General features: G+C 44.6%; 2 protein-coding genes across 6 annotated transcripts in view; one reads left to right on the top strand and one right to left on the bottom strand.

The window, feature by feature from the left end:
* The window catches only part of slc2a11b (solute carrier family 2 member 11b), a 104,105-nt gene extending 93,652 nt beyond the window's left edge, over positions 1-10,453 (bottom strand). For 2 of the 5 annotated variants that reach the window (XM_060907579.1, XM_060907582.1), the window contains exon 1: positions 10,356-10,453. Coding sequence is in view for 1 of the 5 variants with exons in the window: in XM_060907583.1 (XP_060763566.1) it covers positions 10,018-10,095 (78 nt within the window). In the remaining 4 variants the exon portion in view is untranslated. Of the gene's footprint in view, positions 1-3,168; positions 3,214-10,017; positions 10,133-10,355 lie in introns of those variants that run through there. The other 3 variants (XM_060907580.1, XM_060907583.1, XM_060907581.1) reach the window with 2 other exon arrangements.
* An 11,045-nt stretch (positions 10,454-21,498) lies between these two features.
* On the top strand, positions 21,499-76,515 carry LOC132872632 (protein HIRA). The gene is made up of 25 exons (XM_060907578.1): positions 21,499-21,751; positions 22,355-22,417; positions 22,646-22,756; positions 22,833-22,923; positions 23,075-23,169; positions 23,267-23,362; positions 23,471-23,631; positions 42,444-42,611; positions 43,742-43,855; positions 48,909-48,979; positions 49,117-49,222; positions 49,330-49,536; positions 55,428-55,513; positions 62,409-62,600; positions 62,712-62,864; positions 62,970-63,192; positions 63,822-63,917; positions 64,046-64,194; positions 72,595-72,756; positions 73,046-73,104; positions 73,244-73,346; positions 73,444-73,566; positions 73,679-73,842; positions 74,454-74,542; positions 76,024-76,515. Exons 1-25 carry the CDS (start codon positions 21,715-21,717, stop codon positions 76,138-76,140), a joined length of 3,036 nt encoding a protein of 1,011 aa, XP_060763561.1. The 5' UTR covers positions 21,499-21,714; the 3' UTR covers positions 76,141-76,515.
* Positions 76,516-136,895: the final 60,380 nt, after the last annotated feature.

The raw sequence follows: 136,895 nt of genomic DNA, 5'->3' as shown, positions 1-136,895 counted from the left end.
GATATCAGCGCACGTCCTGTTTTGCATCTGTGCAGCCGATTTTGATTGGCTGCCACGGCCAAACGCTTATGAAATTCAAAATACTGGGTATAAATTTTGTGCAGGTTGGTCCAATTATGCTATCTTCAAAGTTTGGGAGAAATTGGTCAAAAATTGAGGGAGGAGTACCATTTTAATTGATTTTCACAAAATTCAAAATGGCGGAAAATCCTCAAGTCAGAATATGACGGCATAGAGTCCAATGGATTCAGCTTGAGCCAAGGATTCCTGACATAGTGGAATTTTGTTTCTAGCCAAAACGCATCATGAGATATGAGCCAAAAGACCTTTTTCCTAGTTATAGCGCCCCCTAGCAGCCAATTTGTTCCAAATTTTTTGGGGTCCTTCATGGAGGGGTGTGGCATAAAGTCACCAAGTTTCGTTAAGATACGCCAAAGGGCGGCCGAAATATGAGCACACTTCCTGTTTGGCGTCTGCGCCGCCAATTTTGATTGGCTGCCACGGCCAAACGCTTATGAACTTCTAAAAACCGGGTAAGTTTCTTGTGCAGCTTAGTCCACAGTTGCCATCTACCAAGTTTGGGAGAAATTGGTCCAAAATTGAGGGAGGAGAAGCATTTTAAGTGATTTTCACAAAATTCAAAATGGCGGGAAAACTATATGGGCGGAAAATGACGTCATGGGGTGCTTTGGATTCGTCTTGACCCAAGGATTCCAGGGATACCAAGTTTTTGAAAATCGGACCAACGGTTCAAAAGTTACAAGCAGAAATGTACCTGCAACTTTGACCTGCTGGTGGCGCTAGAGGGTTGGGGCTGGGGACCTAAAAATTGTTGTGGGGAATGCTGAGACTGTCTCGAATGTGTGTGCCAAATTTGAGCATTTTCCTATGTGTGGTTCTATGGGCTGCCATTGACTTCCCATAGGAGAAGAAAGTTGAATAATAATAATAATAATAATAAAATAATAATAATAATAAGAAAACCGACAAACTCATTAGGGGCCTTCGCCAGCTTCGCTGCTTGGCCCCTAATAATAACTATAAGAAAACCGACAAACTCATTAGGGGCCTTCGCCAGCTTCGCTGCTTGGCCCCTAATTAACTGCTAATCCTAGAGGTTCACATACTTTTGCCACTCACAGATATGTGATATTGGATCATTTTCCTAAATAAATAAATGACCAAGTATAATATTTTTGTCTCATTTGTTTAACTGGGTTCTCTTTATCTACTTTTAGGACTTGTGTGAAAATCTGATGATGTTTTAGGTCATATTTATGCAGAAATATAGAAAATTCTAAAGGGTTCACAAACTTTCAAGCACCACTGTAGACACAGACAACCATTCACACTCACATTCACACCTACGGTCAATTTAGAGTCACCAGTTAACCTAACCTGCATGTCTTTGGACTGTGGGGGAAACCGGAGCACCCGGAGGAAACCCACGCGGACACGGGGAGAACATGCAAACTCCGCACAGAAAGGCCCTCGCCGGCCACGGGGCTTGAACCCAGGACCTTCTTGCTGTGAGGCGACAGCGCTAACCACTACACCACTGTGCCGCCCTCAAAATTAATTATAATCTACATAATTTAATCAATTCTAAAATGTATATTAATTAATAATTAAATATGGTTTAAATAATCAAAGGTATAAAACAAACATGATTCTGTTATTTAAAATTTATGTGATTGGTTTTCATAGAAGTTATTAGAAGAAATGGGGAAACCGGAAACATTGTTAGTCCAATAGGGGGCAATAGCGCAACTTTTTGGAAGCCGGCTGCCAAAGATACATAGAAGAAGAAGAAGACATAAAGAAGAAGCTAAACTCCAGTAAATTCTGGTTAAAGTCAGTTTCATGTTGGACATTAATTTAACATTCAAAGATAAGCCTTGTCAAACCAACCTTGAAAACAAAGACAAATGTCCCTCATTCCACAAGACTTATTTTTTCCCTGGATATATCACGTTTTTATTTTGAATGTTAAATGAATGTCCAATATGAAACTGACATTACCCAGGTCGACAACGAGGCGTGAGGAGAGAGGAAAGGAAAGAAGTTGGCATAATGAGAAGCATCCCTACTGTCCTGCTATGGCAGGGGTGGGCAAACTTTTTGGCTCAGGGGCCACATTGACTTTTGAAATTTGCCAGGCGGGCTGGGCCAACACCAAATTCATACATATCGAACATAAACCGGAAAAGCTTTAGTGTTATTGTAAGGCCTTCACTGACAGAGACCCAAATGCAGATCAGATTGACATTTATTTTAGTTCTCAGTCAACAAAGGCAGAGCAGAAAAATGCTTGCAGTTCAATAGATTGGCACTGGATCCATCCAGAAAAGTAATACACACACACACACACACGTGATAGTAAGAAAAGTAGCACACTTAATTCTTAAATTACATCTTTGAGCTGCCAGGATGAGTAGGATGCCAGTGTATTTGTATATTTGCATCATTTTATACATACAACTAAATTGCATATCATTAAATTGAACTAAATTACATATCAGTACATATCATTTTTGTACATTTCACTGAACTCGTAGATTTACACCTGAGTGGTTTTTTTTTAACCATCCACTTCCAGCCTGCCAGTACAACCAACCACCATTAGTAGGAGAGGTACCACACCATGCCAAAATGTTTGCAGTTCAACAGTTTGGGTACCACACCATGCCAACATGTTTGCAGTTCAGTGGTTTGGCACTGGATCCATCCAGCCCACAAAATCAAACAAAACGGCTCAAGAAAGCAAAAAACTCCAAACTGGTTTTCAGGTTCAAAGTCACTCAATGAAATATTTCCAGTCCTCAAAAAATCAAAACACAGGTTCCAAACAGGTTTTCATATTCCAAAAGGCCACTCATAGATCAGAATAACCTCCACAGGCAAAAGTCCAGGAACAGATATAAGCAGAAGCAAGGTCAGCTGCTCATAATACACCTATAATAGCAGACAGGGACATAAATGAGGGGCGGAGCCGACACCCAAAAGCACACGCTACTTAAAAACAAACACCAGCACTACAGCAGCCACCCACGACAACCAAAATTACTAAGAGTTATACTTTTTATATTATTATTGTCTGTAAACATGTGACTAACATCTTATTACAGCTCCAACATAGTTTTAAAAAGAGAAAGTGTTAATACTCACATTCACTCAGCAACCGCTGTGCTGTATTCGTCCGTGCTTGCGCTGACTGGTTGTTAGCATAATTAGCATGCTTGGAGGAAAAGTGCCGTTTGATGTTATATTCCTTTAAAACTGCAACGGTTTCTTTGCAAATAAGGCATACAGCCTTTGATCGGACTTCAGCAAAAAAATATTTAGTTGTCACTCATTGTAAAGCTTTATCCTGTGTTCTCGAGATCATCAGTGGCACGGGCGCCAGAATGACTAACATGGCACGCGCTGCACCACTCTGCAAATGTAATCTCGCGTGTGTTAGGGTTTTGCTGGGATTCGAACCTGGTTCGTTGGTGTGATAATCCAGCAAACCCCCACTAGGCCACCAGGGGGATGACTCAAATGCAGAGGCGTGAGGCGGAAGTAGAAAAAGAATCAAAAGGTTTATTTAAACTATATACACTATATACAGGGCAAAACAAAAGACAAAAAAAAAACCAAAGAGTATAATCCAAAAGAAAAGCAAAGTGCAAAAATACAAAAGCTAAGAAGATCAAAAAACACAGTACAAAGGAAACTGGAGATAAACATAACAGCACAAAGACTCCGTGACAAGAGGACTGAACTCAGGGGTATAAATAGACAAACTAATTAAGGACACAGGTGAAGATAATTAGGCAATTAACACAAACACAAAACACAGGAACAGTGGCGGCCTCTAGAGGCCAAAATAAACACGACATGAAAAGGAAATAACAGCGGCCTCTAGAGGCCAAAACAGTCCTAGTCCTAACAGGACCCCCCCCTCTAGGAGCGTCTCCTGACGTTCCCAGGGCGATCCGGATGGGCCGAATGGAAGTCCCGACATAGTTCTTTATCAAGGACATCCCGAGCAGGAACCCAGCAGCGCTCCTCAGGACCATAGCCCTCCCAGTCCACCAGATATTGCAACCCGCCGCGGACCCGGCGGGAGTCAAGCAGGCGATTCACAGTGAACACAGTCTGCCCCTGGAAGATGCGGGGGGGTGGGGGGTTCCTAGGGGCAGGGGCATACGTAGACGTCAGTACGGGCCGTAACAGGGAAACATGGAAAGTGGGGTTGATCCTCAGAGTCCGGGGCAACTGGAGCCGGTAGGAGACAGGGTTCACCCTGCGCGCCACCTTGAAGGGGCCAATGTAGCGAGGAGCAAGCTTGCGGTTCTCCACCCGCAGTGGAAGGTCCTTAGTGGACAGCCAAACACGCTGCCCAGGGCGGAAAGCGTGTGCAGGTCTTCTATGGCGGTTGGCCTGAGTCTGGTTGGTTCTGGAGGTCTGTATGAGGGTCTTCCTGACCTTGCTCCAGGTCTTGCGACACCGTCTCACATATTGGTTGACCGAGGGCACCCCCGCGTCCTCCTCCTGGTCCGGGAACAGAGGTGGCTGGAACCCGAATTGGCACTGGAATGGCGACAGCTTGGTGGCCGATGACTGCAGGGTGTTGTGGGCGTACTCCGCCCATGGCAGCCAGGTGCTCCACGATGTCGGGTTATCCATAGCCAGGCCTCGCAGGGTGGTTTCCAGGTCCTGGTTGAGCCTCTCCGTCTGACCATTGGACTGTGGGTGAAACCCAGAGGAGAGGCTGGCAGTGGCTCCGATGACCTTGCAGAACCCGTGCCACACTCGGGAGGAGAACTGGGGCCCTCGGTCTGAGACGATGTCCTGTGGAAGACCAAAGACTCGGAAGACATGATTAAACAAAAGTTTCGCAGTTTCAAGAGCAGAGGGGAGTTTGCACAGTGGTATGAAGCGGCAGGCCTTGGAGAATCTGTCAACTAAGACCAAAATGACCGTGTTACCTTGTGACTCAGGGAGACCCGTGATAAAGTCGACTGCCACGTGGGACCAGGGACGCCGGGGAATGGTCAGAGGATGCAGGAGACCCTGGGGACGCTGTCGTGGGTTCTTGGTTCTGGTGCAAACCTCACAGGACAGGACAAATGACCTTACTTCCTTCTCCATGTTAGGCCACCAGAAGCGTCTTTTCAGGAAGTCCAGGGTCCTCCGAGCTCCCGGGTGGGCGGTGAGAGGGGAAGAGTGACCCCACTGGAGAACCTTGGCCCGGGCTTGATGTGGGACGTACAAGAGGCCTGGTGGCCCCGTCCCAGGACCGGGGTCCTGGCGTTGGGCTCGTCGGACAGCCTCCTCAATACCCCAGCGGACAGGGGCCACAATCCGGGACACAGGGATAATAGGCCCGACTTCATTTTCCCTGTTAGTGGCAGAGAACAGTCTGGACAGTGCGTCAGGTTTGGTGTTCTTGGAGCCGGGGCGGTATGAGAGGGTGAAGTCAAACCGACTGAAAAACAGGGCCCACCTAGCCTGTCGAGGGTTCAGTCTCTTGGCTTGCTGGAGGTACTCCAGGTTCTTGTGGTCAGTCCAAACCAGGAATGGATGTTGTGCTCCCTCCAGCCAGTGCCTCCACTCCTCAAGGGCCAGTTTGACCGCTAGCAGTTCTCGATCCCCCACATCGTACCGGGACTCAGCAGGACTCAGGCGGTGGGAGAAGTAAGCGCAGGGGTGCAGCTTTCCTTCCGAACGTTGAGAGAGCACCGCGCCGACACCACTGTCCGAGGCGTCCACCTCCACGATGAATGGTTGGGAGGTGTCCGGGAGAACCAGAATGGGTGCCGTGCAGAAGCGGTCCTTGAGGTCTTTGAACGCCTTTTCTGCCTGAGGAGACCAGCCATAAGATCCACCTGTCCCTTTGGTGAGGTCTGACATGGGTGCTGCCACAGAACTGAAGTTCCTGATGAACTTGCGGTAGAAGTTAGCGAATCCTAAGAACCGCTGAACCTCCTTAACGGACTTGGGAGTAGGCCAATCCCGGACGGCCAGGGTCTTGGCAGGGTCCATTTGGAGTTGGCCTGTCCGTACAATAAATCCCAGAAAGGAGACCTCGGGAACATGAAATTCGCATTTCTGGGCCTTGGCGAACAGATTGTTCTGTAGCAGCCTCTGGAGAACCTGGCGGACATGGTGGCGGTGCTCCTGCACGGTCTTGGAAAAGATAAGGATGTCGTCGAGGTAGACAAAAACGTATAGGTTAATCATGTCCCTTAAGACGTCGTTGATTAGGGCCTGAAAAACAGCTGGTGCGTTGGTGAGTCCGAAGGGCATCACCTGGTATTCGTAGTGCCCAGACGGGGTGTTAAAGGCAGTCTTCCACTCGTCTCCCTGTCGGATACGGATGAGGTGGTATGCGTTCCGTAGGTCCAACTTGGTGAAGACGGTGGCGCCTTGGAGCAGGTCGAAAGCTGTGGACATCAGCGGAAGGGGATATCGGTTGCGCACAGTGATCTTATTCAGGCCCCTGTAATCAATACATGGTCGGAGCCCCCCATCCTTCTTGCCGACAAAGAAGAAGCCGGCTCCAGCAGGTGAAGTGGAGGGTCGAATAAACCCAGAGACCAGGGCATCTTTGAGGTATTCCTCCATGGCCTTGCGTTCTGGCTGAGAGAGTGAAAACAGTCTGCCACGAGGAGGGGTAGTCCCAGGGAGCAAGTCGATGGCACAGTCGTAGGCCCGGTGCGGAGGAAGAACGGCGGCCCTGCTCTTGCTGAATACCTCCTTGAGATCCCAGTACTCTGTGGGAACTTGAGATAACTCGGTGAGATCAGGGGGCTCGGCAGGAGACACAGGAGAGCTAGAGAGCAGACAAGAGGCATGGCATGCAGGGCCCCATTCCACAACCTGGCTTGTTACCCAGTCTATGCGAGGGTTGTGGCGAGTAAGCCAAGGAAGGCCTAGAATAACTGGGAACTCAGGTGAAGGAATTAGGTGCAGGGATATTTCTTCCTTGTGACCTTGAGACTGGAGGAAGACTGGAGAAGTAACTTGAGTGACTCTACCATCACCTAACGCTTGGCCATCGAGGGCAGACACAGACAGAGGGACTTCAAGAGGTGCAGTAGGTATATTGATGCTTTGGGAGAAGTGAATATCCATAAAGTTCCCAGCCGCCCCTGAGTCTATCAAAGCTTGACAAGAGTGGACAGACTCACCCCAGGAGATGGAGACCGGGATGTAGATTCCTTGGCCAGGGAGTCCGGGAGAGAGGGTAGGCCCCGTCACAACCCTCCCTCGGTTGGACGGGGCGGTCCTTTTCCCAAGAGTTCGGGACATGATGCTCGGAAGTGACCAGGCTTGCCACAGTAGATGCAGCACTTGTCCCTCCTTCTGCGCTCCCTCTCAGATGCGGAGAGGCGAGTACGACCCACTTGCATGGGTTCTGGACAGTCACTGAAGGAGGTAGACGGTCTCCAGGTAGAGGTAGGGAGGCTGGGGGGGCTCAAGGCTTGGTGGCGTTCTCTCATCCTGTTGTCCAGACGAATAGCATGTGAGATGAGGGTTTCGAGGTCACTTGGGCATCCAATAGAGGCCAGACCGTCCTTGATGGGGTCAGACAGACCATGGTGGAAGGCTGACACCAGGGCAGTCTCGTTCCATCCACTTACTGCTGCGAGTGTTCGGAACGAGATGGCGTAATCTGCGACGCTTCCTCCTTGCCGGATGGACATGAGCTTTCGGGCTGCGTCGGTACTGATGTCTGCCTGATCGAAGACCCGAAGCATCTCTTCAGAAAACAGCTGGAAATCAAAGCACTCAGGTCCCTGTCTTTGCCAGATAGCAGTAGCCCAGGCTCGCGCCTTACCAGCTAATAAGGTGATCACAAAGGCAATCTTGCGGCGATCCGTAGTGTAGGTGGTAGGCTGAAGCTCAAAGGTGAGTTGACACTGGGTAAGGAACTCTCGGCACTCACTGTGCTTGCCGTCATACCTCTGTGGTGCAGGAAGGCTGGGTTCGCGAGGTGAAGAAGGCAGCATTGCAGGAGGCACTGGAGCAGGAGTGGGAGCTGGATCAGGAGCAGGAACTGGATCAGGAGCAGGAGATGCAGGCAGAGATGTCAGCTGTGCCAGGGTTTTCCCAATTTGCTGAAGCAGTTCCTCGTGGCGAGCGAGGGCCTCACGTTGGCTGGTGAGCGTACGTCCATGAGCGTCCATGGTCGCTCCGAAGCGTGTCAAAGCTGCCATAATTCCCTGAAGGTTGGCCGGGTAGACAGTTGAAGCAGCCTCTGCTGAGTCGGTCATGACGGAGTCTTTCTGTTAGGGTTTTGCTGGGATTCGAACCTGGTTCGTTGGTGTGATAATCCAGCAAACCCCCACTAGGCCACCAGGGGGATGACTCAAATGCAGAGGCGTGAGGCGGAAGTAGAAAAAGAATCAAAAGGTTTATTTAAACTATATACACTATATACAGGGCAAAACAAAAGACAAAAAAAAAACCAAAGAGTATAATCCAAAAGAAAAGCAAAGTGCAAAAATACAAAAGCTAAGAAGATCAAAAAACACAGTACAAAGGAAACTGGAGATAAACATAACAGCACAAAGACTCCGTGACAAGAGGACTGAACTCAGGGGTATAAATAGACAAACTAATTAAGGACACAGGTGAAGATAATTAGGCAATTAACACAAACACAAAACACAGGAACAGTGGCGGCCTCTAGAGGCCAAAATAAACACGACATGAAAAGGAAATAACAGCGGCCTCTAGAGGCCAAAACAGTCCTAGTCCTAACAGCGTGAATATGACTGACTGGAAAGATGGATCTCTAGAACACCTGTCTACGTGATAACACTGACGCTTATAGTTTATAGATCTGCTCAATCGTGTTTATATGATTGTCTTCCGCGGGCCGGATTAAAAACGCCAACGGGCCGGATGTGGCCCGCGGGCCGTAGTTTGCCCACCTCTGTGCTATGGTAACCTATAGGTAACCTGATTATTATGCAATTCAAACAATATACTTTATGTATTTTAAATAACTACTCTCATTATTATTCATTTAGAGTAGTTATACTTTATTAATATTAAATACGTAAACCCGAGGATTATGCATTCAAAATATATAATCTTTATTACACTAATGAATATAAATCATGTAAGGTTTATTTGGTATGTTTGTGTTAAAATTATCTAAAAAAAAGTGAATGGGAATTTGTCATTTAATAAAATTACATAAATCTTAAAAGTTAGGGTTAAATATTTCTGTGAGTGCAAATGTGTGATATGGAGTCCATGTAGCTAGAGTGCACACTGTCATTAAAGCAGAAAGAAGAACAAAAACTTTATTTATCACACTCAAGCACAGTGAAATTGATCTCTGCATTTAACCCATCCGAAGCAGTGAACACACACATGCACACACACGTGAGCAATAAGCGCACATACACAGTAGTGGGCAGCGACGCTACAGCACCCACGGGGCAGTTGGGGGTTAGGTGCCTTGCTCAAGGGCACTGCAGCCCAACCTCAGCCCCAGGCTGCCCCATGTTAACCTAACCGCATGTCTTTGGACTGTGGGGGAAACCGGAGCACCCGGAGGAAACCCACACAGACATGAGGAGAATATGCAAACTCCACACAGAAAGGCCCTCGCTGGCCACGGGGCTCGAACCCGGACCTTCTTGCTGAGAAGCAACAGTGCTAACCACTACACCACCGTGCAGCCCAAGAAAGGGGGTGGAGCAAACATGAAGAAACACTAAGAAACTCTGAAAATCTTGTAAATATTTCTAAGATTCTACTTTTCACTCGAGTTGTTGTCAATAATTTAATTTGGAATAACATAATTGTTGTATTAAATTTGAAAAGAATACAAAACAGAGGCATTTTCAGTCGTGCTCTCAGACTTTTGGACCCTGCTGTATATTTATAATTATTGAACTTATAAATGATCAGGAAACACACTCATTCTAATACTACATATAAACATTACACACAACTCCCATCATCAATACATTATTATTATTATTATTATTATTATTATTATTATACCTTTATCTCTTGTTGCTTTCTCAGTAGAGGCTGATGTTCTGTAATGTCTTTTTCAGTCATCTTGTACAGGTCCTTCATTGATGTTTAACAACTCTACATTCACGTGATCTCTCTCTCTCTCTCTCTCTCTCTCTCTCTCTCTATATATATATATATATATATATATATATATATATATATACGCGTGCAGAACTTTAATTGTTAAAAAAAGCACAAGCTCAAACAGTTTTTTTCCCCCGTAATTATTTATATGTGATGATCTATAACTGTATTAGAATCAGCTTTCATACATTTTAACACACACACCATCTAGCACTATATGATGTGAACACGCTCACCTCCATCCTCCCGTCTGCTGAGTTGTCACGTTCAGTCATGAAACAGTCTCTGTGATTTGGCAGAAGTCAGACGAGCATGTGAAGGCTTGGCAAGAGAAGCAGTTTTAATACTTCTCTGTGTGTGTGTGTGTGTGTGTGTGTGTGTGCCTGAGGCAACTCAGCTGACTCGCATGTGTTGGTGTTTTGATGTAACCACACACACACATACACTGATGCAATATCACACACACACACTGATTTGTCTTATGCTGATTATATATTGATTCAAAGCAAATTATGTTGATTTTCAGTAAAGAATAAATGAAGTTGATTCTATTAAAAGTAGTAATAAATTAATTCATGAATGATCATAATTACAGTAAACAAGTAAATACAATAAAGAAATTGAGATTGATTACACTGAAATGTTGTTTTCTGCTGAATCACTGGCCTATTTAAAACATATAATGTTCTAACTTCTGCACCTGCAGTTTTATCAGCTGTTGTAATGAGCTTCACTGAGACCGTTCTGTATCAGTAATGTTCACTCTGAATCAAACACTTCAAAAATGCTGTCAAACTACAAATCAATTAAACGCATTATTGTGCATGTTGGAGCAAATGATGTTTTCAGGGAACAGCTCATTGTGAGGAAATCTTTCAAAGACCTTTTTTCTGCCCTAAACGGACTTGGAATGCCTTTTTTTATCAGTGGTCCATTACCAGGATCTGCGATTGGCAATTACGGGTTTTCCCGACTGCTCAGTCTCAACACCTGGCTTGCAAAGACATGTTTTTCCTCTGGCATTAATTTTATTGACAACTTTAACCTTTTCTGGAAACGCAAAGCCTTTTTCAGCCCAAATAGCACAGAACTCAGCTGGACTGGTGCCAAAGTCTTGGCAGACCATTATCAACACTCTGTCTACCATTCCATGCCGACCTTGGGTACACTCTCTGATAAGCGCTCTGTAGCTGCACTGAAAGGACCTAACAACACTGATACAAACTCTGTTTGGGTACAAACTGAACCTTCCAGGGACATCAACAAAGGCTCAAAAACAGTACAGAAACACACTGTTGAGGTTCAAACTCAAGCAGTAAATCTGCAGGCAGAAAGAAGTGGGACTAACGCTCACTCTGATGGATTCAAGCAAAACTCCTTGTCACCAACGAAGACAACTAAGCCCCCAGCAACTACAGAGGATCATGCTGACTCATCTGCCCCCAATACAGTTCAGGAAAATGATCAGAGGGTGGATCTATCACCACACACATCCCCGTCACTTTCCAAGGCTAGCAACATGATATCTGAGCTAACGGGTAAGCTGGCAGAACTATCAGAAAGACAATCAGATAAACAAGCATCACCACAACCTCCTGAGACTGGCAATAGGCAATCACCAACAACAGCAGTGGATGTAACCCCAAGCCCCTCTGTATCTCCTTCACCCCCCAGACTGCGTTTTCCTGAGAAAATGGAGAGACTATTGTCTTTAAGCCGAGTGTCTTTGGCAAGCCCAAGAGGACACTCAAATCAAGTACCGTACACAGAGCTGTCTCATGGTCAGGCCTTGTGTACCCCAAAATCTCTAATGATATATCCAACTGCCACAGCACCCAAGAAACAGAGGGCACCACCTCCCCCTGTGATTACAGATAAGACTCAAGGACCCTGTGCACAGCTACAGTTCACCAGCAGCAGTGAAGACCTTCATGTTGGAACGAACTGATATAATCTGGTTCCAGATGGTAGTTTTGAAAATAAGCTGGGACCCACGACGTACTTTTCTATTCCTGTGCTAACAAGAAGGAGAGGTGTTCTCATTCATCCTATCAATGGGGTAAACTCGTCAAATCTCCTTCCAGTTCCAAAACAACCACAGAACGCTTCTGTGGAAATTATCCCCACATTCACTGTAAAACTAGCTCTTCAGAATGTAAGATTACTTAATAAGCCTTTTTTAATTAATGACTTCATCGGTACACACAAACTGGATTTTATGCTTCTTACTGAAACTTGGCTTGAACAATCAAGTAGCTCTATTACTCTTATTGAAGCAACTCTCCCACTCTTTGATTTCATGAGTGTTGGAAGAGCCAATAAACAGGGAGGAGGAATAGCAAATATATACAAGGCATGTTTTCAGTACAAACAGACAACTCTTGGTGATTTTACATCTTTTAAATACCTAAGTGCAATCCTAAAATGTTCTTCTAACATATTAGTGTTGACTATTTACAGACCACCAAGACTTTCTGCACCACTGTTCCTAGAGGAGTTTGGGGAACTGTTGTCAAATATTTGTTTAGAGTTTGACAATCTTATTATTTCTGGGGATTTTAATTTCCATGTTGATAATCCAGATAACACATATGCAAATGAATTTCTTACACTGATTGATGCCTTCAACCTACCGTAACACAACATGTACAAGGGCCAACACACTCCCATGGCCACACCCTCGACCTTGTCATCACTAAGGGTCTTAATGTATCTACTAGTGTCATGGACCTGGGTATATCTGATCATTTCTGTGCTTTCTTTGATGTTTCCATTTACCCTCACTTTCAAAACATGTCTGTGACTGTAAAAAAGAGGGTAATTACCAATGGCACAGCAGCTCTTTTTGAGCAGGCATTCTCAGAACTCCCATGTCAATCTTCAGATTGTGCAGATGATCTAATGGAAATTTTTAATTCAAGAATGAATCATATTATGGATGCTATTGCTCCTTTAAAAACCAAAAGAGTCATAGACAAAGGAAAAGCACCCTGGAAACTAAATCCAACAGTTAAAATGTTAAAGAGGGAATGTAGAAAGTCTGAAAGAAAATGGCGTAAATCTAAACTCCAGATTCATTATCAAATCTACAAAGGGATGTTATGTAAATACAACTTAGAAATTTCTAAAGCAAGACAGTCTTTTTTTGCTGACATTATTAATAGGAATATCAACAATGTCCGTGTGCTATTTTCTACAGTTGAAAAGCTAACAAACCCATCAAAACAAATGCCTTCTGAATTTCTCTCAGTTAACACATGCAACGACTTTGCATCTTTTTTCAAAGGAAAGATTGATAAAATACGTATGAATATAGCCACACAGGTGCAAACACTTCAAAATCTGGAACCATTGGATAAAGAGAGAGGGGGTCGTAATACAATGTCAACATTTAGTTTAATTGATGTTGAGACTCTGAGAAAAACAGTACAAAGTCTCAGCTCCTCCACATCTGAACTGGACATTTTACCTACAGTCTTTTTCAAATCTGTTCTTCACCTAATATCAGACGAGGTACTTCAGATTATCAACACCTCCTTACAAACTGGCATGTTTCCCTCATCTCTGAAAAAAGCGGTTGTAAAACCCCTACTGAAAAAGAATAACCTGGATGTCTCAGTACTCAACAACTACAGGCCCATATCCAATTTGCCATTCGTTGGTAAAATAATTGAAAAAATTGTTTTTAATCAATTAACTGCCTTCCTGACATTAAGCAGATGTTTTGATAAGGTTCAGTCAGGTTTTCGTGCCAATCATGGCACTGAAACAGCTCTTACTAAAGTCATGAATGACCTACGTCTTAATTTTGATGCTGGTAAAACATCAGTCTTGGTGCTTTTAGACTTAAGTGCTGCATTTGACACGGTAGATCATTCCATACTGTTACATCGACTGGAGCATTGGGTTGGATTTACTGGTATAGTAATCAACTGGTTAAAATCTTACCTACAACAAAGATTTTTTTATGTGGCCATTGGAGGCCACAGTTCATCACCCGTGTCCTTGAACTGTGGGGTTCCCCAGGGCTCAATCCTGGGACCATTACTATTCAACCTTTATGGTGATGATACACGGGGCAACTTTTTGGGCAATGTTGCCGAGCAAAGTTGCTGGCAACGGGCAACTAGGTGAGACACAGGGCAACTTTTCAGGGCAACAACAGTTAGCAACGGCAGTTTACAGTTAGCTAAAAAAAAAAATCGATGTCTTAATTTTTGCTGTGACCATTTAATCAAGCTGTCTGTTGTTTTTTAGAGCTTTGGTGAGGTAAATTCCTCCATATAGAATATTAAAATAACAACTTACCGGCGTAAAAACAGATGAGGAGTCTCTCCATCTCTTCACTCCACTGAGCAGCCGCCATATTTGTTTGAAATTTCGGATCCGAACCTCACCGGAGGTCACATGACTCGATACTCGCGTTCTGATTGGCTTATCTCAAAAAGTTGCCAGAGATTATCAAAACCATTCAGAAAGAAGCAATGTTGCCCAATCTCAATAGAAAAGAGTCAAAACGCAATTGCCCAGCAACATTGCTCGGCAACATTGCCCAAAAAGTTGCCCCGTGTATCATCACCATTATATGCTCCCACTTGGACAAATTATTAAGAATAACTCAATAAACTTCCACAGCTATGCAGATGACACTCAGCTTTACTTAGCTATGTCACCTAATGACTATGCGCCTCTTGAGTCTCTTCATAGATGCATTGACCAAATTAACAAATGGATGTCTCACAATTTTCTTCAGCTGAACACAGATAAAACTGAAGCAATTATATTTGGCAAAAAGGAGGAAAGGCTTAGGATTGCCACTGTTCTTGAAACTAAGGGGCTTAAAGCAAAGGATACTGTCAAAAACCTTGGTGTCCTTATTGACAGCGAACTTAACTTCAACAGTCATATGAAAGTGGTAAAAAAGTCTGCATTCTATCACCTAAAAAACATTTCTAAACTCAGGGGTGTCATGTCAAAACATGATCTAGAAAAACTTATTCATGCTTTCATCTCCAGTAGGGTTGATTACTGCAATAGCCTTTTCACAGGTCTTCCAAAAAAGACCATCAAAGAGCTTCAACTAATCCAAAATGCAGCAGCAAGGGTTCTTACAAGAACAAAAAGGGTCGTCCATATCACTCCAATCCTAAGGTCTCTGCACTGGCTCCCAGTGAGCTATAGAATTGACTTTAAAGCACTACTTCTTCTGTTTAAAACATTAAATGGGATGGGACCCAGCTACCTACTGGATATGTTTCAATTATATGCACCAACTAGGTCTCTAAGATCACAGGAGAAAAACTTGCTAGTAATACCAGCTGTCAAAACGAAGTGTGGTGAAGCAGCCTTTAGTTGCTATGCTGCTAAGCTTTGGAACCAACTTCCAGATGAGATCAAAAATGCTCCTACTGTTGTTAGTTTTAAATCCAGGCTCAAGACAAAGCTGTTTTCAGATGCTTTCACTTGATTAATTTTTACCTAAGTAATTAATTTCCTTTAACATAATTTCTTTTAATTTTGATTTTAATGATTTTACTTTATTTTAATTTCTTTTTAATCTTGGATTTTAATGATTTTACTTTTACTTTAATTCTTTGTTACTGTGATCCTCGTAGATTTTGTCTGCGGGACGATTTTATTTGGTGATCCTCGTAGATTGTGTCTGCGGGACGATTTTTGGTGATCTTCGTGGACAGGGGTGTAGTGGGCGTGGTACGCGGGGGTACGCCGTTCACCCACTTCTCCCGAGGTGAGATTCAAAAAAAAAAAACAACTGTCATTCAATGGCCTGAGTTTATCCGCTCTACAGTAAGTGACACATGCCTTTGTGCTCATCATCAATGCCCCCCCAATCGAACGTGACATAAAATGTAGCGACGCAAAGTAGAATGCATTCTAAACGCAGCCGAGATATTAGAATTATGTAAACGGTTGACTCCGCCATCTGTCGGTTTAATGCTTTATGATCTTTGAAGTTCTAATGCGATTTTTGCTCAGTATAGGGCTATGATTTTGAATAGCCTAATAATAACAGTCTCTCTCTCTCTCTCTCTCTGTGTGTGCGCGCGTGTGTGTGATTTCCGGGCGTTCATGGTAGCAGCACCGAGAGGGCAACAGAACTGATATAATCGCCTGCCTGCTCATCCTTACGCGGATAATTAAACCACATACTGTATTATATATATGATTTGAAATTCATAATCTTTGTGGCCTTCCTGTTTAGTGTTTTGTTGTACATCCAAAAATGTGAAATGACAATAAATTTAAAGAAATACTCAAGTCTTTAAGAAGGAGTGCATGGTAGGGCTTAACCCAGTGGCTGCATGTCATGTATTTTGTAGACGCAGGTGCCTCAATCGCGCCAGACTAAATGCTTGATTTATTCGATTGGTGCCTTTTATAATAAATTTCAGCCCATTGCTGGTTTGTATGCGATGTGAGTGAGTGACGTGACTTTTTTTTGAACTTCTGGACACATGCTGTAGCTGTTGCCACGGCAGTAAGTAGGCTAGTAAAAATATCGAATTCCGAATGCAGCTCGGCTCAAATGAACATGAATCGAACATGAACAAAGGTGTTTGTGTATCATAATTTCCAATATTTTGGCTTCACACCTGATAGTCCATGTTAAACCTATGCAAGGTTTATGTTGAGTTCCAGCAGCAGAGTGGTGCTGTCTACGACGATGCATTCGGAAGGAGAAGGCGAATTTGTTCCTCTTTAGCCATTTCGGCATATTTATTGGAGACAAAATAAACCGCGGCTTTTCGTCATAACAGTTGGGCTGTACTGACAAACACGAATGAAAATTGCACACATAAAAATGTCTGAAGAAAATGTCTTCTTGTGCCCTCTTGTGTTGTTAAAAGAACGTAACATTTATACAAATCATTCATACCAACCATAGGCGACCAAACAAAGGCTACCGCTTCTGACATGATATCAAATCGATGACGTCACGAATCGCGTACCCCCACTTTAAAAATCCCCACTACACCACTGCTCGTGGAAGAGCGCGCTTTATGTGATCCTCGTAGATTTTGTCTGCGGGACGATTTTTGGTGATCCTCGTGGAAGAGCGCGCTTTATGAGTTAAACCCATAATAATAATTAATCTCGAGGCTGATTCCTTTTTTGAACTTTATTTCATTTTATTATTTTATTTCTACTATTGTTTAATTCTTATTATTTTTCTTCCCCAATTATTTTATATAATTTTATTTTCTATTGTTTACTGTTCTGCTTTTACTTCTGTAAAGCACATTGAACTGCCACTGTGTATGAAATGTGCTATAGAAATAAACTTGCCTTGCCTTGCCTTGTCCATGTATCACTCTGACTGTGTGTTGTGCCGGTCCTGCATGATAATGCATGCATTTTATCAAGTGAACTACGAGGGGCGTTCAATAAGTAATGCCCCTGACCCACTTCCAGTTGTCTGATCTAGCTGAAATTTTGCATGTGCAATGATTTATATCTCTATGGGTTATGTGGCAAATTACAGCTCTGAACTAATTGTGGTTTCTGATTTACAGGTGTTTGAACTGAGTCAGGTGTGAAATGGAGCCTGTTGAGTGTCGCGCAGTGATCTGTTTTTTGTATTTGAAAGGACGCACACCACAGGAGACTTTTGATGAAATGAAAGAAACTTATGGTGATAATGCCCCATCATATGACCTTGTAAAACGCTGGCATCGTGAATTCAAACATGGCCGGAAGTCTGTGGAAACAGCTCCCAGACCTGGTCGCCCCCCTTCTGCCATTGATGAGGCATCTGTCCGTCAAGTTGAGACTGCCATTTTGGAAGATCGGCGCATTACTATTCGCCAAATAGCCCAAGAGGTCAAGATTAGTACAGGGTCTGTGGAAACTATCATTCATGACCATTTGCATATGCATAAGGTGTCTGCCAGATGGATTCCCAGGTTGCTCACACCTTTCCAGAAGCGAGAACGCGTCGAGTGCTCGAGGATGAATTTGGAGATGTGCCAAGAAGATGAGTCAAAGTTTTTCAAAAGACTGATTACACAGGAAGAAACATGGGTCCATCACTATGATCCAGAGACCAAAGCCCAGTCAATGCAGTGGAAGCACTTGGACTCACCACCTCCAAAGAAGGCAAGGGTGCAGCCCTCCGCTGGCAAGGTCATGCTCACAGTCTTCTGGGACCAGGATGGAGTAGTGATGACAGATTTCCTGGCAAAGGGTACCACAATTACAGGAGCCTATTATGCTTCACTTTTAAGGAAATTAAGAGAAGCTATCAAAATCAAGAGGCGGGGCAAGATCAGCAAAGGTATCCTCCTCCTGCAGAACAACGCTCCGGTCCACAACTCGCTTGTCGCCAGATCAGAAGCACAGGAGTGTGGCTATGAAATCCTCCCCCATCCTCCCTACTCTCCTGACCTTGCACCCTTTGACTTTCACCTCTTCCCAGTCATGAAGTTGTTTTTGAAAGGAAAGCGTTTCCCAGATGATGCAGCCTTGATTTCTGAAGTCACGTCGTGGTTGGAGGACCAACCTGGGGTGTTCTACAAAAACGGTCTCCACAGCTGCATCAAACGATGGGAGAAATGCATAACTCTGGGTGGTTCCTCGTATTTCTTTCTAAATTGTGTGTTTCTTCTGAATCATGTGATTCACAAAAGTATTACATTTTATCAAGTATTGTAAGTCATCCTAAATCACGTATTGTTCATCATGCATCATGTACTGGAATGTTTGTTCAACACAACTGATAAGAAGTCTGAGAGGTGCGAGTTGATTTATAATTCATGATATTGATTTTATTAAGAATAAATGAAGAAGACTGTGTTAAAGTAGTTGTAATAAATTAAGAATGATTATATTAAAGTTCACAAGTCAAAGAATTTAAAGTTAAATAGAATGCTTTGGATAACAAGAGTACTCTGAGAGCACAATATCCCCACTGGCAACTAGGCCATAACTCTGATAAAAGGCGACTGAATTGAATGAAATTGCAATATGTGTATTACCGACATATAACAAAGAATCCTGCCAAGTTTCGTGAAATTCCTCCAAAAATTTTGAGAGGAGTTAATTTTGGAAGGTGAGCACCCTTCCCGGGAAGGAAGAAAGGAAGGAAAGAAGGAAGGACAGATGGACGGAAATCGCCACGACCTAATCCCCGGTCGGGCCTTTTGGCCAGCAGGGGATTAAAAAAAATGTTTTTACCAAGTATCATGAATCATGTGCTGTTAAATCAGTGTTCTCCTGTTGACGGCTTGGAATATTCATGGATCCATTGTATGAATGATGAGAGACGTACTATCCAATAGAAAATATTGGTGGAAATCTGGCAAAGTCTGATGTGAAATGTCAGCTAATGAGATTATTAATGATATCAAAATAGGTGTGAACTACAATGTTTTAGAACTGTATAAAATGAGAAACTGAGTCATTATTAGAGGGATCACTCTGCAGACTAAGTCAACTTTTATCAATTTAATAAAAGTCAATATTTTCTGCAAACTCTTTGACCTTGGAGTATTCTTACTTGAGAGAGTTTCTATGACACATGCAACATGTCTGCCAATGTAAGAGGCTCTTGTTGGATTTGAATAATAATAATGAGGGTTTGTGAAGGAGAAAGTCAAGAGTTTGAGGCAGTTTTAAAGCATGGTTTTAATAAAATAAGAATAGAGGCACTCAGAGTTAGAAACAGAAAAACACTGTTCCTGATAACAGTCCATGAAGAACATTTCTCCATGCTTAAAGTATAGCCTAGGTCACAACCGGACGTACGATTTTTTGGCCGTGTGATTTTTGGTATTTCCCAAATCACTGCATTTTTTTTGTTCGTGGAGAAAGATGCACGTTGGCCGTAAGTTTGTCTTGCAACCTGAAAAAAACGTAAGCGCCCGTAGAGTTTGTTTGACATGACAAAGAACCTCTGTGGCCGGTCTGCGGCCAGTCTACGGCTCAAAAATCAGCACGTCACACGCGCGCCCTCCGTGCGTTTCTTGCACGTAGACCGGCCGTAGGAGCACGTACGGCCGGTTGTGACCGAGGCTTAAGGCGTTATAGTCACTGAAGGAAGGTTCTTCTGTGTGCTCATGTAATGGAGAAGATTAATGAATCTTCCAGCTTATCCTGTCTTTCTTTCCCTGATGTATAGTGAGACGAACAACTTGTGTGCTGAGACATGACAAATAATAAAATAGCTATTAATGACAGCAGCACGGTGGTGCAGTACAGTATCACTGTCCCCTCACAGCAAGAAAGTTCTGGGGTCTCTCTGTGTGGAGTTTGCCTGTTCTCCTCGTGTCTGTGTGGAGTTTCCTCCTGGTGCTCCAGTTTCCTCCCACAGTCCAAAAACGTGGATTCGGTCAACTGGTTACTCTAAATCCCATAGGGGTGTGAGTATGAGTGTGATGGATCTTCATCTCTGTGTGACCCCGTGACAGATTTGTGACCTGCCCAGGATGAACCCCGCCTCTCACCTGGAGTCAGCTGGGATTGGCTCCAGCTTCCCGCATGACCCACTGTGGATAAGTGATGTAGATAATGGACGGATGACTTTTAAAGACATGGGAATTTATGGTATTTATAATAAAAAAAAGTCTCCACAGAAAAAAAGGCCCAAAACATCAAACACTTGCCCATCAGGAGTGAAATAAATAATCTATTTATCTTATGCTTAAATATGTGCAAACTAATTTATTATGTTAGAAATTTGCTAAAATTAAGTCATGAATAATTCACAACTTAGGAAGTGAAATGTTCAGCAAAATAATGTGGATAAAAGTATGAAGGTAAAAAAAAAACCTAATGCACAGACAGACAGATTCGTGGAACCTCGTTACTTTTTTCACAAATATGAAAAAAAAAACAGCACTGCTATAAACATCACCACATAAACAAATCTTATCTTATTTTCTGTAATATTGGGTGGCACGGTGGTGTAGTGGTTAGCGCTGGCGCCTCACAGCAAGAAGGTCCGGGTTCGAGCCCCGGGGCCGGCGAGGGCCTTTCTGTGCGGAGTTTGCATGTTCTCCCCGTGTCCGCGTGGGTTTCCTCCGGGTGCTCCGGTTTCCCCCACAGTCCAAAGACATGCAGGTTAGGTTAACTGGTGACTCTAAATTGAGCGTAGGTGTGAATGTGAGTGTGAATGGTTGTCTGTGTCTATGTGTCAGCCCTGTGATGACCTGGCGACTTGTCCAGGGTGAACCCCGCCTTTCGCCCGTAGTCAGCTGGGATAGGATCCAGCTCGCCTGCGACCCTGTAGAACAGGATAAAGCGGCTACAGATAATGAGTTCTGTAATATTACATAAAGTTACAAACCAAAAAACAAACGTAGCGGATAAACCGCTGGCGGAACGAATGTTTGGTATCTGTTTCCGGGTTCGCTGGGATGCGACGGACCCACTTCCGGTGTTCCTGTGGATGTTGTTGCGGCGCTTTTATCTTTCAAAAGCGTAAAGCGATGAAGATGGAGTTTTGAGTAAAGCGCGGATTCGCAGGGCTGAGGGACGAAACCGGAGAGTTTACTGCGGTGCAGCAGCGCGGATTTTCACTGTTTATTCCTCGGGCAGGAGGAGAGAGAGAGAGAGAGGAAGGAAGGAAGGGCTGAAATGAAGCTCCTCAAACCGAGCTGGGTGGCGCACAATGGTAACATCATTTGCCTCAGCAAGAACTCTTTCAATAGCTCTTTAAATAAGACACTCATCCCGCTTATTAAACACTAATCACAGACTCAAACACACCTCAGCCTGCACCGGCACACACACTGTACACAAACGCGGGGAAGCCATGGCCTAAAGGTCAGAGAAGCAGCTTGGGGACCATAAGGTCGCCGGTTCGATTCCCTGGACCAGCAGGCATGGCTGAAGTGCCCTTAAAGTAAGGCACCGAACCCCCGACTGCTGCCCTGGGTGTGCGGTACACGGCTCTGGATAAGAGCGTCTACTAAACTCACATTGATACCGGTTTAACCGCCGCATGACGTCACTGCGCACGCGCAAATGACAGCGATTGTAGTAAATGCATATTTACAATTTGAAATGTTTATTTTATTCAATACACCGCGTGTGAAAATGTCAGAAATGTGGTATTTAATATGGAGTTGTGAAGCTGAAGTGTTTATTCTGCAGTAGTGAGTTCAGTAATGAGCTGAGAGTAAACACAACACAGATAATGACGAGATATATTTTCTCTCTTTCTCTCTCTCTCTCTCTCTCTCTGGGATTAATAAATAAACATCCTGTTTTTCAGGAAAGCCGATATTTTCAGTCGATATTCATCCAGATGGGACGAAGTTTGCCACCGGAGGCCAAGGCAAAACCCTGAGCACTCACATTCAGTTATTTATTTTTAGTTTTCAGTAGACATCACTAAATATGTGATCATTATATTTAATCATTTATTCATTAACTTATCTGAATGGAGGAGCATTATTATTATTATTATTATTATTGAACATGAATTGAACATGAACTAATGAGCCGTCACTACTGTAGTGTATTAGGAGCAAGTATGTTTACTGTGTGTGTGTGTGACTGACAGGAGAGGATTCTGGGAAGGTGGTAATCTGGAACATGGCTCCAGTTCTGCAAGAGGAAGATGAGAAAAACGAGAATGTTCCCAAGTTACTGTGTCAGATGGACAACCACTTGGGTACAGAGGAACTCTGTGTGTGTGTGTGTGTGGTAGTTTGGTACAGCTGTATGATGTATGTATGTGTGTGTTGCAGCATGTGTAAACTGTGTGCGATGGTCCAATAACGGTCTGTATCTGGCCTCGGGAGGAGACGACAAACTCATCATGGTGTGGAAGAAAGCAGCGTGAGTCTCTCTCTCTCTCTCTCTCTCTCTCTCTCTCTCTCTCTCTCTCTCTCTCTCTCACACACACACACACACACACACACACACACACACACACACAGTACACAGACTATACACTCTAGTGTACACGTGTTTTTTTTTTTTTTTTTAGGTTTATAGGTCCGAGTACAATGTTTGGGTCGAGCAGTAAACTGGCCAATGTGGAGCAATGGAGGTGTTTTACCATCCTGAGGAACCACACAGGAGGTGTGTGTGTGAGATTTGTGTATATATACCATCAATTTAATGAGTTCATTTTGACTGATGATCTTTAGTTTTGTGTGTGTGTGTTTGTTTGTTTCAGATGTAATGGATGTGGCCTGGTCTCCTCATGACGTGTGGCTCGCCTCCTGCAGTGTTGACAACACCATCGTGATCTGGAACGCACGCAAATTCCCAGGTCAGTGAGGTGTTGGGGCACTAGGGTAGTGGGTAGGGTGCTCGTGGAGCTGAGGTACGGTGTTAGAGTGAGTGTATTAATTGTGTGTGTGTGTGTGTGTGTGTATAGAGATGGTGACATCTCTCTCGGCTCACTCGGGCCTGGTAAAGGGATTATCGTGGGATCCTGTAGGGAAATATGTAGCATCTCAGGCAGATGATCGCAGCCTGAAAGTTTGGAGAACCATTGACTGGCAACTGGAGGCCAACATCACTAAACCCTTCACTGAGGTATACACACACACAATTCAGTTGATATGACCTAAAAATGCTATCACTGTATTCTCTGACATTTTCATGATTAAGATATTTATCACAAGGTATGTTATACTCTTAAAAATAATGTTCAGAGTAGGGCTGGGAATCGATCCAGATTTCCTGGATCGATTCGATTCCGATTCATAAGGTCACGATCCGCGATTCAATCCGATTTGATCCGATATCGATCTACTTAGATATTGCTGGATTGTCACTTTAAAGTAAAAACTGTCCCTATTGACAGGAACAGCCCCATACGTGTTTGTGCATGTATCTGTGTATGTGTAAGAAGGACACAGAGAGAGAGAGAAGAGTCAAGGATTTAAAGGATTTATTTTGGAATGAAAAAAATCCAGGTCTTATTTGAATTCTAAATCAAAACCATGACATTCAGTGGCCCTCTTTTGGTTGAATAACATACCCATGGCAGGGTTTCTGACCACAAAGAAAAAAAAAAAACACCTCAGCAACCACAGCAATTGTGTAAGAAATGATGCTTGACTGATAAATCTGAGTGTAACCATGACAGTTGGTGGCCATCTTTTGGTTGGTTAACATACCCATTGCAGGATTAAAACAATGACCAGAACTAACCAACAATGATCACAAAGAAAATTAAAAAATTGTCAGATATTTCCCACCCCTGTATGGCTTCGGTGAGCAGATCAGCAAGGTTACTTGCAGTGTGGCTCGTTTCAACTGCTCTGGTCTGTAGAACGCTTGAGACTAGCCTTCATTCCTTGTCAATGTGATGACACGTAATAGTCAGATATGATGACACGGTATTTCTTGAGGTCCAGCAGTTGCAGGTCAACGCCACCCTCTCGGCAGACTTCAGCGAATGTGCAAGTGTGTCTTTTGTTTCCGCATACATTTTTGGGATAACAGTTTCGCTCAAATGTTTGCGACTGGGCAGGACATAGCGTGGTTCCAGTCTCTTCACCAGTAGTTTGAATCCAGCATTTTCTACAACACTGTAGGGGCGTAAGTCTTTACTAATAAATATTCCGACACCCTCAGTTATGCTCAAGGCACGCTGAGAATTTGAAGGAAATTTAACACCAAATGCCTTCTCCAGTGCAGTTTGATTCGCCGCAGGTTTAGCTGAAACTGTGTTGGCGTGGTGCCTGGATAAGTGGTTGCGGAGTTTGGTTGTATTGCCACTATATTTTACCTCTATGTGGCACAGTTTGCACACTGCTTTTGTTCTGTCGAGTTCGTCTCTGTACTCGTAACGTTTGAATCCAAAGTAATGCCATACATCAGCTTTCAGGCCAGGCGGTGATTTTAGCTGCGCAGCTTCAGCCATCTCACATTCTTAAGTTTCGGTTTCGTTTGCCGGCACCCGCTTTTTATAGCGGTCCTTGCGCGGTCGAGAAAATAGTGCCTATAGCCACCTGGAAGAGATCGATCCACACATTTTTGAATCGATCTCGTATTTTTTTTACGTGAATCGATATCGGATCGTGGATCGATCTTTTGAACCCAGCCCTGGTTCAGAGACAAAAGAGCATGACCGCACATGCAGACTGTTTTTTAAGTATACATATGCTGAGGTGACGGGGGTGCTCTTGTGCACACCTGCAGCCAGTCCATGCTCATCAGACTCCTGTCACAGACACACACCGCTCCCAACACAGCGTGCTCGTTCATGAGCTCCAGTCCTGCATATGTGCACTGTGTATTTGTTCCAGCACTCAACCCGTTTCCACGTTGCTTTTTTCCCCCCCGATGTTTTGGCCACCTTTTCTGTGAGTGCCCCCCCCCCCCCCCCCCCCCCCCGTTCTGCTGCTTATTCCAGCATTGGGTTAATAAAGTCCTGTATTTTTTTTTGTGTGAGACCTGGTGTTTGCTCTTTCATCTCCTGCTACTGCTGACAGTAATATAACAGGCCTAATATTTATTAAGCTAGTTCTGGGTATTGTGCTCAGTTATACGGACTCTTCTTTGATGGAGTTATCGGAGTAAAACGACTGCAGAGTCCTGTTCATTTCTGAAGGACACAAGATTCAGTTGGCTGATGATACAAATGGTGATAAGAAGAAGCCTTTATTCCTCACACGTACACTCAAGCACAGACTAAAGCATAGTGAAATTTAACCTCTGCATTTAACCCATCAGAAGCAGTGAACACATGCGTGCACACACACAAGTGAGTGCGCACACATACCCAGAGTAGTGGGCAGCGATGCTATAGCACCCAGGGAGCAGTTGGGGGTTAGGTGCCTTGCTCAAGGGCACTTCAGCCCAACCTCAGCCCCAGGCTGCCCCATGTTAACCTAACCGCATGTCTTTAGACTGTGGAGGAAACCGGAGCACCCGGAGGAAACCCACACAGACACGGGGAGACTCCACACAGAAAGGCCCTCATCGGTTACTGAGCTCAAACCCAGAACCTGCTTGCTGTGAGGCGACAGTGCTAACCACTACACCACCGTGCCACCCCAATAACAATAATTGAATGATCTACAGCGTCTTGCAAAAGTATTCATCCCCCTTGGTGTTTGTCCTGTTTTGTTGCATTGCAAGCTGAAATTAAAATGGATTTTTGGAGGGTTAGCACCATTTAATTTACACAAGATGCCTTCCACTGTAACGGTGCACATTGTTTTTGTATTGTGTGACAAACAATAAGATGAAAAAACAGAAATCTGTAGTGTGCATAAGTATTCACCCCCTTTTGTATGAAAACCCTAAATACGAGTCACATAATTCATGAGTTACATAATTAGTTGGTTAAGATCCACCTGTGTGCAATCAGTGCCACATGATCTGTTACATGATGTCTGTATAAATTAACCTGTTCTGGAAGGATCCTGACTCTGCAACACTAATAAGCAAGCAACATTAAACCCAAGGAGCCTCCAAACAGGTCAGAGACAAAGTTGTGAAGAAGTATAGATCAGGGTTGGGTCATAAAAAATGTCCCAAACTTTGAATATCCCAGGGCGCGCCATTAAATCCATTATTGCAAAATGGAAAGAATATGGCACCACAACAAACCTGACGAGAAGGCCACACCCGCCAAAACTCACAGACGGGGCAAGGAGGTCATTAATCAGAGATGCAACAAAGTCACCAAAGATAACCCTGAAGGAGCTGCAAAGGTCTACAGTGGAGATGGGAGTATCTGTCCATAGGGCCACGCTAAAGGCCTCTGCATGCTCTTGTGACAAGGCTTTCGCAGATAACTGTCTGCGAAAAGCTGTAATTTATCGCTGAGCGGGGAGTAATAGGCGTGCGCGATGTTATTCACCGGCACAACACAAGGGGGCGCAAAGTCACTAGGAGTAGTTGGTGGGTGTGGTTAGTGGAGTGTTTATCCTCCGGTTACTTATAATGACTAGAACTGGAGTCGTATAGATGTACGTACTTCCTCAATCAACCGCTCTTCGTGCTGCTCCATCTTCGCTCGTGTTTTTAAAAATGCCGATCGTGAAAACAAACCAAACCGGGAAAGTAGGGAAGCAGAAGTGCGTGTACAGCGGATGTAGAGCGGACCAATCAGAGCCCTCTTGTCTGCGGCGCTGTCTGCGAGGCTTCTGCGGTGGTCACAATTTTTGGGAGGTGCGCGCAGAGCGTCTGCGAAGGTGGGGGGGGCTACGCAGACACTGTCTGCGACGCTATCTGTGAGGACTGGGTTGTCAGCATAAATTGGCCTTAAGCCGTACACTTCACAGAGTGGGGCTTTATGGAAGAGTGGCCGGAAAAAGTCATTGCTTAAGAAATCACGTTTGGAGTTTACCCAACAGCATGTGGCAGACTCCCCAAACACATGGAAGAAGATTCTCTGGTCAAATGAGACTAAAATTTATCTTTTTGGCCATCATGGGAAATGGGATATGTGGCGCAAACCCAACACCCTGAGAACACTATTCCTAGAGTGAAGCATGGTCAAGTCAAGTTTAATTGAAAAGCGCTTTTAACAATAAGCATTGTTGCAAAGCAGCTTTACAGAATTTGAATGACTTAAAACACGAGCTAATTTTATCTCTAAACTATCCCCAATGAGCAAGCCTGTGGCAACGGTGACGAGGAAAAACTCCCTCAGACAACGTGAGGAAGAAACCTCGAGAGGAACCAGACTCAAAAGGGAACCCATCCTCATTTGGGCAACAATAGACAACATGACTATAACATTAACAGTTTTAACATGAAGTCAGTTTCGTTGATGTTATAAACTCTTCATTGATGGAAACTTGAGTGCAAAACTGTTCATGACAACTGCAGTCTGAAAGTTAGCAAGTCAACTGTAGTCCTCAGTCATAAAAGCATTACTGTAAGAGTCCAGAGCGTCCTCCAGGTGTGACTTTCAACTGTCCATATGGGGCCGTCCTCCACAGGAGCGATGTGATGAGACTCCAACCAGACGTAGGGCATCAGGATGGATCAGGCAGGTCCGAGGAGCAGAAGAGGTTCAGCATCTCAATCTCAGAATTGACATGCAATTCAGAGGGACAGATGGGGGGAGGAGGAAGAGAGAGAAAACACAGGTTGTTAGGTATGCCCAATGTCACCTGAATAAGTAGGAACAGTATACATTTTGTGCTGAGTACAAGCAGGGACTCCGGCAACTAACAATGACAGCATAACTAAAAGGGGAGAGCCAGAAGGTAACACAGGCATGAGGGGCCCCGGGACATAAAGCAGCAGCCACTACACTGTCAACAAACTCGAGTGAGCAAGCAAGTAGGGACTGACAGCATCCATACATCCCAGTTTACCAAAACACTCTGTCTGAGGATCCTCCAGATCTACACCTTTACCTCATAAACACCATTAACACAAGGCTTGACTAAACAGATCTGTTTTCAGCCGAGACTTAAACACTGAGACTGTCTGATTCCCGAACACTACTCGGAAGGCTGTTCCATAACTGTGGGGCTTTGTAAGAAAAGGCTCCGCCCCCTGATGCAGCCTTCACTATATAAGGTACCAGTAGATGCCAATGCAGTGTGGATAAGACAGGGGTGATGTGGTCATATTTTCTAGTTCTAGTAAGGACTCTTGCTGCTGCATTTTGAACTAACTGGAGCTTGTTTATGCACTTATTGGAACATCCAGACAGTAAGGCATTAGAATAATCCAATCTGGAGGTAATGAAAGCATGAACTAGTTTTTCTGTGTCGTGTAGTGACATTAAATTTCTTATCTTTGCAATATTTCTGAGATGAAAGAAAGCTATCCGGGTAATGTTATCAATGTGAGTTTCAAATGAAAGACGGGGGTCAATAATCACTCCGAGGTCTTTTACTGCTGCACGTGAAGAAACAGAAAGGCCATCCAGAGTTACTGTGTAATCAGAAAACTTACTTCTAGCTGCATGTGGTCCGAGTACAAGTACTTCAGTCTTCTCAGAGTTAAGCAGAAGGAAGTTAATAAGCATGCAGTGTCTAAAGTCCTTTACACATTCCTCAATTCTATTAAGCTGGTGTCTCTCATCAGGTTTTGCAGAAACATGCAACTGTGTGTCATCAGCATAACAGTGGAAACTAATACAATGTCTACAAATAATATCACCCAGAGGGAACATATATAAAGAAAAAAGCAGTGGACCCAAGACAGAACCTTGTGGAACACCAAACTTTACCTCAGTACGTCTAGAAAAATCACCATTTACATCAACATACTGATAGCGATCAGTTAAATAAGAGCTGAGCCAGGAGAGGGCCGTTCCCTTAACTCCCACAACATTTTCTAGTCTATCCAGAAGAATGGAATGATCAATGGTATCAAATGCTGCACTAAGGTCAAGCAACACAAGCAGCGAGACACAGCCCTGATCAGACGCCGACACCAGGTCGTTTACTACTTTAACCAGAGCTGTCTCTGTGCTATGATGATGGTGGTGGCAGCATCATGCTGTGGGGATATTTTTCATCTGCAGGGACAGGAAACCTGGTCAGGACTGAAGGAAAGATGAATGGCACTAAATACAGGGCAATTCTGGAGGAAAACCTGTTTGAGTCAGCCAGAGGTTTAAGACTTGGACGAAGGTTCACGTTCCAGCAGGACAATGATCCTAAACATACTGCTAAAGCTACACTGGAGTGGTTTAAAGGGAAACATTTAAATGTCTTGGAATGGCCTAATCAAAGCACAGACCTCAATCCAATTAAGAATCTGTGGCATAACCTGAAGATTGCTGTACACCAATGCAGCTGATCTAACCTGAAGGAGTTGGAGCAGTTTTGCCTTGAGGAATGGGCAAAAATCCCAGTGGCTAGATGTACTAAGCTAATAGAGACATACCCCAAGAGACTTGCAACTGTAGCTGCAGCAAAAGGTGGCTCAACAAAGTATTGACTTTGGGGAGGGTGAGTACTTTATGCACAATCCAGATTTCTGTTTTATCATCTTAATTATTGTTTGTGTCACAATAAAGCAACAATTTTCACCTTTAAAGTGGTAGGCATGTTGTGTAAATCAAATGGTACTAACCCCCCCAAAATCCATTTTAATTCCGGCTTGTAATAGTAATGGTTTTTATTAAGAATACAACTTCATATCACCACAGTCGCAGCCCTAGGGCTGAATTGATGTTGTGACATTACAAAATACAATTGTTAACATTAAAAATAACGTAAAAGATCAATATTCAGACTTGTACTCCTAATTAAAACATAGAAAGAACATTTGAACGGTTAAGTGTTGATTAAACGAACCATGTGCGGGATGGCACTAGTTCTGTAACGTTCAGTTCGACACTTAAGAAATGTCCAGATTGCTAGCAGAACGGGTTTGACGGCAGCTAATGTTCACTCCTGTAGGCGGTAGATGATGGTGATATTGTTCAGACACTAAGAGTGATTTAGCAAACTTTAAAGTCAGAGTCGAACGTCTGGAGTGAAGAGATGGCAAACCAAGGTATGTGCAAACTTCGGCGTAGCAGATGTGTTCATGTCCCATTATGATACGTACCACCCTACGCTGGATTTTTTTCAATTTCATTGTTCAACAATGTTGTCAAACCTGGGTGCCAGACAGGGGCTGCGTACTCAGTAACAGGTCGTATGCGAGAAGTATACACAGTAACAAGATCATCCTTTGAAATGTGAAAATGCTTTAGTCTACGGAGAAGAAATAACCGCTGACTTGCTTTGTTGTAGTTGACGTGCATTCCATTTTAGGTCCGACTGCAAGTAAACTCCTAGGATCCTCATGACTCCCACTCATTCCAGAACTATATTGTTTATCTTGATCAAGGGGGGAGGATACAGAGACCTGCTGAACTGGACATGAAGGACCTTACATTTACACGGGTGAAGGACCATGTGGTTTTCCTGAGACCATGTATTCAAATCTGTCAAATCTTGTTGGATACTCGAAGGTTGTGATGAGGAGTTTCTGATTTCCAACAAGTTCAAATCATCAGCAAACTTCCACCTCTTGGAAGAAGCTTGGGGTGCAGCACCATTTATATAAGCTATAAAGATGAGTGGACTGAGGAGTGTTCCCTGCGGAAGGCCACATGCTACTGAAACACTGTCAGAAAGGACTCCATGATAATGGACCACCTGTCGTCTGTTTGTGAGGAAATCAGCGGTCCATCTGACTAAAGATGGCTGTAATCCAAGCTCAATCAGTCGGCAAATAGCTATGTTGTGGCTCACATGGTCGAAGGCTTTACTGTAGTCTGTTGACACCAAAGAGCTCAGGGTACCAGGTTTATCGGAGGCCTTAAATAAATCGTTTGTTAGATCCAAAAGGCAATGATTTGTGGATCAGCCCTTTAAACAGCCGAATTGCTGGGGGTCGATTTCAGATTTAATGTCTGACACAACCCACTGAGTGATGAAACTTTCAGCAACTTTGCCTAACAAAGAAGTCAATTATGTGGGGTGCAGTTCATTGACCGAAGGTGGTTTCGTTTTTGGCACAGGTACCACAACAGCGCATTTCCACTCTTCGGGTACAATACCCTGTTGAAGGGAAGCATTCAAGATATCAGCAAGGGGCATACTCAGTTCACATGCAAATTCTTTTATCAGTTTGCCTGATATCCCATCAGGCCCTGCGCCTTTCCTAGTTTTCACCCTCAGAAGTTTATTGTACACATCCCACGGCTCTACCGATGGTGCTGGGAGTGAAGGCAGATAAGAAGGCAGCAGTGATGGATCAATCGGTGGCAAGGACTGGATTACGGTGGTTAGTGTGTTGTTGATTTCATTGGCTCTTCTTTGATAATCACTACTGTTCAGACCTTCAATATGGATGACCAGTTCAGAGCGATTCATATTGAACAAAGACTTGATTTATCTGTGCCACTGGACCACATTTTCCTTCTTCAGTGAGTTTATTTTTTCGTTGTCGTGAGCCTTTTTCAAATCCCTGATTTTTCGTTGCACCTTATTTTTCAGATGCTTCCAGGTGACATCATTTCTCACAAAGGCTTGTTGACGTGCATACGTCAGAGATTTAACAGCAGGTGTCATCCATGGTTTATCTAAATGGTGCAAACGTATACATTTCATGGGGAAAAACTGGTTCATTTTGGCCTGTAGGATATTATGCATTTGCCTCAGATTTTTCCTTCACAGAAATGGCTGTTAAAACTTCATACTACTGATGGGAGGTTATCCACTGACTGAATGAGCGCAGACTTGAATCACGAATGGGTCTGCAAACTCGTTTTGCAATCTTGTTGGTCAAAGAACTCTCTTTCGGCTGCATCAACACGACATTGTGGTCGCTGTTGGCAAGTGGGTCCTCCACAGTAGGGGTTAAGTAGTATGGATATAAATTAGTAATGAGGAGATCAAGCATTGCTTGTCCCCTTGTAGGTTGATTGATGACTTGTTGTAAGTCATGACTCCTACACAGTCTATTTACTTCGACACCGATTAAAATCTCCCCCAACAAGCACACCTATATCTTGGTACTTCACTCGTAATGAGTCAATGGCTTTGACCAAGTGGTCAAGAAGTGGCTCAGCGTGTTGAGAATTCGGTGGGGAATAAAGACAAAACAGGACAAACACCAAGAGGAATGAATACTTTTGCAAGACACTGTATAGCCCTACTTCATGCCACTGGTTTTCTGCTCAGATCCTTTCTCTCCCATGCTCAGTGTTCAGTAGTCAAGGTCAGTTTTATTTGTATAGCTCTTTTAACAATAGATATGGTCACAAAGCATCTTTTTATAAAAATATATAAATTCCTGATGTAAATTTTAAACATAATAATGATAATAATAATAAGTTAAATTTATATAGCGCCTTTCAAGAAACCCAAGGACGCTTTACAATAGTAGACAAAGAAAGAAAAAATAAATAAATATAATAAGAAATAAAAAGTAAAAAGTCCACCAAGTAGGGGTCAGGATGTAATTCCCGTGGTGTAGCAGCCACAGTCCCACCAAAAGGCGCACAAAAACAAGTCCCACATCTCCAGCACCACCGCCGCGACGCCGTCAGCAACATCACGCCGTGGATCCACAAAGTGAGCAGAGAAGCTCCGCCACGCAAAGCGCTGGTGTGTCCCAAACTGCCTGCACAGCCGCCGCGACACCACCAAGCAACATCACTCGGAACATCACGCCAAGCGTTAAAGCGCAGAGCGCTGGACAACCATGATGTAAAATGAGCAACGAGCTCACTGCAGTCCATAGCTGGGAGCGCAGGCATCGCCCACGGCGAACCAAGGCCTGGAGGGAACCGACGCCTAAAACTAGGTCCGGAGCTACACCACCACCGGTGGAGAAAACACTCAAACAAACATCAAAGTACACAAACACAGAAAAAAAAATAGAAAAAGAAATAAAATAAAACAAAAAAGCTCCGTATGAATTAATATGAACATATGAATTAATATACTTATCTTTAATGCAGAGGTGAGAATTTTCCACGGGTTTCTGTGGATTTGACGTCCAAACAGGTCATTCTTGAGATTGATTGATTTTTTTTTTTTCGGGGGGGGGGTTTGGCAGGACCTCTCGTACATTAATGCCGCTTTTCCACTACAAACGCGGCTGAGTTGTGCTGAGCCGTGCCGTGCTGAGTCGGGCTGAGCGGGGCTGTTGGAGTTGCATTTCGACTACAACCGCGCTGAACCGTGCTGGCTGGAAGTGGGTGGACACATTGGGTGGAGTTAGCGAAAGTGGGTGGACGTCACGTGATGTCGTTAAGCAGCGCAAACAGTGACATCAGTGATCTTTTAAGCGGTAGTCTCACGACCCGAATAGTAAACAATAAACATGGAGGACATGGAGTCGTTAGTGTTGCTGGTCTTGGTGCTGTGGCTTGCTGTCACCGACAACGCCAACAGATACTGGCAAGAGCGTATAGATGAGGCGAGGCACATAAGGCTTCATAATTCTCGTAATTCGTAATTCTCCTTCTTCCGGGTTTGCGGTGTTTACAGATCCCAGCGTGCTCGCGGGGCGTGTGTGGGCATGTGAGGACACTCCTCCTCACCAATCAGTGCACAGGGGAGTGTCTGCTCACGCCCCCAGCCTCACTCGGCACGGTTTGGCTCGCTTCAGCCCCACTCCAAAACGGTGCGAGTTTTAGGGGCTAAGCAGGGCTGAAGCGAGCCGAGTCGTGCTGTTTTTTGTTAGTCGAAACGCGAGCCGTGTCGGGCTGAAGTGAGCTGAAGCGAGCTGAAGTGAGCTGAAAAAGGGTAGTGGAAAAGGGCCATATGCAAGCTCACCAGCTGTGACCAGAGATTTGTGTTTTTGTTAACGGAAATCACAGCAAACGATTTTGTAAGGAGCATTTTGATTAGCCGTCTCCCTCGCTTCCGTTTGAATCAGGCAATCACAGTACGCATACAACGAAGTTGGAATTTCCCCAGCCATATTTATGAAGACCGGGATGATGCTTATAGGTGAGTAAAATCCACTCTTTCTCAACTTATTTGACAGCATCGGCGAAAAGCATGCTTATAAACAGCGTTCAAGATAGCTGGTATCGCATTGCAAAATGCGACCTAATTTTGAAGAATTGCTAATCACTTTCCCCAGTGTATTGCACAGAAATGCGATGCAAAAGGTTGGCCAACTGCGAGCTTCCCTGGGCTCCCTGCCTAGAGCCGTGGCTCGCATTAAAGCACACGGCAAGGAGCGGAGCTCGCACAGTGGCAGATAACGTCCCGAGGCCCATGCTAGTTCGTAGGGGATTGTGTAGAGGGAGGTGCACGCAAAATTTGGCTTTGCTGGGACCTCCATTGGCTGAGTTATGAATTTTTTTTTTTTTAAAGGTTGGCTGGATCAGTGAATCATATACATATAAACATAGACGCCGCCTTCTGCGTAGAATCATACGTCATCCTCGCCGCCATATTGGATGTGGCAAAGTGGAGATTCTTCAACCGTCTCTGGTATAGCATCTAGACAGTAGCTGAGAATAAAGATGCCTCATTCATGTGCTGCGTTTAACTGTACCAACAGGTTTACCGTCCAAACGAGATCACATGGGATTACCTTTCACAGGTGAGACTGGAAAAATACTTTTCATTTTATTTGGTCATTATAACGTAATTTTACGAACAGATTTTTCTGACTTTGTGGCTAATATGAAGTCTCGCGCATAATAGCCGCTCGGTGAAACCTGTCTCCAAACAACGAAGTATTTCCTTCGTAACTACGCTGATTGTTGTTAGTTGCTTAGCTAACTTTTTACATACTATGTAGGTTTCCCAAAAATAAAGACATGAAAAAGCAGTGAGAGACAGCTGTGCGACGGGAAGGGTTTTCTGCTACTCCGTCATCCATGCTCTGCAGTGAACACTTCAGAACGGAGGATTTTGACAGAACAGGTCAGACAGACAGTCAGGATCAGAGAGGGAGCTGCTCCTTCAGTCTTCAGTTTCCCAGCTCATCTCCACCGGGTAGGTGTAGAGTTATAAGCAGTGAGGATTAGAGAATACAGTACCACACTATGATGAACGTTTTTGAACGTATGATGAATGTTTTTAACCTTTCTGAATGTGAAGCAATCACATGGAGCAATCCCATTGTAATATGGTTTAATTGAATTTTTTTCCATATAGCACTGTATATTGCAAAAATTGTTTTTGGAGACATTTTATAGCCTATCTGCACGGCATTTAATGAAAGTGATGCGGAGACGGCACGGCACGGCTTCAGCAGCGTAAGCACAGCACATTATTCTACACGATCCCCGCTGAGCTCCAAAACATGCCTTGATGTGTAGATATCGTTAGTAGCCTACGATAGTAGCAGCGGAATTTAAAAAAAAAAAAAAGTTTCCGATAGCTTGATTCCGGTATAGGCCTGCTGCATGTTGAGGAAATTTAGGTCACACCTCCCACGGAATATTGACGGGTATTTCGCACACTATTTATAACCATCACGTTAAAAGTTATGTATGTTGTTTTGATGCCTGTTTGTTTCCCAAATATATACGTGTGTCTTAATGGGTGAATAAAAGGCATCGAGTTAAATATTATTGTAGAAAGGGGCTTTATGAAGTTCAGTCCATTTACTTGCATTGGTTTACGGGGAAGATTTGCCACATCCAATATGGCGGACACTCTGACGTATCCCAGCAACGGGCCACCAGCTCAATGCGGTGTCTGTGTTTATATGTCTATGCAGTGAATCATATGGAAACTTAAGATGCGGACGTGAGCTCACGCCGGGGCAAATAACGTCCCGAGGCATGGTCCTACCGGGCTGTGCCCGTGCTGGTTTGTGAGGGCACGGGGAGAGGGAGGTGCATGAAATTTAGGAGTACAACATTACTCAAAACTCAACACAAAATTAGCTTTAAAATGAGGGCTCAAATAGATGACATTCCTAGCTGAATATGAGTAATGTGTAATGACCAAAAATGGGTCTTAAAGCTTGCTGTAGTATTTGTACCGTTACATTTGCATATTAGTATAAGGATATAAATTTGTGGTTGTTGGGTAGTTCTTGACTTGGTGTTGGCCAGAAATTAAGAATAGGGTGTGCACATGAGGCTTTACCTGGCCCTCCAAATTGAGTATTTTATATTTTAGAAATAAGAAACTGAGCAAGTCCTAAAGACAACCTAACTTGCCTAAACAGGGCTGCTCAGACACCCAGGGGGCTGCCAAATTCCGCTGCTGCTTTGTTCCAGCAGAGAGTGACCCTATGCCCTGGGCCACCTGTGTGCAGGTTTGTGACTACAGCTCTCAGTGTTTCCACACCTGCTGCTTTGCCACTTGCCCATCGCCACAGAATTTGAATTTGAAGTTATAACTTGTGTGTGACTTGGATTAAAGTGAGGGAGAGTTGTACAGCCGTCAGCCTCACTCTCTCATCCTGACCTAACTGTGTGTCCAGGGCAAGACAGAATCAGGATGGCTGGAGCTAGGTCGGGATGCGGTGCATGGCCAGCAGTGTTCTATGAGTTGTACTGTGCTCTGATCGTGCTCCACAAACGTTTTGCTGGGTCCGCCTTCCTGCCCCTTGAACCACCAGATGGTGGTCTCCTCTGCACAGTATGCGGAGTCCAGTCTTTGGTTGTAACCCTGACCAGGGGGAGTGAGGGGTTGCTAGTGCTTGCTCAAGGCCCCCCCCCCCCCCCCCCCCCCCCCGGCTAGTGGCGGGAAGGAGATGCCTTACTACTTCATTGCATGACGGTCAAGGACGGCACATACTCACTGCCCTAACTATTACAGCATAATGCTGCAGGCCCTGATGGCATCCCCGGATGTGTGCTGGGGAGCTGGTGGGGGTCCTGACGGACTTATTCAACATGTCTTTGGCCCATGCTATCATTCCGACTTGCTTCAAGGCCACTTCCATCGTGCCAGTACCAAAACATGTCTCAACGACTACCATCCAGTAGCACTCACCCCCGTCATTACAAAGTGTTTAGAGCAGCGGGTCCTGACAAATCTCAAATCCTGTCTTCCCCCCCACCAATTTGCCTACTGCAAGAACAGGAGCACAGAGGATACAGTCTCCCTAGCACTGCACTCTGTCCTCTCGCGCCTGGATAATGGCAACACATACGCCAGAATGCTGTTCATAGACTTCAGTTCAGCATTTAACACTGTCATCCCCTCCTAAGCTCATCACCAAACTCACAGATCTGGGCATCAGTGCTCCCATCTGCAACTGGTTGTTGGATTTTCTAACCAACAGGCCCCAACATGTTCATTTAGACCAGGGGTGTCAAACCTGATCCATAAAGGGCCGTGTGGCTGCAGGTTTTCATTCCAGCCATGCAGCAGCACCCTGATTTGGCTTATTCAATCAACTGACACACCCACCCTTTAATCAAGGGTGGGTGTGGCTGCAAGTATTTGACTGTGTGAAGACAGTTCAGTTGATTGAATGAGCCAAGTCAGGTGTGCTGCTGCATGGCTGGAATGAAAACCTGCAGCCACACGGCCCTTTATGGATCAGGTTTGACACCCCTGATTTAGACCATCACTGCTCCTCCACCCTCATACTAAACACTGGCACACCACAAGGCTGTGTGATGAGCCTGTTCCTCTATTCCCTTTGTACTCATGACTGCATACCTGTACATTACACTAACACCATCATCAAGTTTGTGGATGACACCACAGTGATGGGTCTCAAGGACAATGATGAGTCAGCCTACAGAGAGGAGGTGGACCACCTAGCTGTGTGGTGTAGCGAGAACAACCTGCTGCTCAACACCAATAAAACCAAGGAGCTCATCGTGGATTTCAGGAGGAATGCTGACACACACCCATCCACATCAACGGTGCAGTAGTGGAGCGTGTGACCAGCTTCAAATTCCTGGGGATCCACATCTCGCAGGACCTCACCTGGACAACCAACTGCTCCAACTTGGTCAAGAAGGCTCACCAGCATCTCTTTTTTTTTCTTGAGGACTCTGAAGAAAAACCACCTCTCTTCAGACATCCTGGTGAACTTCTACCGTTGTACCATTGAGAGCATCCTAACCAACTGTATTGCAGTGTGTTATGGGAACTGCTCTGTCTCGGACCAGAAGGCACTGCAGAGGGTGGTGAAGATCGCCCAGCCTCGCTTCCTCCTATTGAGGATGTCTACAGGAAGCAATGTCTCAGGAGAGTCATAAACCTCATCAAAGACTCCTGTCATCCAGCACACAAACTGTTCACTCTTCTGCCCTCTGGAAGGCGCTACAAGAGCCTTTGGACCAAAACCACCAGGTTCAGGAACAGTTTTTATTTCTTTCAGCTGTCTCACTGCTGAACCCCCCCCCCCCACGGTCCCCTCCTCCGCACACACAACGCCCCCCCCCCCAACTGAATTGACTTGAACTGACTTCATTGCACTATCACTATTTGCACTACTGTTTATTCATATCGTGTTTTGTATATACTGCAAATATCTATGTATCATACCATTGCACTACAGTTCATTCATATTGCACATTTTGAACATACTGTAAATATATCATTATACCATTCCATACCCTGTAATTCCTGTACATTTATATTTTATGTATATTACACTTATGTTGTTTTTCTATGCACTTCTGGTTCGATGCAATCTGCATTTCGTTGCCTTGTACCTGTGACATGTGCAATGACAAAGTTGAATATATATTTATAAAAACTAAAAGGGAGGCCCAGAAGGTAACACTGTCATGAGGGAGCTCTGGGAAATAAAGCAGCAACCACTCCAACATCAACAAACCTGAGTGAGTGAATGAGAGTGGGGGGGTGGGGGCGCGACAGCATCCATACATCCCAGTTTGCTAAAACACTCCTCTGTGCCTGCGGACTCTCCAGATCTACTCCTTTCCTTCATAAACACTTAACACAAGGCTTGACTAAACAGAGATGTTTTCAGCTGAGACTTAAACACTGAGACTGTGTCGGAGTCTCGAACATTACTTGGAAGGCTGTTCCATAACTGTGGGGCTTTTGTAAGAAAAGGCTCCGCCCCCTGCTGTAGCCTTCACTATACGAGGTACCAGCAGATAGCCTGCACCTTTTGATCTAAGTAGGCGTGGCGGGTCATAGAGGAGCAGAAGTTCACTCAGGTACTGTGGTGCGAGAACATCCAGTGCTTTAAAGGTCAATAGTAGTATTTTATAATCAATACGAAATTTGATTGGGAGCCAATGCAGTGTGGATAAGACAGGGGTGATGTGGTCATTACTTCTAGTTTTAGTAAGGACTCTTGCTGCTGCATTTTGAACTAACTGGAGCTTGTTTATGCTCCTACTGGAACATCCAGACAGTAAGGCATTACAATAATCCAACCTGGAGGTAACAAAAGCATGAACTAGTTTTTTTGTGTCGTGTAGTGACATTAAATTTCTTAGCTATCCGGGTAATGTTATTGTTATGAGTTTCAAATGAAAGACTGGGGTCAATAATCACTCCGAGGTCTTTTACTGCTGCACGTGAAGAAACAGAAAGGCCATCCAGAGTTACTGTAGAATCAGAAAACTTACTTCTAGCTGTATGTGATCCGAGTACAAGTACTTCAGTCTTGTCAGAGTTAAGCAGATATGCAGAGCCCTGGCCTCACTTTTGTTTATAAATGTCTTGAGACCTCAAGAATGGCACAAGAATGGTTTTAAGCATTAACAGTAAATCTAATATAGTAATTTTTATGATTAAAGTGATTTATATAGGTAGCGATCTGAGTGAATGACCTGGATGTCCGTAACGTCACAGCAGGAAGTCTAGCGGTCTCATCATCACTTACTAAAACACAGAGCTGACTGCAACGCCGATCCTCCATTTTGAGCTAATTTATCGCCATGCCATATAGATGTGTTGCTGGCCGGTGCAGCAACACGACAGAAGGTGGATTTACATTGCATTCATGGTCCAAGAATGTTCAAACTGCAAAGATTTGGACGCGTTTTGCGAGAAGTTCACGGGCACATTGGGCGCCTACGAAGTGGTGTCTCCTCTCCTCTGCACATTTTACTGAGACCTTGTACGAAACCTTTGATCTGTTGAGGAGCGTTGGCTATAAGCCCGTATTGAAAGAGGGTGCAGTACCAACAATTAAATAAAAAATAAAACTACAAGAAAAGGAAAGTATTTATTTTATTTGTTTTTTTAAAAAGCAAAGTTCAGTTGCACCAGTTCTCCCGGAGTGAGCTGAAGGTTGTTGCTAAAACCCGGGATGGAACGGGACGGGACACATCGCTCGGGCAGTGACCTCCCCGCGGTTGTTGCTAAAACCGGTGACGTCCCGTTCCGTCCCGGGTTTTAGTAATTGCCTGAGCCGAGCAGTAATGGCGGAATACTCCGTATGGACAAAACCGAGAATGAGTGGAGCAGCCGTCTGATTTCTAAACTGGATATTGCTGCCATCTCGCCCTTGCGTGGAAGAAGCGAATGAACGGAGAACTGAATGAACAATTGAAAGTCGGATTGTTTCGAAACAATCAGCTACAAGATTGGTCTTCAAGAAGCGAGAACACAGATGGGTAGGCTCCGACTCTCATTTGGATAAAAAAAAAAAAAAAAAACATGATGTTTACAGGCATTTAGATTAATACGTAACTTGTATTGTGTATTTAAGTTACCGGTATAAGATTATTTAATTTGCTTCAGAATGTGATTCTCAGTTCATCTGATTATTTAATGAGCCTTTTATGTTTTATCAGTGAAAATGCATGCATGTACAGTAGACCCCCGCCTATTTGTGGTTCAGTATTCGCGAATTCACATATTCGCGGGATTTTATATAGAACATATCTCCTATACATTCGCGGAAATCTCAGCGATTCGCGGTCATTTGCGGCGAACATATCGAACGTTTACGCACTGCGAACGTTTACGCACTGCTACATTCTCGGAGCCGAATGCTCGCTCGCTATTGGCTTAAGTTTGAATGGCGGGCTGCTGCTCATTGGCTGATACGAATGAGCGCATTGTACAGTACAGTCTCGCGGTTCCTGTAGTTCAGACTTGTTCGCGTGTTGTGCGTTCTTGGTATTTTTGAATAATTTTTATGCCCTACAATGGCTCCTAAACGCTCTGCATCTTCTAAGGCTCCTGCCAAGGAACCTAAGCACCAGAAGAAGGTAATGACGCTGCAGGAGAAGGTAGGACTTCTCGATATGCTAAAGGAAGGGAAGAGTTTTGCGGCAGTGGCTCGTCACTACGGCATCAACGAGAGTACCGTGCGCTACATAAAGAGCAGTTTTATGGGGGGGGTTACAAGTATTCGCAATTTTGGCTTATTCGCGGCCATGTTCGGTCCCTAACCCCCGCGAATACTGAGGGCTTACTGTACATGTATGTTGCATAAGTTTTAACACCCATCCTGTTTTAATGAGAGTCAACCCACAATGAATGAAGTCAAATCAGTGTTAGTTGAGCGAGTCGGTAACGCTATTTCTTTCTTACTTTCACCATAAATTTTTATTTATATGACTTTGGTCTATAGCTGTAAAAGGCCTCGGCCTTAAAACGGGTTCTCATAGTAACGTCACACACTCAGGCATGGCTGGCTCAGCAGGGCAGCTCCAATGCCAACTTTGCGGTCGATTTTAACTCTCAAAAATAAAATTATTTTTTTTTATTCCCATTTATGCAGCATACAAGAGTCAAGGATGGAGATACTATCCACTCAGAAATTTATTTAAAAATAAAGGTTCTGTGTATCTGCTTTAAGCAGAAGGAAGATAATAAGCATCCAATGTCTGTCCTTTACACATTCCTCATTGTTCAGTACTGACTGTTCAGTGTTCCAGCAGCAGGGTGAGAATGAATTGAGTTCAGTACTCACACTGCTGTTCTTCTCGTTATTCACTGGAGTACAGAGTCAACCTGGTTACACAGATTATTTAGTTGCATGGTGAAATGTTTTAAATTGGTTTAGTAAATTGGAGAACCTGTGCTCTCTGTGTTCAGTGTGGAGGAACCACTCACGTTCTGCGCCTCAGTTGGTCTCCTGACGGTCAGTACTTGGTTTCAGCTCATGCGATGAATAACTCTGGTCCGACGGCGCAGATCATCGAACGTGATGGCTGGAAAACCAACATGGACTTTGTGGGACATCGGAAAGCTGTGACTGTCGTGGTGAGAAATTATTATACATTTTTAAAATTATGTTAAATAATGTTAATTATACAGTACCAGTCAAAAGTTTGGATACCCCTGCTAATTCAGTGTTTTTCTTTATTAGTTAAAAGTCACTTCATGTCTTAAAGTAATGATGGATGTTGTTTCTCTTTACTTAGTTGTTTGGTTCTTGACATAATACCACAGTTGTGGAATCGGGCTATTTACTGTATTTTTATTATTTACTGTTTGATCTCAAACGCATTAAGAAGGTAAGAAATTCCGCCAATTAATTTTTGACGAGGCACACCTGTTAATTGAAAAGCATTCCAGGTGACAGGGAGTGGTGGGCTGTTTCACTGACGTTTATTTGCAACTTGTTTAACTCTGCTCTTTTCAGAGGCATTATTTAGACACTGGTCTCACTCTTCGACGCACTTGGCAACTTCTCACACACACACACACACACACACACAGAGACAGAGCTCTGTGCTGCATCATGATTTTCCTCTCTCCCTCTGATGTGTTCTGCTCTTCACTGCAGTACAGCGCTCCCTCGTTAATTAAATCCATTGCTGGTGTGACCCCTCTGACCCGTACCTCCCCGGGTTGCTCTCTCCGTCCTCAGATCAGCGCTTGATCCCGCCTCCACCTCCATTATGCTGTTTCATGGTTTTGATAATAATAAATAATCATTTCAGTTTATATAGTGCCTTTCTCACACCCAAGGTCACTACAATTCGGGGAAAAAAATGTCTTCAATATTGTGCTACAATGTGAAAAATATAGGAGAAACCTATGAATGAGTGGGTGTGTCCAAACATTGACGGGAACTGTATGAATTAAACGTTGACCTTTAATTCTGTCTTGGTGAGACAGACATCATCATAATGATATGATTTCTACAGGTTTCCTTTATTTACATTAAATTTATTTGTAATACAGTCATGTTAGACAGTTTATTCTGTTTGACCCTCCTCACATGTTGGGGTGGTGAGGGTCTGTCACAGCGTGGGCTCAGACCTTCAACAGAGTCACAGTGTCGTGTTTTATAGAACATTCCTGCTGAATCTGTCTGCAGTAGATGAAGACCAAGAGGAGCACCTTCCCTAGTAAATTGAAAAGTGTGTGTGTGTGTGTGTGTGTAGAAGTTTAACCCGAAGATCTTTAAGAAGAAACCGAGGAATGGCAGCTCATCCAAATCCACTAATCCGTACTGCTGCTGTGCTGTGGGCAGTAAAGACCGTTCACTCTCTGTCTGGGTAATGTCATCTTCCACCCTACACACACACACACACACACACACGGGTACAAATATTTATATGTTCATTATTTACCCCTGTGTAGTAGGCTTGGGATGAGTGATGAATGTATGATGAATTGCTGATTGATTTCCACCATCATGAAGATCATCAGGTTGGAAACTTTAAGTGTCTGAGAGAAAATTGTTTCTCCAGCTTTAAGATCAACAAAAATAAATGGTATTTTATTTTGCAATGTTTTCCTTTCTCCTATTTTGTATCCTGTATGATTCTTAATAACCTGCTGTCTGTTTTGGAGCAGAGCAACAAAACAACACCCCCCATAATGGTGTAATCTGTACACAGCCAGAAGATTAAAAATATGTACAGACTGAGAGCGACTGTGTGTTAAATCATGTGCTCTGTCATGGACGTACAACATGGTGGTGTAGTGGTTAGCACTGTTGCCTCACAGCAAGAAGGTTCTGGGTTTGAGCCCAGTGGCTGACAGGGGCCTGTCTGTGTGGAGTTTGCATGTTCTCCCCATTTCTGTGTGGGTTTCCTCTGGGTGCTCCGGTTTCCCCCATAGTTCAAAGACATGCGGTTAGGTTGAAGTGCCCAAGCATGGCAGTGTGCACGTACACAGCAGCTTTGCTCTCCTATGATGTACAATGAAATTTAGTTCATTTGTGCAGAGACAATAAAGACATTCTATTCTATATGGTGTCCAAAACTGGAACCGATAACCTGTCAGTCAGTGTGGAATGGCCAGCTGGCAGTGTACACACTGTGTAAAGACTGTAAAGGCGTATGATTTCAGCTGTGTGTGATTTTTATACAACCCCGATTCCAAAAAAGTTGGGACAAAGTACAAATTGTAAATAGAAACGGAATGCAATAATTTACAAATCTCAAAAACTGATATTGTATTCACAATAGAACATAGACAACATATCAAATGTCGAAAGTGAGACATTTTGAAATTTCATGCCAAATATTGGCTCATTTGAAATTTCATGACAGCAACACATCTCAAAAAAGTTGGGACAGGGGCAATAAGAGGCTGGAAAAGTTAAAGGTACAAAAAAGGAACAGCTGGAGGACCAAATTGCAACTCATTAGGTCAATTGTCAATAGGTCATTAACATGACTGGGTATAAAAAGAGCATCTTGGAGTGGCAGCGGCTCTCAGAAGTAAAGATGGGAAGAGGATCACCAATCCCCCTAATTCTGCGCCGACAAATAGTGGAGCAATATCAGAAAGGAGTTCGACAGTGTAAAATTGCAAAGAGTTTGAACATATCATCATCTACAGTAGAGCTGTGCAATATATCGTATTTTTATCACGATATCGATATTGGTGTCAAACGATATCAAAATTCATAATATCGATATGAAACGATTTTTTTGTCATTTGTAAGGTAAAACGAACCCTTCTGTCCCCTAAGGCACACCGTAGCCTTGTATACGTCATCCATTCTACTCCCGCGATATCTCCGCAACAGTAAAAAATCAGTTCTTCTGTTTTCATACGTGTCGGGTGATTTGATATATTGATTTCTTAATATGTTGTTTGATTTGCTTGCTAATAGTTATAATAATACAATTAACATATATTTACGTCATATTTTTGGATGTGGGACTGGGTAATGTAAAAATGGCATCTACGGAAGAAAACAAGCACAACAATATTAGCACATATCCAGCTTGCTAGCTGTGTTAGATGTGTTAAACCGTGTGGATTTAAGTGGAATATTTGCGAGTCATCCTGTGGTCAAGGCAGCGTTTTAAGGTAAGGCAATTTGGTTATTAATGTTGCCCGCCGCGGCATGTTTACTTGGGTTCATTTGATTTTGACTTGTGCATCTGCAGCTAGCATCATGCTTTGAAGTAGGTTCTGCTAAGGACGGGTTTATTGCGCGATGTAGACGGACTCAGATGTAATTACATTGTTTTTAAAATTCCGTGCGCTTAAAACGGTGTCCCCCTGCTAATCATGTAGCCCTAATCATGTGTTGCTTTTATTTTTCTTAATGGTGAGTGAAATATCTCTGCAAATGGTATTTCAATGCTGACATGCCAAAAAGATAGCGGAGTCCACATTTGGAAGATGAAGGAAGAGAAGCCTGATGCTTGAAAATAGATCGCTTAATCCACAACGCATATCTGTATTTGAGACATAACCTGCAACTAGTGGGGATGTTTTGGAATGACTGTGCGTAGGGTGTTTTTGGCCACAGAACACTAACCCACAGTAGTAGGAGGACTACTGGGTTCGTGGATTTTGTCTGTTGACTGAGCGACGCATGGTGTTTGCCTTGTGCCATTTCACGTAGCATCTAGCCGCAGTGCCACCTACACTTTCAGGGAATGTTTACATGCCGCTGAGCTATTTTCATGTATGTTAATTCTTAAGGACTTGTCTCTATATTGTGCGTGTTCACACACGGACTGGCCATCGGGAGTAGCGGGAGTTTTCCCGGTGGGCCGGTGGTTCAGTGTGGGCCGGCGGAGAAAAAAAAAGTTGCGCGCTGGCCTTTAATATGATAAGCAATGTTAACAGTTAAACTGTTAACATTGCTTATCATATTAAAGGCCAGCGCGCAACTTTTTTTTTCTCCGCCGGCCCACACTGAACCACCGGCCCACCGGGAAAACTCCCGCTACTCCCGATGGCCAGTCTGTGTGTGTGCGTGTTTAATGTTGGTGTCTTAACAACACACAAGCTTACGTTGTTGTGTGTGTGTGTGTGTGAGAGAGAGAGAGATTTTATCCTTGGCTGGCTACGAGCTAGTGTGGACGTTACGCAGTAATCACTGGTAATACCAGCGCTGGCTCCATCCTCTGTGATCGGAAATGTTGAGTGAGGAGAACATGAGCCTTGTGCAGGCTATAGGCCCTATGCAAAATACGCGCTTGCACAGGAAATAGTTTAAGTAAAAGGCGTTTCAGGGTACAACGGGAAGGGTTGACAGGTAGCCTATGAGGCCTGTACTATAAAAATGTGGCCCGGTGCCTCGGGTGTTGATGATCGGGGCTTTAAAAAAAGGTGTATATCGTTTTAAAAATCGCGATATCGATATTTACTGAAAAAATCGTGATATTGATTTTTTCCAATATCGAGCAGCCCTAATCTACAGTGCATAATATCATCAAAAGATTCAGAGAATCTGGAAGAATCTCTGTGCGTAAGGGTCAAGGCCGGAAAACCATACTGGGTGCCCGTGATCTTCGGGCCCTTAGACGGCACTGCATCACATACAGGCATGCTTCTGTATTGGAAATCACAAAATGGGCTCAGGAATATTTCCAGAGAACATTATCTGTGAACACAATTCACCGTGCCATCCGTTGTTGCCAGCTAAAACGCTATAGTTCAAAGAAGAAGCCGTATCTAAACACGATCCAGAAGCGCAGACGTCTTCTCTGGGCCAAGGCTCATTTAAAATGGACTGTGGCAAAGTGGAAAACTGTTCTGTGGTCAGACGAATCAAAATGTGAAGTTCTTTATGGAAATCAGGGACGCCGTGTCATTCGGACTAAAGAGGAGAAGGACGACCCGAGTTGTTATCAGCGCTCAGTTCAGAAGCCTGCATCTCTGATGGTATGGGGTTGCATTAGTGCGTGTGGCATGGGCAGCTTACACATCTGGAAAGACACCATCAATGCTGAAAGGTATATCCAGGTTCTAGAGCAACATATGCTCCCATCCAGACGACGTCTCTTTCAGGGAAGACCTTGCATTTTCCAACATGACAATGCCAAACCACATCCTGCATCAATTACAGCATCATGGCTGCGTAGAAGAAGGGTCCGGGTACTGAACTGGCCAGTCTGCAGTCCAGATCTTTCACCCATAGAAAACATTTGGCGCATCTTAAAACGGAAGATACGACAAAAAAGACCTAAGACAGTTGAGCAACTCGAATCCTACATTAGACAAGAATGGGTTAACATTCCTATCCCTAAACTTGAGCAACTTGTCTCCTCAGTCCCCAGATGTTTACAGACTGTTGTAAAGAGAAAAGGGGATGTCTCACAGTGGGAAACATGGCCTTGTCCCAACTTTTTTGAGATGTGTTGTTGTCATGAAATTTTAAAATCACCTAATTTTTCTTTTTAAATGATGCATTTTCTCAGTTTAAACATTTGATATGTCATCTATGTTCTATTCTGAATAAAATATGGAATTTTGAAACTTCCACATCATTGCATTCCGTTTTTATTTACAATTTGTACTTTGTCCCAACTTTTTTGGAATCGGGGTTGTATACCCGTTATAACAGCTTCACAGTAGTACTGGTCATGGCAGGTACTGCTGAGTACTGGTACAGGTGAGGAGTGTGTGTTTACAGTGAGGGTAAGAGGGCAAACCCAAGAGAGCGCACTGAGCTTGGACATGGCAGGTTCCGGTTCTCCAAAAATGTGATCAGGTGAATCAGGTGCTCTTGAAACTGAGCAGTTGAATCATAACAAGCTGCGTAGCAGTACCTGAAGTGTTGTTTTAGACAGAAACAGAACTCCAAAGGTGGCTAAGTGCCTGGCTGAAATCTGTGGCCTGTTTCTCCAGGTCATGGAGGTGTGGGAATGGGGTCATCTGAAAACCACTGAAGAGCTCTCTGTTCTAATTTGCTGTGTGTTGGTTGCTGTGATCTGGAGCTTTCAGGATATCGGCTACGTGCAGATGATTTCTGTTTTGGTAATGGTGGCTCAGAAAGTGATCACTTGGCCAAAATCTTTTAACTCTATGTACATGGTGCATGTTACATGTGCCTGGCCACGCCCCCTTTCTTTTCTAAGCCTCACTGCAGCCTACACCAGTCCAAAACCATACCGTCATCTGCACTAGTTAGGGGCACAGATGGATGATGCCATATTACACACAATCTCACAAACCTGATGTGTAGTTCTGATGCTCCCAACGTCCCTGCTTACTCCTCTCTACTTCCTGCTCTCTACTGACTCCTCCCTTCTCCCTACTTCCTGCAACCTACTTCCTGCTCCCTGTTCTGTACACACGCCTGCAGTGCATTACAGGTTATACTTGTGTGTGTGTGTGTGTGTGTGTGTGTAGCTGACCTCTCTGAAGCGCCCACTGGTGGTCATTCATGACCTGTTTGACAAATCCATCATGGACATCACCTGGTGAGTGTCTGTGTCTCTCTCTCTCTCTCTCTCTCTCTCTCTCTCTCTCTCTCTCTCTCTCTCTCTCTCCTTTTTTTTTCCCCTTTGTGTAATGATGTGATAAAGTGGTGTGTGTGTGTGTGTGTGTGTGTGTGTAGGACACTGAATGGTTTAGGGTTGTTGGTGTGTTCGATGGATGGCACTGTGGCCTTTCTGGATTTCTCTCAGGATGAACTTGGAGATCCACTCAATGAAGAGGAGAAGGTGCGCGCGTGCACACACACACACACACACACACACACACACACACACACACACACACACAGTTCATTTCAAGGCCCCTGAGCACTTTTTTTTTTTTTTCCCCCAAGAATTCTATTCACCAGAAGATGTACGGTAAGAGCTTGGCCATCACCATGGAAACGCAGCTTTCCTCCACCATCATCGAGAATCCTGAGATGCTGAAGTACCAGCAGGAGACCCGAACCTCCAGTGGAACCTTGGGGTCCAGCACAGAGACCCCACTCCCTAAACTGAGCAGTGTGGTGAATGGCGAATCACTGGAGGACATCAGGAAGGTACACATGAGGCATAAACATACTGCATAGACACATATATACATACAGACACACACATACATCTCATATAAAACACACAAGTATGTAGTATAGCATCATATGGGAATATACATACATACATACATACATACATACATACATACATACACAGTACCAATAAAGCAGTAATCACTTGAGAATAAGGGGAGGGGTTCAGCTATTTTTGGAGAATGGGTGTGGTCATGTGTGTTCTGATGTCATAACACACTGCCATTGTGACACACTATTTATGGACATGTTTGTATTTGTAGATGAACAGACATTGCCATGGTGACATTACTGGATCTAACATGGTTATCTAACGTGCTGTGTTAGTTCATTTGTTAACTAGTTAATGTTTTTACTGAATTATCTTTTTACCATTTTGAAGTGCTGTGTATAAATTTCAGTACTTTTATTATTATTCGTAGTAGTACATTACATTACAGGCATTTAGCAAATGCTCTTATCCAGAGCGATATACAACGTAGCCTGGGGAGCAGTTGGGGGTTAGGTGCCTTGCCATTCCTGCTGGTCCATGGAATTGAACCAGTGACCTTTTGGTCCTAAAGCTACTTCTCTAACCATTAGGTCATGGCTTCCCCCTAGTAGAAGAAGAAGAAAACCTTTGTCACATGCACACTTCAAGCACAGTGAAATTCATCCTCTGCATTTAACCCATCTGAAGCAGTGAACACGTGTGTGCGCGCGCGCGCACACACACTCGGAGCAGTGGGCAGCCACACCAGAGCGCCCGGGGAGCAGTCAAGGATCAGGTACCTTGCTCAAGGGCACTTCAGCCCAAGGCCACTCCACGCCAACCTAACTGCATGTCTTTGGACTGTGGGGGAAACCGGAGCACCTGGAGGAAACCCACGCAGACACAGGGAGAACATGTAAACTCCACACAGAAAGGCCCTCGCTGGCCACTGGGTTTGAACCCGGAAGCTTCTTGCTGTGAGGCGACCGTGCTAACCACTAGGGTTAGGGTTAGTAGTAGTGTACTATATCAGGGCTTCTCAACCTTTTCTACTTTAAGCCCCACCTATTCAGACTTGTAACGAGTCAAGGTCCATTTAAAAAAGATCCCCAATTATTTTGGCTCATCTCTTCTATTAGAATCTAATAACCTATTGTAAAGTGTATTAAAGGGATGCAACATCACTCCCTGTTACAGATGGGAGCCCAAGAATTAAATAAATGCAATAAAAATAAACAGTGTTTAATTGTAGGTATTGTATTTAAAACTGTATGGATGTTCCAGAAGCCAAACCCATGCATGCAGGTCGTTCTCAGCTAAAAGGGATTAATGATCCAAAAGTGGAGTCTGGTCCATTAACACAAGAACTTACTGCCATGTTTATGTTCAGTAAATAAGCAACTTATTAAAACCAAGAAGTACACTCAGAAGAAGTGGATATAGAAACCACTCAATGAGGTTAGATCCTTAACAAAGAAGGATTTTTCCTATGAGTTGGAAAATGATCCATCCGTTGAGTTCCCCGACATCTCAGACTACCTGGTGCTGCAGACATCGTTCTTCACAGACATACAGATGGAAACCTGGAAGAGCCTGGAGGAGAACAACTTTTTGTGTGTGTCTGGATTAAAGATCTGAGGATCAGGACACTACAAGATAGATGGATCTAAGTGCAGGAAGAGTGTTTATTAGCAGCCATGATATTTTCAAAAGCAAAACAGAAAGCAGAATCATAAAGCATAGTATTTAAACAGGGTTATAAACATCTCGTCTCGTCTTCTTCCGCTTATCCGGGGCTGGGTCGCGGAGGCAGCAGTCTGAGCATGGAAGCCCAAACTTCCCTTTCCCCAGACACCTCAGCCAGCTCCTCGGGAAGAACACAGAGGCGTTCCCAGGCCAGCCGAGAGACATAGTCCCTCCAGCGTGTCCTGGGTCTTCCCCGGGGCCTCCTCCCGGGGGGACATGCCTGGAACACCTCCCCAGGGAGGCATCCAGGAGGCATCTGAAAGAGATGCCCGAGCCACCTCAGCTGATTCCTCTCGATGTGGAGGAGCAGCGGCTCTACTCCGAGCTCCTCCCGAGTGACTGTACTTCTCACCCTATCTCTAAGGGAGCGCCCAGCCACCCTGCGAAGGAAACTCATTTCGGCCGCTTGTATCCGTGATCTTGTTCTTTCGGTCATTACCCAAAGCTGCTCCGTTCGTACAGGGACTGGACAGCCCCTAGCAAAGGGCCCCGAACCCCATACTCCCGAAGCACCCCCCACAGAATACCACGAGGGACACGGTCGAATGCCTTCTCCAGATCCACAAAGCACATGTGGACTGGTTGGGCAAACTCCCATGAACCCTCAAGCACCCTATGAAGGGTATAGAGCTGGTCCAGTGTTCCGCGACCAGGACGAAAACCGCATTGTTCCTCCTGGATCCGAGGTTTGACTATCGGCCGAATTCTCCTCTCCAGTACCCTGGAGTAAATCTTCCCTGGGAGGCTGAGAAGTGTGATTCCCCTATAATTGGAGCACACTCTCTGGTCCCCTTTCTTAAAAAGAGGGACCACCACCCCAGTCTGCCACTCCAGAGGCACTGTCCCCAACCGCCATGTGATGTTGCAGAGGTGTGTCAGCCAAGACAGCTCCACAACATCCAGAGACTTGAGATACTCGGGGCGGATCTCATCCACCCCCGGTGCCTTGCCACCGAGGAGCTTGGTAACCACTTCAGTGACTTCGGCTGGGGTAATGGACGAGTCCACCCCTGAGTCATCAGCCACCGCTTCATCAATGGAAGACGTGACTGTGGGATCGAGGAGATCCTCAAAGTATTCCTTCCACCGCCCGACAATGTCCCCAGTCGAGGTCAACAGCTCCCCACGTGCACTGTAAACAGTGTTGGCAGAGTACTGCTTCCCCCTCCTGAGGCGCCAGACGGTTTGCCAGAATTTCTTCGAGGACGACCGATAGTCCTTCTCCATGGCCTCACCGAACTCCTCCCAGTTCCGAGTTTTTGCCTCCGCAACTGCCCGAGCTGCAGCACGCCTGGTCTGCTGATACCGGTCAGCTGCCTCAGGCGTCCCGGAGGCCAACATGGCCCGATAGGACTCCTTCAGCTTGACGGCATCCCTTACTTTCGGTGTCCACCACCGGGTTCGGGGATTGCCGCCACGACAGACACTGGAGACCTTGCGGCCACAGCTCTGAACAGCCGTGTCTACAATGGAGGTAGAGAACATGGTCCACTTAGACTCAATGTCCCCCGCCTCCCTCGGAAGCTGGGAGAAGCTCTTCCGGAGGTGGAAGTTAAAGACCTCCCCGACAGAGTGCTCGGCCAGACATTCCCAGCAGACCCTCACCATACGTTTGGGCCTGCCAGGTCTGTCCGGCTTCCTCCTCCGCCAGCGGCTCCAACTCACCACCAGGTGGTGATCAGTTGACAGCTCAGCCCCTCTCTTCACCCGAGTGTCCAAGACATAGGGCTGGAGATCCGATGAAACGACAACAAAGTCGATAATTGACCTCCAACCTAAGGTGTCCTGGTGCCACGTGCACTTATGGACACCCCTATGCTCGAACATGGTGTTCGTTATGGACAAACTGTGACTAGCACAGAAGTCCAATAATAAAACACCACTTGGGTTCAGATCGGGAAGGCCGTTCCTCCCAATCACGCCCCTCCAGGTGTCACTGTCGTCGCCCATGTGAGCGTTGAAGTCCCCCAGTAGAACAATGGAGTCCCCAGTCTGAGCATCTCTCGGTACCTCTTCCAGGGACTCCAAGAAGGCCGGATACTCTATACTGCTATTCGGCCCGTAGGCACAAACAACAGCAAGAGCCCTCTCCCCAATCCGAAGGCACAGAGAGGCGACCCTCTCGTTCACTGAGGTAAACTCCAACATATGGTGGCTGAGCTGGGGAGGTATATACGCAAGCCCACACCAGCCCGCCGCCGTTCACCATGGGCGACTCCAGAGAAGTGGAGAGTCCAGCCCCTCTCGAGGAGCTGGGTTCCGGAGCCCAAGCTGTGCGTGGAGGTGAGCCCGACTATCTCTAGCCGGTACCTCTCAACCTCCCGCACAAGCTCGGGCTCTTTCCCCCCCAGCAAAGTGACATTCCATGTCCCAACAGCTAGCTGCTGTGTCCGGGGATCAGGTCGTCGAGGCCCCTGCCTTCGGCTGCCGCCCAATCCACACTGCACCAGCCCCTTACGGCTACCTCTGTGGGTGGTGAACCCACAGGAGATCGGGCCCACGTCACCACTTCGGGCTGAGCCCGGCCGGGCCCCGTGGGCAAAGGCCCGGCCACAAAGCGCTCATATACGAGCCCCAACCCCAGGCCTGGCTCCAGGGTGGGGCCCCGGCTGCGCCATACCGGGCGACGTCACGGTCCTTGATTGATTATTCTTCATAAGGGGTTTTGATGAACTGCTCTTGGTTTGGCCTGTCACCTAGGACCTGTCTGCCTTGGGAGACCCTAACAGGGGTGTAATACCCCCCACAACATAGCTCCTAGGATCATTCAAGTACACAAACTCCTCCACCACAATAAGGTGGCAGTTCTAGGAGGGGGGGTTATAAACATGGTGAGAAACAAACGTTACAGTGATATTTCGCAAAGCCTCTGTGAAAATAGCATCCGTATCTGCATGTGCTGATTGCGCTCAAATCAGCATTGGGTGTTTCCCATAATGACTGGGTCCTAAGCGCGCGCACAACATGCTCCATGAGCATACGCGGCCACTCAAGCGTGCAAAGGTGTGACAGTTAAGTGTTCACCTGCTGTGTGAGGTGAAAGGATTTCTAGCTCACATGCATATCGCCATGCATTGCTGCCAAAACGCCTCATTTTCATCGATAACCATTGCAAAGCATTGCGAGCTGTAGTGTGACCGTAGCTTAAAGGAACAGTCCACCGTACTTCCATGATGAAATATGCTCTTATCTGAATTGAGACGAGCTGCTCCGTACCTCTCCGAGCTTTGCGCGACCTCCCAGTCAGTCAGACGCGCCGTCACTCCTGTTAGCAATGTAGCTAGGCTCAGTATGGCCAATGGTATTTTTTGGGGCTGTAGTTAGATGCGACCAAACTCTTCCACGTTTTTCCTGTTTACATAGGTTTATATGACCAGTGACATGAAACAAGTTCAGTTACACAAATTGAAACGTAGCGATTTTCTATGCTATGGAAAGTCTGCACTATAATGACAGGCGTACTAACACCTTCTGCGTGCTTCGGCAGCGCATTGATATCTGGGCTCCGTATCAATGCGCTGCCGAAGCGCGCAGAAGGTGTTAGTACGCCTGTCATTATAGTGCGGACTTTTCATAGCATAGAAAATCGCTACGTTTCAATTTGTGTAACTGAACTTGTTTCATGTCACTGGTCATATAAATCTATGTAAACAGGAAAAACGTGGAAGAGTTTGGTCGCATCTAACTACAGCCCCAAAAAATACCATTGGGCATACTGAGCCTAGCTGCATTGCTAACAGGAGTGACAGCGCGTCTGACTGCATCTGACTGACTGGGAGGTCGCGGAAAGCTCGGACAGGTACGGAGCAGCTCGTCTCAATTCAGATAAGAGCATATTTCATTATGGAAGTACGGTGGACTGTTCCTTTAATGAGGCGAATGTGACGTCTGATATAACCCAGAAATTGTACCCCACTACAAGTAAAAATTGGCTTCAACTTGGAAAAAAAAAATTCACTACCCACTACGGCCCAGTGGTTGAAACACCTGTACTATAGTATTAGTAGTAGTGATTAAGCATGAGAGAGGGAGTTAATCTCCTGTTAAAATGAGTGGAGAATCGAGCGTGTGTTTAATACTGAAGTTACAACAAAAATGCTTCACGATCAGTTGAAATCAAACTAAAATTAACTTAAAACTGTTTCAGAACCTGCTGAAGAAACAGGTGGAGACAAGAACCGCAGACGGGCGGAGGAGAATCACACCATTGTGTATTGCACAGCTGGACACGGGGTAACACACGCATGCATACAACCCCTCCCCCCAAACACACACACGTACAGAGACTGAATCAGTATATATAGCTCACATGCACTTTATGACCAAAGGTTTGTGGGAAAATTATTCATAATAGTGGTGCACTCTGCAGAAAATTGCACCTCCGTACAGGTGAACATGGACTATATCAACATTTTCAAAGGTATTAGTAGCAGCACTTTGTCCATACACTTTATAGCCAAAAGTACGTGTGCCCCAACCATCACACCCATGAAGTTCCCTGTAGTGAGTAATGGAACAGAGGGGAGTGGTGATGTTTACACGCTTCAGCACTTGGCGAGTTTGCATGGTCTACAGGCACTTTGTGGCTCGGCTGTTGTTGCTCCTTGATGCTTCCATTTCACAATAATAGCACTTGCATTTGCCTGGAGCAGATCTAGCAGGGCAGAAGTTTCAAAAGCATGAACTGTTAAAGACGGCGTCCTGTGACTGCGCCTGTTATGTTGCTCCCTTATAGTGTAACTAAGTAAACAATATTACCCGACACACAGAGCACGGAGGACATGCTTCTTGCTGGTTCACTCACTTCTTTATTGTCCTGTTCTGCTAGTGGTTACATTCAGTATCCCTATATGCCCTAGTGGCGGTCTGCCCTCTTGTGGTAACTATTGGTATGGCATATATCTAGGTTCATACATAACATATCTCTTCCCCACTAAGGTTTGTTGTCAATAACAAAAACATTTCTTCTGAAACCAACTCAAGAGATTATATCCCCTTTACACTACATAAAAGGTAAGATTCTTTCTTTCTTTACTTCTTAATAACATTAAAGAAAAATAGGAGAGTTATGTTACGGTTTATAACCACTTCTAAGTTTCAAAACTCAAAACCATCAAACAACATTCTGCAATGGCAAATATTTTTCAATTTTTTTTCTTTTGCTGATGTTCATTGATCACTGTAACGTACTGGCGGACGTGTGATCCTCACAGGATAACGTCGTACAGTCTCTGTTGTCTCTGTATGTTCCATGTGTGCCGTTTCTGCGGGCTGTGGTGTCTTGGGTGTCTTAGGTGGTGTGTGTGGCACTATATCAGTATCCTCCTTCTGTTGAGGTGTACTCGGGCTAGGTGTGGTACCAAGTGTGGTTGTCTGAGGTAGCGACAACGGAGGACTCCCAGGAAGACTCACTGCAGTCTCTTGTGGCTCTGACTCGGGACGAGTCAGCATCTGGTCCACATGACGTTTCCAGACCCCTTGTGTTCCCACATTTACCTTGTACGATACTGGTCCGGTCTTCTCGATCACCACAGCTTGTGTCCACTTATCCTCCCCCCTCCTATAATCACACATGAGCACTGGCTCACCAAAGTCAAACTGTCTCTCTTTGGAGTGTAGTTGACGTTGTTGCTGTTGAGCATCCTGTGACTGGTGCAGTGCTCCAGCAACACTTGGTTTCAGGAAATCCAGTCGAGAACGCAGCTTGTGTCCAATGAACAGCATTGCTGGGGTTTCCTTTGTTGTTGCATGGGGGGTGTTGCGGTAGGTCAGGAGGAACGTATCTAGACGCTGTTGCACTGGTGTAGTTCCTCTGGAAGATTTCAGAGCGTGTTTGAACGTTTGCACAAAGCACTCTGCCAAGCCATTGGAGGCAGGGTGGTACGGCGCTGAGCGAATGTGTTTGACTCCATTGGATTTCAGAAACATGTTGAATTCTTCAGAGCAGAACTGAGGTCCATTGTCACTTACAAGACTGTGTGGAATGCCATAGCGACTAAAAAGTCCCCTAAGCACTTGGATGGTCTTGCTGGATGTGGTGCTATCCATGATGTGCACCTTGGGCCATTTGGAGTGTGCGTCCACTGCTACTAGGTACATATGTCCTTCAAATGGACCAGCAAAGTCCACATGTATACGTTCCCAAGGACTGGATGGCCACATCCACGGGTGTAATGGTGCTAGACCAGGGTCTTTCTGCACACGCTGACATGAGTGACATGACTTTGCTTGGTGCTCAATCTGGGCGTCGATGCTGGACCATCAAACGTAGCTGCGCGCTAAACTCTTCATCCTCACTACACCTGGGTGTGCTGAGTGCAGCTCTTTCAACACACGGGGGCGCAGCTTGGGTGGCACAATCACTCTCAAGCCCCACATGAGGCATCCGTGTTGCACAGTGAGATCGTGGCGGCACAGGAGATAGGGTGACAGCTCATCACCTGCGTCCTTTGCAGTTGGAAAACAGCCAGTTGTGACCATTTCCATGACACGAGACAGGGTGGAGTCAAACATGGTGTGACGCTTGATCTCTGTGTTGCTGACTGGTAATGTATCCAACTATGACGTGTAGAACACCTCCACTGCACCTTGTTTCTCACTGGGGGCATGAGGGAGCGGTAACCTTGACAGTCCATCAGCGTTGGCATGTAGGGCACCTTTCCTGTACTCGATGGTGTAATTTTGAGCAGACAGTAGGAGCGCCCAGCGTTGCATGTGAGCTGCAGCCATGGATGGTGTGCTTTTTCACTGGACTGAGGATGGTTGTTAGTGGGCGATGGTCAGTGAGTAGAGTGAATGTGTTACCATAAAGGTACTGATGGAACTTGCGTACTCAAGACTATCGCTAACGCCTCCCGCTCGATCTGAGCGTAGTTTCGTTCCGCTTTGCTGAGAGTTCTTGATGCATAGGCTATAGGTTTTTCATCGCCATCCGGCATGACATGTGAGAGCACAGCTCCGACCCCATAGGGTAAAGCGTCGCAAGCGAGGCGGAGAGGCAGCTCAGGATTGTAGTGTGTGAGCACCTCTTGTGATACCAGGAGTGCTTTAGCTTTCTGGAACGCTGATGCACAGGCTGACGTCCACTGCCATTTCTTTTCTTTGTTGAGCAGTTCATTCAACAGCTTAAGCACAGTGGCCAGGTCAGGGATAAAGCATCCATAATAATTAAGCATTCCTAAGAACGAGCGAAGTTGACTTACATTGCCTGGTGCTGGTGCCTCCATGATGGCACGTACCTTCTCAGGTGATTTGTGGAGCCCAGCAGCGTCAATGATATGGCCCAGGTATTCCACGGACTCCTGGAAGAAGAGACATTTCTCTTGCTTGAGGTGCAGGCCGTATTCCTCTAGCCTGCCGAGGACAGCATCCAGGGTTTTCAGGTGTGTTTGTTCGTCAGGACCACTGACAAGGATGTCGTCCAGGTAACCGTGAGTATGTGGCAGTCCGAGGAGCACCTGGTCCATTGCCTTCTGGAACAAGGCGGGCGATGACGCTACACCAGACGGTAAGCAGTTGAAGCAGAAAAGTCCTTTCTGTGTCGATATGGTCAGCAGCTTCTTGGAGCTCTCTTCTACTTCCATCTGTAGATACGCATTGGATAGATCCAGCTTACTGAAGCATTGACCTCCAGTGAGAGAAGCGAACAAGTCCTCAATACGTGGGAATTGGGTACTTGTCGATGCAAAGAGCTGGGTTGAGGGTGACTTTGAAATCCCCGCAGAGTCTCACGGTGCCGTCCTTTTTGTTGACGGGCACCACTGGCGTAGCCCAGTCACTATGCGCCACAGGTGAGATGACGCCAAGCTCAGTGAGGCGTTTCAGCTTGGCCTCCACTCGCGGTCGAAGAGCATATGGCACGTTACGTGGTGGGCAGAATTTGGGCACACTGTTTGGTCTTAGAGTGAGTCTGGCTTTCACTCCTTTCATGGTGCCTAACTTATTGGAGAAAACAGCGGAGTGTCTCTTTAACACGGTCTCTAAGCTGTCTGTCTTTGCTCAATGGCATGTACAGTCTTTAAGTCTCTCCAATTCAGTTTAATGGCTCTCAGCCATTCCCTACCAAACAATGGTGGAGCATCCACCTTCACCACGTACAGTGGCAAGTCAGCGCGTTGCTTGTTTAATTCCACTTGCACTTTAATGACTCCTTCTGGTGCCAAGGGCTCTCCTGTGTATGTCTTTAGCATGATATCAGTGGGTTGCAGAGGGAATTTGCGCAGCTTTCGTTTGTACAGTTCCCAAGGAATCAGTGACACAGCAGCCCCTGTATCTAATTCCATCTCCATTTTCTTTCCATTGACTGTTGGCATTACTGATATGCGTGAATATTTTCCTTTCTGAGACACGGCATACAGTCCCAAGTAGGGCTGCTCGATATTGGAAAAAATCAATATCATGATTTTTTCAGTAAATATCGATATCGCGATTTTTAAAACGATATTTATACACCTTTTTTTAAAGCCCTGATCATCAACACCTGAGGCACCGGGCCACATTTTTATAGTACATGCCTCATAGGCTACCTGTCAACCCTTCCCGTTGTACCCTGAAACGCCTTTTACTTAAACTATTTACTGTGCAAGCGCGTACTTTGCATAGGTCCTATAGCCTGCACAAGGCTCACGTTCTCCTCACTCAACATTTCCGATCACAGAGGATGGAGCCAGCGCTGGTATTACCAGTGATTACTGCGTAACGTCCACACTGGCTCGTAGCCAGCCAAGGATAAAATCTCTCTCTCACACACACTACAACGTAAGCTTGTGTGTTGTTAAGACACCAACATTAAACACGCACAATATAGAGACAAGTCCTTAAGAATTAACATACATGAAAATAGGCTTCTCTTCCTTCATCTTCCAAATGTGGACTCCACTATCTTTTTGGCATGTCAGCATTGAAATACCATTTGCAGAGATATTTCACTCGCCATTAAGAAAAGTAAAAGCAACACATGATTAGGGCTACATGATTAGCAGGGGGACACCGTTTTAAGCGCACGGAATTTTAAAAACAATGTAATTACATCTGAGTCCGTCTACATCGCGCAATAAACCCGTCCTTAGCAGAACCTACTTCAAAGCATGATGCTAGCTGCAGATGCACAAGTCAAAATCAAATGAACTCAACATGCCGCGGCGGGCAACATTTAATAACCAAATTGCCTTACCTTAAAACGCTGCCTTGACCACAGGACGACGCGCAATTATTCCACTTAAATCCACACGGTTTAACACATCTAACACAGCTAGCAAGCTGGATATGTGCTAATATTGTTGTGCTTGTTTTCTTCCGTAGATGCCATTTTTACATTACCCAGTCCCACATCCAAAAATATGACGTAAATATATGTTAATTGTATTATTATAACTATTAGCAAGCAAATCAAACAACATATTAAGAAATCAATATATCAAATCACCCGACACGTATGAAAACAGAAGAAATGATTTTTTACTGTTGCGGAGATATCACGGGAGTAGAATGGATGACGTATGCAAGGCTACGGTGTGCCTTAGGGGACAGAAGGGTTCGTTTTACCTTACTGTCACGTCAATGTTATTGTTGTTTTATTGCCATTGTAGAAATATTGTGCACGTCCCTTTCGACAAATGACAAAAAATCGTTTCATATCGATATTATGAATTTTGATATCGTTTGACACCAATATCGATATCGTGATAAAAATACGATATATTGCACAGCTCTAGTCCCAAGTCACTATCACTGACTGATTTCGTTCCTTCACTTTCATTCGCCTCGACGTGATGGATTTTTTTTCTTTTTATCTTTCACACTGCATTTGTTTGCATGGCTTTTCTGTTCAGGCTTTCCATCTTTCTGTTTATGTTCTCTTTCGTGACTGCTTTTTGCTTTACTCCTGCACATTCGTTTCGTGTGGCCTTTCCTCCCGCACTGGTGACATTCACAGTCTTTGTACCAGCAGTCATCATCAGTATGATTTGCTTTCCCACTGCAGCGACATTTCTCACTTTGTGAAAACACCGCATTCACTTTCAGGGAGCTGCTTAACTGCTGCACGTCGTGTGCTGCTGTCTCTGCCGACACTGCATGTTCGATTGCTTTCTTGAACGTGAGATCTTTCTTGGTCAAAAGGCGCTTCTGCACAGTTTTGCATTTTAATCCACATACAAATCTGTCTCTCAGAGCGTCCTCTAAGTAAGCCCCGAACTCGCAGTGTTCCGAAAGTCTCTTGAGCACTGCCACATACTGTGCTACCGTTTCTCCTTCCCCCTGATTTCGCTTGTGGAACCTGAACCTTGCAGCTATAACAAGCGGTTTCGGTGCGAAGCGATCTTGCAGCACAGTCACTATCTGTTCATAAGTCTTTGCACCAGGCGCCACGGGAGCTACCAAACTGCGGAGTAGTCCGTACGTTTTAGGTCCCATTACACTGAACAGCACTGAAACTTTCTTAGCTGCTTGTATGTCATTAGCCAAAACATAATGTTCAAAACGTTCAATATACGTTGTCCATTGCTCACCAGACTCATCAAAAGTGTCCATATGTCCAATTATTCCAGCCATAATGCGTCTTTCTGGAATTACTTGCACTGTAGGAGCACTCGAAGCACTTGTAGCATTTGAAGGAGCACTCGCTGTACTGGAGTCATCTGAGGAAGAGTGGCTCATTGTTGACTAGCACATTAGCTATCCAAAACGTGGGTGTTCTTTTCGGTTCAAACTTGCACAAAGCTGACTTTACTTTCACAGCCAGTCGATGAGAAGTGTTCCGGACTACACGACTCGTCGCCAATTTGTTATGTTGCTCCCTTATAGTGTAACTAAGTAAACAATATTACCCGACACACAGAGCACGGAGGACACGCTTCTTGCTGGTTCACTCACTTCTTTATTGTCCTGTTCTGCTAGTGGTTACATTCAGTATCCCTATATGCCCTAGTGGCGGTCTGCCCTCTTGTGGTAACTATTGGTATGGCATATATCTAGGTTCATACATAACAGTGCCCATTTAACGCCTCACATCAGGAATTAGCAGGGGTGTCCACAGTTTTGGTCATAGTGTATGTTTTCATAAGTAATTTTTTATTTTTGTATGTAATTTATTTTATATTATACACACATGCTCTGTGTGTGTACACAGGGACTTCTCCCCCGCTCTGTTTAACAGTGTACCCATCCTGCCTGGCTCCTCGGTCACTCAGCTGTCCTCTGACTCAAACACTTCGCTCAGTCTGAGAGTCACACAAGACCCACCGGCTCTGTCCCAAACCAAACCCACTCAGGAAGCAGCGGCCTCGTCCCAATCCAAGAACACTGCTGACAATAAGGACGGGTTTGTGCTCCTGACCTGCTGCATTAAAGCCCATTGGGTGTTCTGACTTCCTGTTGAGTGTCATCTGTCTGACTTCCTGTCTCTCTTCCTGTCTCTGTGTTCATCCTTCAGCTCCAATGCTCTGAAGTCTCCTCCTCTGCTGCTCACTGCAGCCTCCAAAATTGAACCAATGAAGGCCTTGGACTCACGCTTCACTGAAAGGTCAAAGGTCACACTGGGGGTCAGCAGTTCACCTGCTGCTGTAAGCACTGCACCTGTAGACAGGTAACGATGTTGCTGCTCTTTTATCTTTGTAAAGGTTCTCTAACATGCTTTTTGAGTGAGTCACGAAATTGATCTCTCTTCTCCCTCCCTTCCCCCCCTCCTCAGGCTGAAGGATGGCAGCAGCGGAAGGACTGAAGGACCAAAGGACTGGAAAGCAAGAGAGGACTCGAGCAGTGACAGTGAGGATAAGGTGGTGCAGAAGTCGGCACCCCCTCTGGCCAAGCGAAGGAATGACATGGACGGAGGAGAAGTGGTAGAGAAACGGAAAAAGGGACGACCCAGGAAGGATTCCAAGCTGATGATGAGTGTACCCCAAGTGTACACACAGGTATGCCCACAGTAATACATAAGTGTGTGTGTGTGTGTGTGTGTGTGTGTGTGTGTATATTTTAGTGTAGAGGTGAATTACAGCACCATACAGATAAAAAATTGAGCAATATTATTGAGGCTACATTAATTAGCAGCACCTTCTCCATACACTAAACTGTCATAGACTAAAGTATCTACACCCCTGACCATCACACCCATATGTTCTTGAGCATTCCATTTCAGATTTATTCTTACTGAATGTTTGGGTATCCTACGTACTGCTTTTTGTGTACTAATAATATGAAGGTATGAGTATTTGGATAGGGTGTGGCTTTGTAGGAGTTCTTTTTGTATGTGTAAATCTAGTCTGGTGTGTTGAACTAATGACTGTGGATGGTACTTGGTACGCTTGGTCTTAAAGGATTCCTTGAGGTGATGGGCAAAGGTGCAGCCTGCCTCTGCAACAGATACCTGTGTGGACATCAACATCATTAGGTGCAGAGGTTAATGAAGCATTCTTACAAAGGTTTAGAAGGTTTGACCCAGGAGATATTGTACATTCTCACAGAGTGATTGATGTTTGTTTGTTTGTTTTGTTTGTTTGTTTGTTTGTTTCTTTTGATGTGTGCACGCATGTGCGTCATTTAGACTCCAGTCCCAATGGAGAAGGAGACATCACGAGTATTGGCTCCTGTAGTCGTGAAACTCCCCACACCTGCAGTACAGAAATCATTCAGCACACAGGTAAAACACACACACATTTCACTATCTTCAGTAAGTGCCTCAATCTGTTCTACTTTATTCACTGGACTGGACGATAACGTGTGTGTGTGTGTGTGTGTGTGTGTGTGTGTGTGTGTGTGTGTGTGTAGGTGGGCTCAGACCCTGTAGTGTATCTGGAGGTGGAGAATGAGGTGTGTATGGTTGCTGGTTCTCGTATCAGTCAGCTCCGCTTCAGCATCAACGGCCGTGAGTGGAACACTGCTCTGACCAGCCGCATTGTCGTGGCAACAGCCAGCAGGTGTGTGTGTGTGTATATATATATATATATATATATATATATGATATACACAGTGCTCAGCGTAAACGAGTACACCCCCTTTGAAAAGTAACATTTTAAACAATATCTCAATGAACACAAACTGAATGTTTAACTTATAATGTGAAAGTAAGGTTAATAATATAACTTTTTCACAATTATTCAACCCCTATATAATAGTTGTTTTTAAAGCTTTCTGACAGTTTTTATGGCCTACAGTGGAGTTGAAACCAGGGCTTTGAACCAGAATTTTTTTCCTATTGGTTCGTTCCGAACAGAAACGGAATTTTAACGTTTCCGGTTTTGGGTTCCACCATTAAATAGACGTTCCCGAACCGGTTAGAACAAAAAAATTTCGTTCCTGGAACGGTTAATTACGTTCCCTGTCAGCTGTTTAACAAATGGCTATAAAATTATGTCTCTGTCTCATCCAGCTTAAGCCAAATGTCGGCTAATTCTATTACAACCTTCATTAAATAAGACAAGAAATAATTCAAAACAATTATTATTTCAAATGTTGGCGATTTGGATTCTCAGTATGTCTTCCCATCTACACAAACAGAAAAAGTGCCAAAAATGAAAGATAATTCGTTTAGTGTGTTGCCAAAGGCTAGTCAGGCCCTATAGCGGGCTACTGCATGACGTCACCGCGCCGCGAGATTTTGTTAGGCGCCATATTGGAAGACCAAGTGCACATCTATACAAGTACATACATACATAAAACAAACTACACCTGAAATGTAGCCAGGGCCGGTTCTGCCCTAATCTGGACCCGGGTGCAACATCGCGCAACCCCCCCCCCAAAAAAATACAGTCTAAATCAGGACAATCATCACATAACTATAACTATACACATTTTATATCAACTATTTTAACTAAATGGGCTATAATAAATAAGCCTGCAGGCAGCCACGGCGGGCTGCCTCAGAAAAGTAACCATTCAATGACACAACTGAAAGCCTGCAGCCACGGCGGGCTGCCTCAGAAAAGTAACCATTTGTCCTACCTTAAAACTCGTTTTGCATTTTCTGCCTCCTTTTTTGTATTTTCGACCCTCCGTTTATTTTCTTTCCTTTTCTGAAAACCCGATTTGTGTCCAGACATTTTGTTCTGCTACCAACGAACTAACTTGTCAGGTCTCGTCTCTCGAGCCCGCGATGATTCCCATGGGAAGGGCAACAACTGATACATTTTTACAAACAGCCAATAGGGAGGTTGCAACATTCAGGCTCTCCTTTGCTCAGACACTCAGTAATGCACTTACTATCATGTCTCCATGTGATAGTAGTCCACCTTCCCGCTCTCTCCATTCAGTCAGCGAACGTCACACAGGAAGTGAACCCCAGCGGGTCATAGAAACTTGCGCAGGAGAAGAATGACTTTTTCATTTGTAGGCTACGGAAACTTTGAGGAACGAAATAAAAACCAGTATTAACCGGTTACCATTATTTTTAATAAGCGTTTCTGTTCCGGAACATAAAAAAAAAAGTTTCTGGTTTCGTTTCTGTTCCATGTGAAATAGAAAAAGTTCCCGGTTTTTGTTTTCGTTCCTTGAACCGGTTCAAAGCCCTGGTTGAAACGTAATTAAGCCTTTGGGAACTCTGTAATGATCCTTCATTTGCTTCAGCTGTAAAACCTACCCATGAAAGTATTCGAGGTCAGTTGCAATCATGGGAAAGACAAAGAAGCTTCCACAAAAGCTGACAGAGGAGATTATTTCATCACATCTAAAGAGCTTTGGGTATAAGATTATTTCCAAAAAAATTAACATTCCAAGAGACACCATTGGGAGCATTATAAGGAAATTTAAAACTTATGGAACAGCTGCAAACCTGCCTGACCGTGGAAGAAAGCCCAAAATTTCATCAAGGGCCCTTAGCCACTTAGTCAGGACAACTAAGAAAAACCCCCATGTGAGTGCAAGACACCTACAGGATGACATGATGAAGGCTGGTACAAGTGTGTGGCAGCGGGGGCGTGGTCAAGCGCCGGTCTGTGACAGGAGGGCGGAGTCAGGGAAGGTAAGTGGCAGAATCACTACACCTGACGGCAATTAACCTGTGTTTGTGTGTCTTCCCAGTGACCGCGCCCTATTTGAGGAGGGAGAGCGAGAGCAGAGGGGCTCTTCCCTGGACGAGACGCTGGTGTGCGTGTCTCGGAGTGTTTGAAATACATATTGTTGTACTGAAAAGTATGGCAATAAAGCCTCTGTTTACACTTGATCTCTGTCCTGCCGTCCTCTGTGCTCCACCCACACGTATTGAGCCTTACAGTGGTGCCGAAACCCGGGATCCAGAGTGGAGCACCAACAGATCAGCCCCATGGAGTCCTCCCCGTTCGCCGACCTGGTCCACGCCCTCGCCACGGCCCAGCAAAGCCAGCACCAGGCGCTCGTCACCCTCCGGAAGGAACAAGAGCGGTGCTTCGAAGCCCTGGTGCTGGCCCAGCAGGAAGACTGCGAGGAAGACTCGCATCAGCGGGGTCCACCAGCACTCCGGCCGCGGGCCCGTCTCCCCTCACCGTCACCAAGATGGGCCCGCAGGACGACCCCGAGGCGTTCATCACACTATTCGAACAGGTCGCCAAAGCCTCGGGGTGGCTGATGGAGCAGCGTGCAGCGCGCCTCCTCCCCCTCCTAACGGGAGAGGCACAGCTGGCCGCACTACAGCTCCCCGCCGACTGCCGACTGGCCTACGCGGACCTCCACCGGGCCGTCCTCCAGCGCATGGGGCGCACTCCTGAGCAACAGCGCCAGCACTTCCGCGCTCTGCGCTTGGAGGAAGTCAGCCGGCTGTTCGCGTTCGGCCAGCAGCTCCGGGACGTCTGCTGGAGGTGGCTGAGGGCCGACGACCGCGACGCCGAGGGGATCATCGACCAGGTGGTGCTGGAACAGTTCATCGCTCGCTTGCCCGCAGGAACCGTGGAGTGGGTCCAGTGCCACTGCCCGGCGTCGCTGGATCAGGCAGTCGAGCTGGCGGAGGATCATTTGGCGGCTGTTCCGGCGGCAGGACAGCAGATGGCGTCTACTCTTCTCTCCTCTTCTCTCTCTCTCTCCCCCTCCTTTTGTGTCCCGTCCTCGCCCCATTCCCCCACCGCGGAGACAGGGGCCGGCACCACCCCAGCCGGCCCGCCGCACCCGCGGTGCCCTCCTGTTTCTCCCTTCTGTGTCTGTCTCCACCCCCAGGTGAGTGAGCCCCAGAACACCGGTGCAGAGGGAAAGCCCGGGCCGGTTTGCTGGCGCTGCGGGGAGCCGGGCCACCTTCAACAACAGTGCACGGCAATGGAGGTGGGTGCGGTGGTTTGGATCCCCGATGCACCAGAGGCCGCCCTCGATCGGGCCGGAGCGTATCGCATACCGGTGAGTATCCAAGGGGCTACATATCAGGCGTTGGTGGATTCGGGTTGTAATCAGACCTCAATTCGCCAAAGCCTGGTGCAAAACGAGGCATTGGGGGGAGCACAGGGGGTGAAGGTGTTGTGTGTGTGTGTGTGTGTGTGTGTGTGTGTGTGTGTGTGTGCACGGGGATGTTCACAGCTACACTTTGGTGTCGGTCCACATTTTTTTCAGAGGGGAAAAATTTATAGTGAAGGCGGTGGTTAATCCTCGCCTTACCCACTCTTTGATTTTAGGGACTGATTGGCCGGGATTTCGGGGGTTAATGACACGCTTAGTAAAGAGTGGGTCCTGCCATTTGACAGGGGGAGGTCCCGGTGGGGGCGGCACGGTGGTGTAGTGGCTAGCGCTGTCGCCTCACAGCAAGAAGGTCCTGGGTTCAAGCCCCGGGGCCAGCAAGGGCCTTTCTGTGTGGAGTTTGCATGTTCTCCCCGTGTCCGCGTGGGTTTCCTCCGGGTGCTCCGGTTTCCCCCACAGTCCAAAGACATGCAGGTTAGGTTAACTGGTGACTCTAAATTGAGCGTAGGTGTGAATGTGAGTGTGAATGGTTGTCTGTGTCTATGTGTCAGCCCTGTGATGACCTGGCGACTTGTCCAGGGTGAACCCCGCCTTTCACCCGTAGTCAGCTGGGATAGGCTCCAGCTTGCCTGCGACCCTGTAGAAGGATAAAGTGGCTAGAGATAATGAGATGAGATGAGGTCCCGGTGTCGCTTTGGCGGGAGCAGCTGTCACAGAGCCGTCTACGTCATCTCCACATCAGAGTGAGGAGCCGCCGGCTCCTCCTCTCTCTATTGGGGAATCCCTCATGGATTTTCCGTTAGAACAATCGCGAGACGAGACTCTGTGACATGCGTTTGACCAAGTGAGCGTAATCGATGGTCAAACGCTCCAGCCAAACGCCACCCTGTCCTTCCCCTATTCGCAATTATGAAGGATAGGTTATACCGAGTGACGCAGGACACTCAAACTAAAGAGCGAGTCACGCAGCTTTTGATTCCGAAGAGACGCCGGGAATTGGTATTCCAGGCGGCTCACTTTAACCCCATGGCTGGACACTTGGGGCAGGATAAGACACTAGCCCGAATAATGGCCCGATTCTATTGGCCGGGGATTCGCGGCGATGTTCGTAGGTGGTGTACGGCATGCTGCGAATGCCAGTTAGTGAATCCAGCAGCCATTCCAAAAGCGCCTTTGCGCCCTATTTCATTAATCGAGACCCCGTTTGAGAGAATTGGGATGGATCTCGTCGGGCCATTAGATCAGTCAGCACGAGGGTACCGCTTTATATTAGTTCTGGTGGACTATGCAACGCAATACCCGGAAGCAGTGCCTCTGCGCAATATCTCAGCACGCAGTATTGCAGAGGCACTCTTCCGCGTTATCTCCCGAGTCGGAATCCCGAAAGAGATTCTGACTGATCAAGGCACTACATTCATGTCACGGACACTGCGCGAACTGTATGGGTTATTGGGGATTAAGCCGATCCGCACCAGTGTGTATCACCCACAAACGGACGGTTTAGTGGAACGGTTCAATCACATCCTCAAAAATATCATTAAAAAATTCGTAAGTGAGGACGCACATGATTGGGATAAGTGGCTCGAACCCTTGTTGTTCTCAGTGCGAGAGGTTCCCCAAGCCTCCATGGGGTTCTCCCCGTTCATTATTATATGGGCGTAAGCCGCGCGGCATCCTAGACGTGCTGCGGGAAAATTGGGAGGAGGGACCTTCACAAAGCAAGAACGAAATTCAATACGTTATGGACCTGCGCGCAAAACTCCACACGCTCACCCACTTAACTCAGGAGAATTTGCGGCAGGCCCAGGAACGGCAAGCCCGCCTGTACAACAAGGGTACGCGCCTTAGGGAGTTCACCCAGGGAGATAAAGTACTCGTACTGTTGCCCACTTCGAGCTCCAAATTGATTGCCAAGTGGCAAGGACCCTTTGAGGTCACACGGCGAGTCAGGGACGTCGACTATGAGGTGAGGCGAACGGACAGGGGTGGGGCGCTACAAGTTTACCACCTCAATCTGCTTAAACTCTGGAACGAGGAGGTCCCCGTGGCGTTGGTGTCGGTGGTTCCGGAGAAGGCGGAGCTGGGGCCAGAGGTTCAAAAAGGGCATTGGCATCCCGTACCTCTCCGGTCCCCTGTGGAGACCACCTCTCCCCGACCCAACTCACGGAGGTCGCCCAGTTGCAGACCGAGTTTTCGGATGCGTTCTCGCCCCTGCCCGGTCGCACTAACCTCATAGAGCACCACATGGAGATGCCCCCGGGGGTGGTAGTGTGTAGCCGCCCTTACAGGCTACCCGAACACAAAAAAAAGGTGGTTCGGGAAGAACTTGAGACCATGCTTGAAATGGGCATCGTCGAGGAGTCCCACAGTGACTGGAGCAGCCCGGTGGTCTTGGTACCCAAGGCCGACAGGTCGGTCCAGTTCTGTGTGGACTATAGAAGAGTCAACGTGGTGTCTAAATTTGACATGTACCCAGTGCCTCGTATTGATGAGTGGCTCGATCGACTTGGCACGGCTCGCTTTTATTCGATGCTGGATTTGACGAAGGGATATTGGCAGATCCCCTTGACTCCACTATCCCGAGAGAAAACGGCCTTTTCCACACCGTTTGGTTTACACCAATTCGTCACCCTTCCGTTTGGGCTGTTTGGGGCGCCCACTACGTTTCAGCGGCTGATGGACAGAGTCCTCCGCCCTCACGCCACTTATGCGGCCGCCTGTCTGGATGATATTATCATTTATAGTAATGACTGGCAGCGGCACCTCGAACACCTGAGGGCCGTCCTTAGGTCGCTGAGACGAGCAGGGCTCACAGCCAACCCAAAGAAGTGTACGATTGGGTGGGTGGAAGTACGGTATCTGGGCTTCCACTTGGGCAAAGGGCAGGTGCGTCCCCAAATTAATAAGATGGCAGCGATTGCGGCCTGCCCGAGGCCCAAGACCAAAAAGGGGGTGAGACAGTTCCTGGGGCTGGCTGGCTATTACAGTAGGTTTATACCTAATTATTCGGACGTCACCAGCCCGCTGACTGACCTCACTAAAAAGGGGGCACCAGATCTGGTCCAGTGGACGGAGCAATGCCAGCGGGCTTTTTCTGAAGTGAAGGCTGCACTGTGTGGGGGGCCACTTTTACACTCCCCTGACTTTTCTCTCCCCTTTGTGTTACAGACCGATGCGTCGGACAGAGGGCTGGGGGCGGTTTTGTCCCAGGAGGTGGAGGGGGAGGACCGCCCCGTCCTGTACATTAGCAGGAAGCTGTCAGTGCATGAGGGGCGCTACAGCACGATCGAGAAGGAGTGTCTGGCGATCAAGTGGGCGGTCCTCGCCCTCCGTTACTACCTGCTGGGGCGCCCTTTCACCCTCTGTTCGGACCACGCGCCCCTCCAGTGGCTCCACCACATGAAAGATGCCAACGCGCGGATCACCCGTTGGTATCTGGCACTCCAACCCTTCAATTTCAAGGTGGTCCACAGGCCGGGGGCACAGATGGTCGTGGCGGACTTCCTCTCCCGTCGGGGGGGGGGGGGGGGGGGGGGGGGTCGGCTGCAGGCCGGACGGCCGCCCGGCCTGAGTCGGGCAGTGGGGGTATGTGGCAGCGGGGGCATGGTCAAGCGCCGGTCTGTGACAGGAGGGCGGAGTCAGGGAAGGTAAGTGGCAGAATCGCTACACCTGACGGCAATTAACCTGTGTTTGTGTGTTTTCCCAGTGACTGCGCCCTATTTGAGGAGGGAGAGCGAGAGCAGAGGGGCTCTTCCCTGGACGAGACGCTGGTGTGCGTGTCTCGGAGTGTTTGAAATACATATTGTTGTACTGAAAAGCGTGGCAATAAAGCCTCTGTTTACACTTGATCTCTGTCCTGCCGTCCTCTGTGCTCCACCCACACGTATTGAGCCTTACAAAGTGCTTCAGTGGTAACTATAAGACGTGCGCTGAATAAACAAGGATTTCATGGCCGGGCTCCAAGACGCACTCCACTCTTGACCACAATGAACATCAAAAGCCAACTAGAATATGTCAGGAGTAATTTGGATAAGACTACAGAGTTTTGGGAGACAGTTCTATGGACCGATGAAACCAAACTAGAACTGTTTGGACATATGGACCAGCGGTATGTCTGGCGTGCAAAAGGCCAGGCTTATGATCAGAAGAATACCATCCCCGCAGTCAAGCATGGAGGTGGGTCATTGATGATTTGGGGCTGTTTTTCTGCGGCAGGAACTGGCAATCTTGATCGTGTACCTGGCATCATGGATACCCAGAAATACCAGGCCATTTTAAAGAGGAACGTGATGCCTTCTGTTGACAAATTAAACCTTGGTGATCAATAGACTTTCCAGCAAGACAATGATCCCAGGCACACCTCCAAGTCAACCAAAGCTTGGTTGAAAAAAAGATCCTGAAATGTCCTGGAGTGGCCTTCTCAGTCACCAGATTTAAATCCAATTGAAAATCTTTCTTTGGTGGGATGTAAAGAAGGCAGTTGCAGCATGGAAGCTATCAAACATCACTGAGCAAGAGGCTTTTGCACGTAAAGAATGGGCAAAGATTTCAATCGAGAGGTGTAAGAAGCTTGTCAGCACTTACCGAAAACATTTGTTAACAGTTATAAAAGCTACAGGATGCTCCACAAAGTACTGAAGCTGGGGGTTGAATAATAGTGCACGTGTTGAAAGGCTTAACTTTGAAGTTCAAATGAAAATGTAAGTCAACTTCTGTTGTCAAAATAACTCATATGTATCAATAAATGTTTTGTTATTTGAGTATTTTTTTTTTTGTCATTATCTTTCATCCACATCATTGTCTTTTGAGGTGAGGGGGTTGAATATTTCTGATTGCAACTGTGTGTGTGTGTTATTTATATATATATATATATATATGTGTGTGTATGTATATAAATATAAATTACACACACATTTTCTGCTCCTCTTTGTGACGTCTCAACATCACATTCTCCTCCTCTGTCTCCGTAGTGACGTGGTTGCCGTGGCGTGTGAGGACCGGACCCTCTCAGTGTTCTCTACGTGTGGGCGGAGACTCTTCCCACCAATTATGCTCTCTGCACCAATCACTATTCTGCATTGCTCTGCCCACTTTGTGATGGCAGTGACTGCATCAGCCTCGGTTTCTGTCTGGTACTGGCTCCACCCAATTTAGCATAACCTCACAGCACTGATATTGGCATTAATGAGCGTAGTTTGGACTGGGATGGGATGCTTTCTAAACGCTTTTAAAGTATGTGATAAGACAAACACTACTGAAATGCTTCTCTATAAAACCATCAAGGACGTCACTAGATCAGTCTGTGTGAATTTGGGACACAGCCTTAAAATGGACAACATTTTGGATGGAGCCTTAATGTTTTTCGTAAATGTGTTCTTATGCTCACAGTGTGTGTGGTGTTTTTGTGTTTTTCCTCCCCAGGGATATTCAGAATCAAGTAGCTCTGGTCAAAAATGAATCTCTGAACTCTCTCTTATCAGGTGAACTCCTTCACACACATGACAATTCTTACCTGTCTGTCCCTCTGTTTCTCCTGTCTATCTGTGTCCCTGTATAAACCCCCCATCTCTTGCCTTCCTGTCTGTCTCATGCTCTGCCTGACACTTGTCTGTCTCACAGGTTCTGATACAGTGGTGTTCTCCATGTTAACCGAACGCGGTGTTCCTGTAGTCACGGTGTCTAACGGCCGGTCCTACTCCTTCAGCTCATCTATGGAGACGTGGTGAGACACACACACACACACACACACACACACACACACACACACACACACACAGAGTCTCTCTCTGTGTCTCACTCATGCTTTGTCTGTGTGTCAGGAATCTGATTGTGGATAAACAGGACTCTCTGGTTCAGTGTGCAGATTTCAGTAGTTGTGTTAGCTCCCATGATGCACTGGGCTGCACTGGACCTCTTGCCACCACTCAGGGACGGAACCTGAGGTACGAGCACTCCGATTGGTCAGCTACCTACTGACGCCCTCTGTGATTGGACAGTTTATAGTATCCTGTTGTAATCTGGCTGTATGTCTCTGTTTATCTGTCTGTCTCTCAGTGCGGGACGGCTAGCGTCTCGTCTCTCGTCCACTCCTCATCATGTTCAGCAGATGATGACCCTGTCCTTCCTGGAGAATCAGGTCTCCTCTGCGCTCCTCCTCCACTCTGCTAATGAGTACAGACACTGGCTGCTCATCTACACCCGCTTCCTCGTCAACGAGGGTGAGGAGCTCAGGATGGAGGGATAATGAGGGATGAATGTATGATGGAGAGAGGATAAAGGAGGTGTGGAGGATGAACAGATTGTGTCAGGAAGATACAGGAAAGTCAGAAAGGGATAAGAAAGATTCAGGGATGAGTGGGAATGGAGGAACAGAGGGATAGAAGGATGGGAGGAGTCATGGAGAGGAGATAAATGCACGTCACTAAAGACTTCATGCTGACATCATGTAAATCATTACATCATCAGTGAAGCGAAGGCACCCAGCGATTGGGTCAACGTCACACGTTGCATTGTATTGTTTGGTGAATTTTGAATGGGTCGTGTTGCCAAAATCCGAGGGGGGGGTGTACAGAAATCTACAGTATGAGCAGAAGATTTGCGAGTGCACAAAGCAGTCTGATTGCGAGCTGGGTGTATCTGAGACACTGCAAAATCTGAATAGGAAATGAATAAATACTGCTCTGAAATTAAAAGACCAAACTCTGGGTTAAAGACAGGAATAAAACTCCATATTTTAATAAAATTTTAATGAATTGAGTCAGGAATTGATTAGGGGGTGTGAACGCGTATTTGCTGACTGAAGTGTGTGTGTGTGTGTGTGTGTGTGTAGGTTATGAGCAGCGGTTGAGGGAACTGTGTAAGGATTTATTGGGCCCGGTGCATAAATCCAGCAGCAGTGCCTGGGAGTCAGCGGTGCTGGTAAGTTTATTAGAGGAAGAGAAATGGCGCCATCATGTGTTTAAACACTGATCACCAGCACTGTAGAGAGAAAACAACAGACAAGGAGTTAGAGAAACATGATGAGGTACAGTTTTTAACAACATGCAGGCACCGTTTTCACTTCTTCCTCACAGGTGTGATGTAAACTTTGAGACATTTTACAATCAAATCCATAAATCTTTGGATGTCGACAATATTATTTTAGCTGTTGACCAAAGTATAATATGGTTGAATGAATATGAAAATGTGATTTTCAGGTTTAATTTGAGGGTCTTTTACATCTGAATCAGGTGAACAGTGTAGGAATTATACTGTTGGAATTGGACAGTTAACAGCTGTTCCATGGTCAAATGTGTGTTATTCCATCGTTATTTATGAGTAAGCAGATAAAATATCTTGAGTTGATTGCAAGTGTAGTTTTTGTGTTTGGAAGTTGTTGCTGTTAACTCTCAATATTAAGTCCAAAGAGCTGTCACTGCCAGACAAGCAAGCCATCATTAGGCTGAAAAGTCAAAACAAATCCATCAGAGAGAGAGGACAAACATTGGGTGTGGCCAGCTCAACTATTTGGTACATTTTTAATAAGAGAGAATGTGCTAGTCAGCTCAACAGCAAAACCCCCAAAGACCGTGGAAACCAATTGTGATGGATGAGACGTTGTGATTACTGTCTCAGTCATCTAGTTGATTTGGAGGGTTTCCTTGTTGGGTTGGTGAGGGAGGTGTGGCATTTATCAGAAATGGGTTATACTGGTGCGCAGGTGTGTTCCATTAGGTGTACCCTCAAATTAAAGCTCAAAGCCTGCACTCGTGTTCATTGTTTAATTTAAACTCCAGTATACTGTAGCAGATGTAAAATTAACTGTCAATGGCCAGATATTTATGGACCTGACTGTGTTTAGGGTTTGTTTCGGTCTCTCCCCATGTCCTCACAGGAGAACCCTGATCATTTGTAGGGCTTTGTGTCCATATTCTTTCACTATAACTCTAAAACTTGTTTAGTGATGTAATAAGGAAGAGTAATTATTGTCCTGAAACATGTAATAATTCTCATCGTCATGGTAACGGAATGAAGTGACGATAATCCTGTGTTAAATGTCATAACGTGTCACATCACTCAGGATATCATCTTCTGATGATCTCAGAAGGGACCTGTGCAATAAGGGATTTGTGCAATGTTTCCAGTTGAATGTAGCTTTGTGTTTTAGTGTTTTTAAGTTTGAGGTTTTTTTTTTTTTTAAATATTAGTTCGTTAGTTTACTAGTTGTCTCTGTGAGTTTGCTTGTTTTGTTTTTATAATTTTTATATAGTTTTAAATTAAGTTTTAGCTTAATTTAAATCCTTTTATTAGTTTGTTTTGCACTAATGTGGATTGCACTCCAGTTTCGTTGTACATGTTCAAATGACAAAGATATTCTATTCCATCATAATTCTGTATTTTGTGTGTGCGTGTGCATGCAGGGTATGAGGAAGAGAGACCTGCTGATGGACGTGCTGCCTGTGGTGGGACAGAATCTACGATTTCAGCGTCTCTTCACCGAGTATCAGGAACAACTGGAGCAGCTCCGCCCCAAATAGCACTGTACTTGTGGCCCCACCCCTTAAGCATAATAATATCACCCACTCTTCATTGTCCCGCCTCCCTAATTAATGGAGGTCTGAGTATGAAGGGATGAACTTTAATAGGAGTCACAGAGCTGTCTCACCCACTCAGTCTCTCTTTCTGTCTTTCTCTGTCTCTGTACCTTGTAGCCTGAATAAGGAAAGAGTAGAGACAGAGGGTGAAACATTGTTTGTGTACAGGACTGACGATGGACAACTTGAAGCTTCGCCCTCAGTCAGTTTTTGTATTGTACATGTTTGTAAACACTTTTTTTTCCCCCTCCTCTTTTTGTATGAAAAAAATCAACAGACAGATTCATTTAGAGAAAATAAACAGTTGATTTAATTCTACAGTGTGTGTATATGGTGTGAAATCTCACTCAGGATATAGGCCTGATCACAGCACTGCGACAGCGTTGGATAAAGTCATAAATGACTGCTGGTCTCTGATCAGGGTTTCATCTCCTTGTGTTTGATCTCAGAAATAATGTTGGAGGTAAGGGAACGGCTCTTTCCTCGCTCAGGTCTTAGTGACTGACTGTAATGAGTTTGTAAGGGTTAATGGTCACTTGTTTTAAAAACTAACAGTGGGAGTAGATCTAATGTCTAGCAGTAAGCTACTTCACATCCTGGGCACAGCATTGGGAAAGCTATGGAACAGCTATAAATAGCTGACTTGAAGATCTAAAAGACCTGAAGGCTGGATACAGTGAGTATATATCAGTGATGTAGAGAAGCACAAATCCATGAAAAGAGCTTAAAAAAAGACAAAACAATCTTAAACTGGATCCTGTAATGCACACGGATACAGTGGAGGGAGGCCAAAAGCAGGCTGACATGTAAGCAGTCTAGCAGCTTTATTAACTGTGCTAACCATAACTGTGCTAAAGAGGACTTAACAGTCTAACTTTCTTGTTTGGGCAGCATGTCTGTTTGAATTGAGGAAAAAAAACAACCAATTATTGAGAAAGTCAACAATCACTCCCAAATAATGGGCAAGAATGAGTGGTCCTGGGCTATTTATTAAGCTGTTTTTAGATTTAAGTGGGCCAAAAACATTTTTTTTTTTTTACTTAACTGGAGAAAATTTAATTTGCCATCCAGCTTTTGAAAATTTCCAAACACTGAAGTTTTAGTAAAGTATAAATCAGTAGACATCTCGGAGCCACAGTGCTGAGTATCATCAGTATAGAAATGAAAGATTGTTTTTCCTGATTATCTTACCCAAGGGAAGCATTTACAATAACAAAAGCACCAGATCCTATACTGGTCCTTGGGGGACTTCACAATCAGTAGATGGAGCCGATAACATTGAATGTGAAAGTCCTGTGATATAAGATGGGACATAAACGAGTCCAGCACAACCCTCTTAAGGCCCATCATGTGCTCCAGTTGCTCAATAAGGATCCACAATGTCAAAAGTGGCACTGAAATCTAGTGAGAATACAGTAGCACAGTGTGATCAGTGCTAGTCCATTTTTGAATTTGTATACAGAGTATATGACCTTACTAAGAGACCGGGTACAGGGGATATGACCTCATTGTGAGAGAGTGGGTACAGGGGTACGACCTCATTGTGAGAGAGTGGGTACAGGAGTACGACCTCATTGTGAGAGAGTGGGTACAGGAGTACGACCTCATTGTGAGAGAGTGGGTACAGGGGTACGACCTCACTGAGAGAGTGGGTATGGGGAGACAGGATACGACCTCACAAAAAGAGCGGGCACAGGGGATATGACCTCACTGAGAGCGAGCAGATACAGGGGATACGACCTCACTGAAAGAGAGATGGTACAGGGGATACAAACTCACTGAGTGTGGGCACAGGGGATACGACCTCACTGAGAGAACGGGCATAGGGGTATGACCTCACTGAGTGTGGGCACAGGGGATACAACCTCATTGTGAGAGAGTGGGTACAGGGGTACGACTTCACTGAGAGAGCAGGTACAGGGGATATGACCTCATTGTGAGAGAGTGGGTACAGGGGTACGGGGACACGGGATATGACCTCACAAAAAGAGCAGGCACAGGGGATATGACCTCACTGAGAGAGAGGGTACAGTGGATACAACCTGAGAGAGCAGGTAAGGGGGATACGACCTCACTGAGAGAGCAGGCACAGGGGATATGACCTCACTGAGTGTGGGCACAGGGGATACAACCAGTGTTGCCAGATACTGCTGACGTTTTCCAGCCCAAAACATGTTCAAATCCGCCAAAATGCACTTAAAACCGCCCAATCTGGCAACACTGGATACAACCTCATTGTGAGAGAGTGGGTACAGGGGTACGAATTCACTGAGAGAGTGGGTACAGGGGATATGACATTGTGAGAGAGTGGGTACAGGGACATGGGATACGACCTCACAAAGAGAGCAGGCACAGGGGATATGACCTCACTGAGAGAGAGGGTATAGGGGATATGACCTCACTGAGAGAGAGGGTACAGTGGATACAACTTCAGAGACAGCAAGTACAGGGGATACAATTTCACCATGACAGAGTGGGCACAGGGGATATGACCTTTTGTTAATAATTTTTGAGGTAAAGGAGTAGATCTGGAGAATCCTCAGGTATGGAGTGTTTTGGTAAACTGGGATGTATGGATGCTGTTGCCCCCCCCCCCCCCCCCCCACTCACTCGTGTTTGTTGAGTGAGTAAGATTTGTTGTGGCCACACGAAAACTGGGTACCTCGCAGTCTCAGGCTAAACTGTAGGGGATCTCGGAGGTACAGTGGTCCCCAGAGGTCAAATGCACAGGCTCACATGGAGTGACACGCCCTGCATTGGCCAACCACTGTCCTGCTGCCTTGTGGGTAAGTTGAGGATGACAAAGGCTAGGGGAGCACACCCTGAGAGAAAAGCAACATGTGTGGTGGTGTGCGACAGGCGGTTCTCCGAAAGACTGGTGTTCTGGCAGCCTCCTGCAGCTGTGGAAGAGTGCTGGTTGTCTTGGGCTTTCCTTCGCCACCAGGTCCCACTTTCTCACGGTGAAAAATTGCTGCTGGGACATGCTCACCCCCAATGGCACCCTAAATAATGTCTCTGCACAGGTATCCACCTCTGCCTTGGTGAGACCAGCACTGGAAACGGAAAGTCTAGTGGTGATAGAGTGTCTGGTGACAGGAGCAGGTTTGAATGCACTGGGAGCTCCTAGTCAGATCCCTGCACGCCAGTGGCACAGGGCTATTTATGGTCACCAGCAGCTGGGCTGAGTGGCAGCTGCTCTCGGCAGACTCCTGTGTGACTGAGCAGCCCTATTTAGGAGCCACACTGCTTATCCCAAGTGGGGAGGGGCCTGGAAAAGGTGGCCTAAGCATTGCCCACTCAGAGTATCCTGGATAGGCTACCACACCTATTGGGACATTCCACTCTGTGAACAAAATAAATGCAAGAAAACTGTCCCTCTTAAACTGGCAACATGGAACATTCGAACCCTGCTGGACGCCAATGATGAAAGACCTCAGTGAAGAACTGCACTCACTGCAGTGGAACTCAATGGCTACAACATTGACATTGCCGCTCTGAGTGAGACAAGGTTCCTGGAAGAAGGCTCCCTGAAGGAGGATGCCTACACCTTCTTCTGGAAGGGATACCCTGCAGGAGGACAACACCAGCATGGTGTAGGACTTGCAATAAAAAATAGCCTCCTACCAAGACTCACTGAAACACCAATTGGCATAAGCGAAAGGCTCATGTCACTCAGGATCCCTCTGGCTAAGAAACGCTATGCTACCCTCCTAAGTGCCTATGCACCAACACTACCATCAGGGGATGACGTGAAGGACTACTTCTATCAATCACTAGATGAGGCTCTCCATCATATACCCAAGGAAGACAAGATCCTTTTGCTGGGCGATTTCAATGCTAGAGTGGAGAAAGACAACAAGGTATAGAGTGGTGTCATTGGTGGGCATGGCATTGGTTATGTCAATGCAAATGGTCTGTGTTTGCTAAGCCTCTGTGCTGAGCATGGCCTAACCATCACAAACACACTCTTCCAGCTCAAAAATAAACACAAAATATCCTGGATGCACCCATGTTCCAAACATTGGCACCTGCTGGACTACATCATTGTGAGACGGTCTGAGATAAAAGACGTCTTACTCACTAGTGCAATGAGAGGCGCTGAGTGCTGGATAGATCACCAGCTCATTATGATCAGGCTCCTGGTGAAAGTACGCCCTGCTGTCCTTCTCCAGAAGCCAAGAAAGAAGAAGCTGGACTGTATCCAGCTAGAAAAGGCTGAGATCCGGAACAGCCTCCATCTCGATCTGGCTGAAAACCTGGAAGACATTGAGCTTCTCCTGAGCACAGATGACTCCATAGATGAGAAGTGGTCTTCTGTGAGCTCTAGGCTGTACGAGGCAGCTTCCCAATCCATCGGGTACAAGGGCAGAAAGCAACAGGACTGGTTCAATGACAACACAGGCACAATAACTTCCATACTGAAAGGCATGCACAAAGCACATAGTGCTGTCCTCATAAATCCTACATCAACTGCTCTCCAGCAAAAATGGCAAGAATCCAGGAGAGAGGTGCAGTCAAGATTGCATGCCCTGCAGAATGAGTGGTGGATATCAAAGGCAAATGAAATACAATCTCATGCTGACAGAAATTATATGCACAACTTTTATGATGCAGTGAAAACGATCTATGGCCCAAGAAACTGCTCCATCTCCCCCCTGAAGTCTGGCGATGGTACCACCCTCATAAAGGACCAGAACCTGATCTCAAAAAGGTGGGCAGAGCACTTTCAAGCTCTGCTGAACCAGCCCTCCCCAGCAGATCCCTCAGTCCTGGATGAACTACCTATCCACCCCACCATCCAAGACCTTGACCATCTACCAACCCTTGAAGAGGTTCATCATGCAATAAGGTCGCTAAAGAACAACAAGACCCCTGGCCCTGACATCCCTGTGGAGATCTTCAGACAGGGAGGCTACCCGTGCACTTTTCCTCTTTATCTCACACATATGGAAGACCGAAACCGTCCCCCAGCAGTGGAAGGATGCTAACATCATCCCCATATACAAAGGCAAAGGTGACAAGCCCCTCTGTGGCAACAGCCATGGCATATCACTTCTGGCTGCTGGAAAAGTCCTGGCCAAAGTTATGCTACAGAAGCTGGCGAAAAACATCTCAGAGAAGCTGCTGCCTGAGTCTCAGCGTGGGTTAAGGAGAAACAGGAGTACTGTGGACATGGTATTCACAGCACAGCAACTCCAGGAGAAGTGTAGGGAGCAACATCGAAACCTGTTCATAGCCTTCATTGACCTGTCAAAGGCCTTCGACACAGTCAACAGGGAGATCCTATGGAAAATCCTTCTGAAGTTTGGCTGCCCACGAAGTTTTGTTAACATCCTCCAGCAGTTTCATGAAGGCCTGATGGCACGTGTGACCATCAGAGGCCAGGAATCTGAGCCATTCAGGGTGTGCACTGGTGTACGTCAGGGGTGCATCCTTGCTCCAGTTCTTTTTAACATTTTCCTCCTGTGTGTGACACTACTGCTCCATAAGGACATCGAGAGAGACAATGGAATTACCTTGGACTTCAGACTTGATGGGAATCTGTTTAACATCCGAAGGCTCCAAGCGGCCACAAAAACAACATCTGAGCACATCATTGAGCTACAGTATGCCAATGACTGTGCAGTCGTGGTCCATACACCAGAAGCACTGCAAGTCACCCTTGCAGCTGCTGCAAAGGCATATGGCAGGATGGGACTTTCCATAAACGTGGCCAAGACTGAAGTAATATGCCAGTGGGCCTCTACTCCTCCACTCCACTCACCAACCTTCACCGTCTCCGACAAACCACTTACAATAGTGGAATCCTTCAAATACCTGGGCAGTTTCCTCTCTGATGACTCCAGCATCGACAGAGAGATACAAAATCGGATTAAACATGCGTCATTTTCCTTTGGTAGACTCAGAAAAAGGGTCTTCCAAAATAAAGACCTCAAACTCCACACCAAAATATCAGTCTATCTGGTAGTCGTCATCACAACTCTCCTCTACACCTGTGAGGTGTGGACCCTGTACAGTCGCCACCTCAAGATGCTTGAGGCTTTCCATATCAGATGCCTCCAATGCATCCGGGGAATAACCTGGAGTGACCGAGTGCCCCATACTGAAATCCTCCGCAAGACCAACTGCGTCAGTATGGAGGCCATCATCACCCAGCACCAACTTCGCTGGCTTGGTCACGTCATCAGGATGACGAAGGAAAGCCTACCTCGCAAGGTGCTGTATGGCCAGCTACATGTTGGCCGCTGCCTGGCAGGGGGCCAGAAAAAAAGTTACAAAGACCAACTGAAGATGACTATGAAAAAGTGTGGTCTGAACCCAAGCCAGCTGGAGGACATTGCCACCCAAAGCTCCATCTGGCGGCAGCTCTGTCAACAAGGGGTGCAGAAGCTCGAGGAGACCGACGGACCAGGAGACACTTGAAGAGACATGAAGCCAGTTCCACACCCATACCCCCAGTCAGTGCCCTTAACTGTTCTGTCTGCGGCAGGCAGTGTGGCTCACAGATTGGACTTTATAGTCACATGAGAACTCACAAGTAGCAGAGGTAGGATTGTCATCATTGGATACGACAGACATCCTTAAGCTAAGCTAAGTAAGCTCACTCAGGTTTATTGACGGTGTAGTGGCTGCTACTTTATGTCCTGGGGCTCCCTCATGCCTGTGTTACCTTCTGGCTCTCCCTTGTGTGGACATTACGACGGATTACCAGTGGCTCCACAACATTCTGCTGGACATGGCGAGATCGCCGGGCACACCCTGGATTGCTGTCGGGCCAAAGAGACACTGGAGGCGGTGCAGAGAGCGGAGGCAGAAGCGGGGCTGCAGGGGCGGCCTACTAGCATGGCTAAGAAAACAGCCCTACCAACTCCCACTACCAAGCATCTTTCTCACAAAAATGCTAGGTCCATCATCCACAAAACTGACGAACTGGAGCTACTGATGGCACACAACCAGAACATTCGTGACTGTAGTGTGATGATTATCACGGAAACCTGGCTACACACGCTCATCCCAGACAAGGCTGTTCAGCTAACTGGCCGCTCCATGCACCACTTCGACAGGAATAAAAGCTCCGGTAAGAGCAGAGGAGGGGGGGCTCTGTATTCATGTTCATATGGACTGGTGTACAAACAGTAGGGTCATACACACACACTGCTCTCCTGACCTGGAAGTAATGACTGTGCAGTGTAGACCCTTTTACATGCCCAGAGAGCTGACAACGGTGATTATTGCTGCTGTGTATATCCCACCAGATGCTAACATTAGCATAGTGCTCTCTCAGCTGTAGGACACCGTTGTTAAACAAATGCAGGCCCATCCAGAGGGAGCTTTTATTGTTGCTGGGGACTTCAACCAAGCTTGCCTTAAGACTGTGCTCCCTAACTTCATACAGTACGTACAGTGCTCCACCAGAGGGAAGAACACATTAGACCATGTTTATTCCATCCTGAAGCAAGCCTACAGAGCAGTACCCCTCCCTCACCTGGGCATGTCAGACCATCTCTCACTGCTCCTGGTCCCTGCATACACCTCCCTCAGGAAGAAATCCAAACCTGTCACAAAGAACATTAAAACCTGGCCTGAAGGAGCACTCTCCCAGCTTCAAGATTGCTTTGAGCGCACTGAGTGGAGCATATTTGAACATCTTGACCTACAGGAGCACACAGAGACTGTTCTGTTCTACATAAAGAACTGCACTGACAGTGTTACTGTGGAGAAGAGCATCCGGATCTACCCCAACCAAAAACCATGGATGACCTTGGATGTCCGGACACTCCTGAGAACCCGAAACTCTGCCTTCAAGTCAGGTGACAGAAAACAGTACAGCGTGGCGAGGGCAGAGCTGCGGAGAGGCATCAAAGCTGCTAAGGCTGCTTATAAGAGGAAAGTGGAGGACCATTTCGCCAACAATAACCCGCGGCTGGTGTGGCAGGGCTTACAGAGCATCACCAACTACAAAAGCTCCACACCCGTCACTACCATCGTTGATGCATTGCTGGCTGATGAATTAAACAGTTTTTTTTCTTCTCCCGCTTCAAAGCAGAGGCTCCACACACAGCTGCACGACCACTACAGACCTCCAGTCACAGCACACTCACACTCCAGGAACACCAGGTGAGGCAGGTGCTGAAGACTGTGAACACCAGGAAAGCAGCCGGACCAGATGGTGTACTCGAAAAAGTACTCTGCACCTGTGCTGACCAGCTGGAGGGAGTCCTGACCAGGTTGTTCAACCTCTCACTGTCACAGGCTACCATCCCCCAGTGCCTGAAATCAGCTACCATCATCCCTGTCCCAAAGACTCCTGCCCCAAAGTGTCCCAATGACTACAGACCTATTGCCTTAACATCAGTAGTCATGAAATGCTTTGAGAGGCTCATCCTTCACCACATCAAGTACTGTCTCCCCTCAAACCTGGACCCACATCAGTTCACCTACAGAGCTAACAGATCGACGGAGGACACCATCGCTACAGCTTTGCACACAGCACTCAGCCACCTCAAGCAGCCAGGGAGCTACATCAGGATGCTGTTCATAGACTTCAGCTTGGCATTTAACACCATTATTCCTGACATCTTGGGGGGGGGAAGCTGACCAACATCGCTCTTTCCCCCTCCACCTGTGCCTGGATCAAGGATTTCCTGACTGACCACCCTCAAACGGTTAAGGTAGGCACCACCTGCTCCTCCACCCTGACCCTCAGCACAGGCTCACCTCAGGGCTGTGTGCTGAGCCCTCTCCTGTATTCCCTGTATACACATGACCACACACCCATCCACTCCTCCAATACCATCATTAAATTTGCGGATGACACCACGGTCATTGGCCTCATCAGCAGAGGGGACGAGACTGTGTACAGGGACGAGGTCAACATGCTGGCAGGTTGGTGTTCTGCACACAACCTGCTGCTCAACACCAGCAAAATTAAGTAGATGGTGATTGACTTCAGGAAACACAGGGGGGATCCAGCCCCACTGAGCATCAACGAGGACTGTGTTCAGCGGGTGTCCTCCTTCAGGTTCCTTGGGACACACATAGCTGAGGACCTCTCCTGGACTGCTAACACATCCATGGTGGTGAAAAAGGCCCGACAGCGACTCCACTTCCGAAGGATACTCAGAAGGAACCATCTGGAGGAGAAACTGTTAGTGGCCTTTTACCGCAGCACCATCGAGAGCGTCCTGATGTACTGCATTACAGCTTGGTATGCCAACTGCTCTGTGGCAGAAAGAAAGAACCTGCAGAGGGTCATTAAAACTGCACAACACATTATTGGCAGTCCCCTACCCTCATTAAAAGACATCGCCAGCACACGGTGTCTCAGGAGAGTGAGGGCAATCATTGCTGACCCCTCACACCCAGGACAGCACCTGTTCACCCTCATGCCCTCTGGCAGGAGATACAGGTGCCTCAAAAGCAGGACAAACAGACTTAAAAACAGTTTCTTTCCCTGGGCCATCAGGTCCCTGAACTCATAAAGAGAGTGTATGCTAGTGTATTGTGTAAATGATGTAAATATGCATTCCTTTCTTATTCCTATTTTACTCCTTTCTTATTCCTATTTTACTGTTTTCTTTTAATGTTTTACTGTTTTCTTTTTATATTTATTATGCACCGGCCAGAGAAGCACTGCAATTTCATTGTATACCTGATGTGCAATGACAATAAAGATTCTATTCTATTCTATTCTATTCTATTCTATTCTTTTAGCTATGATGCCATAGTTAATCTTGCCAGAGTCCCTGCTTGTACTCAGTGCACAATGTACACTGTTCTTCACCGTTAGGTGACACTGGGCAAACCTAACAACCTCTCTCTCTCTCTCTCCCCCCCTTCACTCTGTCTGTCCCTCTGAGTTACATGTTGATCCAGAGATCGAGATGCTGAACCTCTTCTGCTCCTCAGACCTGCCTGATCCATCTTGATGCCCTATGTCTGGCTGGAGTCTCATTACATCACTCCTGTGGAGGGCGGCCCCATATGGAAAGTTGTACTTGGAAGACACTCTGGACACTTACAGTAATACATTTATATCTGAAGACTTCAGTTAACTTGCTAACTTTAGGACTGCAGTTGTCATGAACAGTTTTACACTCAAGTTTCCATCAATGAAAAGTTTATAACTTCAACAAAACAGACTTCCTGTTAAACTATAATGAATTTCCTGGTTCCACAGTTGTACTTTGTGACTATAGGACACAGTTATAGAAGTGAGTTATTTATAATCACGCTATCTGTTATCACCCAGATGAGGGTGGGTTCCCTTTTGAGTCTGGTTCCTCTTGAGGTTTCTTCTTCATGTCATCTGAGGGAGTTTTTCCTTGCTACCATCGCCACAGGCTTTGTGATTGGTGATAAATTAGGGATAAAATTAGCTCTGTTTAAAGTCTTTAATTTTCTGTGAAGCTGCTTTGCGACAATGTTTGTTGTTAAAAGCATGACACAAATAAACTTGACCTGACCTCACTGAGAGAGAGGGTACAGGGGTATGACCTCACTGAGAGAGAGGGTACAAGGGATACGACCTCGCTGTGCGAGAGCAGGTACAGGGCTAGAACAGAAGATGAATTGGCATTGCACCTTGTGGGACACCAGTGGAGAGTCTTTGGAGAGCAGATGTGGATCACCTGATGTCACCGACCCTCCAGGTAAGAAACAAAGCCCTGCCATGCAGTGACTCTCTGACTGTAAGTGATGTACAGAAGAGTCTTTTGATTGACATGCCATGGTAGATTTGATATGTTAAAGCACTATACTATAATTTCATAAAAGATCGTGTTGTTTACAGAAAGCCATTATTTAGAAAAAAATGATAATGGATTCATACAGATCTCAGGAATATCAATAAAATACATATCAATTAAAGACATGATTATTCCTTTGATGCAAGTTTATTTGCCAGTGAATTATGAGCTCCACCTTTATAAAGGTCACTGTGATGGTGTACAGTTGCTGATGGTAGCCCATTTGTTATGCTGAACAAAGTATTGGCACCCATCTGTGTATGCGGTGCAAGTAAATCATCAGTGTTGAACTGACTGACTACAAGGTAGGAGTGTTGACAAAAGTGTCTAAAGTGTTCACAGTATTTAAAACACCACAGATGGATGAGGTTGAAGGCTAATGGTACATGTTGCTGAACAATGAGGCACTACAGTCAGTTCACGTACACTACAAGGTGACCTGAACGGCCACTGATTTAAAGGCTGAGGTTTGTGACCATGTACTGTACGCAGTATATTCCAATAAATGTGTTAGAATAATTGCAAATAGCTTCAATTGTGGTTTTTTTGTTATTTTGAAACTGCAGCTGCACACTTTGGTCTCTTTTCTCACTGCACAAACAAATTAGTCCTGTCACTACAGGGGCATTTGAATAATGGGAAATGTATTCAAGTGTTTTTTTTCCCCATTAGTGCCAATTATATTGGCCAAATTACCTGTATGGTGTAAACTGTATTCACATTAATACAGCTGACTTCAATATCTGAAGTTTTAAGGCTTTGTTCACATTTGTGCACCACTAAAATTCGATACTATTTCTGTTTAAACAAATCACAATTACCTCAATATCTAATTGTCTCCACTACTTTTATTTGTTCTTTGTCTGTTTTTGATACTGATTTTACACGATGTGTTAATTACAAAAGTTAACTTTTCAACTTATCAAATTCCAATAGCATTTCAAGATGGGAGGAAAAATAACTACATACACATGTTATAGACTTACAGCTATTTTACAGTGCATTAAACAGATATACTTTATATTCTACATTTATAAACAGAAAGATGAAGTGATGATGTTATTAGAGTTTTGAGACTGAGCAAGTAGTTTATTTGATTACATTTACATCTGAGCTGCTCATTTGGTTACTGGTGTGATTTTCTGATTCTATTTGAAAGGGAAATGCATTTAGTTAGAAGAAAAAACAAATAGGTTTGTCCTCAAAATGGTCACATTCACCAGTTTTACTAAGAATTGCATACTATTAAGTCTTTGCTCAATTGTATAAAGGTGAGTTGAGTGAAAACCTTAAGTGCAACATAAATCAGACTTGAATGAAAAAAAATTGTAGAGGACTCTCTCTCTCTCTCTGTTAAGATGATCTTACCTTTGTGATTGTTTTGTGAAAGTCATTCCTGTACGGTTTTCATACTAGTAAACATCCCCAACACGACTCTATAAATTTCTCACGTGTGTTCAGACATGACTAAAATTTTCTGTTATATTTCTTTATTTGTTTTTACAAGCTGTTTTTACAATCTGTTGACACCTCTGACAATAAATGGCTTTAAAAATTGACTGATTAAATATAGACGGTTGTTAATTAGGTAAAGCTTAAAAACCCTCACAGTCTCAGAGTTGTGAAGATTTTGAGATATTGCCTCACACTCTCAGGCTCACACCCTGTAATCAGTGCACTTTTACATTTCTAAACTGCTCGTAATTGGACGTAGAGAGCCATCAATAAGTGTTGCAGTGTGAAATTTTTAAATTGCTGAGGCACCGACGATGTCGTAGCTGATTGAGTACATTAGGGAAAATAATTTGAATGAGATTTTTCACTAAAACATTCCTTTAATAATGACCTACATTTTGAACTCATCACTTTCACTAACGTGTCTAATGCACTGCAGGAGAGCGCGATTTCATAGTTAAAGACTTGGAGGTCACATGTTTATGCTGCCTTTTCTCCTAATGTTGTATTTTCTTCTCCTTGTGAAACACCATTCCATCTGATTTCACTCTCCATTTCAGCGTGGTGTTTATGGCCATCCCATGATCCTTCATTTTCTGCTGGATCTGAAGAACAGATTAAAACTTCTATTGCTAAATTATACAGAACAGACACTAATCTCCAGTGAGATTTGTAGAAACGTGACAGGAAATCAGGTTATAATTATAATACAGTGTGTAGCTGTCACAGCTTGATGAAGACTGAAGAACAGGATCATTGTGAAGGATGAAACTCACCGTCTCCAAGGCGGCCAACATTACTGCAGGATGATTCATATCCTGATTGGATCGAACCTTCAACCTGATGATTTTCTGTTTTCTTCGATGCAGAACTACAGAAATGCACACACGTACACATACAATTAACATTACTTTCTAAAAGGAAAACAAAGATAAATTTGTCAGAATATGATATGAAATACAGCTGTAAATCACCTGAGTGACAGAAAAAAGGTTTAACATCTGAGCACGGAGAATTAAAGGCCTCACTGTTATATATGTTCACACAGTTTTCATTCCCGATGGGTTGATCCTCTGCCCAAACGATGAAGGTTGATTTGGTTCCATCTGACCACATCCAGCTGTTTCTGAACAGGCCGAACCAATTGAAAACATTAACCTGAGGAATTTTTCCCATGATGAGCGAGTTCTCAGTTGCGTCTCTCGAGCTGGTCAGGTCTGTGTGATGCTGCCTACAGTAGCGCTGAGCATTGCTCCATGACAGAAGAGTGGAATAGTAAACGTACTTCTCAGTGCCAATGTTTCTCTCTGTGAGAATGAAAAAATACACAATTAACACTTCTGGAATTTTGGATCATGTTGGGATCCATATGAGAAAGGCAAACAGATTGCAGGATAAAACTGTAACGTTTTTCAGTAATGAGGTTCAAATGGATGGCTGGAGCACAGAACCTGTGTAAAGTCAGCAGTAGTAGTAAAAGGTGTGTCTTATACTCACACTTTACTTACACAAATGCATTTTGTTAATTTTTTGTGGGGAACCCCCCCAAACATCTTTGTTCTTGATAATTGTGTTTAAAAAGAACTGTGTGGTTTTCAGACATTGGTGAATTTGCACAGGTCAGCAGTCCACTGTTTCCCACGTGCACAAAATGTCACGAAAAGTTTATAAAACTTTGTGGCACTGAGGATTAATGATCCCGCTGTGGTACAACCTTTTCTTCTGACAAGACATAAAATGAGAGTAAAATCTTCCTCACCATCAAAGCACACGAAGGCAAATTCTTCCCAACACGATCGATCAAACCATCCCTCTGGACAGAAAGCACAGCACTCTTCATTTCCGTTTGCGTTGTTCGGCTCTTGCCAAGGCACTTTTCGATACCAGTCCATCATATATCCCAGTGACTGGTTTCCCAGGGACCAACGCCAGGCGCTAGTGTTCGTGTATAATCCAATCCAAGCGTAAGAACTGAACTGTTGCTTCTCTGCTTCAGATTGGATTTCAGTAAGGTCAGCCCAACCTTCAATGGTAGCCAGGTCATCATAGTTGGCTCTGCAGTAAGCCTGGGCACCAGTCCATGTTTTCTCCTGCAGGATCAGAAAGTACTTACGCCTAACAGCCTGGAGGCGGAGCACGACTCCTGTGGAGAAGGTATGTATTTTTAAAAACATTTTTTAAATACAGTATTAAATACAGTAATTTAATCTCATCTCATTATCTCTAGCCGCTTTATCCTGTTCTACAGGGTCGCAGGCAAGCTGGAGCCTATCCCAGCTGACTGTGGGTGAAAGGTGGGGTACACCCTGGACAAGTCACCAGAAATAAACTTCCTTGGGATATTTTTACTATATGATATTTGCCAGTGTGGAAGGTTTTTTCCCCACTTTTTCTTAAAATGCCCTAAAGAGCCCAACTCTGTAACTATCTCCCAACAGTGAGATCTGAACTACTTTAGAGGCAATTTTATATAAAATGCACATTTAAAGTTCTGATATTATAATTCCTGCTGCTCGACGTGTCCAGGATTGTACAGTTGGACCAGCAGTGTAGCTGAACAAAAGCTACCAAAGACTCCTTTCTGTAAAGCAGGTGGAACTCACCACCACATAAGTATTTTAAACCAGCACTCACACTGACTGAGTGGTCTGGTAAGGATGTTCATGAAACTGTCAAGTACATTGCCATTCAATAGACAAGAAATTAGGTGTTTTTACATGTTTAAGTTAAAATATTTGTTTAATGCACCAGGTCTCTGATAAACCCTACCTGTGAGAATCAGGAGTATAAACAGATGCTGCTTCATTACAGTTCCCTCAGGACTTCTGACCAAAACAGTGGCTCCTGTAAAATTTACTATAATTACTTCAGATGTCAATATCAACATAATTAAATTTCTACAATTATAAACTATAATTATAAATTAGTGAATATTAATCTAAAAATAAGGAATGACCTGAATAAATCACTGGGCTGTATAAAAAATCTACCCCTTATTAAATGTTGGAAATAAATTAAGTTTTGAAGCAGAAAGATGAAAAGTACCTAGAATGTGAAGAAGGACAACAGTCACTGCTGTGGCTTTATAGTTTTCGTGACGTTTCCATCCAGTAATCCAGCTCGAATACCTGTACCAGTTGTAATGACTTATGTAAACCACCTGTCCTAATTTCCCTACTTTCCTTTCAGGAATAATTTAAGCTAATCAAAGCGGATGGAAACAAACACCAATCACATTCAGCTGGAATGGAAAACAAAGGCGGTCATCAGCCTGTATGGTTGCCATGGATATGGCTTCAACTGCTGCATCAGGACAGGTTTGGAAAGCTGTAAAACACTGCTGAGTTTCATTTTCATGTACAGCATCAAGACTCGTACAAATCTAACACTGCATTGGATTGAAGCTGAAAGTAACAAAGGTTTTGTACACATTCCATCTCAAGGCTAATCATAAGGTTCAGAATTCCTCCTGTTGGACATGTGTTCATGACGGAATCCTTATTATTTAAACACATCATAGATTGTGTCGTGCTGCCATTTAAGTAGGAGTCCACAAACATGAGAGAAACTCATAATCTCCTCCTCTGTTTTAAATTTACTTATTTACAAATGAATATTACGAACATGGCTCTAACTTCAGAAACACTTTTTGTGTGATACTCTTTTGAAATGTTACTCATTCAAACAGCCACATTTAAATGAAGTGTACATGATATTTTAGGGTTTTGTTTGCTATCCTGTCATCAGCACTAGTTTTAACACACCTACTGACGTAATGAAGGAAATACAAGTTGGTGAAATTAATTTTGCTCTATGTTAAGCACAAATCCGAGAGGACTGAGTCGACTTGCTGCCCGTGGAGCACTGCGTCTCTGAGGCTGATGATAGTGGGATAACTAAAAGGTTCAAACCATTCACACTGAAAAATTTCCTTCACACTGCTGCTTTAATACACCTGAAGTACAGTGAAGATTAAAGATCAGATTACACACAGAAGAAAAGAAGTCTTAGACATGAATAGTTTTGGGGAAGAATAAATCTTTAATTATTGTGGAATTGGTTCTTCTTTGTAACACTGAATTAAATGTAAGTTTGCTCAGAGATGTACGGTATAATTAAGACTTGTTACAGATGAGCAGTTGAGGATTAAAGAATTCACTCAATGATCCAACAGTAGTAGCTTGGAGGTGCTGAGATTGAACTCATGATCTTCTGAAGAGCGGTCCAAACTCTTCACCATTGAGCCCCATGGTCACAGTAAACACTTTACCATAATTCCTACTTACATGTTAGGTGGTCTGGATGTAGTGTTTTTAAAGTGTCCATTACAGAGGTGGTGTCTCCCCCTGCTGGTAGAACTCCTCAAACACATCCAGAATTCACTTTCACTCCACTATTAGTCCTTCATTAATAATAATAATAATAATAATAATAATAATAATAATAATAATGACAACTGTGTTTAAATAGTCCAGAGAAAGTATGTGTGGATTACTTGTCCCTCTTAATACTGTGCTCTCATGTAGACAAATTTTTTGCTGAACATCCAGTATCTAATATCCTTCACACGTTCCTCAGTTCTATTAAGCTGGTGTCTCTCATCAGGTTTTGCAGAAACTTACAACTGTGTGTCATCAGCATAACAGTGGAAACTAATACAATGTTTACAAATAACATCACCCAGAGGGAACATATATAAAGAAAAAAGCAGTGGACCCAAGACAGAACCTTGTGGAACACCAAACTTTACCTCGGTACGTCTAGAAAAATCACCATTTACATCAACATACTGAAAGCGATCAGTTAAATAAGAGCTGAGCCAGGAGAGAGCAGTTCCCTTAACTCCCACAACATTTTCTAGTCTATCCAGAAGAATGGAATGATCAATGGTATCAAATGCTGCACTAAGGTCAAGCAACACAAGCAGCGAGACACAGCCCTGATCAGACCCAACAGCAGGTCGTTTACTACTTTAACCAGTGCTGTCTCTGTGCTATGATGAGGTCTAAATCCTGACTGATACATTTCATGGATGTTATTCCTATGTAAATATGAGCATAACTGCTGTGCCACAGCTTTTTCAAGGATCTTGGAGATAAAGGGGAGGTTTGATATTGGCCGATAATTGGACAGTTGACAGGGATCAAGGTCAGGTTTTTTAATCAGGGGTTTGATAACTGCTAGTTTAAAGGATTTGGGTACATAGCCGATCCAGAGAGAAGAATTTATTATTTTTAGAAGCGGTTCAATTACTTCAGGTATTATCTGTTTGAATAGACGTGTAGGTAAGGGATCTAGTACTCTTTATCTACTTTTAGGACTTGTGTAAAAATCTGATGTTGTTTTAGGTCATAGTTATGCAGAAATATAGAAAATTCTAAAGGGTTCACAAACTTTCAAGCACCACTGTGTGTGTGTGTGTGTGTGTGTATTTTCCCCCAACATCTGTGCAATATTTACTTTCACAATTAGGTTAGTTTATTACATAACTTCCCTTTAATTCTACTGTTAGAATGCTAACCATCAAGGCACTGATTTTGCTTTTTCCATTCCCTTATGTCACTTATAGTATTGTTCTATTAGACACTGTTTTTTAGGCGTTTATTTCTTGCAGTTCTTATTACCTACTTTTCCCCCCTCCAGCTGTATTGTTGTACTGTAACTTGTACTATATTGTATATTGTATATTGTACTGTTACAGAGCAACTTCTGGCACAAGAATTTCCCTCAGGATTAATAAACTTTTATCTTTTATATTATATATAAGGAGGTGAATTCAACCTCCTTAGGTACAAACTCCTCTCTCTCTCTCTCTCTCTCTCTCTCTCTCTGTGTGCACATACGGTATATAAGGGAGAACATTGCCAGCTTGGCATTGTGGATAACAGCTGAAATAATCCTGACTGTATGTTTGAGTAACAGTGAAATGAACGGACAGACAAAGCACATTTACATAGTTATTTAGTTAATTATTTGCTCATTCTTTCATTTGAACATTTATTCATTTAATTAAAAAAACATGCTTGGAATAAAAAAAAATTGGCCAAAAATGTAAAATGGTTTCAATTATTAATTACATTATATATGTAATGCTTCATGACAATACAATATTTTAACATATTTTAAACACTTTATATTTCATTATTTTTAGTAAAAAAAACACCATGTGACCTCATCAACTGGATTTAGCAACTACTAATGTCTATATCAGGGACGCGCGCTGCAAAGAAGCTCTTCAGACTCCTTCTGATGAGTGAGTTCAGGAAAACCACGTACAGAGACAATGTTCATTGCTGAAGAGTCTCTCAACTCTCTATTTAGCCCTAAAGGGCAACGTTATCAGGAAACCTACCCCAGAATGGCAGACAAAATTGTAAAACAGTGAAACAGGTGATAGGTCCTGGCTACTTGTCCAGGGTGTACCCCGCCTTTTGCCCATAGTCAGCTGGGATAGGCTCCAGCTTGCCTGCGACCCTGTAGAACAGGATAAAGCAGCTACAGATAATGAGATGAGATGAGGTGATAGCCCGTTTGTGCCTTGCTCAACCTATCATAGACTCGGCAGAATCAAAAACAAGAAACAGGAAATCAAGGATCAGGAACCCAAACAAGGAAATAAGACTCGGTAATGTGTCAGCAATGCAACTCAATACTTTGCAAAGTGTGTTTTCAGTTTTTATAACGGCATGCTGATTGCGCCTTAATCCTGTGCAGGTGCGAGTCATTTATGGTGTGCATGCGAGAGTCTGCCTGGTGTGCGCACTGTCCGGAGCACGCCTGAGAGTCTCTTGCATGAAATTAGTACAAAAATTAACGTAGATATAAATATCTTATGCCAAATTATTATGGCATGTTACAAAAAATAAAAAAAATCAGAGTCCTTGTCTCCAATTTCCGAGTCCGAATGCAGTTAATGCATGAGTCCAAGTCCGAGTCATCAGTGCTCAAGTCCAAGTCGAGTCACAAGTCCTCAAAATTAGGGCACGAGTCGGACTCGAGTACTACAAGCCTGATGAGTATTAATCAGAGGAAACTGTGTGTGTGTGTGTGTGTGTGTGTGTGTGTGTGTGTAAATTATTTAATTGCTAGATATTAAAATAATATATAGATTTAGGCACTGCCTAAAAGCGGAGCTCCCATCTGTTTCTGGGTTGAAGAATTTTCTTATATCATAGGCAGCCTCTTTTGTTTTATTTCTTTACCGGCTAACACTGGCCACTAGGCATGTGTATGACTGGTAATTACTAATACTGGCCACTAGACGGTGTGTAGGACTGGCAATTATCAACACTGGCCACTAGGCGGTGTGTAGGACTGGCAATTACCAACACTGGCCACTAGGCGGTGTGTAGGACTGGCAATTACCAACACTGGCCACTCGGTGGTGTGTATGACTGGTAATTACTAATACTGGCCACTAGACAGTGTGTAGGACTGGCAATTATCAACACTGGCCACTAGGCGGTGTGTAGGACTGGCAATTACCAACACTGGCCACTAGGCAGTGTGTATGACTGGTAATTACCAACACTGGCCACTAGACAGTGTGTAGGACTGACAATTATCAACACTGGCCACTAGGCGGTGTGTAGAACTGGCAATTACCAACACTGGCCACTAGGTGGTGTGTAGGACTGGCAATTACCAACACTGGCCACTAGGTGGTGTGTAGGACTGGCAATTACCAACACTGGCCACTAGGCGGTGTGTATGACTGGTAATTACCAACACTGGCCACTAGGCGGTGTGTAGGACTGGCAATTATCAACACTGGCCACTAGGCGGTGTGTATGACTGGTAATTACCAACACTGGCCACTAGACGGTGTGTAGGACTGGCAATTATCAACACTGGCCACTAGGCGGTGTGTAGGACTGGCAATTACCAACATTGGCCACTAGGCGGTGTGTAGGACTGGCAATTATCAACACTGGCCACTAGGCGGTGTGTATGACTGGTAATTACCAACACTGGCCACTAGGCGGTGTGTCTCATCTCATCTCATTATCTCTAGCCGCTTTATCCTTCTACAGGGTCGCAGGCAAACTGGAGCCTATCCCAGCTGACTACGGGCGAAAGGCGGGGTACACCCTGGACAAGTCGCCAGGTCATCACAGGGCTGACACATAGACAGACAATCATTCACACTCACATTCACACCTACGCTCAATTTAGAGTCACCAGTTAACCTAACCTGCATGTCTTTGGACTGTGGGGGAAACCGGAGCACCTGGAGGGAACCCAGGCGGACACGGGGAGAACATGCAAACTCCGCACAGAAAGGCCCTCGCCGGCCACGGGGCTCGAACCCAGGACCTTCTTGCTGTGAGGCGACAGCGCTAACCACTACACCACCGTGCCGCCCTAGGCGGTGTGTATGACTGGCAATTACCAACACTGGCCACTAGGCGGTGTGCAGGACTGGCAATTACCAACACTGGTATGGTGGAGGCGCGCACAGGATCGAAACCATCAGAAAACAACTTGATGGGTTTCTTTGTGTATCCACACTCTATTCGCAGGGTGGCTGGGCGCTCCCTTAGAGATAGGGTGAGAAGTACAGTCACTCGGGAGGAGCTCAGAGTAGAGCTGCTGCTCCTCCACATCGAGAGGAATCAGCTGAGGTGACTCGGGCATCTTTTTCGGATGCCTCCTGGACGCCTCCCTGGGGAGGTGTTCCAGGCATGTCCCCCCAGGAGGAGGCCCCGGGGAAGACCCAGGACACGCTGGAGGGACTATGTCTCTCGGCTGGCCTGGGAACGCTTTGGTGTTCTTCCTGAGGAGCTGGCTGAGGTGTCTGTGGAAAGGGAAGTTTGGGCTTCCATGCTCAGACTGCTGCCTCTGCGACCTGGCCCCGGATAAGTGGAAGAAGACGAGACTCTATTCCTATGGGGCTCTGCTTGTGCAGGCCGGCGCTCCGCTATAATGGCCAGGGTTCCTGCTGGCGCTCGTCACACTTGTCACTGACAAACATAATCCGTCAGTGACGAAGAGAAAATTACTAGCAGTCGTCACGGTGATGAATATGTGTCATTATCATAAGTCCTCTTTTATAGAAATCCCTCCGTTTGCTGAAATCCAAGCCCAGTGAAGGGACTTTGGGAAGCCAGTGTGTAACGAGTGCGTGCTTGTGACCAATAAAAATCGATGACACATAATGACCACACGAGCTCCAAACTTTTGACCAATCACAATGCGTCTTAATCAGCCTGGAGTGGTGATGTAATCATCTCTGCGTGAACCAAACAATGGCACAGTCTAAACTGGGGATTTATTTATTCATATCTTTTTTGAGCGCGCTTCTTCAAACACTGAAGATGATTTAAGGGCCGAAACAGGCCCCGGGGAGGCGCAGGGAATACACATCGGACAGGGGCCGGTTAAATAAAATATAAAATGAGCTCCTCCCGAATAGCGGAGCTTCCATTCAGATGAGAAACCTGCAGCAGATGATGGACTTTGATGTGTTTCAATTTCAATTTTATCACGAAAAGATAAATTTCTCCAAACTCACATGTACATTATTCTTTTTATTCCTATAAACTACAGTGTGGTTTAGGGATTTATAGCAAAATGTTTTGAAAACAAAAGAAACAAGATTCATGAAAACACTGAGTGGATTCAGGTCAACTTGTCAGATCCCCAAGGATTTCGCAGTGATTTCAAAACCAACATCACTATTTAGAATGAAATTCCTACAACTCATTATTTCTATCAGAGGTGGAAAGTAACGAATTACATTACTCGCGTTACTGTACATGAGTAGCTTTTTTGTGTACTTATACTTTTTCAAGTAATTTTTAAAGAGTGTACTTTTACTTTTACTTAAGTATGTTTTCTTTTAAGTAGTGTACTTCGGTACATTTTACATCACAACCGTTACTGAGTAAAAAAAAAATAAAAATTAAAAAAAAAGGCTAAAACGGAGAAGGGGAAATGCGTTCTGGAAATGAATCACGGGAAGGACAGTTGTCGCGCGCGCGCGAGTCTCACACAGACGATGGCGGACATGCACCGGCGCTTTAAGGGGGGGGGCTTCGGGGGGCTCAAGCCCCTGGGCCACAGCCAATCAGGGGCCTTGTAATATTAATAAAATAATAAACTGTCGGAATCGTGGGCCTACATTAATGTACGGATAGAAATAAGGTTAGAAATAAATGAGCGCACAGTAGCTTGCTGTAAGAGACATGGTGGATGTGGTTCGCGAAACGAACACCCACAACTGGACCAGAATAAAATGTAACAAAATGTAACGTCACGCACGAAAGCGCGCCAAAGACTGCAGACTACAGAGACACAAATTTAGAGACTTTGAAAGATGAAGCGTTCACATGTTAGCAGGGCGCATAAAAGGAAAAAAAGAGAGAGATGCAGGTAATGATAGAATCGTTGCCTAAAGTCACAGACTTTTTAAGGTAAGGATCACCAGTCTGTTCAGAATATCAGCTACTTATCAGTTATCAGCCTACCAGCAGCTAGGCTATGTGCAGCTAGGCTAGATATGCTATGATCTGTCCAACAGTAAAATAAATCAGTTGTGATTTGGATACGTGTCGTGTGATTTGAGTTATAATCCTGTTAGTATAATAGCATATTTTGATGGGATAATAAAATGTCTAAAACGGCATCTACTGAAGAAATTGATGAAAAGATTGTAGGCTATAATGTTGACAGTTCGGGCAGCAGACAGAGTAAGCATACTGAGGGGAATAGCAATACAAAGCTAGCGCAGATCCACATTTCTCGCTAGCTGTGTTGGGTGTGTTGTTAACCCGTGTGGATTTAAGTGAAATACTTGAGAAGTTCTGTGGTCAAGACAATGTTTTAAGGTAAGGACGCTTGATTATTAATGTTTGCCCGCCGTGGCTTGTTGTTGATGAAAGGCCCACATGATTTTGCCTTATGCAGCTACTGCTAGCGTCATGCTTTGAACTAGGTTAAGCTCATTTGCGCTAAAGGATGGGTTTATTGAAGGACTTTGATGTAGCTAGTTTCTTTTTAAAAAATCGTACGCTCAAAACAGTATGCCCGTATTCATCATGTTTAACTTTTTTCTTGATGGAGTGCGTGAAATATTGTTGAGTGGTATTTCGATGCAGTCATGTCAAAAAGGCAGTTGAATGCACGGTCTCATTCAAGGAGAAGGAAGACTTGCATGATGCTTGAACATAGATTGGTAAAACAGACCCTAGTAGGACTTGGTTTCGTGTATTTCGGTCTGTAGAGTTATGAGTTTGGCCGCTGTCCATGGTGTTTACGTTTCATGTGGCCGCCGAGCCAAGTACCTTCATCATCATCATCATGTTCCCCTGTCAAAAGTTAAACTCTCTAGGGGTGCTTCTGCTGTAGCAGTTGCAGCAGTTGCTCAAAGTTTGATTTGTCCATCATCATACGTCTTATCTGTTGGGTGTCTATGCCCAGCAGATTTTCCCATTTCGTCCATTTGTAACCATTTTTGTCAAACAGGAGCTGCTTTTGCACTTGGTTATTGCCCATCCGGCAAACATGAGCAATATATTTTAGTTGTTGTATGTAGCAGGATAGTTTTATACCCTGGGTTCCTGGCAGTTTCCGGAGGTCAGCATTGGACATCTTGTAGCTCCAGTCTATATCTTCATTTGTAGTGTTCTTTTGGTCAGGGGCATTGTTTTGGTCAGGGGCATTGCTTTCGTTTATATCCACCTTTAATCATTTTCCTTAGGAAGCCGTGCCACACTACCTCAATTTTGTGAATTTCACTGGATGATAGTTGCCATGCCTGTGTGCTATACAGGAGACGAGATCGAACGCATGCCACGAGGAACTTTATACGGGTTTTTAGTAGTATTTGGTGGTCGGTTAGAACGTGTTTCAGTTCATTCCATTTCATGAATGCAGCACTTATCCTAGCATGCAGGAAGTGTGAGGATTCATCACAGTTGCTGACATTATAACCAAGATATTTAAAGGTGCGGACGTTTTTAATATTAGTGCCGCCAAGGGAAATGATACTTGGTTTACATTTGATATCCTCATTGACGTTAAAAGCCATTGTTTCTGTTTTGACATATGATATTTGTAAACCAAAGTGGGTGTAGGTCTTATCATACAACTGAAGAATATTCTGAAGCTCCTCGATGGATCCAGCGAGTATGGCCTGATCATCTGCGTATAGAATCTCTGTTATGCAACCCTCTCCTGATGCTTGTGCTTTCGTACGCATTTCTCTTGTGGATACCTCATTTGGAATGAAATATCTGAACTTGAAGCCTGTATCTGGGTACAGTTTTGATATCTCATGCTGTGCAATCCTGACAACAAAGTCCATACAGATATTAAAAACTGATGGCGATTCTAGGGCACCTTGTCTTGCAGTGAATATTTGTTTTCATGCCGCCGAGCTATTTTTATGTATTTTATTTTTTAAAAGGACTTGTCTGTAGGTGTGTGTGTTTTATGTTTACAACACATAGGTCTACATTAGCGCACGCATGCTTGTGTGGTTATCTCTGGCCATGCCCCTGCGTGAAAGTTACGCAGTATCACTGTCCTGTCTGTGGTAATAATCAGAACTGGCTCTGTAATGCTAATGCGCGCATTCTTCTCTCCCTCTATGGTCGGATGTGTTGAGCGATGTGAGCGTGGGCCTTGCGCAGCTACGCTGAGCCAAACATAACCTATCGTAGGCTTCTAGGCTAATTACGCGCTTACACTGTAAATGCTTGACATGTATTGCAAATAAAATAAGAGTGTTTTCCTGGCCAATGGTAAGGGTAGGGTTGACAGGTAGCCTATGAGGGGCCTAGCCCCTGGGCCACGGGTGTTGATAAAGCGCCCCTGCGGACATGGAGGAGACCGAGGAACCTGTGGTGGACGACCCTGCAGAAAATGCAATTTCTTCCAGTAATGAAGTGCACCCCTGGCCCTACATACGTGATCACTTCAGCTTCGTAGAGAAAAGGGTGACAGTTTCATTATGCAATGCAGATTGTGTGCCCAAGAAGACAACCATTGCGGCATACAAAAATTCGACGTCTAATCTGCGCAAGCATGTTGAGGTAAGTATTGTCATTGGCATCATAATCACAGGTGCAGATAGAGGGTGGGACGGGTGGGATTTGTCCCACCCAGATTTAAATTCACCTCGTTCGGTCCCCCCCACTTATAGGGAGGAAAAAACGTCTATGCTGTCTTTCTTTGCATAAGGCAAACCTCACGGAAAAATCAAAAGACTAATTACCATTCGGTTTATTGAGGTGCACAGCAGTGTATACATAGTTGCAACAACTCACATAAAACAAAACAAAGACTGATATTCGGTTGGTTGAGCTGCGCAGACTGCACAGGTTGCGAGCTCGAGCTTGGTTGCTATGGTTACCCACAACAAGTTTGACAGGCATATCGGGGTTGGGGTTGGTTTGCTGGCAGCTTTGTCCCCCCCAGTTTTTTGTCCCCCCAGTTTTTTGTCCCCCCCAGTTCAAAAAACGTATCTGCGCCCCTGATCATAATGTTTCCTTTCCATAGTAAAACCGACAATAGGCTGGTTATATTCCAAAAATAGTGGATGGCATTGCTAATGTTGAAGTAGCAACCTGTTGGTACTGTAACATAACAGTAACTAGTTTGTTATTCGGTTGGCTAATCATGCAAGCAAGTTAGCTCGCCAACCTGACGTGATCAGTCCTCCTACCATTCTACATCCAACAGGCCAGAAAGGAATACTAAGCAAAACAAATAATGTTTGAATTGAATTGTTCAATAACACACAGTGCACACAGGCAAGCTACGAGATTTCAGTGCAACATTTCACTTTCATATTTCGTGTACAATGCTTTGTGTGTGGTCAGGGCGATGTAAACGACATGACTGTGTGTATTGACCTTTTTTGTTTGTCTCAGTTTTAATGCAGCATTATCCTAAGCATTCAATTTGATACACTTCCTTTAAATAAAACATCTGGGTTGAGATGTACATATATCCTTGTTTCCTCTTCTTTTAAATTTTTGCACAACACAATGGAGGCAGAAAACACCCATTGTTAAAAGTAACGTTTTACTTTTACTCAAAGTACATTTTAAATGATCTACTTTTTACTTTTACTAGAGTAGATTTTTTGTCTGGTAACTTTACTTGTACTTAAGTAAAATTTCATCAGAGTAACAGTACTTGTACTTGAGTATAATATTTTAGTACTCTTTCCACCTCTGATTTCTATTAATTCATTTTTTATCTGTTTTCTTTCTCTTTCAGCTTGTGGCTTTTCTTGTGAAAGATTTCTTTGCCTTTCTCTCGCTCTTTCACTGCTTCATTCCTTTTCTTCCTCTGTCAGAACTCTCTCTTCCCGGGTTTCACTTCATCTTTCTCTCCTTGGTTCACTTGTTCTGACATCTTTTTAAAGTGTGTAAAAATGATGATTATTGTGTTGCCCTGTTTGACTTGTTCTCGGTGGAAAAAACCCATAAATATGAAATTATCTGGAGACAAAAATAAGTTCTGTAGGCGCGCTCGCGCTTCTAGTTCTGGCCAAAATCAAACAGCCAATCAGAACCACGAGAGGTGGGGCCGGACAGACCTGGCTGGGATCCCTGTGTGTCCATGAAACATCAACTCGATGGGTTTCCAGATTTTCTTAAGTATGGAGCTCTGGCCCGCGCAAAAGCTCTGCTATTAATGATTTCTGAAAATTATAATCATTTGTATTGTGTACAGCTCTTATTATTTGGCCTTAGCATTTATAATAAACACGCACACAGGTTTATGTAATGCACTCAAACACTCTGTGTTACGTTCATCACAGTGTCCTTCAGCATTCAGGGGCTGTGTATTCAAGAGCCAAGTATCAATTAAGAGCTCTGAAAGGACAGCACACACACACACACACACACACACACACACACACACACACACACACACACACATTAGCAGAACACACTGATATAAGTGTCTGAATACTGAGTCCTTCATTCATACACACTGAAGCGCTGAAACATCCTACACATCAGGTGTATGTGTGTGTGTGAGAGAGAAACACTGCTTGGTGCTAACTTAGCTGTTATTGTTTAGCTGAGTAGCCATACATGACTAAGATAGACTTCACATGGAGATTATAAACTCTAAAAAGCAGTTCTGGTGATGGTGCCCTCTGCTGCCAGGGAGGGGAAAATGTACGGTAGAACCACGCAAAATATCTGGAGAGCTCAGTGGCCAGTCAGAGTGAAGCGATCTGGCCACCATATTACCCACAGATCGGATCGGCTTGGTCAGATCTCTGCCTAGGAAGCTACACACAAAACTGGACATGTTATTTATACGTGAGCAGAGGCTCCAACTTGGGAAATTGCAAAGAGGGAGATTCTCCCTCTCTGCGAGTAGCTCGGAGACAAGTTTGAGCATCGTAGGCACAAAGGTGAGTTTTATATATATATATATATATATATATATATATATATATATATATATATATATATATATATAAAATGTATGTGTGTGTGTATTGTAGGGACAGCCACAGTCCTGTCTAGAATTACAAATCCCATCAACTAACTTCCGCGATGACCTACGTCATGGCGTCCATGATTACGTCACGTCACGTGACCGACTCTATAAGTGACCCGGTCATCCTCAACTCGCTCTCTCTGTCTGGGGATCTTCGCATCATACAGACGTATAGAGATACCCCCCCCACTCATCGGACCATCCGAAATCACGACGTCTGCCTTGCAAGGAAGAAGACTCAGTGTGCTTTCGTATATACCACTGGCCACAGTAAAGAGTACCTAAGTTGCGCCGTCTCACTCAATTGAGTTACAACCAGTTTTATTTGTTTATTATAAGTAACGTTACGACTGCAGCCCAAGCAGTTAATTAAAAGTTAGAAGCGACCGGATTCCTTCTGACTTAATCGCTGTGCACATTATTGATCAGAGACTTTTCCTCACGAATGATGAAGCTTCGGATCAAGGACGTCTCTGGGCTTTCACAGAAGCGACCCACGAGCTTTCTGTGAGCCTCCGCGAGCACCCGAAACTGCGAAACTTCGGGAAGCAAGATACTGGAAGTAAGGCTGGCATTTGGGCAAACTAGTCTTAGGAATTAGCTTTATGAAGTAGTGTGAATTTAAACTCAGAAACTGTTTAATTGTGCACACTGTAGACACTTAGAGTGTCGAGTTGATCATTGTGGTTCTACATTGTTCTCTCTCCGTTGTTTTAATAGATAGGTTGTTGCATGCTCTTTTCTATCTTTTCTAACATCCCTTAATTTCATTATTACACACATTTTGACCTCATCAAGATTTCAGTGGATTTGGTAACGTTATAGGGTAGTGGGATTAGCAACCACGACGAATTCTTTTGTCTCAAGAAAACCACGAGGTGATTTTCCCTTCCCTCCAACACCTTAGATAACATTCCAAACCTTACAGCGCATCCTCTCATACACACTCACACACACTCACACACACACACACACACACACACACACACACACACACACACACACACACACACACATATACACACCTCACTGTTTGTGCCATATATATATATATATATTGCTGCTGACCATATTGAATGTATTCAACTGCTATTACCCATTTAGTATCGTTGTTATAATAAATTCAATTATTCTGTTAAACTGTGCTTGTCCGTTTTTGCTACTGTATCCTTGAAGTCACACAATCTCAAAGAACTCCAAATTGCCTTCACCCAAGTGTATATGAATGCTATTGGCTGTAGTGTCTATGTAATACGGTAAGTAATACATTATTGCTGCATCAGTAGTGATCATAATAATTTGGAATATACCATAATTCAGCTGTTTGGTAATTTATTATTAAACACCAAAATTAATGATATTATTATTGAGACTGATTTAATGAGACTGATTTAATGAGACTGATCACTTAAGACCAATTGCACCCACATATTTATTGGTGCCCCGTGTGAGGAGATTGGTTTGTTGACTTCTTGAATATTGTTGCAACAACAGATAAATTATCAGTTTGATTAAGCACCTGCGAAGGTATATCCCCAGTTGTGTTAAATGGTTAACAGTAGTGTGATAACCATATCACAAAATACTAATAACCTATTAATAACTTAGGATAAGAGATAGCATTTCCAAACAAAAACAAACTTTATTAATTGATTAATTAATTACATAGTTAATATTAACTAATAATAATTAATTAATAAATTAACTCATTGATTGATTAATTACCTAATATCCAACCTAAGTAAAATGGCATCCCCTCGTGTCTCAGAGACTGAAGACAATGCTCAAGACGTGTCTCTCTTTGATGTCATCGCAGACCTCATTCACTGCTCTGCCTCCGAAAAAGCAAACATTAGGAACATGAGTAAGCGTGAATGCCAAAATAACATAGATAACTCAATAAAACATATGAGAGATCCAAAAAGAACAACTATTAGTGTCCAAGAGGCACTAGGTAGGCTATTCCTGTTACACTTCCAAGATACTGATTTAGAAATCAGATACCTCCGTGGAGAGGTTGACAGGCTGACCACCAGCAATGCCGAGCTGGCAGCTGATAACAATGATTTATATAGGGAGCATGAGCTCTAGAAAAACTCCCTTGATGATTGCGCCAAAAGGCTAGAGAAAGCCGAAATGGCTGCCAAGAGGGCTGCCAAGGAGCAGACCCCCCAAGAAGGGCACGAGGGGCGTGAAAGACCCCCAGCAATGCGCTGAGGCTCAGAGCGGGAAGAGGCATCCGAGCCGGACACCGTGGATTACCTGGTCGAGGACCAGACATCCCGCCAAACTCCATCAACTCACTACACGACTCCTTCGTCATTTAGCCAGGGTGGAGACATACTGCGCTCATCCCGAGCCCAGGCCCATAGCACACCCAGGTCAGTGCGCTACAGTATCCCTGATCCATCTTTGGATGAATCAGACTACGAATCTAGTGTGAAACGGGAGCAATACCAGAGTAGCTCAGATAGTGAGTACTCAGGAGAGCGAAGGAGGTCGCACAAGGACATGCACCAAGCCCTTCGCAAACGGCAAATTGACCTACTTGCCAAAGATGTTGAGCGATTCGATCCTGGTAATACAGTGGTGCTTGAAAGTTTGTGAACCCTTTTGAATTTTCTATATTTCTGCATAAATATGATCTAAAACATCAACAGATTTTCACACAAGTCCTAAAAGTAGATAAAGAGAACCCAGTTAAACAAATGAGGCAAAAATATTATACTTGGTCATTTATTTATTGAGGAAAATGATCCAATATTACATATTTGTGAGTGGCAAAAGTATGTGAACCTTTGCTTTCAGTATCTGGTGTGACCCCCTTGTGCAGCAATAACTGCAACTAAACGTTTCCGGTAACTGTTGATCAGTCCTGCACACCGGCTTGGAGGAATTTTAGCCCATTCCTCCATACAGAACAGCTTCAACTCTGGGATGTTGGTGGGTTTCCTCACATGAACTGCTCGCTTCAGGTCCTTCCACAACATTTCAATTGGATTAAGGTCAGGACTTTGACTCGGCCATTCCAAACAATTAACTTTATTCTTCTTTAACCATTCTTTGGTAGAACGACTTGTGTGCTTTGGGTCATTGTCTTGCTGCATGACCCACCTTCTCTTGAGATTCAGTTCATGGACAGATGTCCTGACATTTTCCTTTAGAATTCGCTGGTATAATTCAGAATTCATTGTTCCATCAATGATGGCAAGCTGTCCTGGCCCAGATGCAGCAAAACAGGCCCAAACCATGATACTACCACCACCATGCTTCACAAATGGGATAAGGTTCTTATGCTGGAATGCAGTGTTTTCCTTTCTCCAAACATAATGCTTCTCATTTAAACCAAAAAGTTCTATTTTGGTCTCATCCATTCACAAAACATTTTTCCAATAGCCTTCTGGCTTGTCCACGTGACCTTTAGCAAACTGCAGACGAGCAGCAATGTTCTTTTTGGAGAGCAGTGGCTTTCTCCTTGCAACCCTGCCATGCACACCATTGTTGTTCAGTGTTCTCCTGATGGTGGACTCATGAACATTAACATTAGCTGATGTGAGAGAGGCCTTCAGTTGCTTAGAAGTTACCCTGGGGTCCTTTGTGACCTCGCCGACTATTACACGTCTTGCTCTTGGAGTGATCTTTGCTGGTAGACCACTCCTGGGGAGGGTAACAATGGTCTTGAATTTCCTCCATTTGTACACAATCTGTCTGACTGTGGATTGTCTCGTCTCGTCTCGTCTTCTTCCGCTTTATCCGGGACCGGGTCGCGGAGGCAGCAGTCTAAGCAGGGAAGCCCAAACTTCCCTTTCCCCAGACACCTCGGCCAGCTCCTTGGGAAGAACACCGAGGCGTTCCTAGGCCAGCCGAGAGACATAGTCCCTCCAGCGTGTCCTGGGTCTTCCCCGGGGCCTCCTCCCGGGGGGACATGCCTGGAACACCTCCCCAGGGAGGCGTCCAGGAGGCATCCGAAAAAGATGCCCGAGCCACCTCAGCTGATTCCTCTCGATGTGGAGCAGCAGCGGCTCTACTCCGAGCTCCTCCCGAGTGACTGTGCTTCTCACCCTATCTCTAAGGGAGCGCCCAGCCACCCTGCGAAGGAAACTCATTTTGGCCGCTTGTATCCGCGATCTTGTCCTTTCGGTCATTACCCAAAGCTCATGACCATAGGTGAGAGTCGGAACGTAGATCGACCGGTAAATTGAGAGCTTCGCCTTTTGGCTCAGCTCCTTCTTCACCACAACGGACCGGTAAAGCGACCGCATCACTGCGGAGGCTGCACCGATCCGCCTGTCGATCTCACGCTCCATCCTTCCCTCACTCGTGAACAAGATCCCGAGATACTTAAACTCCTCCACTTGAGGCAGAACTTCTCCACCAACCTGGAGAGGGCAAGCCACCCTTTTCCGGTCGAGAACCATGGCCTCGGACTTGGAGGTGCTGATTCTCATCCCAGCCGCTTCACACTCGACTGCAAACCGCCCCAGTGCATGCTGAAGGTCCTGGTTTGAAGAAGCCAACAGGACAACATCATCCGCAAAAAGCAGAGATGAAATCCTGTGGTTCCCAAACAGGATTCCTTCTGGCCCCTGGCTGCGCCTAGAAATTCTGTCCATAAAAATTATGAACAGAACCGGTGACAAAGGGCAGCCCTGCCGGAGTCCAACATGCACTGGGAACAGGTCTGACTTACTGCCGGCAATGCGAACCAGACTCCTGCTCCGTTCGTACAGGGACCGGACAGCCCTTAGCAAAGAGCCCCGAACCCCATACTCCCGAAGCACCCCCCACAGAATACTACGGGGGACACGGTCGAATGCCTTCTCCAGATCCACAAAGCACATGTGGACTGGTTGGGCAAACTCCCATGAACCCTCGAGCACCCTATGAAGGGTATAGAGCTGGTCCAGTGTTCCGCGACCAGGACGAAAACCGCATTGTTCCTCCTGGATCCGAGGTTCGACTATTGGTCGAATTCTCCTCTCCAGTACCCTGGAGTAAACCTTCCCTGGGAGGCTGAGAAGTGTGATTCCCCTATAATTGGGGCACACTCTCCGGTCCCCTTTCTTAAAAAGAGGGACCACCACCCCAGTCTGCCACTCCAGAGGCACTGTCCCTGACCGCCACGCGATGTTGCAGAGGCGTGTCAACCAAGACAGCCCCACAACATCCAGAGACTTGAGATACTCAGGGCGGATCTCATCCACCCCCGGTGCCTTGCCACCGAGGAGCTTGCAAACCACCTCAGTGACTTCGGCTTGGGTAATGGACGAGTCCACCTCTGAGTCATCAGCCTCAGTCTCCTCAGTGGAAGACATGACGGTGGGATTGAGGAGATCCTCAAAGTATTCCTTCCACCGCCCGACAATGTCCCCAGTCGAGGTCAACAGCTCCCCACCCGCACTGTAAACAGTGTTGGCAGAGTACTGCTTCCCCCTCCTGAGGCGCCGGACGGTTTGCCAGAATTTCTTCGAGGCCGACTGTGGATTGGTGGAGTCCAAACTCTTTAGAGATGGTTTTGTAACCTTTTCCAGCCTGATGAACATCAACAACGCTTTTTCTGAGGTCCTCAGAAATCTCCTTTGTTTGTGCCATGATACACTTCCACAAACATGTGTTGTGAAGCTCAGACTTTGATAGATCCCTGCTCTTTAAATAAAACAGGGTGCCCACTCACACCTGATTGTCATCCCATTGATTGAAAATACCTGACTCTAATTTCACCTTCAAATTAACTGCTATTCCTAGAGGTTCACACACTTTTGCCACTCACAGATATGTAATATTGGATCATTGTCCTCAATAAATAAATGACCAAGTACAATATTTTTGTTTCATTTGTTTAACTGGGTTCTCTTTATCTACTTTTAGGACTTGTGTGAAAATCTGATGATATTTTAGGTCACATTGATGCAGAAATATAGAAAATTCTAAAGGGTTCACAAACTTTCAAGCACCACTGTAAAAGAACAAATGTAAATGATTATTTGCGAGAAATTGACCTGCCGAAAGCCACAACATGAGAGAAACTTAAACTGATCTGGAAGACCTCCAGTAGCAGCGTTCGTGCCTTTTTAGAGACACTACCCCCAGACGTTCGCGATAGCTATTCGAAACTTCACAATTACATGAGGGAAGAATATGCGCCGTACACGAATGAAACCTCCGCGACATTGTGTGCAATGCAAATTAAACAGAAATGGTCTGAGGCGCCTCGTGAATATTATAGATGGCTACGTACTGCCTATTTCCAGGGTAGTAGCGCACCAGGCTTGGAAGAAGATAGAGGCTTCAAATCCCTCTTCTTACATAACCTCCACCCAAGCGTGGGGACTCAAGTCACACTGACGTGTCGACAAGGTTTCTACTCGATGAGGGAAATTAGGCAACTAGCCCAAATGACTTGGGAGACCATTGTCAAAGCCACAGACAGAAACGATGATGAACCCAGGGTCCTTAGTCTCCAGGGTGCAGACAGGCCCCTGCTGGCCTTAGAAGGAGGTGAAGCTCCACCAGGGGGACCCACCTGGAGAAATCCCGGTCCGAACCGCCCCTTGCTGAGCCATCACCAGGGTGAGTGGAAGAATCAGTAAGGTAAGGCCAGGAGAGACCGAGGGCAAGGCCACAGTGACCATGGCAACCGCTCATCATATGAAAAGGGTCATAAGGAACAAGGCGGTTGGCAGCAAGATCGTCATCCCCGCTCTGGCCAGAGACGGCAGGAGCGCTCTGACCGTAGCTCTACACGTAGGGGTAGAGGTGACCGACACAGTGACTCAGACCAACCTGGTAAGTTCCGCTCAGAGCTGGATTCTTTGAAAGCCCAGTTGGCTGAGGTTAAAGGACTGTTACAGAAGAGGTCAGACCCCTCAACAGATAAAACAAAAGAGCCCAAGAAAGATGACAAAGGCCACCCGCAGGCATGACTAGGCCAGGAACCACGAGTATATCTCGTGAAATGGGGAGGAGATCCCTGTGAAACAGCAGGCGATGGTCAGGATGTAGGGCCCCCCCGGTGGTGAAGGCAAACACACAAAATGCACCTCTGATGCAGTTCTTAGGTGATCTAGTTAGAAGGGGCAATGCTAAGCGCATTTACACCCCCATGGTGGTCGAGGGTACAATCACTCTCCAAGCCCTTCTAGATACTGGATCGGAGATCACATTCATGTGCGCTAAAGTCTTCGCCACCATCTCTCAGACATGGCTCTCACAAGGTGACCCAATCCCAACCAAGCCCTGCAACATAAACTTGGTCAACTTCATGCAGAACAAAGCCCCAGTAACACAAATGGCATGGTTGGAACTCACATTCCAAGGCATGTCAATCATACATCCTACTTACATCTGCTCTGTGGGTATGGAAAAACTACTGATTGGCCAAGACCTACTCGACAGGTTGGCGCCACTCATTGATTGTTGTCGCAGTCAATTATGGGCCCAAATCACGACCCCACAGTCGTTGGATCCCACAAAACATGCACAAGCTCGTTGCGATGAGATTAGTGCAGACACCGACCAACCAAGCGCCACGGGAGACCAAATTTCCAATGAACTTCAGTTCATGTCTTTGTACACCGAGTCTGGTGTCGAAAAACCCGACATTGCGAGTCCCCCTAGTGGCCACAATTCTTTGGAAAACCACACCTCTTTCCTTTGTTCCTTGAGTAACTCAACCTCAGCTATGTACTGCCCTATCCTATCAGGTGAAGTGCGAGTCAATGGGACCACGGTCCTCAATGCAGCTATGATGCTTTGGTCTGAGAAGTCAGCCATCAGCCAGACTTTGTTTGACACGCTGTGTCAAAGCCATTCCTGCCCCATATTTGTGCAGAAAAGCCTCCCTCTATCCATCGACTCAGACAAAGGCACCCATTTCACTGCTGGTGTAATGGCTGTGCTGTGGAACATGTTAGGCATTGAGGCAAAATTCCATATTGCATACCACCCTCAATCCTCTGGTCAGGTTGAATGAGCCAATCAAACCATTGTGAGCATGCTGCGGAAGTATGTCACCCACCATGGTAAAGATTGGGATGTGAAACTTCCCTTGGTGCTAATAGCCATTAGGTCCACCCCTCATCGCGCCACTGGAGTCACACCCTTTGAGATGATGACTGGGCGGGAGATGGTTCTCCCACTGCATCTCCTGTACAGACCAGAGGACATGAGCGTCGCAACTGCATACACCACACATCAATATGTCACCGACCTACAACGCCACCTACAGTCAACCTTTGCATGGGCCCAAAAGAATCTCGAAACGAGCGTAAAAGGACAAAAGGCCTACTATGACCGAAAAGCCTCCCATCACGAATATCAAATAGGCGACAAAGTCCTATACTTCAACTTTACCAAGCCAGTAGGAGTCTCAAAGAAGTTCCTACCACACTGGTTGGGACCTTTTGATCGTGGGAAAACTGTCCCCCGTCGCATATCGCATTAGGACATCCAGGCCTAATCAAACGCCCTTATATCGATGGGTCCATAGCAATCGAATCAAGCCTTTTGAACAGTCCTCACTCCAAAAAGGGGGTGGACGATAGGCCCATCCTGTCCACCTAGCTTGTAAGCCTCACTCACCCATAAGCGTACACTAACATTCCCAGTCACATTTACCACAATAACATTGTGCATGCCGTAGACAAGTTGGCCAAAATAATCAAGAACGAGATCAAATACGTCCAGGTAGTAAGGGATTTGATGCAAGATCTGCTTAGGGAAATTAGCAGCTCAATCAGTACCCTGAGTAGTGGTAAAATCCCACTGTGTCTGATACCCCTTAGCATGGTAGATAAAATACTAAAATCCGCTACTACTACTAATGTGTATTCATCACAAATACACCTGGCCTATAGTCTTGGCAGTGCTATTCCCATTTTTGTGAATCCACAAGACTTAGAGATAGGATTCATGCTGAACCTACCCGTTATTGAGAAAAACAACATATATAGACTCAATTCTGTCCTCAATGTGGGCTTCTGGAAAAACAATGTCCGTATATGCATACAGACACCACCCATGGTAGCATTCTATGATGACAGCCCCTCTGTCTACTTTATTCCCAACCTAGAGATGTGCACCTCCACTAAAGACATCCACTGGGTCTGCCCAAGCAACCCATTCATTAGAGACACTACAGATCGCCTGTGTGGTTTGAGGGCAAAAGCGCCCAAACAAAAGTGTGTAGGTCAAATGTCCGCAAAGGATGAGGATATGGGAACTAGAGTAGAGAGAGCTGGTAATCGGTGGGTTGTTAACACTCCAAAAACTGAAGTCTTGATGTCATACGATCAGCACGACACAGCCACCAGAATGAAAATCCCAAACCAAACGGTGTTCCTTAGTGTACCACAGGGAGCCACCATTCACATAGGTGATATCACCCTACACCATCTTGTAATATTGGATCATTTTCCTCAATAAATAAATGACCAAGTATAATATTTTTGTCTCATTTGTTTAACTGGGTTCTCTTTATCTACTTTTAGGACTTGTGTGAAAATCTGATGATGTTTTAGGTCATATTTATGCAGAAATATAGAAAATTCTAAAGGGTTCACAAACTTTCAAGCACCACTGTATACACATCATAAATATATATCTAAATATATAACTACAAAAAAAAAAAAAAAAAAAAAAATATATATATATATATATATATATATATATATACCACATATACACTTCATAAATATCTATATAAATATATAATTACAAAAATAAATACCTATCCCTGTAAATATAAATATATAAACTATCCCCATAAATAAATATATACCATATACTAAGTTAGTTCTAATATAACAATCAACCCTATTCTATTTATAGATTTATCCCTCATCATCCTCCGCTAACATACTTCCTCTTCCATATACTTGTTTAAAAATATTTTTTGTACCTTTTTTTAAACAGATTTATATTTGCACTTTGTTTTATTTCTGTCTCCAGTCTGTTCCATAAAGTCACCCCACAGCTCGATATGCACATGCTTTTCATATTTGTTCGAACCTCTGGTTTTTTAAAATTTAGGTCTCCCCTTAGATTATATCCCCCCTCTCTCTCACTAAACATTCCTTGTATATTTTTTGGCAATAGATTATTTCTCGCTTTGTACATTATTTGTGCTGTTCTGAATTTGACCAGATCCATAAATTTCAACATGTGTGATTTTATGAATAGTGAGTTTGTGTGATCTCTGTATCCTGTTTTGTTTATTGTCCTTATTGCTCTTTTCTGTATTGTACATATCGGCTGCAGAGTGGTTTTGTAGGTGTTTTCCCAGACTTTGACACAGTAAGTCAGATATGGCAAAAATAACGAGTAATATAGAGTATGCAAAGATTTGCAATCAAGAATATGTTTTGTTTTCCACAGAATTGCCGAGCACTTTGCCAGTTTTGCTCGTACGTATCCTACATGAGGTTTCCAGCAGACTTTATGATCCAAAATCACACCAAGAAATTTAATTTCCTGTACCATTTCTATCTTAGTATTGTCTATTATCAATTATACATTACAATCTATTCTGTGTCTCCCAAACAACATGATCTTTGTTTTGCTTAGATTTAATGATAATTTATTTTTGTCAAACCATAGTTTTGAAATAATCTTCAAAAAAAATCATTATAGTAGTAAAAGAGCCATTCAAAAAATTAAAATGTGGAGAAAATAAGAGAAGGGAATGAAAGGGGGAAAAGTGAGGAGATACTTTTCTTGGGGCAAATTTGATCGGATATGATGCTTTAACACACAAACCAAATCCATGCGATGTGAGTGGTAAGATGGTGGCCAGATGGCTTCACTCGTCTCTACAGCGGGGAATGGGCTCTGAGCTCTCCAGATTTTTATATAGAGCTCAATGGGTAGAACCTGTGACTAAATCTGTTCTCTCTCTCTCTCTCTCTCTCTCTCACACACACACACACACACACACACACACACACTAGTCTGGAGCCTCAAAGTGGCTCCAGGGTCCTCGGTGTGCCGCCTCTGTCATTTTCAGTGCAGCTGTTGGACCCTTGTCTGTATGACTTGTCTGTTCCCATGACGACAGGTGAGAACCACCATGCTGCTCATTTAAAGTGTCCCTACTGTGAAAAATAAAGACAGGCTGGACATATTACACATTTTGCACAAATGCATTTTGACTCCCCTGTAGTTTCACACTGTGTCACATAAAGCAGTGCCTTAAAATTCTTTTGTATTCCTGCTCACTCATTTTCCACTCAAGGGCACAGCCATATTGTCATTTTGTGGGTGGTGTCAAAGCTCAGCATGATGTAGTATCATTGATAGTTTTCCTGTATCCTGATTGGCTCACTGCTCCTGGCACTGTGATGGAGCCGGATGGACAAAACAATGCTGAAAAACACAGGAATGTAAAGCCCATGGTTACAAAAATAAGTGTTGCCAGCAGGCCTGGAATTTCGTCATTTTAGGGGTGGGGCCACTTGGCCTTTTGTGCTGTCAATTTTTGAGGGCACGAAGGCCAAAAGCCAGGGCACCAAGGCCATAAAATAACAATGATTTTAAGTTCACGTCTATAATGAATTTAATTTAAGGACTAATGACTCTTCTGAGGAAGATTGGAGTCTCAGTCGAAACAATCAAGCAGGTAAAGAAACATCTCCTACACTATTATGTCTGAAGTTAAGAAAATATTGAACACATCTAAACTTATTAATCCATCACTCACTTCAAAAATTGTAAAACTTAGGCCAGCCTTAAAAAAAATCTTTGTTGGGGGTAACATGACCAAATAAAATTCACCAGGCAGGCAGCAAATTTTTTTTTAGCCTCTCAGAGCCACCAGGGATTTGCGGGGATTTTTTTTTCCATCTCAGGCCCTCAGTATTTGCAAATCACTTGTGAATTACTGTATAAAGCCAAGATAAAAACATACATTGCAACCAACGATAATTTTATTAACTTCAGCATGAAAAATACACTGAATTTCAGACATTTCTTGCAATGAATGTTCATTTCTTCCTTTTTGCTCTAGCCAGAGGACCACACATCAGAGCTTTGTGTCCCTTCGCCAAACAGTCCAGGCATACAAGAAGAACAGTTTTGAATTGCTTCTTTAGTGTCTGGTCAATATTTCCTGTACTGGAAGAACAGAATGCACAAGTGCTTGGGCTGCCAAACTTGGATGCATAAAAAGCTCTCTCCACTGGGCTTGAACAAGAAATCCCCAGTTGAGAGAAGACGACCTTGTGAAGCACATGTTCTGCAGATAAAATAAGAACTGTGTTGAAATGAAATGCAGTTAATTTATTTTTCACCAAAATAATGTATATTTTCTGAACTAATATCAACAAATAACCGGAGTGAAAATTTACCTTCTGGTATTATGATGCTCCCACAAATGTACTCATGGAAACTCAGGAGTTTCTTCAGGCTTGTTGTCTGTCTTGATGAAAGCTCTTTTGTGGCATATATGCAGTGAGGTTTCTGGCATTCTGCACAAGAAGTGATGTGTCTGACATTCTGTCCTGTCAGTGTAGATGCTGGACACCCCTGAAACAAAATGACCCAGATATACTTTATTCCACATGATATTGACATTTCAATGCTTGATATTTAATTTATATATATATTTATGTTTGTGTATATACTCACTTGTTCTTCAGCGAACCGATGGCCTGTTCTGATCAGTGGTGGCTGTACCAAGTACATCTGTGAAATTCTTGTAGTGACCAGAATCATCCATCACTGGATCTGGAATATATCGATGTCGAGTCGGGCCCCCTTGCCCATGCCATCAAACTTGGCACCAACTGACACGGTATCACACTTGGCATAATCAATCTCAGTGTCTGGCAGCAGTTTTTCGGCTACATCTTTGAGGATATCTACAAATGATTTCTTGCTATTCACCTTACCACACAATTTTTTTACATTTTTTTCATCTCATTGCTGTCAGTCACAATCGTGACCGAAATCAGTGCTGTTGGATCCACTGCTTCCGCCATTTTTGTTGTTTTGATGATGCTTAAAAATTCAGCCAATGAGAATCGCCGGTACAAAAATCCACCAATAGGAACACGTTTTGCATCTAATGTCGTTGGATAGTAAGGACCGGAAGCACCAAAATTAGCCAATCAGTGACTGTTTCACTCAAAATGGCCATTATTTAGAAGCCGTGTTTCTTGACTGGCCTATATTGAAATTTTTTTTTTCAGGAGAAAAAAAAACATTTATGGTGCATCAAAGAGAGTGACAGTCACGGAAAACATGTCATGATTCTGGGGGTTTGATTGCGAGTCAGTTTTGCTACAGACACAACAATATATAGTAGTTGTTGACGTGCGCTCAGTTCCAAAAAAATGCATGTTTTAAGGGTACCTGCATTCAAGCTCATGTAGCAAAAAATCCCACCTATCATGGTATATCACGGGTAATATTTTTTCGTTCGTACTATAATTTGGAAGAAATACAGCATAGTGGTCATTGCAAAATTTTGTTCTGGGTATACGATATGTTTTACTGAATGTCGGACATTCATCATTGAGTTAAATGACCAGATCAAAGGTACTATCAGTCCTTAGACAGTAATTACTAGTATGGAGTCTGAAAGCGTCAATAATTTTGCAGCCACAGAATGGTGTCTGAGAACGATCTTTTTTTTTTGTAGATTTTCTTCCCACCCAGCCGCTATATATATATATTTTTTTTTTACTACCAAATCATCCACCCGGCCATTTTTTAGGGAAGTTTCAGCCCACCTGGCCGCCTTACCGCCAACAAGAATAATTTTAAGGCTGGCCTTATTAAACCTATATCCTCCCATAATTTTTGTTCAATTGACACTGAATGTGCGAGAGCATCTTCAGACTGTACTACTACGCAGATTTTTGATTAATCAAAATTGAGTCTGGAGTCCATCAAAATGTTTGACTGTAAATGGAACATATACTAGCATGCAGGCTACTGATTAACCCATAAGAGCCCAGACTGATTTCTCAATCAAGGAAAATTATTGAGGAATTAAAATGAACTAAACAGACGACAAAGAAAACATTTCTGACCTTTTATTTTTTAAAATAGCACTTTCATGTCTCAAGATCTGAAATATTAAATTGCAAATTTGCGGAACACTGCAACACTATTACACTGTTAACCCCAAAGTTCATTCAACACAAACAGTTTGAGTAAATTCCACTTTTAAAGATTAGTTTTATTGCATTACTTAAACAGTGTGAGTATATGAAGAGTATATGACACAGTCATTGGGTTACTCATTTTTGTAATTTAAACAAACTTAAACTATCATGTTTTACCTCAGGCCACAGTGCTGCCCTATTGTGATTGACTCAAAACTCAAGACAAGTCTGTGCTTGCTTGGCATAATTATTACTGGGGGGTAAATGAATAAAAGTAAATGTTAATGTTGTAATGATGCCAAAAACAATGAGATGAAAATCTCTTGCGATGGTGATCTTGTCAAGATGGCAGCAGTTACACTTCGGTTAAACAGCAAAAAGAAACATACAATACTAGTAACAAAACAATGCTAACTGCATAGATTAAAAAAGTGGCTATGAACAGACAACAGCACACATCACGCATCATATTACAGCAGGAACAAGCAGTAGGAACATGACCTTACGCTTAAAGCTCGACAAAGGAAAAACTTGACAGCAAGCTAATTAGCATTTGTTAGCGGCTACAGTCGGTACTTGGCACGTTAAAAGTGGGTCAGCGTTGTAACGACGTTACTGTACAAGCAATGCTTATTTAACGCTAACAAACTTAAGCCCTATATGTTGAAATTCCTATCTTATTCGTTAGTTAATTTATCACACAGTCTTACCTCAGTCAACTTCTTCCCTCCTTCTGAGAAAATTCAATGTCTCAGACGCGGACACAAGTGGGCGGGGAATGCATTTGATTAAGTCTCCTGATTGGCTGGTGATAGATTGGTGTCATTATAGCACGTCGGAGCGGTTCATGCCAGGCTCGAGTCCAAGCCACCACTGATGAGTTGCCCAATAAGAATCCAGAATGTCATCAAAAGACATTTTTTTTTCTCAATAGCAGACCTGTTTACCCCAAATTTGCCCTGTCAGTAGTCTTGCAGTATCTTGTCAGTAGTTTTGGTAAGCTGTCAGTAGGAATTTTACTGGGGTCCAATCTATGTAGTGTATCGAAGACAAAAAGTAGAAAGCAGCCTATTAGATAAAAGTACTCATTCAAGTTGAAAGTAAGTGATAGATTACATGAACAAAATTTTAAAAATTAAAATCTAGCACTGGTCTTATTTTTTCTGTCAAGTTAAGCACTTGTGAGAACCAAAAAGCAAACCCATGTAAGATTCTAGATCTGCTCCATAATCCTCATATTACCAAGCCTAGACTCTAAGGTCTACTTGTTGACTCCTCATACGTTTCATTATTTCAGTATCTCTGAAATAACCAGAAGACTAGCAGTAATACTTATTTTGGATGCTACAACAATAAAAAAATATTTCAGAGACCATACTATGCTCTAATAGGCTACTTAATACTTGATTGGCAGCTATACTGATCTCACACTCTTTACTAACAAATCACAAGTCATTGATACCTGGCAACTTGACAAAACAAGAAAAAAATGTCAACATCAAAAAACTTTAATTTCAAGTTAACAAAGTTTGACATTGGTTAATAACTGAACATGCATTTATGGCAACTCAATTATGGCATTCTGACCCGCGTGCGGACAAGAAAAATCTACATTACAAACGTTGCAATGAACGTACATGTTCCCTTTCTTAGATGATGTAAGGCATGGCCACAGATCGTGATAGGAGTCTTTATATTTTTGCGACGACTTCTGGTATTTCTTTGCAGGACTATCAATAATGCCATCGGCCTTTTGCTTCGCAGCCGCCATGATTGTGTGCTCAGAAACCAAAGTTGAAACAATGGAACCTTCCCACAATGCAATGTACAGTAAACGTGGCTTAAACGTGATTAAACATGGCCACACCCATGACTATACGATCGATGTTCGATTCCCACAATAAATATGATTATAAAGTAAGTCATGAACAGGGTTTTTTCTAGAAAAATTTAGTATGAGGGCGCTCACCATGGCGAGGGAGCGAAGCAGGGGGGGGAGATAGTGCCGGTTGTCCCCCCCCCCGCTGTGCAAAGCCTTTGAAAAATGCTCCAATGGGACATTCTGAGGCTATCTGAGAGGGAAATTGTAACAAATTGTCTGTCAACATTGAAAAAGAAAGAAGTAATCTTCTTCTGCCCTGGACAGTCTTTGGCTTTCTTCCGCTTCGTGCCGCGGGATGACATCTTTAAATGCCCAAGTGTCAACAAAAACAACTCTCGAACTACTTCTGTCAAAAGCTCCCGCGCCGGTGGGTGAAAGGTCATTCAGTCTCGAGAAATCTCGCTCTACAAGTCAGCTGACCTTGTATGTAACCCATGTCAAATCTCGCGAGAGCAGCCGTGACAAGTAAACAACTAAACAACATGGCGCCTCAGTCTGGAAAAAAACAATTCAGATAGTTTTTGCACCATCTGGCGGTGTATCTACTATGATTGGAATATTTTTGGAGCAATTATAATGTATTTGATGATCAGACACATTGTCACGTAGTGTTGCTGGGATGTTTTCACGGAGTCGGTAAGGGGGCGCACGCCGAGAGTAAGAGGGCGCAGCGCCCCTGTTCCCCCGTTTAGATGAAAGCCTGATGAAACATTTGGCAACATTTCGGCCATAAATCATAGTTTTTGGACAAGAATTCGTAGTCCGTATTTTGTTTTGAAAAATCGTAGGAACTACGGACAAATCGTAGGAGTAAACAGGTCTGCAATAGACGCAGGTGATGTTAAAGCTTATTGGCAGTCACGAGGCAGACTACAAAACCACAGGGCATCAAGGCCACTGTGGCCTTACAACAGATATTTTTTTCCAAGGGCACAAGGCCAAATTGAGAGGCCCTCATGAAATTCCTGCCCTGGTTGCCAGGCAAAACAAATCTCACTTGGCAGCACTTATTTTATACATATATGTTGATAATGATTTTATATCTCATATGTCTCATCTTGGGTGGCACAGTGGTGTAGTGGTTAGCACTGTCACCTCACAGCAAGAAGGTTCTGGGTTCGAGCCCAGTGGTCAGCAAGGGCCTTTCTGTGCGGAGTTTGCATGTTCTCCCCGTGTCCATGTGGGTTTCCTCCGGGTGCTCCGGTTTCCCTCACAGTCCAAAGACATGCAGGTTAGGTTAACTGGTGACTCTAAATTGAGCGTAGGTGTGAATGTGAGTGTGAATGGTTGTTTGTCTCTGTGTGTCAGCCCTGTGATGACCTGGCGACTTGTCCAGGGTGTACCCCGCCTCTCACCCATAGTCAGCTGGGATGAGATCCAGCCCGCCCGCGACCCTGTAGAACAGGATAAGTGGCTACAGATAATGGATGGATGGATGTTTGTGAAAGAGAGCATTACAGTCAGAACTACAATCACGTGTGTTTGTGAGAAAGATAAATAGAATCAGAGTCGGAACCAGAAGGAAGATATCGTGAAAAAAACAATTTTGACCTTTTTGGTGACCTTGACCGGATGACTCTCAAAATGTTGGAGGTTCTATTTGAGACCAATCCCCCTCTATCCTGAAAGTTTCATGAAGATTGGTCCAGCCATTTCCCCATAATGTTACTAACAAAAAAATAAACAAAAAAAACCGACCAAAGACAATACCTCACCTCCTGGTGGACTCCGTTCCGGGCGAGGTGATAAACGTGATAATAAGGGAAAGCCCTTTTTCTGTGTTCCATCACCAACAACCGAGCGACGTAAACGACTTCCTAAACAGTGACTATGCAACTTGGGAATAGGTCACACTTTAGAAACAAACTCTCTCCTCTGGGAGAAATTCCGTTGTTTGTGAAGAGCATTTTGAGCCCGACTGCATTGAAAGGAATCTACAGGCTGTGCTCTCAGGCTACACAGGTCACGTTCGACTCAAACCCGACTCTGTGTGAACAATATCCCAACACTGTCCAAGGAAAAAGGATTCAGGCCATGCAAGCCAATTAGCTGGAATACTATAGACATTCAAAGCGTTATATACTAATATATATATATATATATATATATATATATATATATATATATATATATATATACATACATATATACACACAGTGCTCAGCGTAAATGAGTGCACCCCCTTTGAAAAGTAACATTTTAAACACCATCTCAATGAACACAAACAATTTCCAAAATGTTGACAAGACAAAGTTTAATATAACATCTGTTTAACTTATAACGGGAAAGTAAGGTTAATAATATAACTTAGATTACACCTTTTTCAATTTTACTCAAATTAGGGTGGTGCAAAAATGAGTACACCCCACAACAAAAACTACTACATCTAGTACTTTGTATGGCCTCCATGATTTTTAATGACAGCACCAAGTCTTCTAGGCATGGAATGAACAAGTTGGCGACATTTTGCAACATCAATCTTTTTCCATTCTTCAACAACGACCTCTTTTAGTGACTGGATGCTGGATGGAGAGTGATGCTCAACTTGTCTCTTCAGAATTCCCCATAGGTGTTCGATTGGGTTCAGATCAGGAGACATACTTGGCCACTGAATCACTTTCACCCTGTTCTTCTTCAGAAATCCAACAGTGGCCTTAGATGTGTGTTTAGTCTTGTTGGAAAAGTGCACGATGACCAAGGGCACGGAGTGATGGTAGCATCTTCTCTTTCAGTCTAGAGCAATACGTCTGTGAATTCATGATGCCATCAATGAAATGCAGCTCCCCGACACCAGCAGCACTCATGCAGCCCCACATAAGGATGCTGCCACCACCATGTTTCACTGTAGGCACCAGGCATTTTTCTTTGTATTCCTCACCTTTGCGACGCCATACAGTTTTGAAGCCATCAGTTCCAAAAACATTTATCTTGGTCTCATCACTCCAGAGTACAGAGTCCCAGTAGTCTTCATTTTTGTCACCATGGGCCCTGGCAAACTCTAGGTGGGCTTTTTTTGTGCCTGGGCTTTAGGAGAGGCTTCTTTCGTGGACGGCATCCACGCATGCCATTCCTCTGCAGTGTACGCCGTATTATGTCACGGGAAATAGTCACCCCAGTTTGGCTTTCTACTTCTTTAGATAACTGCAATGAACTTGCATGCCGATTTTCTTCAACCCTTCTCATCAGACGACGCTCCTGTCGAGGTGTTAACTTCCGTGGATGACCTGGACGTCTCTGTGAGATGGTTGCAGTTCCATCTTTCTTAAATTTTTGTACCACTTTTGCGACAGTATTCTGACTGATAAGTAAAGCTTTGCTGATCTTCTTGTAGCCTTCACCTTTGTGGTGTAAAGAAATTATTTTCTTTGGGGAATTCTGAAGAGACAAGTTGAGCATCACTCTCCATCCAGCATCCAGTCACTAAAAGAGGTCATTGTTGAAGAATGGAAAAAGATTGATGTTGCAAAATGTCACCAACTTGTTCATTCCATGCCTAGAAGACTTGGTGCTGTCATTAAAAATCATGGAGGCCATACAAAGTACTAGATTTTTTTGTTTGTTTTTTGTTTGTTTGTTTTGTGCTTTTTATCCGTTTTTGTACTATGAGAGCTAAGTGAAACCGGAGTCAAATTCCTCGTGTGTGTCCACATACAGTGGGGCAAAAAAGTATTTAGTCAGTCACCAATTGTGCAAGTTCTCCCACTTAAAAAGATGAGAGAGGCCTGTAATTTTCATCATAGGTATACCTCAACTATGAGAGACAAAATGAGAAAAAAAAATCCAGAAAATCACATTGTCTCATCTCATCTCATTATCTCTAGCCGCTTTATCCTGTTCTACAGGGTCGCAGGCAAGCTGGAGCCTATCCCAGCTGACTACGGGCGAAAGGCGGGGTACACCCTGGACAAGTCGCCAGGTCATCACAGGGCTGACACATAGACACAGACAACCATTCACACTCACATTCACACCTACGCTCAATTTAGAGTCACCAGTTAACCTAACCTGCATGTCTTTGGACTGTGGGGGAAACCGGAGCACCCGGAGGAAACCCACGCGGACACGGGGAGAACATGCAAACTCCGCACAGAAAGGCCCTCGCCGGCCACAGGGCTCAAACCCAGACCTTCTTGCTGTGAGGAGTATTTAAAGAATTTATTTGCAAATTATGGTGGAAAATAAGTATTTGGTCAATAACAAAAGTTCATCTCAATACTTTGTTATATACCCTTTGTTGGCAATGACAGAGGTCAAACGTTTTCTGTAAGTCTTCACAAGGTTTTCACACACTGTTGCTGGTATTTTAGCCCATTCCTCCATGCAGATCTCTTCTAGAGCAGTGATGTTTTGGGGCTGTCGCTGGGCAACACGGACTTTCAACTCCCTCCAAAGATTTTCTATGGGGTTGAGATCTGGAGACTGGCTAGGCCACTCCAGGACCTTGAAATGCTTCTTACGAAGCCACTCCTTCGTTGCCCGGGCGGTGTGTTTGGGATCAGTGTCATGCTGAAAGACTCAGCCACATTTCATCTTCAATGCCCTTGCTGATGGAAGGAGGTTTTCACTCAAAATCTCACGATACATGGCCCCATTCATTCTTTCCTTTACACGGATCAGTCGTCCTGGTCACTTTGCAGAAAAACAGCCCCAAAGCATGATGTTTCCACCCCCTTGCTTCACAGTAGGTATGGTGTTCTTTGGATGCAACTCAGCATTCTTTCTCCTCCAAAGACGACAAGTTGAGTTTTTACCAAAAAGTTCTATTTTGGTTTCATCTGACCATATGACATTCTCCCAATCCTCTTCTGGATCATCCAAATGCTCTCTAGCAAACTTCAGACGGGCCTGGACATGTACTAGCTTAAGCAGGGGGACACATCTGGCACTGCAGGATTTGAGTCCCTGGCGGCGTAGTGTGTTACTGATGGTAGCCTTTGTTACTTTGGTCCCAGCTCTCTGCAGGTCATTCACTAGGTCCCCCCATGTGGTTCTGGGATTTTTGCTCACCATTCTTGTGATCATTTTGACCTCACGGGGTGAGAGCTTGCGTGGAGCCCCAGATCGAGGGAGATTATCAGTGGTCTTGTATGTCTTCCATTTTCTAATAATTGCTCCCACAGTTGATTTCTTCACACCAAGCTGCTTACCTATTGCAGATTCAGTCTTCCCAGCCTGGTGCAGGTCTACAATTTTGTTTCTGGTGTCCTTTGACAGCTCTTTAGTCTTGGCCATAGTGGAGTTTGGAGTGTGACTGTTTGAGGTTGTGGACAGGTGTCTTTTATATTGATAATGAGTTCAAACAGGTGCCATTTATACAGGAAACGAGTGGAGGACAGAGGAGCCTCTTAAAGAAGAAGTTACAGGTCTGTGAGAGCCAGAAATCTTGCTTGTTTGTAGGTGACCAAATACTTATTTTACTAAGGAATTTACCAATTAATTCATTAAAAATCCTACAATGTGATTTCCTGGATTCTTTCCCCCCATTCTGTCTCTCATAGTTGAAGTGTACCTATGATGAAAATTACAGACCTCTCTCATCTTTTTAAGTGGGAGAACTTGCACAATTGATGGCTGACTAAATACTTTTTTGCCCCACTGTACCTGGCAATAAAAGTGTTTCTGATTTTTTTTTGTTTTTTTATTTATTTATTTTGAGGATAACCCCTTGAGATGTGGCATCTCATTTTCAAGGGGGTCCTAATGACAATACAAAAAAGAAAAACAGGACTTGAATACACACACTAAACATATACACAATAGACATATACACATAAACACACACACACACACACACACACACACACACACACACACACACACTTACCAACGTTGCTCTCCAAACTACCCCACTACCCCCACCCAGCATACTATAATAATGTCATTTATATACGGTATCATACAGTATCAGCACAACTAATCCAAGAAAGAGAGGAAAAACAAAAACAAACAAACAAAAAACATTCAGAAACAGGAGCAGGATGTTTGAAAATGAGTGATTAGAGATGATCTGAAAATATGAAAGGAAGAAATGGACCTGAGTGTTGAAGGAAGACTGTTCCAGTCTGATGGTGCTTTAAACTTAAATGCACGACGACCAATTTCTTCGCAAATTCTAGGTGTAACTAGAAACAAATGGTCAATGTGCCGTAAACTGTAATGAGAGCTTAGAGGAGTTAATAACTGTTTCAAGTAAGGAGGAGCCTTTAAGTGAATACATTTGAAAATTAGGGTTAACCAATGGAGCTGCCTTCTGGTCTTGGGAGCTGGCCAGTCCAAAGTTTCATACATCACACAGTCACTACGTTTACATGCACATAGAGAGAATCGAATTTCTGCCGTTGCTCGACTGAAATCGAAGTTCAAAATGCCATGTATACACCTTAATTCGGCTGAAATTGAACCGAACTTGATTTCTCGGAATCGAGCTACACGACCTAGTTTATGCGATTTCTGCCGAGCTACTTTGTGCATGTATACCCTATTGAGCTACTTGTCGAGCTACTTCCGGAAGTGACGAGTGACGAGACCACAAGCGGGAAACACAACAGCCTCGGTCGGCATGACAACGAATCATGACAACGGCATGAATCTTTTCTTTTTGTGGCATTGTTTGCACTGGTAAAATTTAGCTCACTTACTGTATCACCAAATACATCTGTACAGCTGTTGCATAGCTGTGAACTGTGTACATAAACAAGTCATTGTATTTGTGTGTGTATATATATATATATATATATATATATATATATATATATATATATATATATATATGTGTATGTCCAACATCTGAAGAATGTCAATAAAAACAAAACAATTGAACTTTTTGTGTGTTTATTAAGACATAAGTTAAATTGTAAGCAAAAAAAAAAATTTTTTTGTAAGCAAAAAATGGACTTTAGAAACATATTATTGTGCAAAATAAGTTGTCTTACAAAACAGTGGTCTGCGCCGGACAGTTTGTAGCCATAGTCTGTTAGAGCAAGCCGAACAGCTTGAACACGGAACTCTAGTGTTGCCAGATTGGGGGTTTTAAGTGCATTTTAGCGGATTTGAACATGTTTTGGGCTGGAAAACGTCAGCAGTATCTGGCAACACTATAGCTCTTCTTCATGACGACAACGATGGGGCGTGTAGCGCCACGTGTGGCTCGGGTGCACAATGCACCTTGCATAATAGCCCGATTTCACTTGTGCATGTAGGATTGGATTTCTCTGGCACCCCTGCTGGGACCCTTTGCTCGATTACCAACAGCAGCTCGATTTGGACGTGCATGTAAACGTACTGAGTGATGTGTCCTATACAGACATCTAAGTACAAATCTACAAAGACTGTTATATAGTACATTGAGAGGGCGAAGATGTGTTTCAAAGGTGTTGCCATAGACAACATCCGCATAATCAAATATTGGAAGAATTAACTGGGTTACAATTCTTTTCCGGACTTCTTGTGAAAAGCAGTCTACTGAACGATAAAGAGATTTTAAACAACCGGTTATTTTTTTGGAGATTGCATTAATATGGGGTTTGAAGGATAGCTGAGAGTCAAGCCAGACACCTAAGTATTTAAACTCCTCCACTCTTTCAAGTAATGTTCCATCAAGAAGAGTGATTGACCAATTAGTCAATGACAGAGAGCCAGGTCGAGTACAAAAAAGCATACTGTACGATTTTTCCTTATTCAGGAGAAGCTTATTTGAAAGAAACCACTGTTGCACTTTGTTAAAGTCTGATTGGAGAGAATTCTGAATTTGAGAAATACTGGCACCGGAAAAGTACAATACAGTGTCATCGGCATATAAATGAATTTGACTATCAGAGCATATTTGAGGCAGATCATTAATAAAAATTGAAAACAAAAGCGGGCCCAACGATGAACCTTGAGGAACACCCTTGTCAATTAATTTAAATTTGGATTCACTACGCTGAAAGGAAACACACTGAGTTCTATTATGAAAAAATGAATTAAAAAATAATAAAGACTTGTTGGAGAGGCCAATAGCATATAACTTGTCTAATAAAAGGTAGTGGTCAACCATGTCAAACGCCTTAGAAAGGTCAATAAATATGGCCCCAGTAGTCATGTTGCTGTCTGCCGCTGACATTATATCATTAGATAATTTTAGGAGAGCAGTGGTGGTTGAGTAGCCAGGTCGGAAGCCTGATTGATGTTGCAATAGTATGTTGTGGTCTGTGAGATATGTGGATAGCTGATTGAATATTAGCTTTTCAAATATTTTTGATATACTATTAATTATTGAAATTGGTCTGTAATTATTCATGTCAGAAGTGGTGCCGCCCTTATGAAGAGGGATTACTCTAATGCTTTTCCATGAGGAAGGTATTTCACATGTTGTTAAGGATAAATTAAATAAATCAGCTAAAGGGAATGACAAAACATGAGAGGCCATTTTAAAGAACCTTATATCCAGGCCATCTGGGCCAGCACTACATCCAGATCTTAAGCTATCAATGACCCGTTGGACATCAATTGGAGATATAGAATTAAAGCAGAAGGAACTGCTACTCCTACCTTGTGTCAGGGTTGACCCACGATTGGGGTTAACTGACATAGAGCGGCCTATTGTAGCAAAGTGATGACTGAATGCCTCAGCAATTAATAAAGGTTCACTTACCGTTTGGTTATTTAAGCTAATATAAGTTGTGGAGGTTTTTGAGGATTTGTTTGTAAGATTATTAATTTTTTTCCAGAATTTCTTGGGGTTTTTGAAGTCAGTTGCTAGACTATCTTTAAAATAACTTGCCTTAGCATTTCTTGTGTTAGTTTTGCATCTATTCCTTAGCTCCTTGTAGATGTTCCAGTCTGCAACATCTTTGGTTTTACGAAAATTTTCCCAGGCCTTGTCTCTTTGTTTAAGTAAGTTGATAAGTTCTCCTTTAATCCAGGGTACCGTAGATTATGACCTCTGACCTTCTTTAAGATCAATGGTGCATGTTTGTTAATTACCTGTAAAAACTCAGAGTAAAAGAAGTGCCAGGCTTCTTCAACAGTTGGAATTAGTTGAAATCTTCCCCAATTCACATTTAAGATGTCTTGAATGAAGTGTTCAGAGTTAATTTTGTTAATATGCCTAACTTTAATTTTGATTCAGATGTAGTAGTTTTTGTTGTGGGGTGTACTCATTTTTGCACCACCCTAATTTGAGTAAAACTGAAAAATGTGTAATCTAAGTTCTACTATTAACCTTACTTTCCCGTTATAAGTTAAACAGATGTTATATTAAACTTTGTCTTGTCAACATTTTGGAAATTGTTTGTGTTCATTGAAATATTGTTTAAAATGTTACTTTTCAAAGGGGGTGCACTCATTTACGCTAATATATATATAAAATAAATCTCCTTCTCACCCCCGGGGGGGGGTGGTATCCATGTCATCCTCAAGCTCGGGTCCTCTACCAGAGGCCTGGGAGTTTGAGGGTTCTGCGCAGTATCTTCGATGTTCCTAGGACTGCGCTCTTCTGGACTGAGGCTTCAGATGTTGTTCCTGGGATTTGCTGGAGCCACTCTCCCAGTTTGGGGGTTACTGCCCCAAGTGCCCCCACTACCACGGGGACCACGCAACCCTTGACCTTCCACATCCGTTCCAGCTGCTCTTTCAACCCTTGATACTTCTCAAGTTTCTCATGTTCCTTCTTCCTGATGTTGGCGTCAGCTGGGATCGCCACATCTATCACCACCACCCTCTTCTGCTCTTTGTCCATCACCACTATGTCCGGTTGGTTAGCCAGGATCTGTTCATCAGTCTGGAAGCTGAAGTCCCACAGAACCTTGGCCCTGTTGTTCTCAGCCACCTTCTGTGGTATGGCCCATTGGGACTTGGGTACTTCTATTCCATACTGGTTGCAGATGTTCCTGTATACTATCCCAGCCACTTGGTTGTGCCTCTCCATGTACGCTGATCCAGCTAGCATCTTACACCCTGCTACTATGTGCTGGACTGTTTCAGGGGCTTCTTTGCACAGTCTGCATCTTGGGTCTGATCTACTCTGGTAGATCCTGGCCTCTATGGCTCTTGTGCTTATGGCCTGTTCTTGTGCTGCCATGATTAGTGCCTCTGTGCTGTCTGTCAGTCCTGCATTATCCAGCCACTGGTAGGATTTCTTGATATCAGCCACTTCCTCTATCTGACGGTGGTACATACCATGTAGGGGTTTGTCTCTCCAGGTTGTCTGTTCCTCCTCCTCCTCTGCACTCTCATCAGGGTTCTGCTGCCTGAGACATTCACTTAGCAGTTCATCCTTTGGGGCCATCTTTCTGATGTATTCTCGGATTTTCGATGTTTCATCCTGGACCGTGGTCTTGATGCTCACTAGCCCTCGGCCTCCCTCTTTCCGCTTAGTGTATAGTCTCAGGGCGCTGGACTTGGGGTGGAACCCTCCATGCATGGTGAGGAGCTTTCTAGTCTTGATATCTGTGGCTTCTATCTCCTCCTTTGGCCAGTTTATGATGCCAGCGGGGTATCTGATGACTGGTAGTGCGTACATGTTGATGGCTCGGACCTTGTTCTTACCATTCAGCTGACTTTTCAGGACCTGCCTTACTCTCTGGAGGTATTTGGCTGTGGTTGACTTCCTTGTGGCTTCTTCATGGTTTCCATTAGCCTGTGGGATGCCAAGGTACTTGTAGCTGTCTTGGATATCACCTATGTTGCCCTCTGGTAGGTCAATCCCCTCAGTCCGGATCATCTTGCCTCTCTTTGAGACCATCCGGCCACACTTGTCCAATCCGAATGACATCCCTATGTCATCGCTGTAGATCCGGGTGGTGTGGATCAGCGAGTCTATTTCTCGCTCGTTCCTGGCATACAGCTTGATGTCATCCATGTAGAGCAGGTGGCTGATTGTTGCCCCACTACGGAATCGGTACCCGTAGCCGCTCTTCGTGATGATCTGACTGAGGGGGTTCAGGCCTATGCAGAACAGCAGTGGTGATAGCGCATCTCCTTGGTATATGCCGCACTTGATGTTGACTTGGGCAATGGGTTTTGAGTTGGCCTCTAGGGTTGTCTTCCACATTTCCATTGAGTTCTGGATGAAGGTCCTTAGGTTCCTGTTGATCTTATACAGTTCCAGACATTCCAGTATCCATGTGTGTGGCATTGAGTCATAGGCTTTCTTGTAGTCAATCCAGGCAGTGCACAGGTTGGTCTGTCTCTTCTTACAGTCTCGGGCGACTGTTCTATCAACCAGTAGCTGGTGCTTGGCTCCTCTGGTGTTACTGCCAATCCCTTTCTGTGACTCGCTCATGTATTGAGCCACATGCTTACTCATTTTTGCTGCAATGATGCCTGACAGGGCCTTCCATGTTGTGCAGAGACAGGTAATTGGCCGGTAGTTGGATGGGATGGGTCCCTTCTGGGGGTCCTTCATGATTAGGACTGTCCTGCCTTGGGTTAGCCATTCTGGGTGGGTTCCATCCCTCAGCAGCTGGTTCATCTGTGCTGCTAGGCGTTCATGGAGTGCAGTTAGCTTCTTCAGCCAGTACGTATGGATCATATCGGGGCCTGGTGCTGTCCAGCTCTTCATCTTTGACACTCTTTCTTGGATGTCTGCCATTGAGATGGTTACTGGTTCTTGTTCTGGGAGGTTGCTGTGGTCAGCTCTTAGGTCCACTAACCATTGGGCATCAGTGTTGTGTGATGCCGTTCTTTCCCATATGTCTTTCCAGTATTTTTCCACCTCAGCTCTTGGTGGGTCTGACCGGTTGTTGTTCCCCTGCCACTGAGAGTACACCTTGGCTGGTTCAGTGGAGAACAGCTTGTTTATTCTCCTGGCCTCTCCCTCCTTGGTGTATCTCTTCAACCGGGTGGCCAGAGCTGTTAGTCGCTGTTTGGCAGTTTCGAGTGCCTCTGGTATGGAGAGTGAGTTGTACTTCCTGCCCCTTTATTCACCATGTTCCCTTTCTGTAGTTCAGCTAGCTGGCTAACTTCTCTCCGTGCTGCCTTTATCTTGGCCTCTAATCGTCTCTTCCATGGTGGATACTGTTTGTTATGTCCCGAGCCCACCTTGTGTCCAAGCATCTCCATGATTACTGTTGCTGTACTGTGTATCAGCTTGTTGGTCTCAGTGATGGTTCTTGTGGAGATTGTCTTCAGAGCAGCATTCACATCTACTAGTAGATCTTCTGAAGGTACTTGGCAACTCAGCTTCGGTATTCGACGGGGGCTCCAGGTTTCCAGTTGGGTCACGATCTTCCTTCTCAGGTCAGCAGCTCTTGTGTTGAGGCTGTTAGGTGTTGGGGCTTGGTACCCAATCTCTGGTTGTGGGGATGATGACATCTCCCTGCTGACCTGTCTTCCTGGCTCCCCCTTGCCGTAGCATCGTTGTTGTATTTCATTAATCTCTAGTTGTGATAGTAGATTTCGATTATTGATGTTATTAACACTGGGCTAATAGCTGTTTCTTTGTTAGCCTTGATTGTGGGTTTCGAAGTATCCAATGGTCCCACATTCGCTGCATGTATCCCCTTTCTCTGGGACTGCTTGTATAGTAGCATTCCAGCCACTCCGTATTTTCTGTCCTCGTCCATCGATGTCTTGTTCCAGTAGCCCATTTCTCATCAGTTTGCCCTGGTTCCCTAGCAACTGACGCAGACCTTGTTGACCCGGGCGACGTCTGAGCCGGTATGACTCTATCAGTTATGTCTTCACTCATTCCTGAGGTAGGCCGATATATCATGAGGGGTCTTGCCTAAGGACCCTTACTGGATGATGTTTTGCCCCGACCGGGATTCGAACCCCGAGCTCCTGCGTCGTAGTCAGTGAGCATTACCACTGTACTATCCAGCTGATCCTATAGTGACGATATATCTATAGTCACTGCCTAAACGCAGAACTCCTGAGGAGTGTAAAATGTGTTAGTAAATAATCCCACATTATTTAAAAAAAAAAAACAAATTAAAAATAAGTGCTGGATAAAAACCCATCTATCTTATTTAAATAAAGATACAGATTTTATTGTCTGGTGGTCAGATGTTTGAGTTATGTTGCCTTGCACTTATGATCAGATTTCCTGTGGTCACAAAAAACATTAGACATCAGGTCAATGCATTACCACATTCTCTTCAGTATGGAGCTTCGCTATGAACTCACACTCGGCTTTGAGGTCTCACTTGCCTGGATTTAGACCATACGGACTACTGTGGCTCACTGCATGTCTATACCTGCATTCACACATGCAATAAATATGCAATAAATAAATAAATAAATAGGCTTTATAGCCAGTATGGATGGACACACGTTTCTGTATGTAACAGGCTGCTTACTGATTTGTGAGTTCTCCATCTGGTGCTGCTCCTCTCACATCAGGCTCCCATGCTACACACAGGCTATCATGTTCTGTATACAGTCCTTTTCCAACGCAGGCGTGTGTGTGATACACATTTCCAAACCGGTTTTATCCATGAAACAGTTCAGTGCCTGTATTATATTCTACAAATTTTGTGCGCTTTACAGCAAACACATTCGGTCAGTTTTCCTCTTGGCACACTTTCCACATCAGCACCAGGTCACTGCCCAACCCTTTTCCCTACCTTCCTGACTTTGCGCTTGTAAACACCACTGATTTCATCATTACAATCATCTGATGGTTTACTGCTGAAATCATTTCCCAGATGTGGATGGTCCTTTCCCGAGGTTCATACAGATATCTGGTTTCTCCGCTCTCCATACTGACTGGAAGAGAACTGTCTTTCATCCGAATAAATCCAGACTAACAAGTGTGTTTACTTTGGCTACACTTAACTTCTGCTACCTGGGAATCAACAAATTTACATCATGTCCTGGGAGCCATATTGGTTGCCTGTGTGCAATAAAACTTGGCATGCTTATGGACTTTTAAGCATATGATAGATAATCAGGTGGCTGCACTTGTGTGTGTTATTATAATTAGGGCGTGTCCTATCAGTATAGATCATGTTTAGATGCTGTACAGGTACCTTTTATTTTCCTGAATATTTAATCTATTTTTAATATAAAAATCTCATCTCATCTCATTATCTCTAGCCGCTTTATCCTTCTACAGGGTCGCAGGCAAGCTGGAGCCTATCCCAGCTGACTACAGGCGAAAGGCGGGGTTCACCCTGGACAAGTCGCCAGGTCATCACAGGGCCGACACATAGACACAGACAACCATTCACACTCACATTCACACCTATGGTCAATTTAGAGTCACCAGTTAACCTAACCTGCATGTCTTTGGACTGTGGGGGAAACCGGAGCACCCGGAGGAAACCCACGCGGACACGGGGAGAACATGCAAACTCCACACAGAAAGGCCCTCGCCGGCCCCGGGGCTCGAACCCAGGACCTTCTTGCTGTGAGGCGACAGCGCTAACCACTACACCACCGTGCCGCCCTAATATAAAAATGATAAATAAAAATATAAACAAGTGAAAATGTAGAAATAACTTTGATACAGACTTAATTACACACACCAGGTTCATTAATAACCCACCATGTGTTTTAGTAGATTTTTTTCAGCTCTCAAGGTCTCTCTCTCTCTCTGTGAGTGTGTAATCACTTAAAGTGCTTTTACTTTATAAGGTCTTTTAGATGAGGATTTAAAAGGTGGGGTCAGGGTGTGTGGCCTGGATGGTATCGGATGCCTCTGTGTGATTAGTCAGTTCTCAGTGCAGTGCTTTTGTCCCTAAAAGGATTTACTTCAGGACACAAACAGGAACAAGTGGAGAGAGAGAGAGAGAGAGAGAGAGATTATCATCATCATTAATACTAACATTCACCCTTCAGTTGATTGATGTTGGTCAATAATCTGTTATTTAAACTTCAGGAATACTGTGTTTACGTGTTTTCACATTTCCTCATCAGTCCCAGATTTTAGTCACAGGTTCAGCCAAGTGCAAAAGTTTACACACCCATACTGGTTCATTTCTAAATCGTTGTTCTTTGTGTTTTGGTGAATCCGGATCCTGATTCGTCACTGTAAGGGGTTTAAAGTCCACTAGAGGGCAGCAGATTGCCATCAACCAAGGAGTGTATAAAACACATCACACTTCAGACCTAAACCTCACAGTGACGTGTGTTTGTTCTATTCAGCATGTGCCGGGTGTGAACACGGTCTCGATGAAACAATCCCTCAGTCCACATTCAGAGGTTTTTGGGGTGTGTATGAGCACATTCACATCCACAATGTGAAAGTGAATGAGTCTTAGTGCGTCTCAGATAGTAACAAAGGACCAAGTAATCGGCTGCTTCACTGCCTGTGCTGGAAAATATATAATCATAGCAGGACTGTTTAATAATCTCAGGAAGGTCGAGCTCTGTGCCCCGAGGCTGACGGATAAAGACGCTACTGTAACAGCAGACAGGAAACAACTGCTTTTACTCATCACCTCATCCTGCATTCATTTATGAGTTTCTTTGGCAGATCACATGATGTTTAAAATGTTTGAAACGGTTAATACAGGTACATGAGATTGGATTTGCAGGACATTCCTGCCTGAAACTTTTTGAAAAACCACAAGATTAAAACATTTAAAACAGTCCATAAGGTGCTGAAATATAATTTATGGAACTTTTTCTGCTTGAAAATAGAAACAAAGGCCAGAGTAATAAACGCACTTGGAGTTTTTCCTCCAGCAGAGATGATGTATGAAATCCGATCTCAGGTGGTCACTGGAGACACATTCAGAACTCCAGGTGTGAACAGATATGTGTCCCGACTGCACACTTCTGATCTGATCACCCCGGGAACAGGTTAATGCCAGCTGGGACGGAGTGTTTGTGGCTTTGTGTATGTGAATGTGTTTGTGTGTGTTTCAGCTTTAAATGCACAACAATACTGAACAAATCCTGCTGTTTCAGAAAAAACAAGCATTCTCAATTCTCCCAGTATTACTGCTGACATGGACGGCAGAATAATATCACAAACACCTTCAGATAAGCACCTCAAAACCAACCTCATCCACGCGTTCCTCCTCAACCTCATCTTCGTTTTCAACTCCAACTTCATCCTAAACCTCATCATTTTTATCCCTAACCCCCAACCCAACCTCATCATCATTTTCATCCCCAGACTCATCCACTACTTTATGCTCAGGTAATGTTTTTATATAAAGAAAAAATATGTCATGAACAGGAAGAACTCACAATGGTTCAAAATGTCACTGTGGCAGCAGGGGCGTGGTCAAGCACCAGTCAGTGAATGGAGGGCAAGGCCAGGGAAGATAAGTAGCAAAACAATCACACCTGTGTTGAATTAACAGTGTGTGTGTGTGTGTGTGTGTGTGTGTGTAGTAAAGCTAAAAAGCTTCAATAATCAAGGTGCCAAGCAATTAACCTGCCTGTCCCAGTGCTTCAGCGTCCCAGTGCCTCAGTGTCCTGGTGCCTCAGCGTCCCGGTCCCTTAGTGTCCTGGTGTCTCAGCATCCCAGTGCTTCATTGTCTTAGTGCTTCAGTGTCCCAGTGCCTCAGCATCCCAGTACCTCAATGTCCTAGTGCCTCAGCATCCTGGTGCTTTAGCATCCCGATGCCTCAGCATCCCGGTGCCTCAGTGTCGGGGTGCCTCGGCGTCCGGGTGAATTAGCATGTTGGTGCTTCAGTGTCCCGGTGCCTCAGTGTCTCAGTGCTTCAGTGTCTCACTGCTTCAGCATTCCGGGGCATCAGCATCCCGGTGCATCCTTGTCTTAGTGCTTCAGTGTCTCAGTGCCTCAGTGTCCCAGTGCCTCAGTATCCTGGTACCTCAGTGTCCCAGTGCCTCAGCACCCTGATGCTTCACTGTCTCAGTGCTTCAGCGTCCTAGTGCCTCAGCATCCAGGTGCCTCAGTGTCTCAGTGCTTCAGCAACCCAGTGCATTAGCATCCTGGTGCCTCAGTGTTCTTGTGCCTCAGTGTCCTGGTGCCTCAGCATCCCAGTACTTCAGCATCCCGGTGCCTCAGCGTCCTGGTGCCTCAGTGTTGGGGTGCCTCGTTGTCCTGGTGCATTAGCGTGTTGGTGCCTCAGTGTCACACTGCTTCAGCATTCTGGGGCCTCAGCGTCCTGGTGCATCAATATCTTAGTGCTT

Source organism: Neoarius graeffei, chromosome 24, assembly GCF_027579695.1.
Source record: "Neoarius graeffei isolate fNeoGra1 chromosome 24, fNeoGra1.pri, whole genome shotgun sequence".
NCBI lineage: Eukaryota > Metazoa > Chordata > Actinopteri > Siluriformes > Ariidae > Neoarius > Neoarius graeffei.
This window is presented reverse-complemented; position numbering and strand designations above follow the sequence as displayed.

Bases quoted from the DNA above. Each gene is read 5' to 3' on its own strand.
- LOC132872632 (XM_060907578.1), top strand. From the start codon at position 21,715: ATGAAGCTCCTCAAACCGAGCTGGGTGGCGCACAATG. The intron at 22,418-22,645 runs GCAAAACCCTGA...TGTGACTGACAG, and splicing joins GTTTGCCACCGGAGGCCAAG to GAGAGGATTCTGGGAAGGTG. The intron at 55,514-62,408 runs GTAACACACGCA...GTGTGTACACAG, and splicing joins ATTGCACAGCTGGACACGGG to GGACTTCTCCCCCGCTCTGT.